The sequence below is a fragment of the Hypomesus nipponensis genome, chromosome 11 (genome assembly GCF_054491055.1).
Source record: "Hypomesus nipponensis isolate SF chromosome 11, ASM5449105v1, whole genome shotgun sequence".
In the NCBI taxonomy this organism is placed as follows: Eukaryota; Metazoa; Chordata; class Actinopteri; order Osmeriformes; family Osmeridae; genus Hypomesus; species Hypomesus nipponensis.
In genome coordinates, this window is record NC_140371.1 from 2,102,122 (window position 1) to 2,244,884 (window position 142,763).

Consider the following 142,763-nt stretch of genomic DNA (forward strand, 5'->3'; position numbering starts at 1 on the left):
TTCCTGCTGTACACAGAGGGAGCCAATGGCGACGTGTTCACATGTAGTCATTTAGCAGACGCTCTTATCCAGAGTGACTTACAGTAAGTACAGGGACATTCTCCCCGGTGAAGTGCCTTGCCTAAGGACACAACGTCATTTGGCACGGTCGGGAATTGAACTAACAAACTTCTGATTCATAGCCCAACTCCCTCACCCCTCAGCCATCTGACCCCCCAGAAGAAGGCTAACCCTTCTTTTGGCTTCCCTCGAGACATAAGAGGCCATGCAATGCAGAGCGAAGAGATCTCCCACTCTATTTGTCTTCTGTATTGGCCAATTGGTGTTGTGGTTGGATGAGGCTTTGCTAACAGCTATGTACCTGTGATATCTCAGGGTAAAGTGGTTTTCACGTCTACACTACGTAACAAAGAGCAGCTGGAGTGCTTTGTCAAATAGAGACTGACCAAACACCTGGCCTGCCAGGGCTTGTCAGGGAGGCCTTTTACACTCTCTCTCTCTCTCTCTGTCTCTCTGTCTCTCTGTCTCTCTCTCTCTCTCTCTCTCTCTCTCTCTCTCACACACACACATACTTGCTCATACAGACACACACACACACACAGTGTGAGTCTCCTAGACTGAGTCATAACCAGGGAAGCTTTGGTGCTCCAGGGAGTGATACTCTCAGGAAACAAGGGTGTCTATCTGAATGTGTGTGTGTGTATCTGCAAACGTGTTTGTGTATGTATCTGCATGTGCGTCTAAGTATGTGTTTTTCTGTGTGTGTGCGTGAGTTCATGTGTCTGTGTGTGTTTTCCTGTGTGATACTGTGCTGTTTGTTTTCCTGATGAGCGCTGCTTGACACTAATAACACGGCGTGGACTCTCCTACTCCACGCGTCCCCTTGTCCTGGCAGAACAAAAGACCACCAGAACAACAGTAGAACAATTACATGAGCGTAGCAACCTCCTCTATTGCGACCCTGTTCCTGTGAACGCTGCTATCTGTGTGCCAGGCCTTGTGTGTGTGTGTGTAGTGCATTCTCATCATCTGTTTTCATTAACAGCATGTCAGCACTCTACCACAGGACCTTGGCCTTGCTGTTTGGCTGAAGAGGATTCATGACTAAATATGATCTGTAATTATATGAATGAGCTAACTATGTTTGATAGAGAGAAAACTGCAGTGTCACATAAACAGAAATGAATTTTATGTGAATAAATATTGCAGTTATTATGGCTGAGATCATTCTTCTTACCAACAGTTTCTGTCTCTCTCTCATTATATTTCTCTTCTTCCTTCTCTATGGATTACTCTCTTTCTCTCTAAATTTTCAATTAAATTCATTAATGTTGTATTGGCGTGTAATATATTTTTGTTCCTTGCTCTTTTTTTTCCGCAGGTACACCCTTGCACTTTTTCGAGGTTCATGTTGTTTAATTGTATCTTGTTTAACTACATGCTCTTATGGTTCTTCCCTTTGGGACTTATGATCAGTGACCTATGCAGTTTTGTAAAGCTCTCTTTTGGAAGTCGCTTTGGATAAAAGTGTCTGCTAAATGAATAAATGTAAATGTAATGACTGAGTGAGCATTCCTTCTGTCTCTTTCCCTCTCTGTTTCTCTCTCTCTCTCTCTCTCTCTCTCTCTCTCTCTCTCTCTGGCGTTCTCTCTCTCTCTCTCTCTCTCTCTGGCATTCTCTCTCTCAGCCACCCCCAATCTCAATTCTTATAATCTTGTCTTCAGTATCTATCTGCATCGGCTCACCTGGTTAAATAAACGTTAAATAAAAATAAAATATAGTATTCCTACATTGCTAAAACCCATCTCCCTGTCACATGTGGAGCCAGTGTTAGGGCCGCATAGCTATGACCCCCATCAAAGTTTATCATCCATAATAGTAATAGTAGTAGTTTATTTGTCGTTCAACCATATGAAGTAAGTACAGTACACAGTAACGAGACAGCGATCCTCCAGGTCCACAGTGCTACATAAAGACAGCGATCCTCCAGGTCCACAGTGCTACATAAAGACAGCGATCCTCCAGGTCCACAGTGCTACATAAAGACAGCGATCCTCCTGGTCCACAGTGCTACATAAAGACAGCGATCCTCCTGGTCCACAGTGCTACATAAAGACAGCGATCCTCCTGGTCCACAGTGCTACATAAAGACAGCGATCCTCCTGGTCCACAGTGCTACATAAAGACAGCGATCCTCCTGGTCCACAGTGCTACATAAAGACAGCGATCCTCCTGGTCCACAGTGCTACATAAAGACAGCGATCCTCCTGGTCCACAGTGCTACATAAAGACAGCGATCCTCCTGGTCCACAGTGCTACATAAAGACAGCGATCCTCCTGGTCCACAGTGCTACATAAAGACAGCGATCCTCCTGGTCCACAGTGCTACATAAAGACAGCGATCCTCCAGGTCCAGAGTGCTACATAAAGACAGCGATCCTCCTGGTCCACAGTGCTACATAAAGACAGCGATCCTCCAGGTCCACAGTGCTACATAAAGACAGCGATCCTCCTGGTCCACAGTGCTACATAAAGACAGCGATCCTCCTGGTCCACAGTGCTACATAAAGACAGCGATCCTCCTGGTCCACAGTGCTACATAAAGACAGCGATCCTCCAGGTCCACAGCGCTACATAAAGACAGCGATCCTCCAGGTCCACAGTGCTACATAAAGACAGCGATCCTCCAGGTCCACAGTGCTACATAAAGACAGCGATCCTCCAGGTCCACAGTGCTACATAAAGACAGCAATCCTCCTGGTCCACAGTGCTACATAAAGACAGCGATCCTCCTGGTCCACAGTGCTACATAAAGACAGCGATCCTCCTGGTCCACAGTGCTACATAAAGACAGCGATCCTCCTGGTCCACAGTGCTACATAAAGACAGCGATCCTCCAGGTCCACAGTGCTACATAAAGACAGCGATCCTCCTGGTCCACAGTGCTACATAAAGACAGCGATCCTCCAGGTCCAGAGTGCTACATAAAGACAGCGATCCTCCTGGTCCACAGTGCTACATAAAGACAGCGATCCTCCAGGTCCACAGTGCTACATAAAGACAGCGATCCTCCTGGTCCACAGTGCTACATAAAGACAGCGATCCTCCTGGTCCACAGTGCTACATAAAGACAGCGATCCTCCTGGTCCACAGTGCTACATAAAGACAGCGATCCTCCAGGTCCACAGCGCTACATAAAGACAGCGATCCTCCAGGTCCACAGCGCTACATAAAGACAGCGATCCTCCAGGTCCACAGTGCTACATAAAGACAGCGATCCTCCAGGTCCACAGTGCTACATAAAGACAGCGATCCTCCTGGTCCACAGTGCTACATAAAGACAGCGATCCTCCTGGTCCACAGTGCTACATAAAGACAGCGATCCTCCTGGTCCACAGCGCTACATAAAGACAGCGATCCTCCTGGTCCACAGTGCTACATAAAGACAACGATCCTCCTTGTCCACAGTGCTACATAAAGACAGCGATCCTCCTGGTCCACAGTGCTACATAAAGACAGCGATCCTCCAGGTCCACAGTGCTACATAAAGACAGCGATCCTCCTGGTCCACAGTGCTACATAAAGACAGCGATCCTCCTGGTCCACAGCGCTACATAAAGACAGCGATCCTCCTGGTCCACAGTGCTACATAAAGACAGCGATCCTCCAGGTCCACAGTGCTACATAAAGACAGCGATCCTCCAGGTCCACAGTGCTACATAAAGACAGCGATCCTCCTGGTCCACAGTGCTACATAAAGACAGCGATCCTCCTGGTCCACAGCGCTACATAAAGACAGCGATCCTCCTGGTCCACAGTGCTACATAAAGACAACGATCCTCCTTGTCCACAGTGCTACATAAAGACAGCGATCCTCCTGGTCCACAGTGCTACATAAAGACAGCGATCCTCCTGGTCCACAGTGCTACATAAAGACAGCGATCCTCCAGGTCCACAGTGCTACATAAAGACAGCGATCCTCCAGGTCCACAGTGCTACATAAAGACAGCGATCCTCCTGGTCCACAGTGCTACATAAAGACAGCGATCCTCCTGGTCCACAGTGCTACATAAAGACAGCGATCCTCCAGGTCCACAGTGCTACATAAAGACAGCGATCCTCCAGGTCCACAGTGCTACATAAAGACAGCGATCCTCCAGGTCCACAGTGCTACATAAAGACAGCGATCCTCCTGGTCCACAGTGCTACATAAAGACAGCGATCCTCCTGGTCCACAGTGCTACATAAAGACAACGATCCTCCTTGTCCACAGTGCTACATAAAGACAGCGATCCTCCTGGTCCACAGTGCTACATAAAGACAGCGATCCTCCTGGTCCACAGTGCTACATAAAGACAGCGATCCTCCAGGTCCACAGTGCTACATAAAGACAGCGATCCTCCTGGTCCACAGTGCTACATAAAGACAGCGATCCTCCAGGTCCACAGTGCTACATAAAGACAGCGATCCTCCAGGTCCACAGTGCTACATAAAGACAGCGATCCTCCTGGTCCACAGTGCTACATAAAGACAGCGATCCTCCAGGTCCACAGTGCTACATAAAGACAGCGATCCTCCAGGTCCACAGTGCTACATAAAGACAGCGATCCTCCAGGTCCACAGTGCTACATAAAGACAGCGATCCTCCTGGTCCACAGTGCTACATAAAGACAGCGATCCTCCAGGTCCACAGTGCTACATAAAGACAGCGATCCTCCAGGTCCACAGTGCTACATAAAGACAGCGATCCTCCAGGTCCACAGTGCTACATAAAGACAGCGATCCTCCAGGTCCACAGTGCTACATAAAGACAACGTAGGACAAACACAGACAAATTAAGACCAACACATACCTACAGTCCTATATAAAGTGAACACATTCCTATATAAAGTGAACACATTCCTATATAAAGTGAACACATTCCTATATAAAGTGAATACATTTCTATATATAGAGCAGTCCCTGAGTGTACTGGTGTGTGTATCAGAGCAGTCCCTGAGTGTACTGGTGTGTGTATCAGAGCAGTCCCCGAGTGTACTGGTGTGTGTATCAGAGCAGTCCCTGAGTGTACTGGTGTGTGTGTATCAGAGCAGTCCCTGAGTGTACTGGTGTGTGTGTATCAGAGCAGTCCCTGAGTGTACTGGTGTGTGTATCAGAGCAGTCCCTGAGTGTACTGGTGTGTGTATCAGAGCAGTCCCTGAGTGTACTGGTGTGTGTATCAGAGCAGTCCCTGAGTGTACTGGTGTGTGTATCAGAGCAGTCCCTGAGTGTACTGGTGTGTGTATCAGAGCAGTCCCTGAGTGTACTGGTGTGTGTATCAGAGCAGTCCCTGAGTGTACTGGTGTGTGTGTATCAGAGCAGTCCCTGAGTGGTGAGTAGTCTGATGGGGGAATAAACCGTTCCACAGTCTGGCCGTGAGGGCCAGAATGCTTCGGTACCTCTTGCCAGACGGCAGTAGGGTGAAGAGTCAGTGTGTGGGGTGTGTGGGGTCATTCAGTGTGTGGGGTCATTCAGTGTGTGGTGTGTGTGGGGTCATTCAGTGTGTGGTGTGTGTGGGGTCATTCAGTGTGTGGTGTGTGTGGGGTCATTCAGTGTGTGGTGTGTGTGGGGTCATTCAGTGTGTGGTGTGTGTGGGGTCATTCAGTGTGTGGTGTGTGTGGGGTCATTCAGTGTGTGGTGTGTGTGGGGTCATTCAGTGTGTGGTGTGTGTGGGGTCATTCAGTGTGTGGTGTGTGTGGGGTCATTCAGTGTGTGGTGTGTGTGGGGTCATTCAGTGTGTGGGGTCATTCAGTGTGTGGTGTCATTCATAATGCTCGTTGCTTTGCGGATGCCTCGTATGGTGTAGATGTCTATGATGGAGGGAACGTGAACAAAACCATCCTTACAGAAAAGCATGGACCTGTCTGCGTGTGTGTGAATATGTGTGCGCTCCAATCACCAACTGAAACATGGTCAACATAAGACTGATGCCTGGGCCATAATTATAATCAGACCCACAAACTCTTTCCATTTAATGGAAAAAATGCAAAGGGTGTGCTCATTTGCAAACATGCAAGGCCACTCAATCTCACATCAACCAACACTGAGGTAAAAGAACGTAAATCAGCTGTTTCATCATCATTAAAGTCCCTGCCATGTTTCAGACATTTGTCTTGGTGTAGCGCAAGTCTAATGGCCTCTCTGTTTCAGAGCCGGCCAATGAGTTGAACCATGCATCCTTCCCATCTGATTGTTATTTCTGATTGGAGTGCTGCATGTTGAATGTTCTAGGTGACAGGAAATGGAGGGGCAAATCAAACGACAACGTGGCGTGTACTCCTGCAAGTGTTTTGTGCGGCTGGAGGCTGGAGATACCAGAATGGTGTGGCACAAGCATGATTACTGTGAGTGGAATGACGTCAAGAGCCGACACTAACACATCTAGTTGAAGCTTTGAACTGGAGATGAGTGACTGGAAAACCAGGGTTGAAATACTGTGGTGCTGATGGGGGGATGCAGGAGGGACATTACACAGGAGGGCTGGAGCGGATGGACAGGAGAACCGGAGCCAACACCAGGGAAAACAAGGACAAACAGAAGACCAGGCCCGGATCAGTCCTGGGACCTAACAAACAAAGGGAGTCAGGTGGCTGAGTGGTGAGGGAGTCGGGCTAGTAATCAGAAGGGCACTGGTTCGATTCCTGGCCATGCAAAATGACGTTGTGTCCTTGGGCGAGGCACTTCACCCTACTTGCCTTGGGGGGTATGTCCCCCACTGTAAGTCGCTCTGGATAAGAGCGTCTGCTAAAGGACTAAATGTAAACCTGCTGTGTCACACAGAACAACCCTGTCTCAGTGTCCCTGGCAGGCAGAACACTGACTGTGAAGAAGGTGTGCCATGGCACTACTAACCTTAGTGGAGTCAATGACAGTACATGTGATACACAAGCACTGTAATTTTGAAAGCAGGTTCCTGGTATAGAGGCTACTATAGGCTATAGGCTATACATCTACGGTAACACTACTCCTATGTGCACAGTGCAAAACAATATTATCCAGCATGACACTATTCAACCATATAACACACAGTTGTAACACTAAGTACAATTGAAACACAAAGCAGAAACAACACAACACTAAGATCAAACACAATGCTACACGTCCCACAGCACTAAGCAACAAAAAGCACCCAAAAAAAGAAAAGTGTTGCTATAAGTCCTCCAAAGTTTTGCTTCTTTTATTGTTAGGACTTCCATCCGCAAACAGATAGCTGGCAGTGTGTATCTCCTTTGTCAGTGGTTGAACTTTGATCCCTGGAGAACAAGACGGGGTGTGGCCTAGCGTATGAGAAACAGGTTTCTCACAGACTGAAGCCTGGGAGTGAGGACGTTTGCAGCTCGGGGCATTTGCATGTTGGAACAGGACTCCACACCCAGCATGGGGCCGGCTCCTCGCCTGTCGAGGCAGCTCCTCGTCCTCCTGACGTCTTGCTGACTCGCAGAAGGAGGACAGGATCCTGCGCCTCCCTCATGCTTCAGCCGGACAACGACTCGTCTGAAAAAGGTCAGGAGGAGGACTTCGTCCCAGCATGAAGAGGACTTCACTCTAACTTCACTCTCAAAGTAAGTTTTGTACACTTCCAGCAAACCTGGTCGAATTTCTTGCGAACTGCTTTAAGACAATTCAATGAACAGTCTAATGATAACGAATGGGACCTGTGGGTTTAGACGCATAATCTCTCTTGTCCTTAGTATTTCACAGACTAATACAAATCAAATCGGATTTAAGATGTGTGGAATGTTAAAATTGTGTAAGCTCCATTCTGTGATGTGATATTATAGTTTTATAGTAGGTTTATACTGAGGAAGACTAATACTGTGCAGGTGTTCTTTAGAGTACACATATTGGAGGAAGTGGTCTCTGTTGAACAGAAGTTTGCCTCTTTCTTCCCGGGAGCTTCTTGGATCACAGGGTTAGTGAGAGACAGAAAATAGAATCAGGCATTGACTTTCTCGGCAAAGAAACTTTTAATGACTGACGACAGAGCCAGGTCTCTGTGTGAGGTTCCCTAGCTTCGGTTGTTACATATTTTTGGGATCACACATGACACAGCAGTGTGCAGCTATGTATTATTTATACATTTGAAAAACTTTCACCGACCGGTTTGGGGAGAGGTTTTGAACATCACACAAGATCTGGGAAAGCGAATTCCCTCTGCTTAAAACAGGACTGACCTTTTATGGGTGCATTTTCGTTTTTAGTCAAGTCTAGCTGTGACAGATTCCAGGGTTCAAATGCTGCTTTCCTCACAACTCCCAGACTCATAGATCTCGTTCCAAAATCAATCCTTCTCTTCCAAAGTTCAATCACTGGGAGAAAGTCTCGTATATCTGTAAAAACACCGTGACGTACGTCATGCCAAAGTCCTCCCGTGGAAAACAAAACAAAGGAAGAGTTTGCCGTTCTGTGGCGAGCCTTCAGGACAGGTTTAGGTGATCCTGTGTCAAGCCCTGGACACGGGCCAGGTGAGCAGCAGGCCTGCAGCTGTCTGGCTTTATGGCTCTATGAATCCAGTGTGTCGACGACAAGGGCCGAACACGTCACTGATCCAGCACCTCGCCCGCAGCAGCGCGGGTCAAATGAGTCTCACCAGGCAAATGAGCTCTTTTTGGTCCTGAAGGGCCACCGTTCATTTGAGTGACAGCTCATCTGTGGTTATCAAGGAAGAGAGTGAGATTGCAGGCTAGCAGCTGTCATTTGAGCCCATGGGAAACAAGTGCCTCATTCGCTATGAATGTACATGCAAATGGGACTAATAGAGGATTAGTCTGAGGTAATCTTCTCTGGTATTGTCGCGAGCATATCCAGTTGTGTCGGTGCAAATCAAAGCCTGAGGTCTAAAAGGCCCGAGGACCTGGTTAGGCTGTGTGTGTCATCGTGCCCCCCCCCCCGCTCCAACCCCCAGATGCTTAGCACAGACGTTGTGTGTTTTGATAATGAGTTGTGTTAGCATTAGTAACGCATTCACGCTGAACTGTCTCAGTGTCTTTGATATCTGTCTTGACTCACATTTCTGGGTCGTTGGTGCCACCGCCACTGCCTGTGTCTCTGTGAAAAGAAACATTTGAGCAACAGGATGTTATTTTCACAGTGCTCCAGTGTGGACAGAAAAGTGTTGAACATTCTATACACAGGTTACACATTTCTTACAACGCTGCCTCCTCACAGTAAGATTCACATTTGGGTTGGGGTTAGGGTTAGGGTTAGGGTTGGGGTTAGGGTTGGGGTTAGGGTTGGGGTTAGGGTTGGGGTTAGGGTTAGGGTTGGGTTAGGGTTAGGGTTGGGGTTAGGGTTAGGGTTAGGGTTGCTGCATAAAGACAACTTAGGACAAACACAGACCTACACATACCACATTCCCATATAAAGTGAACACATTTCTATATAAAGTGAACACATTTCTATATAAAGTGAACACATTCCTATATAAAGTGAACACATTTCTATATAAAGTGAACACATTCCTATATAAAGTGAACACATTCCTATATAAAGTGAACACATTCCTATATAAAGTGAACACATTCCTATATAAAGTGTATACTGTCCTATATACAATGCAAGTACATTACTAAAGAAGACAGGACAATGTAGTGCAAAAAGAGGGCACTTTCTCATAATGCCAATGTATTCCTAACACACTATGAAATAGTGTTCTAATGGATATGGCAGTTACTGAGGTATCAGCTGTGCACACATGGCATGTAAATGTTTATGCACATGTGAGTGTAATCCACTTATTGTGAGATTAAGGAAATTCATTCTTCATTCTTCTTCAACTTTTACTTATGTACTTTTAGTAGGAGATGCAATGCTGGTGTGGGTGTCTCCAGTGATAAACAAGATCCTAAAAACAGCCTGTGATTGCCATCTTTACAAACAGCCATTTAACAGATGGTTAACCCTCGTGTTGTCTTAACATTCTGTACACTCCCCTTGTGTACATCATTGCAGAAAGACTGCATTTAATCAGTGGACAACTATTCGTTTTTATTACAGCAGACCTGTCATAACAGTTTTTCCTTTAGAAAGTACAGGTGTATTATTGCTTCATGCTCTGAGTTGTATTATTCCCCATGTTCTTCTTCAGATACCTCCTCTTCTAAATCATTGTACTCTTGTTCCTTCTGGACATCTGAAAATATCAGATCTACAACCTGTAGATCTGAGAGCTGAGACCCTAACCCTGTTGGGCACTGAAATGTGCAGTCATGGCTTCAGCAAAGAATACTGGGGGTACTGTCATTTACAGCCTCTGACTGCATTCTCCATTAGTAAACAATGCTTTGAAGACATTTGTATTTAGTCATTTTTATTTATTTAGTGAAATTTGGTTTAGTTTGTCTGAAATTGTTTTTATTTTGTCTGTGAGCTTGAGTCATGTAGGGAGGGGAGATGCTGCACCTGCACACAGAAGTTTTAGCTTTGTCTGAGTTCAATCAGAAGCACAAATAATGTAATTATCTTATTGTATGTGTGAGAGTGTATGTATGTGTGTGTGGGTGTGTGTGTGTGTATGTGTGTCAATTTGTTTTGGTGGTGTGTATAATGGTTTTATAACTGCCCTAGGGGTGTACAGCTTTCATGGAAATGTGAACAAAGACAATGTTTCACTTTTTCTAATATTGGGGTCATTCTAGGAAAAGTTATTAATTTTCAGGTAAAAATAAAAACATTTAGGGGTTTTTTCTCTGCTGATAAACATAGTGACGGGTCATTTTTGACCCCTAAGACAACACAGGGGTTAAGAGACCCGCTCACATTCGCTGGATCCTGAGATGGAAAGATACACTCAAGGGGAATATCCAGCATCTAACAAGTGGCTGTAGGAGAGGTTTCAGTTCAGAGCAGCACAATACGTCTCAGTCATCAGTTCAGAGAAGGTAGGGAGAATCCATGGGCAGGGTGTACTGCAGAGAAACACACATCAGCTTGAACATGTATGTTTCCTCTTGACAGTCACATCACATGACTGTACTTAAGAGCATCCGCTTCCCTCCCCACACTTCAAACAGCGACTCCTGCCTGATCAACCGTCTGGTGCACATCTGCCTGGGTTTGATAGCGCTGTATCTACAAAACGTTTCAAAGGTCTCCCAGTGGGGTTCATTCACAGCGACACCATGCGCTGTCTTGTTGATATGGATCCTGTGTGAACGTCTGACCATCGGGGTCCTGATGAGGCTGCGGGGAGTGCTCACCACAGGGAGTCCTCTCTCTCACGGCCTCCACAGATTGCCCTGTCGCACATCTACTTCAAGCTAAAACGGCTCAGCTGAACCTGCCATCATCATGACTGAACGCTCTGGCAATCCCATCCCTCCACTCCTCCTCCCCCACCCTGATCAGCTAACTTTAGAGCTGTGTGACAGTTTGTCAAGTGGCAGCAAAGCTTAATGGGGCAGTCGGCTGCGTCTGGATGTGACGTTTGTCCTCCTCAAGTCGTACTCAAAACCGAGCCCAAACAGGTCAACAACAAGCGACGCGTTTCATCTACAATTCTTCTTGTTCTAGAAACATCTCATGTGGACCATCTGTCGTGTCTGTCTCTGCCCTCACCGCGTACCGGACCATGTCCCCTGTCCTCATCCCATCCCTCCATCCTGCTCTCTCCCCTGTCTTCCTGTCATCCCTCCATCCTGCTCTCTCCCCTGTCCTCATCCCATCCCTCCATCCTGCTCTCTCCCCTATCCTCATCCCTCCATCCTGCTCTCTCCCCTGTCCTCATCCCATCCCTCCATCCTGCTCTCTCCCCTATCCTCATCCCTCCATCCTGCTCTCTCCCCTGTCCTCATCCCATCCCTCCATCCTGCTCTCTCCCCTATCCTCATCCCTCCATCCTGCTCTCTCCCCTGTCCTCATCCCATCCCTCCATCCTGCTCTCTCCCCTATCCTCATCCCTCCATCCTGCTCTCTCCCCTGTCCTCATCCCTCCATCCTGCTCTCTCCCCTGTCCTCATCCCATCCCTCCATCCTGCTCTCTCCCCTCTCTCCTGTCATCCCTCCATCCTGCTCTCTCCCCTGTCCTCATCCCTCCATCCTGCTCTCTCCCCTGTCCTCATCCCTCCATCCTGCTCTCTCTCCTGTCCTCATCCCTCCATCCTGCTCTCTCCCCTGTCCTCATCCCTCCATCCTGCTCTCTCCCCTGTCCTCATCCCTCCATCCTGCTCTCTCCCCTGTCCTCATCCCTCCATCCTGCTCTCTCCCCTGTCCTCATCCCTCCATCCTGCTCTCTCTCCTCCCTCCTGTCATCCCCAGTGGCGGTTCTGGACCAATTTTCCTGGGGGGGCCAAGGGGGGCCCAGTGTTTAATCAGAGGGGCACATTAAAAAATAGAAAAAAATGATATTTAAACATTAAATACTTTAATTTTGCTTTACATTGAAATCATACAAGCAGCTCTGGCTCTCCCTCTTCCAGTTCTTCAGCTCTCTCAATACCTTGATATGTTTCACTCACTTTTTATTTACTGGGGCAAAAAAGGCTGCAATGTCCCTTTCTTGTTTCATGATGACTACTAGAAGAAGAAAAATAGTAAATAAAATTCAGCTGACTGAATGTTAATTCAGTCAGCTTAGGGGGGCCACAGGGGGGTCCAGGGACATTTTACAGGGGCACTGGCCCCCTTTAGACCCCCGTATAGAACCGCCCCTGGTCATCCCTCCATCCTGCTTTCTTATCTCACTCCTGTCATCCCTCCACCCTTCAGCCTCACCTGACACACTGACCTGGCCTGTCACCTTCAGCTTTCTAATCTCCTTGGTGTGTGTCTCTCTCTCTCTGTGTCTCTGTGTGTGTGCATGTGTGTGTGTGTCTCTCTCTATGTGTGTGTGTGTGTCAGACCTGGCCGAAGAGGAGTAATGATGGAATCCCATCAGCTGTCACTGCTGTCGTCTCTGAGAGCCGAGCCCAGGCCCGAGGACTACATCCAGCCCCACTACAAGGAGAGCTACCGCCTGGCCATCGACGCCCTGGCCAGCAGTGGCCGTGAAAGCTACCAGGACGTCATCAAGGCGGAGCGCCTGGGCAGCTTCCTGTCTGAACACGAGCTCCTCTTCATCACCAACAACGCACTGCAGCCTCTCGACGGTGACGACACGGAGGAGAGGAGCGGGTCCCCGGACGGCGGCTCGTCTTCAGGGACGTACTGGCCGGTCCACTCTGACGTGGAGACGCCTGACCTGGAGCTGGGCTGGCCGGACCTGCCCCCGGAGAGACGGCAGACCAGCATCGACCTCCTGTTCCACCCGCCCCGGCTGAACAGCCCCACCATCAAGGAGGTGGTGCGCAAACACATGCAGGATGCCAGACAGGTGAGGTTGTGCCTTAGTGCTGACAGAAGACTGAGGTAAAGCTTTAGATCCTGGTGTTTGTCAGAAGCGTTGGTTAATAGGATATCAGCAGTAGCGGACTGGCCATCGGGAGAATCGGGATAATTCCCGATGGGCCGAAGTACTTTTGGGCCGCCGGCCCTCTGACCCATCATTTTTTACTACTAATAAAAATGTTGGAGGAAGATTGAGCAACACGGTTTGTCGGCCCCCCTTTCCCCCAGGCCGGTTGGTCTATTCCAAATGAACGTCTATGCAGCCCTTAGTGCCGTTTATACACAACAGTGACACTGACAGATCGAAAGTTAGCTATAGAGACAATATAATGATGGAAAAACAGGTTAAGAATCGTAGACGTAATTACCTTCACTAGACAATGTGCCAGACAATTCGCTCAAATCAGCCAAAATAATTTGCTCGCGCGCTACTCGTGGAAGTCCCTATAGCATCACATCAGGCACAGAATTTGCGTGCATTAGCAGGGCGCTCGCTGTGGTGGCGTATACGGACCGGTTCTGGTAGGTCGGTCTGGATCAAAGTCCAGGGCCTATTTTTACTCCCAGTCCGTCCCTGGATATAAGGCATCGGTAAGTTCTTTGGTCTTGTTCATACTTATCAAGGTTAATGAGCTTCTTATCAGGGCATCATTATGTATTAAGTAACACACTCATCTTTGAGACAATACCAACCCCTGCCCTTACCCTAAATATGAATACTTACATAGCTTTAACACAAATGAATGTGAATAAGCATCTTCAAACTTGTTAACTATGACCTAAAGCTTATCTCATCTTAAAATGACTCAACTCTGGCCCTAATCCTAACTATATTAGTAATCCTCATGTTGTCTTATTAATGCATATTCATGTCAGTGAGCATCTTCTGAAGGCCTGATTACCCATTAACTCATGCTTATAACAAGCCCCTAGATCTATAGTCGCTTTGGTGATTACATGTCAGTGCATGTCCTGCTTTAAATCTTTGTCAAAGCTAAATGACACAATACATGCATTCCTTCATAGTATGAATACTTCTACCACTGCTATTATTAACATACAGCTCTGGAAAAAATTGAGAGACCATTGCACCTTTTCTTTCATAAAAAAAAAAAGTTAAGGACAATTTTGAGTGAGGAACAGAAGGGTAACATTTAAGAGAAAAACTATCCTTCTGAAGTTTTTTTAATGAAAAAAAAAGCTCTGTTTTTTTCAGAGCTGAATATATGTTTGTTTAAGAGTCACCATCATGATAATCATTATTAATATGTATGCATATATTGAACTGTATCTTCAATGATTATAATCTTCCTTGTAATTTCAACTGGTTTTCTCAGGGTATCTTCTGTGTGTGTGTGTGTGTGTGTGTGTATGTGTGTGTGTGTGTACGTGTGTATGTGTGTATGTGTGTGTATGTGTGTGTATGTGTGTATGTGTGTGTGAGAGTGCGAGAGGATGTGTGTGTATGTGTGTGTGTATGTGTGTGTATGTGTGTATATGTGTGTGTGTGAGAGTGCGAGAGGATGTGTGTGCGCAGTGGAGGTATATATAGCGAAGAACTGGGGATTTCAGTTACTGTCAGAGACAATCGGGCACAGGAAGGAACTCCTAAGATATAATTATAGCCAAGCTGAACGTCAAGAAACAATCTTCTTTTTCCACCGGGGCTCAATCCCTCACCGTTCCTCCCCCCCGTTCCTCCCCCCTGTTCCTCCCCCCCATAAGGGAGTGGCAGGGAGAGTCTCTCAAATCTGGTTTTACAACCTGCCTTCCAGACAAATAGACTGTCTAATGGAAGCCCAGTAAGATGACCTGCCAGATATTGAGACGTTCTTTCCTCGATGGCTTCCACTCCCAGCCTGCATGGAACTTGTTGAAGTCCACATGCCTTCTATTGTCTCCCTGAAGTAATCTAAAATCTTCTCAAAACAAATTCACCGGACCAGAAAAAGAATTTCAACATTTAAAAATTATTTAAATAACTATTCTTCTAAATAACTACTGTCAAAAGAACAGACCCTTTACTTTCTAACAACATTTTAGTTTTGGACCCAAAGGCAATTTTGACTGTACTGTGACTAGAACTAAAACAGTAGTGCATAATAACTGGCCATCCCATCTGAGGAAGCACCAAAAGGAATATTCATGAACAATCCCCCTCCCACAACCTTTCTACAGAAGGCATGAATACACAGGCTGATGCGTGCTTGAGGGTGTGTGTGTGTGTGAGGTTGTCACCGGTTAATCCGCAAAGTGCACAGTAGCGACGGCACATGCCTGCGCGATGACATCAGACCTCTGAGCGCATGCGAGCACTTAGATAGACTCCCAATGGACAGTCAGGTGTTACGCACATCACACAGTCATCTCCCTGGTCATGTGCATGATGTTGACCATCACACAGTCATCTCCCTGGCCATGTGCATGATGTTGACCATCACACAGTCATCTCCCTGGCCATGTGCATGATGTTGACCATCACACAGTCATCTCCCTGGCCATGTGCATGATGTTGACCATCACCCACTAACAACACCAACATCACACAGTCATCTCCCTGGTCATGTGCATGATGTTGACCATCACACAGTCATCTCCCTGGCTATGTGCATGATGTTGACCATCACCCACTAACAACACCAACATCACACTGTCATCTCCCTGGCCATGTGCATGATGTTGACCATCACCCACTAACAACACCAACATCACACAGTCATCTCCCTGGCCATGTGCATGATGTTGACCATCACCCACTAACAACACCAACATCATGATGTCATTGTCAAGTACATTTTGGGACAATGAGTCGGGAACAATGTCTGTACTCTTCTAGTGATGAGGATGTTCATCACTGAACAACGTATTCCAAGCACATATACAGTAACATGTGCCTATATGCATGCCTTATCAAATGTAATAAATGAATAATGAATAATGAATAATGAATAAATGAAATGAATAAATGTAATATGCACAAATTACACCTGTTTGCCCCCCCCCCCCATTTATCTATCAAACTATAAGCTGTAGTGTTAATTCCGCGCTTTCTAAAACTTGAGTAGCCCACTCAAGTAATTCACCTGTATCAGGTGTGAGTGTGAGTGTGTGTGTGTGTGTGTGTGTGTGTGTGAGGGTGTGTGTGTGTGTGTGTGTGTGAGGGTGTGTGTGTGTGTGTGCGTGTGTGTGTGTGTGTGTGTGTGCGTGTGTGTGTGTGAGGGTGTGTGTGTGTGTGTGAGGGTGTGTGTGTGTGAGGGTATGTGTGTGTGTGTGTGTGTGTGTGAGGGTGTGTGTGTGTGTGTGTGTGAGGGTGTGTGTGTGTGTGTGTCCTGCTTCTTGTTTCTCCTCCCAGCTTGTCGTGGTCGTTATTAAGCGATCAAACGTTAAGCTGAAGTTGGGTAGGAAAGTATCAACTTCATGTTTATTTGAAGTATGACGTATCCATACTAACGTTACCAACGTAACCATCATCGACACACAAACACAAGGACAAGAACACAAAGACAATAACACAAGGACAATAACACAAGGACAATCGCGTTCAGCTCTATGTAGCATTCTAGAATGGACCCTGAGAGTCCAACAGACACCAGCACTACCCAGCTGATGGCCCAGGACCTCCAAGAACATCCTTCAACAGACTATTTCTAGTCTATCCACAATCATGATACAGACATGCAACTGTCCCATGTCTCTCCTGTGATTTGCTCACTCTCTAAGAATACAATGTATCAATATAAACGTCTGTCACATTCTATTACAGGTTTTTTTACAGTCGCTAGGACACATTTCTCAATACTTAAGTCACGTTTTCAAAACTCTTCACACAGTTAGCACAACAGAAGTACATGTGGGCTAAATTGTGGATCATTTATCAATGTTTTGGCACAAAATGCATTGAATGACTACATCTTTCAAATTACATTCATTCTGTTCTCACTTCGACACAACTGCCAAAACTCTATGTACCTACAGGCCAATTTGCACATGCTAACATACTGTTTTCAAAACTGTTAAACTTCAGTTCAAAACAATAACATAATACAAAACTGATTAAAACAGTAATATTGTACTGAAATATATTTTGACTCAAAAAATAAAATGCTATAAAATGATCTCTTCGGAAGGGTTGTGCTAGGTGAGGAAAGGGATGCAGAGAGAAGAAAGCCAACATTTGTATGGGACAATGTGGCATGTCACCACTCCTGTGCAGTCACCTAGTGGTTTGCAGCCCGTGTGTGAGCGTGAGTGAGGGTGTGTCTCTGTGTGTGTGTGTGAGGGTGTGTCTCTGTGTGTGTTTGTGAGGGTGTGTCTCTGTGTGTGTCTGTGTGTGTGTGTGTGAGGGTGTGTGTCTGTGTGTGTGTGTGTGTGTTTGTGTGTGAGGGTTTGTGTCTGTGTGTCTCTGTGTGTGTGTGTCTCTGTGTGTGTGTGTGAGGGTGTGTGTCTGTGTGTGTGTGTCTCTGTGTGTGTGTGTCTCTGTGTGTGTGTGTCTGTGTGTCTCTGTGTGTGTGTGAGGGTGTGTGTCTGTGTGTGTGTGTCTCTGTGTGTGTGTGTGTCTCTGTGTGTGTGTGTGTCTGTGTGTCTCTGTGTGTGTGTGTGTGTGAGGGTGTGTGTCTGTGTGTGTGTGCCTGGTTGTCATTCTCCTGCGTCTCGTTCCTCCCCCAGCTCATCGCTGTGGTCATGGATGTCTTCACCGACGTGGACATCTTCAGAGAGGCAGTGGAGGCGTCGCTGCGAGGCGTGTCCGTGTACCTGCTCCTGGACCACCTCCACCTCCACAGCTTCCTCTACATGGTAGAGAGCCAGGACCTTCACATTCACAAGCTGAGGGTGAGCGGATGGCCTCTGTTGCCATTTGAATCTGTTAGAATATTGTTGGTTTGTGCGGATACATTTGATGTGGAACACCTAGGCAAAACATTTGGAACAGGTGGAATTATGGTGGCATTGGATACACAAGGAAAATATAAAATACAGGTGCGAAACTGATAACAGCTCCAGAGATACTTAAGTAGAGTAAACTAATAAAAACCCTCCTTCGACTGAGATCCTGGTGTCACTATTGACTTGTTTGATGTGCTTTATTAAAATGGAGAAAGGTGGCCACCTCGTCTGTCATCAGGGGAGTTCACTCTACACATAACCACCTCCACTCAGGAAGAATAAATAAGAAAAATGTCACTTTGCAACCTGAATGCCCTTCTCTCATGAGCTGGTCCAGTGGAATGTCTCTAATGTCAATGTTTGTCAGAGCGTCTTTTACTTCACGTACCACAGCATGGATAAGTTTGGGTCTTTACGTGAGGGGAAGGTAGAGACAGACAGGGGAGACAGACAGGGGAGATAGACAGGGGAGACAGACAGGAGAGACAGACAGGGGAGACAGACAGGGGAGACAGACAGGGGAGACAGACAGGAAACAGACAGGAGATACAGACAGGGGAGACAGACAGGGGAGACAGACAGGGGAGACAGACAGGAGAGACAGACAGGAGAGACAGACAGGAAACAGACAGGAGAGACAGACAGGGGAGACAGACAAGAGAGACAGACAGGAGATACAGACAGGAGAGACAGACAGGAGAGACAGACAGGGGAGACAGACAGGGGAGACAGACAGGAAACAGACAGGAGATACAGACAGGGGAGACAGACAGGGGAGACAGACAGGAGAGACAGACAGGAGAGACAGACAGGAGAGACAGACAGGAAACAGACAGGAGAGACAGACAGGGGAGACAGACAGGAAACAGACAGGAGATACAGACAGGAGAGACAGACAGGGGAGACAGACAGGAGAGACAGACAGGAGAGACAGACAGGAAACAGACAGGAGAGACAGACAGGGGAGACAGACAGGAAACAGACAGGAGATACAGACAGGAGAGACAGACAGGGGAGACAGACAAGAGAGACAGACAGGAGAGACAGACAGGAAACAGACAGGAGAGACAGACTGGGGAGACAGACAGGAAACAGACAGGAGATACAGACAGGAGAGACAGACAAGGGAGACAGACAAGAGAGACAGACAGGGGAGACAGACAAGAGAGACAGACAGGGGAGACAGACAGGAAACAGACAGGAGATACAGACAGGAGAGACAGACAGGGGAGACAGACAGGGGAGACAGACAGGAGAGACAGACAGGGGAGACAGAAAGGAGAGACAGACAGGGGAGACAGACAAGAGAGACAGACAAGAGAGACAGACAGGAGAGACAGACAGGGGAGACAGACAGGGGAGACAGACAGGGGAGACAGACAAGAGAGACAGACAGGAGAGACAGACAGGAGAGACAGACAGGTGTGTTGTGTCAAGAGATGAGGCGCCATCAAGATGGTCAGTCTACAGTGTCTTAGGCAAGCAGATTTCAAAATCAATATTCTCTTTAAAACAGTTTACTGTTACTGTCATCTTTGGTCCTACACTTTATAATTATGTTGGTTTTATCGGTTGATTGTTTTGTTATCCCGTTTTAATCAATTGTACATGGTTCGTGTACATACTTCTGTGCACTTCATTTAAAAGCACTGTGTGGGTGAAACTATGAATATAATACAATGACAAATCGTGGTACTAAAAGAAATGATAAATTAGTGGTATTATAATGAGTTTGTCTTGAAAACGAAATAGCTTTTGAAATAGCTGCCTGTTTGCCGTGTGTGCTGCAGAACATGAGAGTGCGCTCGGTGAAGGGCCAGGACTACCTGTGTCGCTCCGGAGCCACCTTCCACGGAGGCCTGGAGCAGAGGTTCCTGCTGGTCGACTGTGAGACGGTGATGTACGGATCCTACAGGTAGAGGAGTAGAGCGTGGGGGGGGGGGGTGGAGGGGGAGGGGGAGGAGGGAGGGGATGGAGGAGATGGTGGGAGGGTGGAGGGGGAGGAGGTGGAGGAGAGGGTGGAGGGAGAGGAGGAAGGGGGTGGAGAGATGTATAAAAGAGAGGGGAGGAGAATTGGAGGGAGACGGGACTGGAGTGAAGGTGGGGGTGGAAAGTTGGAAGGAGGGGGTGGAGGGATGGAGGGGGTGGGAGGAGAAGGGGTAGTGAGGGAGCGGGTGGAGGGTGAAGAGATGTGGTGAGGGAGGTGCGAAACAACACATTGTGTTTCCTCTCATGTTCTCTGTGTTTGATGGTGTTTCCTCTCGTGTTCTCTGTGTTTGATGGTGTTTCCTCTCATGTTTTCTGTGTTTGATGGTGTTTCCTCTCATGTTTTCTGTGTTTGATGGTGTTTCCTCTCATGTTTTCTGTGTTTGATGGTGTTTCCTCTCATGTTCTCTGTGTTTGATGGTGTTTCCTCTCATGTTCTCTGTGTTTGATGGTGTTTCCTCTCATGTTCTCTGTGTTTGATGGTGTTTCCTCTCGTGTTCTCTGTGTTTGATGGTGTTTCCTCTCATGTTCTCTGTGTTTGATGGTGTTTCCTCTCATGTTCTCTGTGTTTGATGAGTATGTTTGGTCATGTAATAACTAAAAAGCAGAGAAAAAATCAGATGGAATACTATGGAATTGAAAACGCCTGAATGAGTTGAGCTATTAGGATCATTACACCTTAAGGCTCTTGTAATGTACTAGTTGTGCTAGTTATGTACCTTTAGAAATAGTTAGTCCTCATATTTAAATTTAAGATTCCTATATGTTTAATGTATGCACCTTCCTACCAAAGCAAATTCCTTGTTTGTGCAAACTTTCATGGTGAATAAAACCCGTTGTGATTCTGATCCTCAGTCACTAGGAATGTTTGATGGTCTCCACTCTCAGCTCTCAGTTTCATATTGGTGTTAATCGCTCCTCACAATGATAATTACTGTGTCCTCTCTTTCTGTTTCTTTTCTTTCTTTTATTCTCTCTCTCTCTCTCTCTTTCTCTCTCTCTCTCTCCCTCTCTCTCTTTCTCTCTCTCTCTCTCTCTCTCTCTCTCTCTCTCTCTCTCTCTCCCTCCCTCTCTCTCTCTCTCTCTCTCTCTCTCTCTCTCTCTCTCTCTCTCTCTCTCTCTCTCTCTGCCTCTCTCTCTCTCTCCTCTCTCTCTCTCTCTCTCTCTCTCTCTCTCTCTCTCTCTCTGCCTCTCTCTCTCCCTCCCTCTCCTTCCCCCTCTCCAATGTATTTGTAGGATCTGTGTGGCCAACGTGCTGTTTCCCTCTGGCATGTTATGATAAGCAATGCCCTGCTTGGTTTGCTATCTGCAAGTGTTTGTGATAATCACTGCGTCCTCTCTTTATCTCTCTGTCCTCTTTCTGTCCATTCTCTCTCTCCCCTTTCTCTCTTTTTATCCTCCTGTCTCTCCCTCTCTGTCTCTCCATCTCTTTCTCTCGGTCTCGGTCTCTCCCTCGCTTTCTCCCCAGCTTCACGTGGTCCTTTGAGAAGATCCACCTGAGCATGGTCCAGGTGATCACGGGCCGCCTGGTGGGCTCCTATGACGAGGAGTTCCGGACGCTGTACGCCCGCTCCAGCGCCCCGGCGGCGCTCTGCCCCCCAGGGGGCTCCAGGCAGGCCCCTGCCCCCTGCCAGCCCTTCGAGAGGAGGGATGTACTGAGGCACACCCTGGACACGGTGTACAGAAAGGCTTGCGAGGGGCAGCTGGGCGTCCGAGACGTCTGGGAAGAGGAGCCTTTCGAACAGCGGCCGCCGCCCATGTTTGTCCCCGGGGTGGGCGTGCAGGTTCAACAGCTGCAGATTCCGGACATCGACTTCCTTAAGAGGCACAGCTACGCCGGGGACAGGGCGGAGAGGCCGTGCGTACCCCAGAACCCCCGCTTTGGATCCAGTAACTGGAACGTGGCTGGAGATGCAGGGTACCACCCCAACGGAAGGATCCACTTCCCCAACGACCAGCACCAACCGGGGAACCAGATGTTCAGGGGCCTTAACATGCGTCAGTCGTACCACGGCAACGACAAGCAGACTGTCAGTATGAAGCAGAACATGCCGTCGTTGGAGAACACCTCCAAGTCCTTCCTGAGGACGTGGAGGATCGACTCTTACCTCAGCAACAGCGACGCTCCCTGTGGAGAATCCAGCGACTACTTGGACCAGTACGAGCCCCTGCCGGAGACCAAGGCAGGGCACTATATGCCCTCTCGACTCAGGTCCTCCTTTGTGTTCAAGTCCACCATCCCGGAGCAACCGGAGAACAACAGCTACACCAGCTTGTCCTCGTCCTCGCGCCCGCCCCCTCCCACCACTGTCCCCTTCCCCTGCGCTCCGTGTTACAACGCCACGCCGTGGAGTCCAGCCGAGGGCGGGGCTCGCCTCGAGGAGTTCCAGCTGAAGAGGCGGAGCCTGCAGATCCTAGATGACCCCAGGGGTCACGGGGGTCTCGGTCCGGTCAGGGCGTCGCACCACTCCATCTACGCCAGCCTGGGCAGAGCCAAAGGGAGCCTGCCGGGCAGAGACCCAGACTCGTCCCAGGAGAGCTGGCACAAGCGTCATAGCGTGGCCGAGTCCAACCCTGACTACAGAGGCCACCAGGAGAACTCCAGTCACATGTACGGCTTTGCCCGGACGCAGGCGGAGAGAGGCACGCCCGGCTTCCGCCCCCTCAACGGAGGGTGTGCTCCCAATCTGAAAAAGGATCAGAGGTCGGTCTCTCATCACGACGTCAAGAGCATGACGGCCGCCAAGAGCCAGCCGGTGACCATGTGGCAGAAGCCCCCGTCCAGGACGGTGTCCGCCGCCGCCCTGGACGTCGACGCCAAGGAGACCGCCAAGCCCACGTCGCCCCGCTTCCTCAAGAAGAGTTCCAAGAAACTCCGCTCGCTGCTCAACATACCGGAGAAGAAGGAGGGGTCGAAGGACAGAGGAAGCCCCATGCTGGGAGGCAGCACTGACACGGTGCTGTCCGAGGCGGAGCAGGAGCGCTCCGACCGGGACCGGAGCAGCTCCATCCCCTCTCCCTCTCAGCTACACGGGAACAAAAACCATCCGGCGCACATCGGGAACTCATCGGCTCCTCGCTTCAGCACAGAGGAGCTCCCCCTCAGCCCGTCAGCCAAGGAGCCCGACCCGAGGGCACCGCGACCAGGCTCGGAGGAGACAGCCAACACCCATCTGCCGTCTGGAGACTGGCGCTCCCAGCGCCAGAGAGCCGACGGCCGGCTGTACAGCCGATTCGAGCCTTTCTGTGCGTTTGACAAGAAGCCGTCGTCGCCCTCTGTGTCCACTAACACACACGCCCAAGGCCAGCCCAAGACCACGCTCCTCTCCAAAGGGGACTCCACTAGTGAGCCTCACAATCGCCATGGACAAGCTACACACGGACAGCATGAGAATAAGCTAGGCAAGTTCATTCAGAGAGTGGGAAACTTCATTCATAAAAACAAGTAGTAAGATAGATGGACAGACAGACAGACATGCATACATGAGACCTACTGACTTGGGGACATTTCACAATCACAGCGGCTGGGACGGCAACACAACACAAAGGATGTTGATGAAAAAGCAGGTTGAAAAATACATTTTCCCCTGTATGAAAGGGCATTCATGTTCCTTGAACTAAGATGCATAAAGACCATGTGGTTAGATTTGGTATATGTGGACAGCTGCATACATTGGTCTATGTTGTTGTCATTGTTGAAGTGTTATGAGAAACACGAAACATGCTTGAAACTTTAATTAATTTGTCATTATTTGACAGGTCATTTGGGAGGTGCAATAAAAAACTGCTTTGGTGTTGGTAATGTCACTGTGATTCAATGATATTTAAAGGGTCAATTCATGGGAATGGTGTTTTTTTACAAACAGTGTGTCAAATAAAGAAAAAGAAAGCCTTCGAAAAGTCTCTAAGTATTTTGTTCAGTCAGGAATAGACATGGCAGGACAGTTCCCGTGCGTGAGGATTCTGATGTGAGACACTGTTTTATAAAAACACTCATTTATAAAGCTTGCGTACGCACATTTTCAGCCCCTTTATGTGCGTACACAAGCTTTATAAATGAGGCCCCTGGTCTCTTTGTGAAGAAAGGTGACCTTGTGTCAGCCTTGTTTCATTCACAAAGTCACAAAGGCACTGAACTCAAATCAATTTCACAACAAAAAATGCCAATTCACATGTGGATCGGGAACAAATGAGTCACAACTTCAACTTTCCACGCAAAGGTTGGGATTTATAAAAAACAAACTTGACGGGAGAATGTGCGGTCCTCCACGCAAACTCTGACCCTCCCGTAGGCCTACACACATTTTGGAGACAGAGGGAATTGGCGACGCAGATGACCGTACTGTAGTCAGACTGCAGAAAGTAAAGGTGGGAAGAACGATTACTTGTAATAGTTACATATTTTGTTTTCCTCACACACGTATTTTTCACTCCATTTCATCATTATCATGAAAATCACATCCAACAGTGTTATTTGCACTGTTATTTGGAATGTAGGGAGAAGTGCCTTGCCCAAGGACACAACGTCATTTGGCACAGAGAATCGATCCAGCAACCTTCTGATTACTAGCCCGACTCCCTCACAGCTCTGCCATCTGACTCCGTTTATGCCATCTGACTCCGTTTAGTAAAGACTTCTACGCTCAATTTTATAAAGGAGACCCCAGAAATTTCTCCATTAACAGAAATAAACATAAAGTCACTGCAATCATCTTTACAGTTATTATCATTGGGATCATGCAATTCATAAATGGATAATAGATCATATAATTCATTCATCCATTATTTGTTTTTTCTTTCTTCATACACGTTTAGAATGAAAATAAATGCTATCATGCAATTAGTGGTGGTCACATTAGGTGGTACATGAAGAGGGCTTGGAAGGTGATACTGTTGCTTAATGGTAATGGGGGCAATTTTCAGGCAGCAGTCAGCTTTCTTCCAGTGGGTTTTTATCCAGCCTCTTGAATTAGCGACAGGTCATTCACTGTGTAAGGATATTGAGCTAATCCTGCTCTCACATCCAGGATGTGATGGTTTGCCCTGGTTTCTGACCTGTATAGCCCCTTCGTTTTCTGGAGGAACTTGAGACCCCGGGTACAATGAACTTATTTGAAGGAAAGTCCTTTTCTTATTTGTTATGGTTGTACATATATAACTATCAACAAACTGAAATGATGAGGTTATTCCTGAGGTTGTTCACCTCTGTAACATCGTGGGAAACGCAGTATGTCCTGATTGAACAAAGAAATCAACTCAAAGGGAAACAAGGTTAACTGGACGGGTCTACACTAAGTGCTGTCAAAACGCTGGTGAACAATTTACAGAAAGGCCTAACCCTCACGATGTAATTACTCTTCACGTTAAACTTTCCTTTTTACATTCCTTTATCTTGTACTTGTTCTGCAAGAATGAGCACTAACGTCCTTTAAAAGAGAAGAGGAACCAGTAAGAGCATCTTGACCAATTTTACTGTTCCACAGCAGAATATATAATAGATGATTGCACCACTTATCCTGGCTCCTCCCACGCAGTGGGGTGTTTGAAACCTGCAAATGAATAACAGTGCAGAAGGGTAACTAACCTTGGAGCCTTGCACAGCTAAGTGGAAGTGGCTCGTATGCTACCTGGAAACGAGAAGGAGCTGGAATGATCCAGACGCGCACAGGGATGACCTGCAGCCAATCAACATTACATCCAAGGATCCAGGTTAGGACCATGTCAGTGATACAGGTTAGCACCATGTCAGTGATCCAGGTTAGCACCATGTCAGTAATCCAGGTTAGCACCATGTCAGTGATCCAGGTTAGCACCATGTCAGGGATACAGGTTAGGACCATGTCAGTGATCCAGGTTAGCACCATGTCAGTGATCCAGGTTAGCACCATGTCAGTGATCCAGGTTAGCACCATGTCAGTGATCCAGGTTAGCACCATGTCAGTGATCCAGGTTAGGACAATGTCAGTGATCCAGGTTAGCACCATGTCAGTGATCCAGGTTAGCACCATGTCAGGGATATAGGTTAGGACCATGTCAGTGATCCAGGTTAGCACCATGTCAGTGATCCAGGTTAGCACCATGTCAGTGATCCAGGTTAGCACCATGTCAGGGATCCAGGTTAGGACCATGTCAGTGATCCAGGTTAGCACCATGTCAGTGATCCAGGTTAGGACCATGTCAGTGATCCAGGTTAGCACCATGTCAGTGATCCAGGTTAGGACCATGTCAGGGATCCAGGTTAGGACCATGTCAGTGATCCAGGTTAGCACCATGTCAGTGATCCAGGTTAGGACCATGTCAGGGATCCAGGTTCCTTGCATTTTTGTAGTCAGCTGTCTTTTTCAAGCTCATTGTATCCCAACAATGTGTCAGGATATTAATCTCAAAGTTCTAGAAACAATTGAGGTATTATTTAATTATTTCAGAACACTGGGACATGTGATCCGCACGAAGACACTTGACTGCCAGAAAATAAAGCATGAGCAGACGATGTTTAGCAGCTTATAGGGAGAGGGATGGAGTTTAGGGCTTTAACAATAGACCCAGAATAGAAGCTATCTCACCTGACCATGATGAAATGGATCAATGAAAGAGAACGCACTGTGATGTGAGCCGTGAAAACTACATCTGAACAAGTTTACTTGTGATTTATTGTCTGATAAGTCTGAAGTACTCCATCACACAAGCTGAGCATGCACACAAACTGCGATTACAGTCCGTGCACACATATACAGGCACAGACATACTGTCCGTGCACACATATACAGGCACAGACATACTGTCCGTGCACACATATACAGGCACAGACACATACTGTCCGTGCACACATATACAGGCACAGACATACTGTCCGTGCACACATATACAGGCACAGACACATACTGTCCGTGCACACATATACAGGCACAGACACATACTGTCCGTGCACACATATACAGGCACAGACACATACTGTCCGTGCACACATATACAGGCACACTAACTCAGGCTGGACCTGTAGTTGAATAGAGGGTAGGGTCAGGAGCGTATAAGTGGGGGAAAAGTGGGACTGATTACCCAGAGGGCACCAGTGTGTGTGTGTGTGTGTGTGATTACCCAGGGCACCAGTGTGTGTAATTACCCAGGCCACCAGTGTGTGTGTGTGTGTGGGGGGGGGGCTCGAAATGCTCTGAATGAAAATGTGTTGAATCAAAAATAGAGGAGGGACGAGGGTCCCCTAAAGGATGTCCTGCACAGCACAGCACAGCACAGTACAGTACAGCACAGCATAGCACAGCACAGCACAGCACAGCACAGCACAGCACAGTACAGCACAGCATAGCACTGCACCCTGGGTAAGGTGGAGCTCATAGATCATTTGACTGCAAACCAAGACGTTGCAGGTGCAAAACCTCCCCGACTGTCTGTCGCTAAGAATAAACGAGTCTTCTAAATTAATACTTAATTTATTATGTGCACATTAAAACTCCCAGACTGGCCTTCCAGTAGACCATATTAAAGTGGCATGGTGCATTAAGTTTAGATTAACTCATTTTCATATTGCTGTTTCATTAGGATATAGTAATGCATTTTAATATATTAATAATACATGCGTAGTGTATATAACTTTCTACAGTCTATTCTAAAGATAATAAAATATGCAGGTATTGTCTTTGTGTCCTGGTCTAAGGGTAATTTAAGTTGTAATATTAAGTTACGTATTTTACCTTACCTACTATTATTCGACGGTGATTCAAAGTATGAATTTATAAATGGGTTTGCGGTATCTCTCCAAAACACACATGATGTCCCTGGTTGGACTTGGAGATTTCTGGTTGGCCACTGGCTGCGCGCCTTGCCCCTGGAGAAGCAACTCGTCACACATCGATTCCTAATCAATTCGGAGCGTGCTCTCCCAGTTACACCGTTGGCCAGTCGCACGTAAGTGCGCCAACCGCTGTTTGGACACTGTATAAGGACACCTCAAATCTTAACATTTTTAGACATGTCTGGAATCACTGGAACCTCGGACTGCGGAGAATGCTCGACGCCCGCAAACCAGCCAAATAGCACGGATCTGCATCCTAATCAACACATCGATGACGACGATGAACTTTTAAAGTACATTTGGAGAGAGTATTTGCATCCTAAACAGTATGAATGGGTTCTTATCGTTGGATACATTGTTGTGTTTTTTGTCTCTCTTGTTGGAAACACACTTGGTAAGTTTAATTGATTGTTTTACTATATTTATAAAATATCAGTTTTGTCTAATTTTCCACTTCATCTGCCAACCTTAAATCATTTTTTGAACCCCAAAACCCTAAACGAGCGTTATTCAGAAAAGATGCATGTAGCTGGTGATATGCCGTTGGATCAGTTAATTTGGAACCTGTGTTCTAATGATCAATTTAAGAACGATTTTTTTTATTCCGGTCAGTCAAGCACATTAATTCTGTAGCCTTTGTACAAGTATGTGCTTTCATCATCAGGTTGAAGACCCTCTGATATAAATTGGTTTCAGTCGTGTAGATACAGCCTGCTGTAAAGATTATCTGGTACGCTAATGTGTATGGCATTCTGTAAGGATCCTGTTTAGCATTAACCTATTGTTTTATAGCATCTAAACTACTGAAATGGGTCGTTTTTAAGTGCAAAATTATGTTTTTAAATACATGCAAATACATGTTTTAATGGGCCACTTATAAGATACCAATATTTCTCACACATTGCACAGTGCATTGTCAATTTTTAATAATGTACTAGCTGAATAAGACTAGTGATGGTGGTGGTGGTGGGGGGGGGGGGGGGGGGTGTTGGCACCATCCTTTTTGAACATGCACAAGACGCGGTCTGTGAGGGCAGCTGTTGCAAGAAGCTGATAGTCATGCATTTCAGTACGCGCGTGAGTGACATCTCACTGCGAGACGCGGAGCCGTCCCTGCGGCGCGTGTGCTGGGAGAAGCCGCAGGGATTCTTCATCAGCTGTTCACTTCTCCAAACCATCCTGCCGCGGTCTGGCGGGCCAGCGCTGTGCGTCTCTGTGCGTCTCTGTCTTCCTACGAGCTGCAGCCGCGCGACTTTCTGTCTGTGTTTTCAGTTTGTTTCGCAGTGTGGAAGAACAGGCACATGCGCACAGTCACCAACTACTTCATAGTGAATCTGTCGTTCGCTGATGTGCTGGTCACGATCACCTGCCTGCCCGCGAGCCTGGTAGTGGATATCACCGAGACGTGGTTCTTCGGGAACACTCTATGTAAAATTCTACCTTATCTACAGGTAAGAGGAGGATGATGTTGACCCAATAAAAAAGTGTTTTCTTATTTCTCTTGAAAGGTTCATGATAGCCACAACCAGGGCCTGCATTAGCGAACTAAGTGGCTGCTTAGGGTCCTGTGGCCACCACAGGGCCCCCAAGAGCACATGAAATTACAGGAGGCCCTATATTATATATATATATATATATATATATATATATATATATATATATATATATATATATATATATATATATATATATATATTATATATATATATATATATATATATATTATATATATATATATATATATATATATATATTATATATATAAAACAACGCCAAGGGGCCCCCAAATCAATTCTGATTAAGGGCCCGTAAAGGCTTGGGCCGGCCCTGGTCACAACCATCATCACCCCACCTGTTTCTGTGTCGTGTGGACTGGTTCCCCACAGCAACAGGCTACCACTCACCCAACATTTACATTTATCACCAATGTCATAAAATACTCCCTGCCAACCTTTTTTTTTCTCTCAAAATGTCAAACTTCTCTAATGCAGAGAAAGTAAAGTCAGTAGTTGTGTGTGTGAGGCAGTCTAAGCAGACAGGGAAGCCTGATTGGACCCCATGGTGATCCGAAAGCTGCAGGCCAGGCACTTTGTCTTCTCCAGCGTTCCAGAGCCATCGGCTGATCCAGCCTCTCCAGAATCCACAGAACGACCTTTAATACACGGTGAAAGAGCAGAGCAGAGAAATGTCAGTTCACGTAAAGACATTTTTTACAGTGCAGGTTCTAAATGGAAAAACCGTCTCAAATACAGGCACAGTCATCCAAAGGTTGGAAAAGGTATGGAGACCCGTCTGAAATGCTCCAGCTCTCACACACGTATTGGTGAGCAGTCACCTGCATGTATAGGTTAGCCTAGGGATGTCATCAGATTTACATTTAGTCATTTAGTCATTAAGCTGACGCTTTTATCCAAAGAGCTTTACAAAAAGTGCATGGGTCAATGATCATAAACAACGAAATAGCCCCCAAAACAATGTGGGTATAGCCAAAACATGAAGCATACATTGTGAAAAGCAAATAAAAGCCAATGGGTAAAACCAGAAGAGCATGTAGTTAAACAAGTTACATGATCCTTGAAAGTGCAAGAGTGTACCTGGAGGAAAGCAAGCAACAATAATATAATTCACAGCGAGTACAAGTAGTTTAATCAGTCTAAAACTGGTTGTTCCCATCCTTGAAAGTGATTGGCCATATTGCGTTCCATGCCGTTGTAAAATCCTGCATAACCTTACAATATGTCCTCATAGTCGTAAAAAGAACGGCAGAATTTGTTGTGAATTTTGATTTGCTGGGTGAACTAACGTTTGATGAGTGGTGGGACACTATTGACAGAATGGAGGAGAAAGAGTTTAAAAAGACCAGGCATGCAGAGACGACATGCTGAATTCGAAGCGTTGGCAAAGGCAAGGAATGAAGCAGACGATGTGGGCAGTCCGCTGTTTTCAATCTTGGTGCGCAGAGAAAGCGATTGAAATGGATTTAAAGTAAGTCACCAAAAGCGGCCTAAATCTAACGCTGCGTCACTTTCATGCCACCGTGAAGATTGGCAAATGTGTCCATCTGGCTGTTGCGTGGCAACGATTTATGTAGGAACTATACTTTGTAGTGGCGGAAGAATGACGGTTTATTATTAAACTATTTTGTTTGTAATTGTCTTTATTTACAAAACCATATCAAATATTTGTAGTAACAGTTTTAGAAAAGCAATAAGCCCCGCAAGTCCATGTTTTGCGCTGATTTTAGAAAAGGTAAGGGGCATTGTACTCCCGGAACAAGCAGCACAAACAACAGATAACACATTGCTAATAACATATCTCAAGGAAGGGCACTTCATACAACACCTTCCTGTAATACGTCAGAGTACCTCAAAAATTCACACATTCTTCAAAGGTTTTTCATCACCAGAGGCCAAAAGAGACACAATATCATTTATCACCAAGTCATGTTTTAGAGGTAAATAACACTTTTGCCAAGATTCGTTGGGATGCATGGATGAGTATAGATGCATAAATGCAGCCCTGCAGCTCAGGGGCTTGGTTAGTTGACATCATCTCCAAGTCTCATTCTGATCGTGGTCTTGAACATGTGACAGCCTGAGAGGACGAGTCTACAATCATTACCCGGCCGAGGCCCATCACTCTTTAAAAAATCACTTAAAGTCATTTGCTTCATTTGAATGATTGTCAGAATGGGTCCATGTGCTGAGGTTAGGAGAGGAGACAGCAGACATGGTACGTGCACAGCATTCTGAAAATCATTCTTTAGTTAGACTTCAGTTTTCTCTACAGCACGCAGCAACTCCCGAATGTCGAAATCGTTGTTAATGATTTTTACGGCATTATGGATGTACGATGCTAGCCTGGCTCTGCCCTCCTACGTACTTCCGCTCAATTTGGATTTTGCTTCTGTACTAGGTCTGTGAGCTCGGCTCTGAAGTCGGTTTCCAGAAACACATTTTTTGTGGGTCCAATGGCAGCTAGCTCTGTTACAGTAGTGGTGAAGGAGTTGGCTAAGGCGAACTCTTGCGATTGGTTATGGCAAATCAGAGTGGCTCTGGGCAGATCCAATAGTTTTAAACTTCAACAGAGGACCCGCCTTCAAGGAAGTTATAACGTTTGTCAATGGAGCGATCCCAGACCCTATGTACAAATGAAATGTACGAGAGTCTGGTTAGGACAAGGCTAGTACGATGCAGGTGTATTTCTAGAATTGAACTGATTAGTTGATTTGGCTTGTTAACTTATTGATTTGGGAAATTATTGGGCTTATTGTTCTACATTTCCGCTAAAAAAATACCTCTCTCAGAACAGAAAGAACATGGAATAGGAGATGTTTGGTGGACAGTCATTCAATGATACATGTTTAATTAGCTTACTTCACAATGATAGTGACATCAATTTGATTTAATCCTGAGTGTTATCACACAATGGCTTCGTTTCATTTCCTGTACACTTTTGTCCAAGGAAATGAAAAGACTTCTATATCATGGGTCTACTGTTTTTTTTTAAAGAAATCATATGAGTTGTTTAATGTTATACGTTCTGCATGTATCTGTTTTCAGGAGTACATAAAGTACACGGGTCCATTGGTAGGATAAGGTTGGATAAAACATTGTACAGTAAGCGTCATCATAGTTCTGTTACCATTTGCAGGGCTCCGGACTAACGTTTTTTTCTAGCAGCACAGTAGCCCCTGACTGAAAATATTAGGAGCGCAAGCAGAACATTTAGGGGCACACCTTATATTGACCTGCAATGCATTTATTAATGTAACTAGAGAGGGTACAATTTAGTGGCAATGGTTTAGACCCCTTTTAGGAGTGCTCAAGCACCCCTAAATTTAATCTCAGCACCCCTAAAAATATATTTTAAAATATATTGTTTATTATCATTTGATGCTTGTAGTTAATGAAGAAAGGGACATCCTTAGTGTTTTAATTCAATATTTTGCATAATAATACATAAATGTATTAATTGTTATCCAGTGAAATTAGGGATTTATATTAGCAAGGGCGTTTACGTTTAGCACTTTTGCAAGACACTGTATTCATGTCACATTCTCATCGAGGGCTGAGCCCCCCTAAAGGTCTGATCCTAGAATCGCCCCTGGGACAATTTCTGGGGAAATTGTGGGGTGTGCCAGCGTCGTTTGCAGATGGGTCCGTTTTTTTTGTTTACTGTCATTTTTGCAACTGATATACAGCGGCACACCATATAAGCTTCAGTTTAAATACATTATTTAATGTGACATTACGTACTGTACATGCAAGTCTTAGCTAAATGACTTAAATGTATGATGCACTTTTCAATCAGTCCTCCGACATCACCACACGATACTTGCTGAGTATATTAACAGCGCAACAGCTCAAACACAATGAGGGATACAGTAGCAATGCTAGTGCTAAACAAGTATTTAGTTGTAGGCTCCATGACGCCAGGTACAGAAACAAGGGCTCGTGAAACTGCTCACCAAAAGAACGAAGGGGAACCCACTTTTCTGGCAGATACGACGTTCGAAGGAATAGTCTAAAATTTCCAAGACTTTCAGCTAGGTTTATAGGTACCAGTACCTAGTGAAAAATAGGCTTAACTTTCCTAGACTTTTAGCTACGGTCATCTTTAAAATGAGCAACGAGTCAGCTGCTGAGTTTTACTATCCAGATGATACTGAAAAGATTTGTTATCGAAAGTGAGGATGAAGACTAGACTCTTTTAATCACTTGTGTCGTTATTTTGTGTTGAAATCAAAGCCATTTTAGCAGAACCATGTTGTCCGCTTTCTATCAAAAGTAATGAGTTGCTAGGCAACACATGAAACACAGCGTGAGAAGAGCTAGCTACAATTAGCCTACAGGTACCATTTATTTTCGTTTACAAAATGAAAAGAAGCTAAAAATGCCATATAATAAACGAATTACTAACCTCGACCGTTCGGTCATGCCGGGAAATATCAAACCTCGGCTTTGCCGTATCGACCGAGCGATAGCGCCTCAGTTTGATATTTCCCGGCATGACCTCACTCTCGGTTAGTAAGTAGTTAGTAAGTTCCTTGATTGTGATTGGCTATATCGCGTTCCATGCCGTTGTAAAATCCAGCATAACCTCACAGGTTGTCCTCATAACATTCTTTAATAAAGCAATATAGTACTCGTGCTCGTGGGGTTGTTGAGGAATATACCACGGGTGGTGTTCGGCCTTTTATAAAACAATTTTATAGTCAACAAATTAAGATCTAAATACAGCTATAGATTTTAAAAAAAGTGTATTTTGCCATTGTTCCTCCGCAACGAAAAAATAGCTCCGGTGTCAACGTCAGCTGAGCTATTAGTCCGAAAGCTAACGTTATGCTAGCAAGATTCAAAGGCAATAACATTGTGTACTGTACGGTTGACAAACAGTAAATATAATTTTACATTATGTTTGACAGGAAGATTTGCTAGCTAACCAGCCACTATCCCAAAATCAATATCAAGATTTTCACGAACAAAGTATCGGCCATAATAGTACTAGGCTACAGTGCGGCCGCAGCCTGTGGAGCGAGTTGAATAGCAAATGGATGTGAGATGACCGCATCAAAGTTGACATTTTTTCCAAACTATAATTATAATTTGACAGTATGTTTAACGACAAGCTAGCCAGCTATCGAGCCATGTCATTGTCCCCAAATAAAATCCAGATTTTTAAGAAGAAAATAATTGGCCATGTGTAGAGTTGCTGCTACTGCTGTCATGTCGGCCGCAGCCCGTTGAAGTAGATTGACTAGCGAGGTGAATAGAGAACGGGATGTGAGATGAGCGGTTACGTGACACTGACACAGTACATTCTGAAAAGAAACATTTTTCAAATACGTTATAATAAATATTGTCACTCATTGTTGTAAATACAAGTTAGCTTGTTAAAGTCTTTCAAATTGTAAATGGAGGCGTTGACTCGTCCCCGTTGTTATGGTTACTTATTTGTATCAACGCGAATGTTTCATCGCGGAGTGATTTTGTATTGGAGTGAAAAGTCAGAGTGGGTTGTTGTCAGATAATTCAACTCATGGAACGTCTCTCGTCCAATCAGAAACAGCTATTTAAGTCGAAAAAAACCAATTGTTTTATAGCATTCCATATTACTGCGCATCGAATATTTCAAATTGAAAAAGAGGCAAAGATGTCCATCTGGCTGTTGCGTGGCAACGATTTATGTAGGAACTATACTTTGTAGTAGCAGAAGAATGACGGTTTATTATTAAACTATTTTGTTTCTAATTGTTTTTATTGATGAAACCATATCAAATATTTGTAGTAACAAATCCGCTTTGCGTCGTGCCTAACAACTCCCCTTACCTGTTCTAAAATCAGCGTAAACCACGGCCTCTTGGGGCTTATTGCTTAATTCTTACATACTACTGAAACGCTCTTACATTCACTATTGAAACGCTCTCACGGTCACTACTGAAATTATTTGTATGAATGCATGTGAAATGCTTGCACATCCTCATGTAAGAGCATACATACATATAACTGAAAATCGTATACATACACATTTTAAACATTTATACACATATATGTGAAACACTTGCACATGTATCTAAACTTTGTATATCTTTGTAATCATATGCAAGAGATTCAGTTATGAATGTATAAGTGTTCAACAATATATATGAATATATATGTATTTTCATATGTGCATGTATGAGTGTTTCAGATAGATGCATATAAATGTTTCACTTGTACGCATGTAAGCATTTCATATGTATGTGTATATGACACAGAGGTATATATGTATGTGTGTGTGTTTCTCATATGTATGTGTAAGTGTTTCAGACAAGTATGTATAATGTTTTATATATGAGCGTGCATAGGTTTACAGAGTATGTATGTATGTGTGTGTGTTTCTCATATGTATGTGTAAGTGTTTCAGACAAGTATGTATAATGTTTTATATATGAGCGTGCATAGGTTTACAGAGTATGTATGTATGTGTGTGTGTTTCTCATATGTATGTGTAAGTGTTTCAGACAAGTATGTATAATGTTTTATATATGAGCGTGCATAGTTTTACAGAGTATGTATGTATGTGTGAGTGTTTCAGTACTGAGTGTGTGAGTGTTTCAATACTGAGTGTGAGTGTTTCAGTACTGAGTGTGAGAGCGTCTCAGTAGTTATGTCCGAGACGGCCCCTCATAACATTCCTCTACCCATTGAACCGGCTTTGCACGGCTCAGGTGTGACCAAGATGCACGGACAGCCTGTTCTAAATCCTGGCGTGGTTCTTTATGCCTGTTCTAAATCCTGGCGTGGTTCTTTATGCCTGTTCTAAATCCTGGCGTGGTTCTACATGCCTGTTCTAAATCCTGGCGTGGTTCTTTATGCCTGTTCTAAATCCTGGCGTGGTCCTTTATGCCTGTTCTAAGTCCTGGCGTGGTTCTACATGCCTGTTCTAAGTCCTGGCATGGTTCTACATGCCTGTTCTAAGTCCTGGCGTGGTTCTACATGCCTGTTCTAAGTCCTGGCGTGGTTGTACATGCCTGTTCTAAGTCCTGGCGTGGTTCTACATGTTCCTGTCTGGGGTGGATCCTGAGCGTCCCCATAAATCATGTTGTTTTGAATGACCCTGTCTGTGGACTTCAGCTGAGCAGTGTGAAATGAGGCTGTCTTACTGCATCCATAATTACTCACTTTATTTTACACACCCCCTGTTTGTAACGTTTGGTATGTGATTGGTTCAGGCACCAGACAAATTACTCAATAATTAAACCCGAATAGAGGATTTTTTAATTTATTTTTCTCCCAGAGCTAGAGATGGTCCACTATTACATCTATACTGCATATTACAAAAACATCCCTGTCAGTATGCATGTGGCTCTCTGCAGTGGGCAGCTGCATTCCTCTGGAAAAGATAACCTATTCACTAAAACACACCTTTTCTGTACAATACGGCAACCTTTAATTTATTTGGTATTCATTTAGCAGACGCTGTTATCCAGAGCGACTTACCGTAAGTACAGGGACATTCCCCCCGAGGCAAGTAGGACTCGATGTCATTTGGCATGGCCAGGAATCAAACTGGCAACCTTCAGATTACTAGCCCGATTCCCTAACCGCTCAGCCACCTGACTGGTGATGATTTGATGATGACTGAATACATGTTTTAGATTACACTAGTCACGCCTTACCTGATGTACTGTAGGTGTGTAGAAGGGATTTCTAATCTGTCGCCTTTGTCGTTAGATCTTTTAAAGAACATCCAGCAATCTATATGTCATTCCCTAACTTTCCCACTGATCAATATTGCTGTCTACAAACACAAAAGCAAAAACTAGCATTTCATCGAGCCACAGTACATTCATTACACGCACGCACGCACATACGCTTCTCCATCAGCTCACCTTCTCAATATCTTCCTCTTCGCCACCCCTCCTACTCTCTCTCACACACACACACACACTCACACATACTCACACACACACACATACACACACACACACCAGGGGATGACGCTAAATGGCCGCCTCATCAGTGCCCTGACAGCTAGCCTGCTCGCCAGCCAGATCCACCGGTGTAGGGCGCATGTTTCAGCCCTTTCAGCTGTGGAGAACATCCGGAGATAACGGTTGTCATCCTCCAGAACCCCTGAGACACGCTTGGTGTCCACGTTTGCCCACTCTGATTTGGCTATACAGTATCACCCTCATACATAATAACTGAGAAGAATGAACAGAGAGGTTATTGACATTCAACCCACATTCTTCCACCCCCCCATTCTCCACCCCCCACCCCGCCTGCCCCTCCTCCAAACACCCATCCCTCACCCCCCCCCCCCCTTTTATCTCCACTCCCACCTTCTGCCCCTCCTCCCACCCCCTACCCCCTGTCTCCTCCTACCCCCCCAGACGATCTCCGTGTCGGTGTCGGTGCTGACCCTGAGCTGCATCGCTCAGGACCGCTGGTACGCCATCTGCCACCCGCTCATGTTCAAGAGCACGGGCAGACGGGCACGGCGCAGCATCCTGCTCATCTGGCTGGTGTCCTGCGTCATCATGATCCCCCAGGCCGTCGTCATGGAGAGCAGCAGCCTGCTGCCCGAGCTCACCAACAAGACCAGCCTCTTCACCGTGTGCGACGAGCACTGGGGAGGTGAGGGAACGTCCGGACCACACCTGTCTGCCCACAACTCTGGAGGTTAGCTGGCTAGCACAGGTGTGAACACCTGCACTCCCTCTGTGCTAACCTGTATACAGGTGTACAGGTGTACTGGTGGTTGGCAGGCGATGATAGGGTTAAACTCTCACCCTGTATACTGCAAGTTGTACATTTGCAACAGCTACTTAATGGGCAAACTACCTTATCTGCTGTAAACGTTGAACTTTGTAATTGTGGACAGGGACTACTTCACCTATCACAATGTACCGTATAGCTCACACTGACCCACAACTACCATCCTGTACTTCTTGGAGCTGAACCAGTTGGGAGAAGGTTCATTATACCCAGGTTCATTATACCCAACATAAATATTCAAACCGTTTCAAGTGCAAATTCCCACGTAAATCAATTTCTGTTTAACCAAGGGATAACACACATCGAGGCAACATTTTCTGTGAGTCATCAATTTAATATTTAGAACTTTTACAGTCAGTAGGGAAACTTACATGTTGGTGTCTCCAAAAGTTGGAAGGAGAAAAACCAACCCAAGGTTAAATGTTATTTCACACTGGTTGGCCAATTGTCTCTAGGTATTAAGATAAAGTAATACTATGTTCTAATGTTCATATAAGCAATAATCCAACCAACCTAATGGCAACCTAAAGGATCATTACATAGGCCTATTCCTTACCTCGGTCGCACACTACAATCTGGGGGATGTCTGTGACAGAAATCCTCTCGATGTTCTTCCCTGTCCACGTCGAGGTCTGTGACCCCCTTCACACCACCGTAATTGCGTTGTTAGCCATATTAGCACCACTGTCCTGGACATCCATTCTCGTTAGTTTTACAGTAGACCGGTTATTAAGCTGACCAAGCGTCAAAGATGTTGAGAGATTGCTTCTCATTAAATGCAAAGTGCTCAGTGGCACACTGAGGTATGGTCAGCGGCGTGTGGAACTTCTGGCTCGTCTGGTCCTGAGCAGTAGAGTGCTGGGGGCTTGGCTGCTACAAGCCAACTGGCTAAAGCAATAGCTAGCTACTGCTACAAGCCAACTGGCTAAAGCAATAGCTACCTACTGCTACAAGCCAATAGGTTAAAGCAATAGCTAGCTACTGCTACAAGCCAACTGGCTAAAGTAATAGCTAGCTACTGCTACCAGCCAATAGGCTAAAGTAATAGCTACTGCTCAATTAAAAAAGGAAACGTAAATCGGAAAATAGGACATTTGGACAACCTCCTGTCCTCTGGACCAGGCAAAGGCCTTAATAAAAAGTCATTATTTTGTTATGTGCTTAAAAGCAGTTCCTAATTTGCAAGTTAGAATTTATTTTCTAAAATGCCACTGTAGCCTACCGTCAGTATATGTAGCCTACAGCAAAACCAGTGGTAGAGAACTGAAGGTGAAATTAGCAAATGATCATCAGACAAACAAAATGTCAATATTGAATTCTGGTTGTTGTATTCAGGACTTCCCCAGGTGTTGGTGTTGAAGCGATTCAATCAGTATGCCAATGATGGATTTTTTGCCCAAAGACAGGGAAAAAATATGTTCTAAATCCTACTGAGATTTGATATAAATGTTGGGTATGTTGATCGTCTTCTGGAGGCGAGGTCTGCCGCGTCTCTCTGGACCAGACGTCCAACAACCATCCTGGAGCCAGCTCAACTGTATAGCATTACTATACATGTTTTCCTCATATACTGAAATATGCAGTATTTAACATTTACATTTCACCAAAGACTGAGATACAGTATTGACATTTATACGGTTTCAAAATGTATCCTTTTTGAATCAGACATGACCCGAGTGTTTCACACAGTGATTCCTGAAGAGCAGTTAGAAAAGCCTTCTGAAAAGACCTCTAGTGTAATCTCCCTTTCATCCTGCTAATTTATACATTTTACAGGCATTTCATTGAGCGCTAACAAGCAGACTGCTCTTCTGTTGCAATGGTAATCCTTGAAAGCCTTTTCGCTTTCAGATGCTGTCAGTCCTGATCTGTCTCTGTCAGCAAGCCTTGGCAGGGGTGTGTGTGGTGGGGCAGGGCTGGGGGTAGTAGAGGGGGAGTTGGGTGGAAGGTTGTATCAGACTTATGAAGAAGCAAGACAAGCCTTTAGAGGGTGTCAGATCAGGAGGCATCAATGTGATTACTGGAAGCAAACTCACACATAAAACCCTGTCAGACATTAGCTCAGGTGAAAGAGATTAAAATCATAGATTTGGACTGACCTCTGGACTGTCGATACTGCGGCTCCCAGCCTCCCAGCCTCCCAGTCTCTCAGCCTCCTAGCCTCTCAGCCTCCTAGCCTTCTAGCCTCTCAGCCTCCCAGCCTCTCAGCCTCCCAGTCTCTCAGCCTCCTAGCCTCTCAGCCTCCCAGTCTCCTAGCCTCCTAGCCTCTCAGCCTCCTAGCCTCTCAGCCTCCTAGTTTCTCAGCCTCCTAGCCTCCCAGCCTCTCAGCCTCGTAGCCTCTCAGCCTCCCAGTCTCTCAGTCTCCTAGCCTCATAGCCTCTCAGCCTCCTAGCCTCTCAGCCTCCCAGCCTCCTTGGCTCCCAGCCTCCTACCCTCCCAGCCTCCCAGCTTCTCAGCCTCCTTGCCTCCGAGCCTCCTTACCTCTTAGCCTCCCAGCCTCCTTGCCTCCCAGCCTCCTTGCCTCCCAGCCTCCTTACCTCTTAACCTCCCAGCGTCCTTGCCTCCCAGCTCTGTGCAGCCTTTGCGACAGTTGCATCATGCAGCCCTCGGTAACCCTAAACCACTGCATCAGTTCAAGCACATGTGAACAGGCGCCTTCAGGAGCTCCTAGGTGAACATGGAGTTCTGCCTGTTCGGTCGCCATGCTGTGAGCTGTATTCTGATTGTGTCGCCGTTCATTTCAAGCTAATGGATTGAATGTGCTAAGAATACCAACAACGCAATAAAATCCTTTCGGTAGAAACTGATGTTCAAAGCGAAACCAGGAGAAGCATTGGCTTCGACCAATATTGACGAGTTTGAAGTCTGGAGGGATGTGGAAGACCTTCACTTTGGAGCGGACTTTCCCCACCTGTTCCTTTCTCCATAGTGGAGCGTCTATCTGTGTGTGTGGAAGCAGTTTGTCCAATACCATGTGCTTGTACAGTAAGCTTTGTGATATTTGCCACTGAGCCACTGCAAAGAACATCAAAGTTATTTACTCTCGCAACTTCAAGTGTTATCGTTGGAAGTCTGGCTGCAGAGATTTCCTCTGCCATTTCATAATTTGAGGTTATTTATATTTGACAGTCAGACTCATTCATTTTCGAGCCAACCCAATTGCATACTTGATCACTAGTTCCTATCATGCTGCAGTGGGGCACTTTATCAAAGATGGGTTTTTGTTTTGTATCCATGACTACAGCATTGTAATCACACAAACACAATTCTGAATGAGGAAAAGAATGAGATAAAAAAAGAATGAACCAAAAAGTGAACAACCATTTGACTGGTGAATAGATAGATGGCTGAATCGTTTATTGTTGAGTGACATCATTCCAAGTCGCCTGTCAAGTTGTTCATCGACAGCCACTTGAATAACCGCTGCAGCAGTCAGTGTACCCCTGTGCTGCTGTTGTCATCAAACCAAATCCTGTTTTCTTCTGTCCTCAGCTGAGATCTACCCCAAGGTTTATCACACCTGCTTCTTCATCGTCACGTATTTGGCTCCTCTGTGTCTCATGGTCCTGGCTTACATCCAGATCTGTCACAAGCTCTGGTGCCAGCAGGTGAGGAGTCTGGGCTGTTCCAGAGATTAAAACAAACAACAACCTTTCTCGTTGTAATTTGTGCTGGCTCAATTAGATCTGCTTGGTCTGGCTCAATGAATACATGACTCAAGTGTATTTGTGTTGCTCATTCATTTCAATGAATTAATGATTTACTGATTAATCAACTCTCATCAGTCAGTCAGGCTGACCCGGTCCTGACCCGGTCCTGTTGTCTGTGGTTGTAGATCCCGGGGACGTCGTCGGTGCTGCAGAGGAAGTGGCGGTCTCTGCAGTGCTCCGCCCAGGCCGGCGGCCCGGGGGAGTCCGTCCGCGTCCGTACGAGCGCCGTGTCGGCGGAGGTCAAGCAGATCCGAGCGCGCAGGAAGACGGCGCGCATGCTGATGGTGGTGCTGCTGGTGTTCGCTCTGTGCTACCTGCCCATCAGCCTCCTCAACATCATGAAGAGGTAGCTCCCGTCAGGGTGTGGAACAGCAGCGCCTGGCCCAGGCCACAATGCTTGGGGTGCACTTGATTTGGGTCAACATGGAGAACTGCACTGACGAAACGGTGCCTAAAGTGCACACATAGACATCAATCAAATTCACCCTCTATGTTTTGGACCCTAGTAGGCTATAGACTTTCTATCAAGACCTCAGTCCCAGAGGTAAATACTACAACACGGGTAAAGACGATTTTCTATTGACTCCAGAGGAATCAATACTCTGTGCAATCCTGTAAAAAAAGGACTTAGATGATTGACCAACAAACTCCAATCAATGCAGTAGCGAGAGACTGATCAGATCCCTGCTCCCTAGTCTCTCCATCTCCAACATCTCTTTGTCCCTCCTTCCCTGTTCCCCATCAGGGTCTTTGGTACCTTCAAGAAGACCAACGACAGAGAGACAGTCTACGCTTGGTTCACCTTTTCTCACTGGCTGATCTATGCCAACAGCGCAGCCAATCCCATCATCTATAACTTCCTCAGTGGTGAGTGGATCAGAGGAACGTCTGTCTCATGGTTTTATCACGCCATCTGTTGGACAGCCTGGGGCTTGATCACACAGTCCAAACTTTCCACCATGAATAAATTACAATCTTATTTCAGAGGAAGATCGGTACTGTACTGCAGTTGATGTGTTGATAAAGAAACCTGTAGTAGAAAGGATCCTCTGTCTGCAATCATGGAAGGTCCTTAGTCCACAGACCTTGTTGAGTTGTGTTGTGGGTCCTTTGTTTGAGAAAAATGCCTCCCGCAGTTTTGATGAATGGGAGGCTAATTGAAAAGAAGCCTCTTTTAGCCAGTTAGCCATGAATCTGAATTACATTACAGATTAAACGTTGAAATTATAATTGCCCCTCACTTACTTACACAGTTGCATTCATGAACTATTAATCATTGCATTCTCATAATGAATTGTTCAGTGTGAACAGATTCGTCTTTGAACCAAGCCTGGTCTGATAACAGTAAAGAGGTGGTTTGAGTATTCATGCAGAAGAATAGTTCAAACGGAGACATCCCTGCATAATTCCAACTCATTAAGGTACATTGACGGCATTCAAGTCTCTTGTGTGAAAATTATGTGTGTTCAAAGGAAGTGTGCTCCTGTTCCCTCAGGGAAGTTCCGAGAGGAGTTCAAAGCGGCGTTCTCTTGCCGCTGTTTCGGGCGCGGTCCGAGACCCAAAGAGTGGATTCAGGCCAGGAACAGCACTGACAGCAGGAGGTCTCTCTCTACTCAGGTCCAGAACGTCGACAGTGTGTCTCGAATATCAGACCAGGTAGTTTAATACTAAGAGGGGAGAGGAGAGTAGGGGAGGGGAGATGAGGGGAGGGGAGTGAAGTGAAGGGGGGGGGGGAGAAGCGGAGGGTAGGGGAGTGAAGGGGAGAGAGGAGAGGAGAGGAGAGGAGAGGAGAGGAGAGGAGAGGAGAGGAGAGGAGAGGAGAGGAGAGGAGGGGAGGGGAGGGGAGAGGAGAGGATGGTCTAGATCAGCCCCATCCCCCAACTGGGGATTCACTTTAGCCATTATATACGAACAGATTAGGGAACATACACATTATATCCTCAAAAAATAATGACAAAGACTTGATTGTGTGTGAGAAATGCAGGCCCTGGTGTCTGTCCTCTGCCGAGCCAATCATCCCCAGGATCAGGGCTTGATCCCTGGGGAGGATGAAGGTGCTGATGGGTCTACAGGGGCATGTTGCTGGACACGGATTACACCTCATGGATCATTACTGATGCTGCTCACACACACACACACACTCACACACACACACACACCAGTCACAATTCCAGTCATCTCACACTTACAGGAATGTATTACTAATGAACTCACATATATGCACCTACACACTCTCACACTCACAAACGCACTCACCAGCCACATCTATACATACACACTCTCAAACTCACAGGTACACTCTCTCTCCCTCTCTCTCTCTCTCTTTCCTTCTCTCTCTCTCACACACACACACACACACACACACACACACACACACACACACACAGACCCATTGTGCCCAGGGCACCTCCACTCCTCAGCTGGGACAGACCAGAGGATTCAGAAGGATGATCTACCAGGATGAAGGATGAGGGGCTCTGATGTGGGCTCAGTGTATATGACTAACTTGAATTGATTAGACCTGTGATTATGATGATGCGATGTATTGTTAAAATATAGAGGGTGTGAGTAAGTGAGTGAGTGAGTGTCTGGAAGTGGATACAGAATGTTTCAGCACAATGTGATTATCGGATGTTTCCTTTCACTGTTGTTTTCGTGTGTTATCTATGTGAACTCTTGTGACACTGATTGGCCCGTTGCTGTTCTATCCTTCTATCCTAGATGCTAATTATGATGATTTCATATGGTTAACTCCTCTCAAGTCTTCAGAGATATGTTCACACACAAATCAGACTGATTTAGATTTTGTTTTTTTCCTGAATTATGGTTTATTGTTATTGTTTTGTATTTTAATTATTGCAGATGGAAATCAGTTCTTAGATCCAGCCATGTTATTTCCACATTTCACATATTTCAACTATTTGCGCTAATTGTAGCCTATGTATGGTCATGATAAGAGAACCTTGAATATAATTGATTGTTGTGCTTGTCGTTATTTACATTGTATCTGTGCAAAACACATGTCTAATAGGTAAGTGTGATTTATGGACACTTAACCGACCTTTGGCTTGACGTCATGCAGCATGCATTCATCTGAGCTGACAGGCACATGAACATATCCCACCTTACTCGTGTTGGGCTTGATTCATTCAAACAAATGCCTCTTTTGAAGCAATCCTACCTTTCTACGTTTCAATGTATCACTCACAATCACTCAATCAATCAATCACATACCAATAAAGATTACTTTTTACATTAGTTTTGTTTTTAGTTGAAGAGCATAATCTGTTTACCGGCCCCGTACACCCATCATCGTGTCCCACCTGATATCGTGTCTTCCAAATGACGTCTGAGCGCTTGACGCAGGAAATCATTGTTCGGCCCTTTACCGGAGCTGTCCTCTTGTTGAGGTGCTTAGCGCAAGGTAGGGGGACGCGTTACAATGCAGCGCCAGGCAGCCGTGGAAACTGCGATATTACTTGGTGGGTAAAATGCTATTTCAGTAACGGATGTTTTATTGGTTAATAGCTAATTACTCGTCGATCGTCATTTTAGGGTAATCACAGCACTGCTGACATATGTCAGATTATTAATGTAATCCATCAAATCCAGAATATGTATTATTTATGTAGCATGAGCCACGCGAATTAGTTTTCAAACACAACTTTGTAAAACGATAGCTGCTTTGAATGTCATGTAAGTTTTGGGGGTAAATAGTAGTAATGCTACTGTGTAAGCGCATGATAGCCTACCCAACTCTGTGTTTGTTGACACAAATATTTTCTTAATGGACTTGACTAAAGTAAAACATCGACATTTTATGCACTGAAACATTGAGGCGTTGACATTGCTACTGTTGGCGTCTTCGCGTAGTTGAAGTCCCTATAGGTGTGTTCCGGATTAAACCTGTCAAGTTGCAATATTAAATACTTTTGTAATAGTCGCGTCATGTTCATGTCCCAGGAGTTGTAGTAATTAGCCAGTTAAGCAGCATAAGGTGCACCAGATCTCCGCCGGGCTGTCAGCAGAACTGGGAAACATGCATGGCCCACTTCTGTTCCAGCAACCACACAATTCTTCAACACATCTGCAAAGGTGAGTACAAAAATTAAATAATAATAATAATTATATGTATCTATATACACACATAAATACAATAAATCAAAATCTAAACTAGATTTGGAACGACCTTTCCACCATGGCGTGTGGTTTGTTATCTAATTCCAGCTATAGAGCGACCTAGGTTTGACCGCCTAGCAATACTCTCATTCAGTTAGCTCACGTCTGAAGCCCCAGGACATCCACCAAGTGTCTCACCCAGTGGAGCTCTTGTCTCCTGTGGGGAGGCGGGGAAGGTGTGCAGCCCGCAGCCTGGGGCCCAGTGTAGCCTGCTTAATACCTGTCTCACACCAGACACCTGGAGGACAGCGGACGGCAGCATTCAAAACTCATTATTAATGAATCTAACCCAGCATTACATTCAAGCATGGGTTCTTGTTGAAGTTGGTATAGCTGGAATATTAAGTGTGTGTGGTCATTAAACACAGTGGGATTGGGTGTATTTTTAGTGTCTGACAAACTGACAAACTGTATTTATCTCTACAATGCACATTTCAAGTTCAAGTGCTTTGCACAAACTGGGAAAACAATGAGGTATGGCAAAAAATAAAATAAAAATAATTTAAAAAAAAATGAATGAAAGTGCGCTACAACAAATTGAAGTAACATCAATTGATGAGAACAAACATCTCTATAGTTCAAATACCTATTAATAATGAACTGCCAAATCCCTCTTCTGAGACAAGGGTGCTTCTCCCTGGCTTTACAGAACCATCTAGAAAGGTCAAGGATTTTTCTCATGAATCAGTTTGCTCAGACATGTCTATCAAGGATGTGAAAAGCAAACCCACAGATTAAACATGAACCTCTACACTATAATAACCTGCTGTGTTGACCAATATGGAACTTGAGAAGACACACACACACACACACACAGCCACACACACACACAGCCACACACAGCCACACACACACACACACACACAGCCACACACACACACAGCAGCACACACACACACACACAGCCACACACACACATACAGCCACACACAGCACTTGTTTCCCCGAACAGATATCAATACAGACGTGTGTGTATTCATCAGCTTGTGAAAATCCTGTTTTTCAACGTCCCTCCTTTGTGTGTGGTCCTAGATGGAGCTTGCCAAATGAAAGGCTGGCGTTGGTGTGCCCTCACCCTGCGCTCCTTGACGGAGGGCCACCCAGACCTGCGCCCCTGCCTCTGCCCCTGGGAGGGAGAGCGGCCCTGCACCCTGCTCAGACAGCTGCACACACACTGCCTTCCACACACACGCACAGGTGATCCTCTGCTCTCTATAAGGCGTGTACAAGGACAAGGTGTCCATCTCTGGTCTCATGTAGAGCAGACGTGTTGTAGAACAAGGGGCCTCATTCTCAACCATTTTCTGAAGTTTCTTCTGAAATGCTTCTTACGGGCTTCGGAAAAACAACGTAAGAATAAGACATCCGCCAAATTCATGAACGCTTGAAAATGTGTTCCTACGCAGCAGAAGTTATCTGAGCTGTGCTCCCCAGGAAGAGTTTTTAAAATTGAAAGCGTGTCCTCATGCTCCTGAATTTGTATACATACACGCCCCGACAGCTCCTTATAATGGCACGCAACAGCAGTGACGTGTGCAGTCAGAATCGACACAATTAGGAAAGCAACAGGAAGCAAGTTACAGTCAGGTCCATAAATATTTGGACATTGACACAATTTTCATTATTTTGGCTTTGTATACCACCACAATAGATTTGAAATTAAACAATCAAGATGTGCTTTAAGTGCAGACTTTCAGCTTTAATGTCAGGGTATTTACATCCAAATCAGGTGAACGGTGTAGGAATTACAGCACATTTTATATGTGGCCCCTCCCTTTTTAAGGGACCAAAAATAATTGGACAAACTAACATAATCATAAATCTAATTGTCACTTTTAATACTTGGTTGCAAATCCTTTGCAGTCAATGAAAGCCTGGAGTCTGGAACCCATAGACATCACCAGACGCTGGGTTTAGTCCCTGGTGATGCTCTGCCAGGCCTCTACTGCAACTGTCTTCAGTTCCTGCTTGTTCTTGGAGCATTTCCCTTCAGTTTTGTCTTTAGCAAGTGAAATGCATGCTCAATTGGATTTAGGTCAGATGATTGACTTGGCCATTGCAGAACATTTCACTTCTTTGCCTTAAAAAACTCTTTGGTTGCTTTCGCAGTATGCTTCGGGTCATTGTCCATCTGCACTGTGAAGCGCCGTCCTATGAGTTCTGAAGCATTTGGCTGAATCTGAGCAGATAATATTACCCGAAACACTTCAGAATTCATCCTACTGCTTTTGTCAGAAGTCACATCATCGATAAATACAAGGGAACCAGTTCCATTGGCAGCCATACATGCCCACGCCATAACACTACCTCCACCATGCTTCACTGATGAGGTGGTATGCTTTGGATCACGAGCAGTTCCTTCCCTTCTCCATACTCTTCTCTTCCCATCATTCTGGTACAAGTTGATCTTGGTCTCATCTGTCCATAGGATGTTGTTCCAGAACTGTACAGGCTCTTTTACATGTTTTTTTGGCAAACTCTAATCTGGTCTTCCTGTTTTTGAGACTCACCAATGGTTTACATCTTGTGGTGAACCCTCTGTATTTACTCAGGTGAAGTCTTCTCTTAATTGTTGACTTTGACACAGATACGCCTACCTCCTGGAGAGTGTTCTTGATCTGGCCAACTGTTGTGAAGGGGTTTTTCTTCACCAGGGAAAGTCATCCACCATAGTTGTTTTCCGTGTTCTTACGGGTCTTTTGGTGTTGCTGTGCTCACCAGTGCATTCTTTCTTTTTAAGAATGTACCAAACAGTTGACTTGGCCACACCTAATGTTTTTGCTATCTCTCTGATAGGTTTGTTTAGATTTTTCAGCCTAACGATGGCTTGCTTCACTGATGGTGACAGCTCTTTGGACTTCATATTGAGAGTTGACAGCAACAGATTCCAAACACAAATACCATACTTGAAATGAACTCTAGACCTTTTATCTGCTCCTTGTCAATGAAATAACGAACTCCCTTTATGAGGGAATAACATACACCTCGCCATGGAACAGCTGAGCAGCCAATTGTCCAATTACTTTTGGTCCCTTAAAAAGGGGGGGGGGGGGCACATATCAAATGTGCTGTAATTCCTACACTGTTCACCTGATTTGGATGTAAATAACCCTGAAATTAAAGCTGAAAGTCTGCACTTAAAGCACATCTTGATTGTTTCATTTCAAATCCATTGTGATGGTATGCAGAGCCAAAATGATGAAAATTGTGTCAATGTCCAAATATTTATGGACCTGACTGTATGTCCGAGCGAAAAGCAACATCATACCAATAAAATGAGCAGTGGAATTGTTCTCCACTGGATATAACAGCGTGCACACTAAGCAAGGTTAATTATTATAATTATTTAAATCCGAGGATGTCTGTTATGGCAAGCCATTTTATCATTTAATCAATTAATTATTTATATCAAAAATACAATTCTAAGCTTTTTTAGTAAGTATGACAAGCCGTTTTATCATTTAACCAATGAATTGTTGATATCAAGAATTTGAATTCTTGATATCCAGATTTGAATTCTTGATATCCAGATTTGAATTCTTGATATCCAAAAATGAATTTTTGATATCCAAAATGCAATTCATGATATCAAGAATTCGAATTTTGGATATCAATAACTCATTGGTTAAATGATAAAACGGCTAGTCTAGAGTTGATGTGAACGCAATCACCAACTATTTCTCATAACTTCATTAACACTTCAAACACAGACTTTTCTTAAATGTCATTCCTTTAATCCTTGTGTTTTTTTAAGGAATCGCATTTGAGACCACTCTGAACGATTTACGACTGCTATTTTGAGTTCTCAAAGTCTTCTGAAGTTCAGAACAAATCCCAGATGAGAAAATTTTCATGAATGGCAAATGTTTTCCTAAATCCAATTCAGAAGAAATTCTTTCTTAAATTATTTTTAACTGTGTTCGAGAATGAGGCCCAAGGTCTCCATCTCTGGTCTCATGTGGAAAAGACGTGTTTTAGCTATTATAACCTGTATCCCCAGCAGGTGTATATCAGGACAAGGTTTCTGGTGAGAAATCTCTACTACTCAGGTGTGAAGGATAGAGTACCTCAGTAAGAATACCTGGAGTTACATTTACATTTAGTCATTTAGCAGACACTCTTACCCAGAGCGACTTAGAGGGGACACAACGTCATTTTGCACAGCCGGGAATCGAACCAGCAACCTTCTGATTACTAGCCCGACTCTCTAACCGCTCAGCCACCTGACTCCCTAGACACTGCTTTGTTTGTGGTGCTTATTACGTGTAATATTATATACTTTCTTAACCACCCACACCCAGGTAATGGATATGGAACAAACAATGCCATGTATGTATATACTGTATGTACACATGCATACACACACACACACACTCACACACATGCGTACGTGATCCACACACTTTGGCAGTATTTGAACCTCTCATTGGGAAGTGGAGTGAGTGAGTGTAGCTACAGCCTATGTTGGTGAATTAGCCAATCCCAGGAAGAAGGAGGTGAGAGATCAGAGAGGCCAGCCAGTCAGAGAGGCAGAGCAGAGGCCAGTCAGAGAGGCAGAGCAGAGGCCAGTCAGAGAGGCAGAGCAGAGGCCAGTCAGAGAGGCAGAGCAGAGGCCAGTCAGAGAGGCAGAGCAGAGGCCAAGGGTACAGCCTCCAGCTGGCACGGTGACTGTGGTGACTGGAGGGGCCAACAGCCCAGCAGTCCGGAGACAGTGAGAGGACAGCAGTTGGTGAAGGGGAACGCCTGATGGGGAGGCCTGGCGCTGGCGTGGCCCTGCGGCCCTCATCTGTCCTGGGGCCCGGGGGCACCACAGGAGAGCCCCTGCTGGAGGGTAGGGCCCAAGGGAGGCCGGGACATCATCAGCATTGTTGCCATTGGTCATCTCTTAACTGACATGGATGCAATTACAAAAAGTAGAGGAGAGAAGTAGGAAACGGAGGAGAGGAGAGAAATGAGAGAGGAGATTGAGAGAGGAGATTGAGAGAGGAGATTGAGAGAATTTAATAGTCTTCAAATCAACAGGGTTGTTTTTGGCTGTACACCTATAGGTTACTCTAGATTATCAGTACTATAGGTGCTTTGTCATATACATGTAAATGGTTCTTTTCACTACGATAGGTACAACAGCTGAACAGAAGATGACTCCTCCAATGGACTGGGAAACCAACCGTCTCCAAGGTAACGGCCATTACTGCTGTACATCAGCACATGATGAGATATTGGTGTATGAGTCGTTTCCTTTTAAATCGTGAGCCGGGCAAAAAACATTCACATGCTGTACTATTAAACGTGTCTTTCCAGATCTTTCCCCTCCTGGTCTCCCAGGGCCCAGCAGGGGCGGGTCCTGTCTACAGCAGATGTCTGTCTGCATCCAGGACAATACGTGTAACAGACAGCTGGTTCCTGTCATCCAGACCTGTTCCTCCAAACCCTGCCAAAACAGCCAGTGTGCCCGAGTCACCCAGGCCTTCTACCGGGGCCTGGCCGCAGAAGTGGCCCTGGGGCTGGGGATGTGCCAGTGTGAGCCTGGGGACCAGGACTGCCAGGGCGTCCAACACTCACTGCACTCCGGCAGATGTGGGGCAGAGGAGGAGGAGGAGGAGGAGGAGCAGACGTGTCTGGGAAAGGTGGACGGATGTCTGGAGGACTCCACCTGCAGGTCTGATGGACACCTGAGGACACACACGCATGCCCTCAGGGACTCTCTCTCTCTCACACACACACACACACACACACACACCAGTAGACGCTGGTCCATAGAGGCAGAGCGGCTTGCTCCTCATGTATGTTTGAGAGGCAGGAGGATGATCAAAATATGAAAAGAGGAATAGCTTGTAAAGAAAACATGACCAAATCTCAATATATATATATATATATATATATATATATATATATATATATATATATATATATATATATATATATATATATATATATATATATATATATATATATATATTGAGATTTGGTCATGTTTTCTTATATGTCATTCCTATATATATGTCATATATGTATATATATATATATATATATATATGTATATATATATATATATATATATATATATATGTATATGTATATATATATATATATATATATATATATATATATATATATATATATATATATATATATATATTTGTTAATCTCTCTTCTTAGGAAGACAATCCATTATAGACATTCTGATTAAATTGCTTCAATAGCAACACCTGGGTAGGCAAGAGGGGGTCAGAGTGTGTGTGTGTGTGTGCGTGTGTGTGACGGGGTGCTCCTGCTGCAAGGAGGGATCTCCTACTTCAATATTTGTTATGCTAATCTGTTACCGGCCAAAATACACAAAATGATGCTCCTGGGGAGGACGTCCTCCTTAACCTACCACTATGGAGGACTACGTGTGCCAAAATTAAATACATAAATAAATACTTAAATAAATACTTAAATAAGTAAATGCTTAGATAAATAAAAAGACATCTATTAAGTGATGATACTGTAACATTTATGTTACACTGTTAACATGTGCCCTGTTCTCAGTATAAATCAGTTCTCAGAATATTTATGTTACACTGTTAACATGTGCCCTGTTCTCAGTATAAATCAGTTCTCAGAATAAAACGCATGATCAGGTAGAGGATCGGAGAAGTGTGTGTGTTTTGGTTGTGCCAGCACCGTTCTACAGCCCCACACCAGACATAAACCTTTACAGGTTACGCTTTAGGGCGATTTAAACATGTTCAGGAAAATACCGTGTTTTATAAAGCATAAAACACTGCAGTTCCATGATGACAGCTCTATCAAATGGCTTCTGTCCCGCCCCTTTTCATTTAAAATAAAATGCACATTTATTTTCCTTTGCAAAGGGGCGGGACATACGCAGTTGCACAGAGCGGTCCTTATTGGACTGAAATGTTTTACTCTTCAAACACTGTGATTGGACACTTTACAGTTTGCGCTCAACTTCTCAAGTGATGTTCTGAGTTTGCAAATCTATTAACTAAAAAGTTCCCTCATCGTAATGTTTCGTTAATTGTGTAACTTTCATCTGGAATTCTCAGAGTGGCACCGTGTCGTTCACCTTAAGGTTCACATTACTAAATTGTACTAACTGGATGACAGCGTACGACTGTCGCGTAGCATCGGACGCTCTCATCCAGTTAGTACACGGTGAGATGAATAGCCTTTCAGTTAGTAGATTTGCAAACTCCGAACATCCAACTTGAACGTTACTTCGGTTAGCCTAACTTGTAAGGGCTTAGTATTTTTGATCTACTGGTGCAGGCAGAAACAACCAAGACACACACACTTCTCTGACCCCCTAACTGATCATGCGTTTTATTCCATGAACTTGAGTGAAAACAGGCCAAATTTTACCAATAGATTTGCCCATTTGTGTTTCAATAAGACTAAATAGGTCTAATACTTGATTAACAGCTCAGGTCTGACAGTTTGCTCTCAAGTGTCCAATCACAGTGTTTGAAGATTAAAACATTTCAGTCCAATAAGGATAGCTCTGTGCAATTGTTTATGTCCCGACCCTTTGCAAAGGAAAATAAATGTGCATTTCGTTTTAAATGCAAAGGGGCGGGACTTTGATAAAACTGGTTATGTCCCGCCCCTTTGCAAAGGAAAAGATGCATTTCATTTTAAATGAAGGGGCATAAGTCATTTGATAGAGCTGTCCTCATGAAACTGCAGTGTTTAATGCTTTATAAAACAGTGTTTTTTCCTGAACATTTTTAAATGGCCCTAAAACGTAACCTGTAAAGGTTAATGCCTGGTGTGGAGCTGTAGAACGGTGCTGGCAGCCTGGCACAACCAAAACACACACACACTTCTCTGACCCTCTACCTGATCATGCGCTTGCATCAATGAATGTGACTGAGAACAGGCCACATGTTAACAATGACATAAATGTTAACATCACTTAAGAAATGTCTAGTTATTTATTTATTTATTTATTTATTTAAGTATTCATTTATTTAAGTATTTATGCATTTAATTTAGGTACATTTAGTCCTCCATAATTAACAACCAGGATCCAATATCCAGATCTCGTTGATCCAATGATAATATCCAGATTTCATCTTCAGTTCACCAACATTGTATTTGTACTTGAGAGTCAAACTGACAGTATAGTGACATACAATAAAATGAATGATGACATGCAAATTGGAAACTACTTTTGCTAAACACATGAAATTAAAGTAAGGCCTTCGGCTGGTCCACAGAGGCAGAGCATGTATCCAAATGTCACGTTTCCCTTTTATTAATCAAGTGTAGTTAGCATTTACATTATGGTAACAACAGTTAGCTTGTTGGACCTGAAGGACTGTTAAGTTAACTCAAATGGATTCGGAGCAGAGCAGATAATACTAACAACAAGGTAATTCAAGGCAGGAGAGACAGGTTCTGCAAACGGAACCATTTTAGCTTGAGTTTGAAAGCACTAATACATTGTTAATAACTCATATCCCTCCCTTCAAAGCCACTCCTCCAAAACACATGAACACCGCCTGACTACTGCCGGGAAGTAGACAGACAAGTCTACTCATTCCAATCATTGCATTCGGTTCGAATGCCGTCCAATCATCTGTGCCGGTCTGATCTTGGTTCAATGATGGTCGTGTTTATTACAGTCCAGCCACGCCCCGGACATCAGATTGATTTCATTTTACAGTCAAACCTTTTATTTGGTAGTTATCAGGACGTTAATTCAGCAAATATGACAAAAGTGCTTCTTCTTGCTTCATGTCCTATCCTGCCTTTAACAACAGGTTGAGGGAGGGCTGTCCAGATGTAGAGTGCATAGGGAAGATCCTCTAGAGGATTTCAGTCACAGCATTTCCACAGTTTGGTTTATGCAGTATTGGCGAGGAATGTATGATGACAACATCATATTTGGGGTAATAAACTTTGGGTACATTACCTTACTTTAGGTGCACAATAACTTTGCATCAGGTTGCTAGTTAGACTATTACTTATTTGAACATTCAAACACAAAACTTGATCATAATAAAGCAAAGATAATTTGTCAAATAATTTTGTGTGAAATAATGTGACACCTTGGGTCGGATTTCCCCTTGTCCTCTCCAAACACACGCACACACACACACACACACACACAACCTCACCCAAGCTCACTCACACACACCCCGTCCTGGTGTGGAGCTCTAAGCCCCCCTCTCCTCTCCTCTCCTCTCCTCTCCTCTCCTCTCCTCTCCTCTCCTCTCCTCTCCTCTCCTCTCCTCTCCTCTCCTCTCCTCTCCTCTCCTCTCCTCTCCTCTCCTCTCCTCTCCTCTCCTCTCCTCTCCTCTCCCCTCCCCTCCCCTCCCCTCCCCTCCCCTCCCCTCCCCTCCCCTCCCCTCCCCTCCCCTCCCCTCCCCTCCCCTCCCCTCCACTCTCCCCTCCCCTCCCCCAGGCCCGTGTTGGAGGGGCTCCTGTCCCAGTGCTGGTCTGAGGAGGACCGTCCTTGCGGTGCCTCCCTGTCCTCCGTCTGCCTCTCCCTCCTGGACCCCACCCTCCTCCTGAGGCAGCACCCTGGCTGTCTGTCCGCTCTGGTGGCCAGCGCGGGGACCCCCCTCCGGCAGCGCTGCACGTGCCGGGGTCTGGACCAGCAGGGCCTGCAGCGCTGCACCGCGCTGCACCACGCGCTCCTCAACCACTCGCTCTACCAGCGTGAGTGGATAGGGATTTGTCTTGGAAGCCTTTTCTCTGACGTTATTGTTGTGATCTTCAAGGAGTCGCTTTCGTAATGGCGGTCTGTAAAGGTGCTTGTGTTCAGTTCCAGTGTTGGAAGCGACCGGTTCCTCTCACCGGCCAGACCTTGTGAGTGGACCCCAAACTCACAGCTGGATGAGTGGTACGTGTATAAAAGTCCTTCCTCTGGTAGATCATGTGTTTGCTTGACGACGATTACACAGTATGGGTCCGAACTTTTAACTTCACCTCAATTGATTTGTCATCACAACCTTGCGGGAAATTTGATTTCACTGAGTCAGGATTCAATGTCTGCCTTCAGAGTCAGGGCATGCTGTTGGGCTACTGTTCATTCCTTCATAACCAAACAGATCTTTGTCTCCTTTCAGACCAGTTGGTGCACCTCTTGGGCTATGTGCTTCTGGTCATGGCTGTTCTGTCAGGGGCCGTGCTGGTTGTTCATAAGCTAGGGTGAGTCAACAGAAACACAGAGTCCACAATGGCACATTTCACAGCTCGGTGACATCACACAGTCTTGTTTTTGAGGAGTGAAGTTTGGTTGTCGTATTGTTGTAACTGCAGGCCGTACAGAGGAGCAGAGAAGGCAACATTTCACCCACCCGAGAAAAGTGGTTCATTAATTGTTAGGTGAACAGACTGATGTCGTGTTCAAACATGTATGTGTGTACATTGTTATATGTTGTTAGTAAGAGAACTACTGTAGTTCAACTGTAAGAGTTTAATTTGATTTGATAGGGTTTGCATGGTCTAAACCAATGCCACAAAAGAATATTGTTTGATTCAATTCACTGTATTGATGCTGAAGGAAATTCAGAGCTGAAACATTTTTTTTTTTCGATCAATAACATTTTTCTGTTTACATTGTGTTGTGCATAAAGCTTCATAGAAATGACAATAAAACGTTTGAAAACCAGTTTGCCTGATGACCGGACTGACTGCAAACACAGGTACAGGGAATCCAGACACACCTGACAGCTCCTCTGTTCCACTAATATCCTGGGAAGAGCTGCCAGAGCAGGCAGAACCTTTATTCAACTGCCAGAGTCAACATGACATGGCAATGATAAAATATTGATTCAGCCTTTAATTATTATTATTTTTTCATCTCTCTCTCTTTCTATGTGGAGCTCAATGATGGCACTGACACTGTGTCTACCTCCTGTGGCTCCAAATCAGAGCAGATTGTCATCACATGTTCCTCAGTGAGACAGTAACACCTTGAGAGTGAGGCAGTTAGTCTGTCTGCAGAAAGCTGCAGGCCCTTTCAAGTCTGCTCTTCTATCGCTCTAATGGAGACTTCTGAATAAAACATGAAGCAACCTTCACGTAGTCCTGGGTGTGTGGGTGTGTGTGGGCGGGCATGTGTATGTGTGCCGTGTGTGTGTGCCGTGTGTGTGTGTCGTGTGTGCATGTGCTTGTGTGTTCCCACTTCTACACATCCTTGGTTTAGTGACTTCTACAAGATGCTTGTCTACTGCCGCTCTTTCGAGGCTGGTGAATGAATGACAGAGGCTAGCTGTGCCACACACAGCTGTCTGTGCTTTCAGAACCCTGTCACCGAGCAGTGACCTTTGACCTTGCACAGCCCTATCTACACTGAAGTCTAACACTGTACTCTGCATTATGTGAGCACCTGGTTTCATACACATTCACCCCCCCCCACACACACACACACTCACAAAGTCAACACACACACGATCAATATGCAGGACTTTGATGTGAGAACATTGAGTCAAGCATAGGGCTCATAATGATACTTGTAAATGGACTATACGATAACAATTTCTATGTAATCATAGGCAATTCATGCTTTGTAAAAACAGTTGCTGGATCACCCTGTGTGCACATCCAGTCCTTCATGTAATGACATTGTTAGATTCACATCCAGTCCTTCATGTAATGACATTGTTAGGTTCACATTCAGTCCTTCATGTAATGACATTGTTAGGTTCACATCCAGTCCTTCGTGTAATGACATTGTTAGGTTCACATCCAGTCCTTCATGTAATGACATTGTTAGATTCACATCCAGTCCCTCATGTAATGACAATGTTAGGTTCACATCCAGTCCTTCATGTAATGACATTGTTAGGTTCACATCCAGTCCTTCATGTAATGACATTGTTAGGTTCACATCCAGTCCTTCATGTAATGACATTGTTAGGTTCACATCCAGTCCTTCATGTAATGACATTGTTAGGTTCACATCCAGTCCTTCATGTAATGACATTGTTAGGTTCACATCCAGTCCTTCATGTAATGACATTGTTAGGTTCACATCCAGTCCTTCATGTAATGACATTGTTAGGTTCACATCCAGTCCTTCATGTAATGACATTGTTAGGTTCACATCCAGTCCTTCATGTAATGACATTGTTAGGTTCACATCCAGTCCTTCATGTAATGACATTGTTAGGTTCACATCCAGTCCTTCATGTAATGACATTGTTAGGTTCACATCCAGTCCTTCATGTAATGACATTGTTAGGTTCACATCCAGTCCTTCATGTAATGACATTGTTAGGTTCACATCCAGTCCTTCATGTAATGACATTGTTAGGTTCACATCCAGTCCTTCATGTAATGACATTGTTAGGTTCACATCCAGTCCTTCATGTAATGACATTGTTAGGTTCACATCCAGTCCTTCATGTAATGACATTGTTAGGTTCACATCCAGTCCTTCATGTAATGACATTGTTAGGTTCACAATCCTGTTCTGTGGTTCTCATCTCTCCCCCTGCAATCTATCCTCACTCTACCAGGGATACTATGAAATATTTAACAGTGTTTCTACCCATTCAATAGGACTCCATCATCATTTTCCTTCTTCATTCGATACAGGTGGATGTTTCTTGTTCTTGTTTGAGACGGAGACAGATGGAGACAGAGGGCAGACAGGCCTGACTTAGAGGTCAGCAGAGGCCAGCGGGTCAGATGACTAATAAGACACATGAGAGTTTGGCTTCAGCCATGCAGATGTTTATTTCTAAGACAAAAGAGGCAAAAAGATTGTTCTACTATCTTATTTTCCAGTTTTTCAAGGCCAGTCAGGTCCACAGAGTGATCACAGCGGGATAGCATTACACACACAGCTTCCTTCTGTCATAGGTGGAAGTGTTGTACTGCATGGTGGATCTTCTGACACCACAATAAAGCACACATTTCTATAGAGCTTTAGATTTTCAAAGTCAGTATAGTCTGTATATCTATCATGAATGCAATCTAGACTTCAGAATATGGAACATCAGAAGAATTATTTCCAGCAAGCAACAGCAATTACAGAGTCCTCATTGGCAAGAATACACTTGGCTCTGTAATGAAATATAACACTGAATCCAATTTAAATACAAGTTATGGCCCCAACTAGTTCTGATGGTAGTTGGGTAGCTGAATGAATGATTGAAAATGTTCCCCATGTGGAGACAGGCGCCCAGCTCCACAAAGCCAAGGACAGAGTTTGGAAATGAAAATCCATTTAGGAAGATAATGATCGTCTCTCACACAGCAGGTCTGCCCTGCCCCAGCTGCCCCCCATGTCTTAATTGTTACCACATTCAGCAGGAAACGAATGAGAAAACACCCCCACAGAATGCAGGATGAACCTCTCTCTCACTCACTCACTCTCTCTCTCTCTCTCTCTCTCTCTCTCTCTCTCTCTCTCTCTCTCTCTCTCTCCCTCTCTTATTTTCTCTCTCTCTCTCCCTTTCTCCCTCCCCCTCCCCCTCTCTCTCATCATCATCATCATTTCTCTATCTTTCTTTTTCTATCTATCCTTGCCCCTTTCTATCTCTCTCTTTCGCCCCCCTATTTCTCTTTCTTTCAATCTCCTCCCCCCCCACCTCTCCCCCTCTCTGCTGATCTCAGTCTCTGAGTCTCCTTCTTCTTCACCTGGGGCCCACTAACAGGAAACACCCCTAAAGGGGATTCACATCTATTTAATTGCCAGTTTAACAAACTCAACAAAACGAAGGATATGGCTCTATGGCAACAAGCTGGGGAATTGGCAGGGAAGTTAACTGATCTGGACAAGAGGAAGTGAAGGTTTATACGCTTCTCTAAATCAGAAACGTGTAAGTGCCCCTAGAGACCAAGTTTAGTAACTCAGGTGTTGGTCATCCAAGGTCCCTACTGCTTATTAATCTATCGTAAGGACCTGATGGAGGAGATGAGATGAAGGTTGTTGGGGTTTAATCCACTTTTAAACTGTTCTCTGCAGTTCTGTTAAAGTGCTGTTTCTGAGTATCTTAGGTTTCTGCCTAAAGAAACAGAGGGATTGCACTTCACATGCCATACACAACACAATCATCTATAGATCTATATGACATAGACAATAAATTCGACATGTATGTAACACAGACAGTAACCTATAGATCCACATAACACAGACAGTATCCTATAGATCACCGTAACATAGACAGTAACTTATAGATCTATGTAACAGAGCCAATAACTTCTACATGTATGTAACATAAAAAGTAACCTATTTATATATGTAACAGAGACATGAACGTATAAATCTAAGAAGCATAGAAAATAACTTACATTTAAATATTCAACATAGACAGAAACCTCTACATGTATGCAGCATAACCAGGGACACGCTGTACGCGCTCAAGGGAAAGGGCTTCTAGAACTCTCCTCTCCTGCCATGTGGTCATGTGACGTCATCGAGACACCTGATTGGCTCTTGCCTGGGCTACCTTGGAGTGCGTGGGGCGCCCCAGCGCCTGGCAGATGAAGTCCCCGGCCTCGATCACCTTGGACAGATCCACGCCCTGCCAGGGGAGAGAAGCTCAGTGAGACCAGAGAGACCTTCCAGAGCTGGGCCCGTAGCCTGTGTCTCCAGCAGGGGGAGCACCTGCAGCACAAACAGCTGGGAAGCAAGAGAGGCTGTCCATACAAAGACTAGACAAGAATATAAGACATGACACCAAAACTGTAACCGACAGACGAAAGGTCACCAAACAAGACCAGATTAGACAGCTCTTTTAGGGAAGATGAGAGGAGAGCAGAGGAGGGGGGAGAGGAGATGAGAAGGGAGTTGAGGAAAGGGGAAGGAAAGGGAGGAGATGAGAGGAGGTGAGAAGTGAGGAGAGAGAGAGAGGCAGCACTCACCGTCTCTATCCCCATGCCCTGCAGCATGTACAGGACATCTTCTGTTGGCACGTTTCCAGACGCTCCCAGGGCATAGGGGCAGCCTCCCAGCCCTGCCACCGACGAGTCCACCACACACACCCCCATCTGCCAGGACATGCAGAACACACACTCAGCACTCACTAGGGCACAAACACACACATCCCCATCTGCCAGGACATGCAGAGCACACACTCAGCACTCACTAGGGCACAAACACACACACACACACACCCATCTGCCAGGACATGCAGAACACACACTCAGCACTCACTAGGGCACAAACACACACACACACATCCCCATCTGCCAGGACATGCAGAGCACACACTCAGCACTCACTAGGGCATGCAGGGACAGTGTCTCTCTCTCACACACATATTTAGACTGTATACATGCATTCGAGGAAACACACCTCTCTCACACACACACACTTACTGCACATGAACACACAGTCTATGCCAGGGCCAACGGTATGGCACACACATGCAAATGAACGTACACACACACACACACATTCCAGGTAGAGGAACAATGTCCCTTGTTCAGGGAGCTGTGGTGTGTGGGTATGTGGGCAGGGAGAGGGGGGCTTGATAGGCCTGTGGTGGAGCTCAACATCTGGCTGGAGGAGCTGTGGGCGTATTTTTCAGGGAGAGGAGGAGGGGTGGAGAGGGGTTGGGTGGAGGGGTGGAGGGGGGAAGACGAGGGGGAGAGGAGGAAGAGATGGGGGAAGAGGAGGAGAGGAGAGAAGGAGAGGGAGAGAAGGGGGAGGAGATGGGAAGGAGATGAGGGAGACTGGGGAGGGGACATCTCTTAGTCCTGCTGACTCATCCTGGCTGACAGCTCTAACCTGGACCAGCATACTTGTGGCCTTCTTCATAATAAAGACTGTTCATGTTTCCTGGTCCTCGTGGTTACATGAGGGAGTTTCAACCACAACCTTGTCATCCTGGTTCACTGGCTGCCTGGTATTCTGCCTCTTATGTGTCACTCATACACAACATTGTATAGCTCTCCGTATCAATTAGTCTTGTTTCCTTTGGTACAATCATCAAACACACACACACATAGGCCGGGGCAGATATTTACCAACACAAGCCCACTCATACAGGCTTGGGAACACACACCCATAAGCATGTGAACACCAACGCAAACACTCACATGCATCCTTTGCTTAAAGGACCATGAGATATACATAAGCGCTTCTCTCTGCATTCTTGCAGTCGCTGTTCCTGGGAACAGTGCTGTAGTCATGTCCTTGACGTGAATATACAGCTAGCTAAATACAAGATGTTCACTCTGTCTCGTCTTACACATCCTCATCCCACGTAGATTTCTTAAGGTGCCCTTTCAAGGAAATATCCCTGGCGTGCCTCCTCACACAGTCTGGACTCCATATGAGAGGTAATGATGCGTTGCGGCTGGTTCCCCTGCCTTTCTGTTGGACTGCACAACCAAACAAGACGGATACATTTACCACGCACGAGGCCCAGGACCTCTGCGTTCAGCCCGCCACCGGTGACCTCATCAGACCGTGAGGAAGAACCAATTTTATTGGGACTGTTTTAAACTCCCTTGTTTAGGCTCCTGTCATCAGCGACCACAAGTAGGACTGCACCAGCAGGCACCTGATGAAGACCTGGCTGCCACGCAGGTGGACAAGCTCCGGTGAACTCTGACTCCTGAAGCTCTAACACTCTGACTCCTGAAGCTCTAACACTCTGACTCCTGAAGCTCTAACACTCTGACTCCTGAAGCTCTAACACTCTGACTCCTGAAGCTCTAACACTCTGACTCCTGAAGCTCTAACACTCTGACTCCTGAAGCTCTAACACTCTGACTCCTGAAGCTCTAACACTCTGACTCCTGAAGCTCTAACACTCTGACTCCTGAAGCTCTAACACTCTGACTCCTGAAGCTCTAACACTCTGACTCCTGAAGCTCTAACACTCTCCCCCCTATTTTGACGATCTGAAACGCAAGTATCAAAACGCAAAGCGCAAGTAACTTTGTGGGCGTGACTTCAGCTTGGTTGTTATTTTGCCGGTGGGATAAATGACTTTGCGCCTGGCGCAAATCTAAAAAGGGTTGGTCTGAAGTAGCTACATTACTAATGGGTGTGGTTTGGGCGTAACGTGCAATAAACCAATCAGAGCATCATCTCACATTCCCTTTAAGAGCAGCGCTTGTTCCATAGCGAATTGCTATTATAACGGCGGATTTGCCAGGCGCACGCCAGAGGTTCACAGCCGAGGAGATCGACGTTGTCGTCAGGGCCGTAAAAGATAGAGAAGTGACCACTCATGCTACTCATTCAAATTATTATTCTTATTTTTACATATATATATATTTTTTTAAATTGTTATATTTTACAATTGTTTAGTTCTTAGAAATAGTTTTAAGTAATGTACTTAATTTATACCAGCATATGTTTATTGTTTGCACCTTCCTACCACAGCAAATCGCGTATTTGTGTAACATAAGTTTCATGGCAAATAAACCGAATTCTGATTCTGATGGGCATGGGAGAAGAAACCTAACCAAATTAGCTTTGGTTAAACAGTCATGGGAGGAAATTGCTACCGTTGTTACAAATGAAGTTCACATACATAGAAATTTCTTATGAAAATATTTTTATAATCATTGAAGAAATGTAACACGCCATAAAAACAAAGTAACTTAGCTTCGCAGAAAGAAGACCCTGGCCTCGCCAGCAGTGTGCACGGACCAAGCTTGCGCCCTTAAAATAGCATCTGAATAACGCGCCATTGACTTTAAACCACGTTTTTCCCGGTCAGTGGCGGAATTGTTTTTCGGAAACTGCAAAATAGCACCGGGTAACGTTTGCACCGGAACACGCCTCCTTTATCGCTGAACCGCCCACGGGAGCGCAAAGTCATTTCGACGTGCGTCTGTGGAGGGAAAAGTTGGCTTTGCGTCGAGTGCAAACTAGGAATGACACTTGCGTCGTTGACTAAGTCAATTGCGCTGGGTGCAAGATAGGGCCCTCTGACTCCTGAAGCTTTAACACTCTGACTCCTGCAGCTCTAATAGACCCTGACTCCTGCAGCTCTAATAGACCCTGACTCCTGCAGCTCTAATAGACCCTGACTCCTGAAGCTCTAACACTCTGACTCCTACTGCTTCTCCCTGGGAGGGCTCTGACTGTTTAGTCAATTGACCATAAGTTTTGATAACTGTAATGTTTTCCACCTGTCTTCTGGACATTTTCCTACTTCTTGACAGACACAGATTGTCGGGGGACCCAACAGTGATCGAAAGTAAACGCACCTCTCAAGACCATCAGGGATCAGGTAGGACAGCAGGCACACCATGACCATTTTAGACGCACTTGATTTAACTTCCCCAGCACACACGCTCGTTTTGATGTAAACCAAATGCAACTTTAATTCCCAGGCTTATTATATCAATATCTTTTATCAATGTCAGACTTTTCCTGCAGGTTTGTCCTGAACAATGGTCCTAATTGGTGGCTGGTCTCTGAAGGCTGGCTGTGTTTCGTCCAGAGAGAGTCAGTCTGTGCAGCCTATAATTGCTGTTTACGTTGGCAGGGGGTGTGATCCACTGTGGTGTGCAGCGTGCACGAGATTTCCAGGCTTTGGTGTAGGCCAGAGCAGGATATTGTAGCAGGCAGAGTTTCTCTGTGGTGTAAACACAGAGTAGTAATCTAGCGCGCTACTCTGGGGTTTAGCTGCTAACTGCGAAGGCGGGAAGGCGCGCGGGGGGGTATTCGGCATACGGTTTCATCAGGGAACAAAGGACAGCAGAAGGTCCGATCTCCCCCAAAGCACAGCCGCCCGACCCCCGTTCCTCCCTCTACACGGTCACTGCCGGAGATCTCAATCTCGCCGCGCAGGGATTGGTGGTCAGAAGCTGAAAAATTGCCGGTGTTCAATTAGCCTCATGCTGCCCGGGAACCAGATGTGAGCTTGCCGTTCCAGAGGCGGCTTCAGGCAGCCGTGGAGGGATAAATACAATGGCATTCCTGAGGCAGCGGAGACAGGCGCCCTGGTCGCTCTGCGTCTCAGAAGCACATGATGCAGGGATACGGAGGCCTGTTGACATGCTCAGACGACGGGAACACACGCTGCCTTCTCTGTGGCCGTGAGTCACAGAAAGTAGGTTGGGAGAGAGGTTGAAAGAAAAGAGAGAGGGAGAAGAAGAAAAAGGGAGAGATCGAGAGATTGAAAGAGAGAGAAAGAAAGAAAGACAGACAGAGAGCATGAAAGTAATGGAGAAAGAGATAGAGGGAGTGAAAAAGAACTGAAAAAATTATAGATAATGATAGATGATAAATAGATAAGATAATAGAAAGAAATAAAAATAAAGATAGAAAGAAAGAAAGAAAGAAAGAAAGAAAGAAAGAAGAGGGTAAAGGGGGCACCATGTACAGTACGTGTGTTCATTGATTTGAAGCAGTTCTGTTTCCTCACCCACAGCCTTGATATTTCTCTGTATAAACCGAGGAACTGAAAGACATTGTTTCAGAGGTGAGGCTAACTCACGCGGCTGACAGTGCTCTAACCAACATCAGCCTGCTGCAGCCATACATCCAGCAGCCCAGGGTTAGAGGGGCCAATCCAAACAGCCTTTCCTGATATTTCATGGTGAAGAAAGGGAGCCAGCCTAAAGTTATGAATGGGATTACTGACATGTGAAAATGGAGAGGGATTTCAACTGAGGCGACCTTCGAGCTGAAGCCCTGGTTTTGTCTGAGTCCGTGACTGGAAAGCCAATGGTGACCATGACAACACTAACAGAATATTCAGGGTTGGTGCGGAGGTCTGCGGATCAACCACAAAGTAAATGAGTTGAATGTTTGTTCAATATCATACATCGTTTTAATGCTAATAAAGAATTACTGGCAGGCCTTTTTCACCAACAGCTTTACGCAGCTTCAGCGCAACACACGGAGCTATTCACCCTTACAGAACATTGGAGATCACCCTGTGCCTGTGGTATCCAGGCAGGTCAGGGCACAGTAACCACCAGAAGACATTACAATGACTTTCTGTTGATCCACAACTACAACCCTGTCCTCTTGTCCTCTTGTCAAAAGCCCACCAGATTCCTGTCTGGATCAGCTGGTTCGTATGAGTCTAACAGGAGTTAGTGTGTTGTGTCAGAACGATCCAGACTTCTCATTTGACATGCACAGAGGTGCTGAATGCTCCCAGCTCTAAGATCCTTGTCCTGTTCACAGTGCCGATGAGAAACGGTGCCGAGCAGAGACTAGGATTGAGGAGGAACTACACCTTAAAGGTTTGAGAAGAGCTAAGGATTGTGGAGAGATGAATGTAGAACGAGAGAGCAGGCTGTGACGAGAAACTGAGATTGAGGAGAAATGAAGCTTAGCACAAGTGCAGTCAGGCAAGATCGAACTCTGCACGCTCGGGCCTTACACCATTATGTCTCCCCCCTCATTCCCCCCGCCACTAACACTCTCTCCTTTCCCTCCACCTCAGTGCCTGGGCTGTGTGTCCGGGTTTCAGTGTTCGATGAAGGCGCTCACTTCTATCAATCAGCAGCACAGTGACGAGCCTCCCCTGCTGCGTTTCTCTCCCTGTTTAGTTTGTCCATGCTAGCACTGGGAGCGACCCTCCGCCTCCCCGTCGCCGTCCGGTAGCTTCTTCTCCTGCCTCCTCGACTCGTCTGGCTGGGTCGTCGGCTGGGTGGTTGGCTGCCGCCAGTGCCTAGATTCCGGGGGGGGGGGGGGGATTTCTTCGGCTGCTGGACTGTGACGCCCATTGATCATTGATTTCCCCATGGGGTCTAAGTGCCAAACACCTGTTGTTAAGTCCATCATCTTTTGTCAAATAAATATCACGTCACTCATCACAGGTCTTTCCTGATTTCAACTCATTTGAGGAGAGACTATAAACTGGGGAGACACTGGTATTGAGGCCATATTACATTTAAAGAGAGACTAGGATTCAGGAGCGACCCAGATTGAGGAGAGACTAGATTTTGAGGAGAGACCGAGATCCCCTCGTCCCGTAGCTCAGCCCTGCAGCTGACATCAGAAAACACAAAAACATTGGCATCAGATTATCAATGTTTCTCAAGCCAGGCCTGTGAAATCCAAGTCAGGACGTTCTCATAGTGAGGCCACGCCAAAGGTGGGCTGGTAACAAAGACCTTCCTGAGATCCAGAGAGCAGGAGGGACAAAGAGCAGGAATGCCTTCCGGGGGAACAAAGAGAGTGGTGACTCGGGGCCAGCAGGGTGAGCGAAAATTCATTTCTCTCCCAGTTGGTGGTGGTGGTGCTGAGCACTTGCAGTCTCAGTAATGAAAAGCCAAGATAAAATCTTTCATTTCCACTCAAGTTTGTTGAGTTGCGGGGAGGACAAATGGCAGGCTAAATGTCTGGGCTGCTATTATTTTCGGTGGTGTCTTCAGGGCAGCTGTGATGAATCTATCTCTAACGTGATCCACCCTGAGGAATGCCTCTCTTCTCTTGCTTCCCCTCACTCCTGTCAAAAGGGCCTAAAATCAGCCTCTCAGGAGGAGGAGCTGCGAGGAAGCTCAACGATGCTCAGAGAAAGGAAACACACAATCCCCTTGAAAAGGAATGGGAAGGAACATTTCAACATAAAACCATGGATTGGTCCCGAATGGTGTGTGTAACAAGTTTGATTTTCAAGATTTGGAGACCCTGAATTCTCTGCATTGAAACTTTCAAATCCAACTGTTGTCTGAACTGGACTTTGTTCGATTTTTTCTGTCAACAAAATGAGTGTTTCTAGTTAAGTGGATGACTGTTTCTGGTCTGGAAGACTGTTTTTGATTAACTCTCATCCAGTCTCGGAGGAGTATTCTAAACTTGACCATGACTCCTGTCTCACTTTGTTCATGGATGAATGTCTCAGTTACAGAGCTACAACTGCACATTGGCCCTCCTCTCCCCACACCACCCCTCCACTTCATTCCTTTACTGTCCTCTCCTCTCCCCTCCCCATCTCTCTCCACACCTCCCCCCTCCCCTCTTCTGCTCTCCCTTGCCCTCCCTTCCTCTCTTTTCTTCTCCTCTCCTCATCTCTCTCCTCTCCCCACCTCTCCTCTCCCCCCCCCCCCTTCTCCTCTCTTCTTGCCATGTGGCGAGTCTGGCCTATGAGGGGATCATTTTTTCTCTGGCTTTAAGCGCAGCATTGTCAGGTAGTTCAGCAGCATGTTGACAGACGAGTCCACAGCCCCTCTGGGCTCCTCTCTGTGACTTGCTTTGTCAAGGCCAGGACAACGTCATGAGAAACAGACACCCAATAGGTAAGCCTTTGTGTGGACCCCTCTCATCTTCTGACCCACCCAGCCCCCTGAAGGATCTCACTCCACCCCCACCTGCTCTACCTCCACCTCCTACCCTTCAACTCCTCCTTCCCCTACTCCTCCACTTCGTATTACTCCTCCACCCCCTACCCCATCACCTCCTCTTATATCTCCCCTTCCACCCCTTTCACCTCCTCTTACATTTCCCCTTCCACCCCCTACCCCTTCACCTCCTCTGACTCCTCCTTCTCCCCCTCCTCTTACATTTCCCCTTCCACCCCCTTCCCCTTCACCTCCTCTGACTCCTCCTTCTCCCCCTCCTCTTACATCTCCCCTTCCACCACCTACTTCTCCTCTACTTTCTTTGTCTGCTCCAGAATCTAGGGGATACAAATGCCCCTTGCCAACCCCCACGCCAACCACCCTGACCCCACACCCACCTCCTGACCCCACACCCACCATCCCCACCAGAGAACTGATTCATCTGCTTTTCCTCTCTATACCATCCGCCTGCCTGTCTCTCTCTGTCAGGTTTTTGCTTCACAGCTAACCCTAGAGGTGGTGACAAACACAGGGGAGGAGGGGCGGTTCCAGGAAGCTCTTGTAACAGGTTAATTTGATTTTGCGGCCCAGATAGGGCTTCATTAATGAGGCGTGACGGGGTCTTTTCTCCTGGCTGGGCGAGGTGTGCTCTGGTATGAGGCCCCGGAGGACCTATCTGATGTTCATTAAGATTCAGGGACTTTTCAGGTGGACAGTTGTTGTGTTCTTTTCCTTTGTGGGGTCCCCAGATTAGCTTCCACATCAGAGATCCCCCTGTGCCGGGCGGACGGATGCTGCCGGGCTGCATGTCACTGCCCTGGTGTAACCTACACCTTTGTTTTTGCTCCCTTCAAATGTCTTCTCAGAGAGTGAAACAATGCCTTCTTACTACTCGCAGGGTCACAGTACACAGGGGCATTGTGACTCGTTCAGATTGACGTTATGACAATGACTTTGGTGTCCCTGTGGGAGAGAATCTAGATCATTGTTGAACCAGTTATTTTGTGAACTGAATATTATAACATGTTTTGCACCAGTTGACATTGTTTTGCTTGAACTTCGTGGAATTCTGACCTTATTAGCTTTTTAGGTTTAATCTAGTGTAATGTAACTCGTATTCAAGTTGTATAGGCAAAGTCCTACACTGAAGTTGCACTTACGATTAAGATGTTTTTTTTGTTGCACTGATCTATACAATATTGTAGTTGAGATTTTCTACTGTACTTTCAACACGCACATGTGACAACAAGATTTTTTTCACTTTTGTTAAAAGCTAACAAATAAAGTGTAACGGTAAACACACAGTACACGTCCCAGCTCCTATCTGATGCACAGGGACCACGAGTCAGTGAGGTTTCATGAAGTGAACTCTTCAGTCATACAGCATTCATCTCATTAGCAGTTAGCATACAGCCTACAACTAAGCTACATCTCTTAGCATTTAGCATACAGCATTCATCTCATTAGCAGTTAGCATCCAGCCTACAACTAGGCTACATCTCTTAGCATTTAGCATACAGCATTCATCTCATTAGCAGTTAGCATCCAGCCTACAACTAAGCTACATCTCTTAGCATTTAGCATACAGCATTCATCTCATTAGCAGTTAGCATCCAGCTTACAACTAGGCTACATCTCTTGGCATTTAGCATACAGCATTAGTCTCATTAGCAGTTAGCATCCAGTCGACAGCTACATCTCATTTACAGTTAACATTCAGGCTAGCCCCAGGTTGTACCTGCAGCGCAGTGAGGATGTTAGCGAGGGCTTGACCGTAGGTGTCGTGGCAGTGGACGGCCAGGGCGGAGCTGGGCACCTCCCGGAGAACACTCGTCAACATTGTCCTCATGGAGCCAGGGGTTCCCACGCCGATGGTGTCTCCCAGGGATACTTCATAGCAACCAAGCTCATACAGCCTCCTGGCCACCTGCACACACACACACACACACACACACACACACACAACACTGATACACTTCACTGATACTGTGCACTTAAATGTATGAAGGATGGATGGATGGATGTGTTTGCGAAATGACACATGAATAAATGAATGAATGAATGGAAGGAAGGATGCAGTTGGATTTGTGAATGCACAAATGAATAATTGCATGGATGGCTGAATGAGTGAGTTAACTCTGCCTGTCTGAATTGATGGGCCCCTCAAACACCTCAGATCTTGAGTCACTTGGCAAGAACGGGGCCCTCATAATCGTTTACTGCAGATTCGTAGCTCTTCACTACGTACCCAATAACGTACTTTTAAGAAGTATGCTTAGAAACAGAAAATGGTATTTAAAAAAAATCTGGAGTAGGATGTATGTTTTCTATTATTATACAGCAAAAACAGTCAAAATAATTTTAAAGTACATTACAGGTTACATTTAGGATCATAAAGGAATTATGCGTAGGGCACCAAAATGGCTAGCGGCGGCACTGATTATGAGGGCCCGTTCTCGCCAAGTGACTCATCTGAGGTGTTTCCATTAACATTTAAATGCATTAGTCAATTTTTGTAAAATTACATTTAGAAGTTTATGTTGAGTACTTACATTAAATGAAAGTGCACTTGAAAGTATTGAAAGTACACTTTGAGGTTCTTTAGGAAGTATACTTCATGAACTCAAAGTGCACTACACAGGTTACTTTAGAGTATTCCAAAGTATACTTTGAAGTACTTTATGAAGTATACTTAATGAACTGAAAGTGCACTACACAAGCTACTTTAGAGTATTCCAAAGTATACTTTGAAGTACTTGAGGAAGTATACTTGATGAACTGAAAGTGCACTACACAGGCTACTTTGCAGTATTCAAAAGTAAACCTTGAAATACACTACAAGTGTACTTTAAAGTGTACTAAATGACCTAAAAAGTGGGCCAATTCAGTTTACTTAGTACAAAAAAAGTATATAAATAAGTACACTGCTAGTATACTTTAAGTAACATGATAATAGTATACTTTTTATACTAAGTATACTTACAAAATAAACTTGAAGTATACTTCTTTTTTGTAAGGGTACTTCCACAGAATTACAAAGAAGAACGTTTTTCTAGCATATTGAAAATGATCTGTGGTGGTAGATACAGTGTTCCAGGCTGTACAGTGAATGGTGACATTTTTCAGAGTCTTCCTAAGGAACCAAACACTCGACGGGCTGTGATGTTTGTCTATGAGAAGATCCCTGTACAGTTTGAACCTCAATTGCACATTTGCTCGAACCATTTCACGTAAAGCAGGATTTGCTATCAAGCTGTTGCTGAAAAGAGCTGCTGTTCCGACCTTATGTTCATCACAACCGCAAGCTGTAGTATGATGTTGTTGCTAACGGTTATTAGCAATGCTAACGTATCCTGCCTGTATCTAGCATCGGTAGAATGTGTGATGATTAAGATTTAGTTTATTGGCAATGGGGCTAACGTACGTTATTTCATGTTCCTGTCTGACTGTGTTTAATTCAAATAAATAACCTGTGTTGTCATGTCAATCTACAATTCAAGATGCATGTTTGTCCAGATAGTTTATCCTAGTCGAGTTTGAAACAAACAAACATAGCCGTTTGTCCAATTGGTAAAACGTTGTCTAGTGAAGGTAATTATGTTTACGTTTCTTAGCCTGGTTTTCCATTTGTATATTGTCTCAAATTAGCTTTCGATCTGTCAGTATCACTGTTGTGTGTAAGCGGCACTAAGGGCTGCATACGTTCATTTTGAATATTCCGGCCGGAGCTTTAGCTAGCTAGCTAGCTAATGTTGTGTTCTCTCCTCCTTTGCTCAATGACTTAATTCATCAAGCTGTAGCTAACGTTAGCTAAGTCTATGTCAACAGAGCTCCTGGGTAACTTAACTTAGATATACCAGAAAATATAAAAATGATTGAAACCATCATTCACCAATTCAGTCAGGTAAATTGCTGAGGCCAGGAGTGCTTTCAGCTTCTGTTGGTCGTCTGCACTGGTGATGCAAGGCCCTTTGGGTTGATATTTCTATGCACTTGCGCTCCCTTCTGACACGCGCACCTGTTCGCAGTTCACTGAATATGAATACCGGCCGGCGAGGCTGTGATTGGAAAACGGAACAGGAGCTGTCCCGGACGGAACAAATCAAAATCACCCATAAATCAGGATGTCCCGGACAAATCGGGACGGTTGGCAACCCTAAACGTTACCCTCGTATGTCGATCACGTTTGCTTTGACAACAGAAGTGGAAACAACTAACGTAATAATTTCAAATGATATCTAGTTAATCTGTTGAAAACAGTGTTGTCTAGACACAATATATTTAGTTGTACGCTTTTATTTCAAGTCTCCACCTTCTTGTTTTTCGTTTCAGTAAGTGCTGTTGCGGTGTTGCGTCTTTGTTCCGCAGCTTCACTCGTTTTAAACCAACCAATCAGCGCGCAGCTCATCTATATATTCATTAGCATACCATAAATGGAGAAAACCTCATTTAATTCTGAGGCTATTTCACAGGATGCATCAGGCCTCATAGAACAGCACCTGGGCCGTTTTCAGCCCAACCAATGTTACCCTTTTCAGAGACCTTAAGGAACAGTGTGAAATAGCCCCAAAACCCAGTCAATCACCCCTTTAATGACCTGTTGGACCATGACATGTAATGTCAGCAACAGCAGCTCTTCTTCCAGGCTAGTCAAGAGAGCGTTGCTTGTTCATGCTCACCTCAGTGACTTTAGAATGCTCCACGCTTCCCTCGTATGGACAGCCCAGGGCGCAGGACACATATCTGGAAAAACAGAGTAACCACCAGAAAACATTAGCTACAATTACTGTATGTTGCTCCACAACTACAGCTCTGTCCTCTTGTCAAAAGCCCTCCAGATTCCTGTCTGGATCAGCTGGTTCGTATGAGTCTAACAGGAGTTAGTGTGTTGTGTCAGAACGATCCAGACTTCACATTTGACATGCATGGAGGTGCTGAATGCTCCCAGCTCTAAGATCCTTGTCCTGTTGACAGTGCCGATGAGAAACGGTGCAGCTGGGTGAACGTATACAATATGACCTTTCCATATGTGTAGTGAGGAAACGTAAACCGTCTGAAACACAGTAGCGCTGTGGCATGCGAAAAATAGAAAACCTTCCTCCAGAGGCCTCGAGTCGTTACGTGATACTTCAGTTCGCCACCAGCGGTTCCACTGGAGTCGAGTTGGACCCGTGGGGGAAAAGAGTTCTACATCGTCAGCTCGCACAGCGGTATTTAAGTCACATTCGCCAGAACGGCTGTGTCAGAGTAATAATGCGTTTCCACAGCGACGCCGATTTGTTTGGCTGTAGATTTACCAGGAGCTACTGTTCAACGTCTCTCACATCCTGTTTGGTTCTGTACTGTACCTCTGGGCGCTCCGCGGTCGGCGTAGCAACACGTAGAATGACCCGCAACTGCACATCTGGATCTTTGCTCATGCATGTGTTATTTCTGGAATAATCCAACCCTGAGAAAGTTCTCCTCTTTAAAACAAACGTTCAGTTATTATCTGATTGGTTGAATACAGTATCTTGCTCAGGCCCGGGGTTTTTATCAGCAGGAAAATCAGGCGTTGGGTCACTAACATGCGGAGATAAAAGGCGACAATTTTCGACACGGGAACACAAGTGTTCTAATATCCAAACTTCTCTTTAGTATGCTGCAGCCAAAAAAATATGGGTAGTATGTTCCAAGACATACCTATAGCCTACGCCCAAAATAACAGGATGTCTACTCTAGGTAGCAGTTTGAAAGACAACCTTTTTCTCTGTCGATTCGAACCCTCCACCCTTGGTACAGTTGAAGAGGCAGCAGTGCGCGTTATGGGAGCGGCGGCACTGAAAGGCAGTATTCACCAACACAACAGCAGACTGACCTGACCCTGCTTGTGTCAGTTCAACATGGAGTTTTAGCAGCTGCACTACCTTGTAAAAGTAACGAGTATGTGATTTGGGATGGAGTCCAAGCATGTTGCAGCTAGAAGAAAGAGGACTGTCTGGATTTCAGTGGTGTCAGTTGGGCTTTTCAGTCCATTGAAAGCTCTGTTGCATTTGACTAAAGTACTTCAGCCTACTGACAGCCTATACAGCACAAAGGATGTCGACTGCCAGCCAGGTTATGGGAAAGCTCTTCACACCAGTGTCGTTTGCACACAACCTCAGCCACACGTCCAAGGTCAAAGGTTAAACCAGCACTGGAGCAGACCTACCCTCGCACAGGGATCTGCTTCTGCTTGGCAGCGCTGAGGACTTCTTCAAACCTCTGCATGCTCTCCTCGATGGAACAGTTGATGTTCCTCCTGCTGAAGGTCTCCGAGGCCGAACCAAACACGGCCACCTCCGTCGCCCCTGCTGCCACCTACAGGAGGGGAAGGGAAATGCACGAGTGAAACACAAGGGAACACCGGCTCATCAAGGCTCTGATGATATGGAAGACTATACAGTAGTACGCCGACCGGAGCTGTAAGGATGTAAAAATATCCTTCTACTCTACATGCACATCTATGGATATGGGCTGCATTCCTCTCTCCTCTCCTAGTCCTAGTAAATACAGGCAGTAGGGGGGGGGGGGGCATTGATGACATGAATGATAAAGAAACATCTCATAGATAATGATACATGGATAGTAAGTGTATGCTTACAGCGTCCTGGAAACCTCGCATGTTTGGCGTCAGCACCGGATACCGAACATGACGAGCTCTGTGGATCCCTCGAAGGACCTCGCTATGGTCCGCCATCTCAATCACAGGGAAACCAAACGATGTTTACACAGCGTCGCTCATGGAGACAAGGTGGCGTTGCGTGTCCATCACAGAGGGGCTTTCACATGGAGACCTCATATTCAGCAGATATCAACTCAAGAAATACAGCCACGTTCTCACGTCATACGTCTCCATTTCAACTCTGCAAACATGACCTCGTCAACTTTGATCTGTTTCATGAGGTGAGCGGCAGTATGTTTTACGGCGGTGAATGAAATAGCATGCTTGGAAAACAAAACGGAGAGAATAAATATGTCCAGGCTTTTCCACCCTGAACATCTGCATGTCCAACAGAAGAGCGGGTTGTTCTGGAGCAGCGGGTCTCTCTCCGCGGCCCCTGTAGCAGAGACCAATGAGATCCTCCTAAATCACTCAGCGCACTCTGCAGACGCACAAAACAAGATTTATTACCTGGGGTACCCACTTTGAAGACACAAAGCTGGTGGCCTCAATCGCGGTCAGGCCTGTTTGAGACAGCTTGTCTATCAGCTGGATTTTGACTCCTGTCGGAACGATTTCCTGGAAAACAGGGAAATGGAGAAGGAGGTGCAGGGTTTCGATTCGACAGGAGATGGGAGGCGGGAGGGAGGGAGGAGTGGACATCTGGAAGGTTCTGCTGCGGCTGCCCAGTCTCCGCAATCAGAGTAATTTACTGCACTCACCTGCTGGGTCAGCTTCTTCAAAACATATTTCTTACAATTACAATGTGTGGCTCTCAGATTTGTGATCTGTCAGCATGTTGATTCTCTACTGCTACAGCAGAATGGCGGTATGGAAATGATCAAGTTGTGACTTATACTTGTACCGAGGGAATAGCACGTGAGCCATATGGTGAGATGGTGTCATGTCTTGCAGAGATTTCAAGGTCACTTTGTGTTCATTTGGTCAATATGTTATTTGAGTGGAAAATGTGAAACATATGCCCAAGGTCCAATCATCTTGAAAAAAGGAATCCATATGTTTGAGACAATCTCAGAATCTCTCTATTTTCTTTCCATTCCAAAACGATATAGAAAAAAGCACGATGGTTATGTAACACAACAGAATTCACCACTGCTGCCTTGCTAAGTGTCTCATTATGGTGGTCATGAGGGGGTTATGTCTACCTTTTCATTTTGAAGGCCGTCTCTGGGACCCACTTCTACAATTTTCACAAACTCTGGATACTCTTGACTGGAGGCACTCTGCACATGAAACAACATCACATCGTCATTCAATAAATCCCCCAATCCCTCCCATGCCTTCCATCACTATTCCCTTGTGTGAGACCCTGGACAGCCTGGTGCTTGTCCCAGTCAGTGTCTCCAGTCTCAGGTCACTGCTCAGGGCTGGAGAAGCTGTCTCAGTCAGTGTCTCCAGTCTCAGGTCACTGCTCAGGGCTGGAGAAGCTGTCCCAGTCAGTGTCTCCAGTCTCAGGTCACTGCTCAGGGCTGGAGAAGCTGTCCCAGTCAGTGTCTCCAGTCTCAGGTCACTGCTCAGGGCTGGAGAAGCTGTCCCAGTCAGTGTCTCCAGTCTCAGGTCACTGCTCAGGGCTGGAGAAGCTGTCCCAGTCAGTGTCTCCAGTCTCAGGTCACTGCTCAGGGCTGGAGAAGCTGTCCCAGTCAGTGTCTCCAGTCTCAGGTCACTGCTCAGGGCTGGAGAAGCTGTCCCAGTCAGTGTCTCCAGTCTCAGGTCACTGCTCAGGGCTGGAGAAGCTGTCCCAGTCAGTGTCTCCAGTCTCAGGTCACTGCTCAGGGCTGGAGAAGCTGTCCCAGTCAGTGTCTCCAGTCTCAGGTCACTGCTCAGGGCTGGAGAAGCTGTCCCAGTCAGTGTCTCCAGTCTCAGGTCACTGCTCAGGGCTGGAGAAGCTGTCCCAGTCAGTGTCTCCAGTCTCAGGTCACTGCTCAGGGCTGGAGAAGCTGTCCCAGTCAGTGTCTCCAGTCTCAGGTCACTGCTCAGGGCTGGAGAAGCTGTCCCAGTCAGTGTCTCCAGTCTCAGGTCACTGCTCAGGGCTGGAGAAGCTGTCCCAGTCAGTGTCTCCAGTCTCAGGTCACTGCTCAGGGCTGGAGAAGCTGTCCCAGTCAGTGTCTCCAGTCTCAGGTCACTGCTCAGGGCTGGAGAAGCTGTCCCAGTCAGTGTCTCCAGTCTCAGGTCACTGCTCAGGGCTGGAGAAGCTGTCCCAGTCAGTGTCTCCAGTCTCAGGTCACTGCTCAGGGCTGGAGAAGCTGTCCCAGTCAGTGTCTCCAGTCTCAGGTCACTGCTCAGGGCTGGAGAAGCTGTCCCAGTCAGTGTCTCCAGTCTCAGGTCACTGCTCAGGGCTGGAGAAGCTGTCCCAGTCAGTGTCTCCAGTCTCAGGTCACTGCTCAGGGCTGGAGAAGCTGTCCCAGTCAGTGTCTCCAGTCTCAGGTCACTGCTCAGGGCTGGAGAAGCTGTCCCAGTCAGTGTCTCCAGTCTCAGGTCACTGCTCAGGGCTGGAGAAGCTGTCCCAGTCAGTGTCTCCAGTCTCAGGTCACTGCTCAGGGCTGGAGAAGCTGTCCCAGTCAGTGTCTCCAGTCTCAGGTCACTGCTCAGGGCTGGAGAAGCTGTCCCAGTCAGTGTCTCCAGTCTCAGGTCACTGCTCAGGGCTGGAGAAGCTGTCTCGTCTGACACCAGGGTCTCACTACAGCATTATTTCAAGACAGGACAGTGGACATTTTCCAAATCTTTGTGCCCGATACCGATAGGCTACTGTGCTGGAGTCCGATAGGCTACTGTGCTGGAGTCCGATAGGCTACTGTGCTGGAGTCCGATAGGCTACTGTGCTGGAGTTTTGAAGCCGCTGTTCTTTTATTTTTTTTAAACTTTGTTCTAAACTTGTAAGTCAGTATTCATGGCCATAAAAGAAGACATCCATGGCCATTTAGTAAATGCAGGAAATGCACTTGACACACTGTAAGGAGTGATTGAAAACGTATTTAGAACACACCCGTAAATTGTATTGTCCTGTGCTATATTGAGAATGTGCCATTGAGCTATCTGATATTGCTAGCAATGCTAGTCTGGATCAAATACTAAGGAATACATATCATATTACATCCATATTACATCCATAAGTGCTGTGCAGTAGTTTGCCTAGTAAAGTCTAAATTGCACTAAACTCTAAACTGTCCAAGATGAAAGGTGTTGGACTGGAGACAGTGGAGGCCAAGGCATGGAGCCTGACTGCAGCTTGTGAGCCCACAGGGAGGACCACAGGACCCAGGACTGATGTGCGTTACTGCACTCAGCACAATCTGCTTTCATTACCATCCATGCTGCTGTTACTATAACGACGAGGGGCCTCAGTCAACCGTCAAGCTGAAATGACTTGATATAAATACAGATATTAAAAAGCCTTAACATCAAAGATGAGTACAGCGTTGAACAGCAGTATTTTTCACATTGAGAGGATTACATAAGTTGAGTAGCACAGTGAGAATATCTCTCGGCCGTGCCTCTTCCCTCTCCACCCCTCAGCCTCTTTGTTGTCATGACTATGTCATGTGTTTGAACATGTGCCCACCCTCCTCCCTCCCTCCCTCCCTCCACACACACACAAACACACACACACACACACACACACACAGACCTTCTGGTCCAGCAACCAGCGCGGCAGCCAGGGGTGATCGTGGAGGAGCTGCTGGTAGCTCAGACAGTGCTTCACCGTAGCGGGGACGTTCCCCATCCAGGAGCCGGCCGCTGCTCCTCCCCTGCCCGGCCAGCCCGCACTGCTCCCCGCTGTCTGAAGACCCACGCAGCCGATCGCTAGCTGGACTGTGTGGAGAGAGGAACACCGGAGATGGGGAGGCGATCAGTATGGCTGGATGGAGGAGAGAGGGCGAGATGGAGGTAGATAGAGAGAGCGCGAGAGGAAGAAAGAAGGAAAGGGGGCAAAAAAAGAGAGGAGAGCGGTAGAGACAGCGAAAAAGAGAGAGAGAGAGGGGAGAGAGCCTGAGACAATCACATTAGAGCTTGGGTGACTGCGTGAGGCAGGGAGTGACTCAGCAGTTACCATGGCAGCTGCATCCCAGGCATGATGGGATGGAAACGGGGCGAGCAAGGGAAAGTGTGACAGAAAGAGAGAGAGAGAGAGTGGAGAGGGAAGAAGGGTAGAGGATAGTAGGGCAGAAATGGAAAGAGAGAGCAGAAAAGGGGGAGGGGTGATTAAAAAGATAGAGAGGGATTGAGGGGCTATGCGAAAGAGAGAGCCAGGAGAGGGGAAGACACAGGGGGAGTGGGGAGGGGAAAGATGGAGCACTCTGGAGACTGAGAGAGAGAGAGAGAGAGAGAGAGAGAGAGAGAGAGAGAGAGAGACAGAGAGAGATGAGAGAGAGAGAGAGAGAGATGGAGAGAGAGTGAGATAGAGAGAGAGAGAGAGAGAGAGAGAGAGAGAGAGAGAGAGAGAGAGAGAGAGATAGAGAGAGAGAGAGAGAAAGAGGGAGAGAGAGAGAGAGAGAGATGGAGAGAGAGAGAGACAGAGAGAGAGAGAGAGAGATGGAGAGAGAGAGGGCCCAATCCTTTTTTGCAATTGACTTTGTCAACGACGCAAGTATCATTCCTAGTTTGCACTCGACGCAAAGCGGACTCTTCCCTCCACAGATGCATGTCGGTAAATTAGGGGAATGACCTCTGCTCTCCCGGAGGCGGTTCAGCGAAAAAAGGAGGCGTGTTCCGGCGCAAACGTTCCCTGGTGCTATTTTGCAGTTTCTGAAAAATAATTCCACCACAGACCAGGAAAAACATAGTCTAAAGTCAGTGGCGCGTTATTCAGATGCTATTTTACGCGCACATGCTTGTCCCGCGCGCACTGCTGTCGAAGCCAGGGTCTGCTTCCTGTGAAGCTACGTTACATTGTTTTGATTTATTGTATGGCTGTGTTACATTTCTTTCATGTCAATGATTAAAAATGTTTGAATGAGAAGCATTAGTGGGCAATTTAGTGCAATGAGAAAACTGCTCTGCCTTTCCCATACAATGTCACTTCTCTATCTTTTACGACCTTGACGAGAACGTCGGTCTCCTCGGCTGTGAACCGCTCCTGGCGTGCGCCTGGCCAATCAGCCATTACAATAGCAATCCACCATGGAACAAGCTGGCCTGCTCTTAAAGGGAATGTGAGATGACGCTCTGATTGGTTTATGCCCAAACCACACCCATTAGTAAGGTAGCTACTTCGGACCAACCCATTTTAGATTTGCGCCAGGCGAAAAGTCATTTACCCCGCCGATATAATAGCAACAGCGCCGAAATCCCGCCCACAAAGTTACTTGCGCTTTGCGTTTCAGATGGTTAAAATAGGGCCCTCAGTGTCTGGTCTGGGGCTGGTGTGAGCTGGCAGGGGAATGCTGACCTGCAGTCTGCAGACCAGCAGAGTCCCCAGGCTTTAGAGTCACAGCAGTCACACTCCACTGGCTCCGGGTCCCCCCTCCAGAAGCCCATGGCTGGGGGTGAGGGTGGGGGGTGAGGTGGGGTGAGGGTGGGGTGAGGGTGGGGTGAGGTGGGGTGTGAGGTGGGGTGAGGTGGGGGGTGAGGTGGGGTGAGGGTGGGGGGTGAGGTGGGGGGTGAGGTGGGGGGTGAGGTGGGGTGTGAGGTGGGGTGAGGTGGGGTGAGGTGGGGGGTGAGGGTGGGGGGTGAGGGTGGGGGGTGAGGTGGGGTGAGGTGGGGTGAGGGTGGGGGGTGAGGTGGGGTGAGGTGGGGTGTGAGGTGGGGTGAGGTGGGGTGAGGTGGGGGGTGAGGGTGGGGGGTGAGGGTGGGGGGTGAGGTGGGGTGAGGTGGGGGGTGAGGTGGGGGGTGAGGGTGGGGGGTGAGGTGGGGTGTGAGGTGGGGTGAGGTGGGGTGAGGTGGGGGGTGAGGGTGGGGGGTGAGGGTGGGGGGTGAGGGTGGGGGGTGAGGTGGGGTGAGGTGGGGTGAGGGTGGGGGGTGAGGGTGGGGGGTGAGGGTGGGGGGTGAGGTGGGGTGAGGTGGGGTGAGGTGGGGGGTGAGGGTGGGGGGTGAGGGTGGGGGGTGAGGTGGGGTGTGAGGTGGGGTGAGGTGGGGTGAGGTGGGGGGTGAGGGTGGGGGGTGAGGGTGGGGGGTGAGGTGGGGTGAGGTGGGGGGTGAGGTGGGGGGTGAGGGTGGGGGGTGAGGGTGGGGTGAGGTGGGGTGAGGTGGGGGGTGAGGGTGGGGGGTGAGGGTGGGGTGGGACAGGCAGCTTTGATTGATCTCCTGTGAATGAACCAGCTGAGGGGTTTTCGTGGCCAAGCGTGCCAACACAGCCAATGTCAACTTGGCGCTGTAATAAAATCTCCTTGTAAAGCCGGGCCACAATTTAGAAGAGAAAGGCCCATTCTTCCCCTCCCCAGATGTTCAGCATACAGGAGATTAATGAACTCCCTGCAGCACAATAATCCAGCTCCAGCCACCAGAGAGCCCCCGCCCTGCCCACATTTGTGTGCCTGTCTCTCTATCTCCCTTTCTCTCTCTTTCTCTCTCCTCTCTCTCTCTCTCCCTCTCTCTCTCTCTCTCTCTCTCTCTCCTCTCTCTCTCTTTCTCTCTCCTCTCTCTCTCTATCTCTCTCTCTCTCTCTTTCTCTCTCCTCTCTCTCTCTATCTCCCTTTCTCTCTCTTTCTCTCTCCTCTCTCTCTTTCTTTCTCTCTCCTCTCTCTCTCTCTCTCTCTCTCTCTCTCTCTCTCTCTCTCACCCTCTTCACGCTCTCTCTCTCTTTTCTGTCTTTCCCTCTCCTCCCTTACTCTTTCTTTCTCATTCTGTCTGTGTCCCTTGTGCTCTCTCTCTCCTCCTCTCGCCCTCCCCTCCCTCTGTCTCCCCCTCTCGTCCTCCGTGTTCACAGTCCTCCCTTGACACCTCCCCCAGTGTCAGATCTCTCCCTGCTCTTTCTTCCTCTGTCTGTGTCCACCGTGGGTCCTGTTTCAGGAACGGCACGTTCAACTGTGTGGGCATGCGTGTGCACACTCTGCACACATGACCATCTACAGAGACGTGTTCCTCATCAACAACGTTATTTTCACAAGGACACTTGGTACATAGTAGGGTGTAATGATATGGCATGTAGTGTTATAGAGTGTAAGGTGACTTGGGGATGAGATTGGATGATGAAATGGAGTAAAGGCCTTGTGTGGTGTGGTTGTTTTGCAGGCCTCCAGGTGGTTGGATTGAATGTGTCAGATGCATCCGGCCCAAACAAACAGCGTCTGCTCTCATTGGTCCGTAAAGACGTCCACTCATGTTTAGTCTGGAGTACTAAACAACACGCTCAAAGTTGCCAGGTAGATTGTGGATTCCTCCTTTCCAGTGTTATTGTCTGTGCAAACAAGCGTTGCCTGGGTTCAGGGTACGGTTTCAAATGTTCCCCCCCTAGCCTGAATCACAGCAGCTGGCCTAAACGACATGGGCTGCTTGATGTCCCTAACTGGGCGTTTAATGTTTCCCTTTCATGGGCTGGGAGGACAGCAGAGGCTCGTCCTGACAAATACCAGGTGCAGAGAGTTCCAGAAGGAGAACAGCCCCAGGCCTCGTCTAGCTTCTTGGAGCCAGCGCAGTGCAGGTGAGTGAGGAGGGCTGATGTTAAAGATCTGATTTAACATTATGGGAGAAGATCTGTCTGGAGAACTCTTAAATGGGCTCTGCTGATGAGGTGTCTGTCGTCTGGGTAAAGGAAGGGTTGGTTTAAAGACAGAATCAGGGGCACGAGTCCACAGAAACGTCTCTCCGCCCTGAGAATGTCTGGACAACAAATGTCCAGAAGCTTAGGATGACGTGGCCTTGTGGACTAACTCTGAATGTTGGCCCAACAGTTATGACATGTGTTTTCTCAGGAAATAGAAGCCTCTGTATAATTTTGTTAGCTCTCTCCAAAGAACAATATATTTCACTGATAAAAAAAAAAAAAGTTGGAGAACAAAAATGTTTTTAAATTATTTTTTTAAGGTAAAAACTTTGCAGTAAAAAAAAAAGCATTTTTTACATATATATCTGTCCAAATTGTAAAAGTATAATTTGCATTCAGTATGTACAGTATGAAGAAAATAAGCATTTGTAAGAGAACATTTTGATTTATTTATTAATTTGTCTCACCAGAAAGAAACAGATGTTCAAAACATCTTTTATATGGTGCAGGTTTCGGCATGGCATGAAAGAGGCCTTAAGCTTTCAGATATAGATTGAAAACAAAACGAGAGAGAGAAAACAGGATACAGATTAAATCAATCTTCATCCCTCCGCCCGTCCTGGGGTTTCCTCTTACTTCCCGAGAGCAGAACCTCGCTCACGCGCCTGGTGAGGAACGGCACCATGAGCCACCATGCATGGTAGACTGCAGTGGAGAAGTTGTCATTGAGCCTGGTGGCTCAGATGGGGAGACATTCCTCAACTCTGACAGCCAAAATACTATCAGAGCTTTTCACTTCTGATACCTGACTCTTGGCTGTACATTTATAAACATTATTTGAATGTTGCTTTAGATTAAACCGTCTAATGATAGAAAGAAATATAATGTAAAAGTAACAACATTAATCAGATCAAGTTTTCTGTGTATTAAGGCGAAGTTTCTTGACTCACCCATGAAAAATTGACCCAAATTAACTGATGATCCTGATGAACCTGATCGTCTTTGGTTCTTAGTGAATCTTATATTTTTATGCTCAGCCCAGAAAAGGTCAAAAGTGTGTATGAATTTAGATATACACAGCATCTGCTATGTTAAATAGATAAAGGATAATAAAAATAATCCATGAACGATCAATTTGTCAGAGTACTTGAGAAGACATAAAACTCTTTCTACTGTATCTTGCCCTACACCTCAGCTGTGAGTAAAACAGAGTGAGGGAGAGAAATAGAAGAGAGACAAAAACGACCTCAGGGAAATATCTTTTTTTTGCAAACGTGAAAGCCTTCATTAAAACAGCAGGTTACCTTTTACAGTTCCTACAGGAAGGTTGGACGAGCGGAGCCAAGTTTCCACAGTGTCTCTCTGAGAGTGTGTGTGCTAAAAAGATTACCCTTCAGCAGTCTTGCTCAGCAACAGTAGCAGGAAAGCGCTACCTGTTGGCTGCTGGTCACCTGCATGCTGTGCTTCTGACCAGATGGGTGACCAGAGCAAACTGGTTGCCAAGGGGATGCAGCACATTGAACTTTGCAGGGGCCGTTTCTCAACGGGGGCCCATGACATCACCGATCCTGATGACTCATCCAAGTCAGCTCGTCACCGTTAGATTGGATGTATGTTTCATGTTCAGTTTATCTTCACCTTGTGTTTATGTCACATCCAAGTTACAGATAAAGGCTAACTCATTTTATATGTATTGTTTTAATCCTTTCAAAAGATTGGGCCCTCTGTCTCTCTCTCTCTCTCTCTCTCTCTCTCTCTCTCTCTCTCTCTCTCTCTCTCTCTGTCTCTCTCTCTCTCTCTCTCTCTCTCTCTCTCTCTCTCTCTCTCTCTCTCTCTGTCTCTCTCTCTGTCTTTCTCTCTCTCTCTCTGTCTCTATTTTTAATGTAGATGATCTTTCGTGCACCTTTCCTGCCTTTTTGCGATCCTCTTCTCTCTCTTACTCTTTGTCTCTCTCTCTCTCTCTTACTCTTTGTCTCTCTCTCTCTCTCTTACTCTTTGTCTCTCTCTCTCTCTCTTACTCTTTGTCTCTCTCTCTCTCTCTTACTCTTTGTCTCTCTCTCTCTCTCTCTTACTCTTTGTCTCTCTCTCTCTCTCTTACTCTTTGTCTCTCTCTCTCTGGACATCCAGCAACAGAGGGGTCATTTTGTTGACAGACTCCATAATCTAGGAAACTGCTAGTTTGACAGTGACTTATCCAGACAGATGTTTCTATGCAGGCTGAGATCTATCGTGCAGACTGTTTAATTGCACTTGAGAGGAATCTACAGCTCCATTTACCACTCCCGGAGGATCGTACAGCTGATGAGTTTTCAAATGTTTCCATTTCTTTGGTGGAAGAAATGAAATTTCATAGCAGCAGTTAACAAGAGTCTGAGGGTTAATGAGGAGGCCTAACTGACAGCTGTGACGAGTCGATTTGTTTTCTCATGAGCAAAACAAACGTTTCTGTTCTTGTTTGCGAGAGGAGAAGACAGGATAGGCAGGCCTAACTGGTGGTGCGGTCGCCCTTAAGAGGTTTTGCTGTGTTTCTCTTAAACCCAGCCTGCTTTGGTACACGTCCAAATTGATGGAAGCGCCATCATGCAAAAAGTGGTTTTGTTTTCAGTACAGCTGTCCCCTAGTCCTCGGCCTAAAACAACACAGAGGACCAAGCTTGGACTCCTGTTAGCTCCCTTCAGCAATGGCAGAACCATGTGACTTTAACCTGATCTATCACAGGCAACTACACACATTTTGATGCAATGTTTCACTTGGCTACTGTGTCAGTGATGAAGATAGACGAAGGAAATTGCGTTTTTTTTCTTCTTCGATCCAAAGGGCAGAAACACGAACTGAATTACAGCTCACCTCCATCGGAAAACCAGTTCATCATCCAGTCTGACCAGGAAGGATGCTCTCGTCAGGACATCCTCGCTGACAGACAATAGTGCTTTTTAGTTTCACTCTGGCCTGCAGAGCTGACACACGGAAAGAAACCAGGCGCGTTTGTTTTCTGATCTGGCAGGAAATCTACCGTCTGTCTCGTGGTCCTGATGATAAATCCACGTGATGAATGCCGGATGGAAGCCCCCTTTTTATTTTATTTGTATTTTGTTGACTGTTTGTTAGACACTGTTTTCTGTGTACCAAACCTTCTATGACAACTCTGTGCTGTACTCTGCTTTGTTGTTACAAATTCCACAGAGGGGACGTGCCGTGGTGGTGTGGCCTACTGTGCCTTCTGGAGTACTGACAGTGGAAGGTGTTGAGTATGAAGGCCAGGCTAGGAGCAGGCTCACAACATGACTGACTGCAGGGGGACACATATAACAGAGGGGCAAACAGCTCAGAAGAAAGCAGACATTCTCAGAGAAGGATGGTGAGACTTTGCTCCCTCGGTCTGTGCTACTCTCTCCTCCCTCTGGCCTGGACTGGTGAGAGGGAGCTGGGATGGGGTGGGCCTGGGGGACTGGGGGTCCAGAGGGGCTAGGAGATGTTGAGATCTTGGAGATCAGGAAGATCTGGAGATCTAGGTACACCATTGGATGTACAAAACAGATAGACGTGTATGAGGCTGAAGTCAGGAGCTCACTAGATGCGTTTATCGTGCACTGCACCAAACCAAAGATTTCATCATTTCACAGTTGTGCCCTGGAGACCATCCTAAGTAGCGTTTACCTGTTCTTGTCCATCATTAAACATGCCCTTCTGTCAAAACATTGAATCCTTTTATAAAACGTGTCATTCGTTTTGTCTAAGCCCTAGTACGATGTTGTGTTTCGGAGTCTCCAACTTCCAACCTGAACCAAGTAAGCAAAGGGTTCTCATGGCTCCCATGGCTTGGTCATGATCCAGTTGTAACAGACGTGGTCACACTCTGTCAGAGATATACTGCCTGATGTTCTTTCTTCACTGGGGTCGAACACGCCACCTCTGACTTCCCAAGCGCGACCACTACCAGCTACGCCAACGAAAAACGAGCTATTCGTTGACGCGGGTGGTATGTTGACATACTTGAGGAGTGAGTTTAAACCGATACACAGCGGCTTCACACGCTCAGTGTCAGTCTCTGGCAGGCGGCTGGGGCTCAGGGGGGATTCAACCATACAGGTGTACAGAACATCACCCAGAACATGGAAGCAGGTGATTCAGCTGCTTGGTCTCAAGACACTTTGAGGGCAGAGCGATTGCTGAGTAAGTAAGGGTAGAAGTGGGAATCTAACAAGTGAAAATGGAAAATAATAAATATTCCATTTAACACACGTAGCAATAAAATGATCTGATTTTGTGTTGGATTAACATCATAAAACAAATTGTTAAAAACAAGTCTGTTTCTCATGAAGAGGCAGTTCAAGTCATCAGGCGACCGTTTGTGGAGCACAGGTGCTTCTTGTTCTGCTGATTGGAAGAGACATGTGGGGTCAGACTCCATCTTTCAGCGGCTCTCTGAAGTGAACACCCCACATTCTGCAGCCAGGGAAGCGTGCGTGCGCCTGCGAGTCCCAGCCTCCCAGCCTCCCAGTCTCGCAGCCTCCCAGCCTCCCAGTCTCGCAGCCTCCCAGCCTCGCAGCCTCCCAGCCTCCCAGTCTCGCAGCCTCCCAGCCTCCCAGCCTCGCAGCCTCCCAGTCTCGCAGCCTCCCAGCCTCGCAGCCTCGCAGCCTCCCAGCCTCGCAGCCTCCCAGCCTCGCAGCCTCCCAGCCTCCCAGCCTCGCAGCCTCCCATCCTCCCAGCCTCCCAGTCTCCCAGCCTCCCAGCCTCCCAGCCTCCCAGCCTCCCAGCCTCGCAGCCTCCCAGCCTCCCAGCCTCGCAGCCTCCCAGCCTCGCAGCCTCCCAGCCTCGCAGCCTCCCAGCCTCCCAGTCTCGCAGCCTCCCAGTCTCGCAGCCTCGCAGCCTCCCAGCCTCGCAGCCTACCAGCCTCCCAGCCTCCCAGCCTCGCAGGGATTGGTTGTTGCACGCCCCCTCCGGGCCTGGCAGCAGCGTCGTCATACCACACATCATGTGACCCAGAGGGTGGGCTTGTCCCAGGGTCTCTGATTGAGCTGTGTGGACCCCACCCCTCCCAGCCCCCAAACCCAAGGGCACCCCACCCCCAGACCCACACACACCAAGGCCCATCCCCCACCCACCTCCTGCCCCAAGGCCCACCCCACCCACCCCCTGCCCCAAGGCCCACCCCACCCCCTGCCCCAAGGCCCACCCACAAAAGACAAACAGAGGGAACCATATGTGGAGAGATGAATAAAGTAAACTGCAAAACATTTTTATTAGATACAATTTCACCGGCACTGTGGACTGACTGCAAACTGACACTTTGAAAATAAACTGAGGGGCAGAGAAAAAAGTGGAAAAGTCCTGTAGTGTACACAGGGGTGGCAGACGGGGGAAATACCCTGCTGAACAATAGACAATGTTCAGGGACCGAGGCTTTTAAACAGGATTCCTCTAAAAGAGCTGATCGCATTTAACACGTGAATGGTTGAAACATAATCCATGCTATACTTGAGAAAATTAGTCGGTGGGAAAACTTACAGGATGTTTTTCTTCTGGCGGATAAATTGAGTCGGACAATCTTGACGGTCTGAACAAGCATGTAGTTTTTGGAGATCAAAGATTCGTTTTAGTTGTCTTGATAGGGTGATGTCTCTATTCACTCAGCAGTTCTGCGTATGAAGACCTTTGGTGCCATTGCACACCGTTTGTATTGTTTATCAACCTTCATTTATGATGCAGTCAGTTAAAACAAATCATAGCGTCTTGAAAAAAACGAAATAAGGTAAAATTATTCAATTATTCATTAGTCAAACTATTTAAATACAATTATATCTTGTATTATTTGTTTTATATAATATGCTAATATAATCACATATTTTCACATTTTCTTTTACCATCCAATATTTTGATTATAAAAAACATTTTTTTTTAATAGTAAAAACTATGTATACAATATATATGTGTAGGTATGCACTATTTACACAAATGTGCTGACGTAAGTTTTGCTTTGCAAATGAGAAGCCACAGGAACAGCGGCTGATCTGAGGAGGAACCTCTGCCTGCACAGCACAGCGGCTGAACGACAGGAAGGAGCCCCGGCCTGTCTGTTTTCTCCATCAGGATCACCAGCTAACCATGTCGCTGTGCTGCGAACAACACACACAGCTGACATCTCAGCACGCCAGTGACTCAATTGCTGCTGCTGCTGGACTCTGTCTGTAACCACACCGTGCTGGACTGTCTGTAGCCACACCGTGCTGGACTGTCTGTAGCCACACCGTGCTGGACTGTCTGTAGCCACACCGTGCTGGACTGTCTGTAGCCACACCGTGCTGGACTCTGTCTGTAGCCACACCGTGCTGGACTGTCTGTAGCCACACCGTGCTGGACTCTGTCTGTAGCCACACCGTGCTGGACCATGTCTGTAGCCACACCGTGCTGGACCATGTCTGTAGCCACACCGTGCTGGACTGTCTGTAGTCACACCGTGCTGGACTGTCAGTAGCCACACCGTGCTGGACCATGTCTGTAGCCACACCGTGCTGGACTGTCTGTAGCCACACCGTGCTGGACTCTGTCTGTAGCCACACCGTGCTGGACTCTGTCTGTAGCCACACCGTGCTGGACTGTCTGTAGCCACACCGTGCTGGACCATGTCTGTAGCCACACCGTGCTGGACTGTCTGTAGCCACACCGTGCTGGACTGTCTGTAGCCACACCGTGCTGGACTGTCTGTAGCCACACCGTGCTGGACTGTCTGTAGTCACACCGTGCTGGACTGTCAGTAGCCACACCGTGCTGGACTGTCTGTAGCCACACCGTGCTGGACTCTGTCTGTAGCCACACCGTGCTGGACTGTCTGTAGCCACACCGTGCTGGACTGTCTGTAGTCACACCGTGCTGGACTGTCTGTAGCCACACCGTGCTGGACCATGTCTGTAGCCACACCGTGCTGGACTGTCTGTAGCCACACCGTGCTGGACTGTCTGTAGCCACACCGTGCTGGACTCTGTCTGTAGCCACACCGTGCTGGACTGTCTGTAGTCACACCGTGCTGGACTCTGTCTGTAGCCACACCGTGCTGGACTGTCTGTAGTCACACCGTGCTGGACTGTCTGTAGCCACACCGTGCTGGACCATGTCTGTAGCCACACCGTGCTGGACTGTCTGTAGTCACACCGTGCTGGACTCTGTCTGTAGCCACACCGTGCTGGACTGTCTGTAGCCACACCGTGCTGGACTGTCTGTAGCCACACCGTGCTGGACTGTCTGTAGTCACACCGTGGAAGAAAGGATAATAATAACAACAATACTAACTCCTTACTTCACACTATTATAGAGGGAACCCAAATGACTAAATGTGACAGGTTAGCGTGTTGAAGAAAAAGGGATTGTCATGCTAACATCTTGTTGTGAAAGTAGTTTAATTTAAATATTTAAACACAAAAAGACATGAAGACAGGAGCTCAAAGTCTGTGTGGAGTGTGAAGCTGTATATCTTGTCCCAATGCTTCTGTTTAACAATTCTGTTAAACAACGACAACAGCAAAAAACAGTTTGTCACGACATGGTTTATGGTGGAAATCAAAACAGCCCTTTTCCCTGGTGTCCCAGAGAGAGTGTAAGGGGCACTGGGGGGGCCAGGGGGGTGGTTGTGGATGTGTGTGTGTGTGGGGAGGGGGTCAAGGCACCTCTGACTCACTGCATGCTGCAGTTCATAGAGGAGGAGGAGGGGGGGGGAGGGGCACAATGTCCCCGGGCAGGGGGAGGGGAGCAGTGTATTAATCTGCCCTCAGTATGGCAACTGTTTCCCCTCCCTTTCATGTGGTCGGCTGGTTTACGCTGAGAGGCCAGTGTGCTGGCCCAGGGCTCCATAGAGGACTTCATTCATGCGGGCCCGTACTCCGCTCAAGAGGGGAGGGCACAGGGCTGGATTGGAGAGAATCCCCTGTGTTCAACAGTAGATGGGATTGTGAATTGCTGGGACTGATCATGCCAAGCAACGGGCCGCAGGAATGCAAATCATCTTTTTGGCCAAAAGTTTGGTTAGCAGGTGGCCTTCTCTATTCATCGAACGTCAACACTATTTTCTAGATGGAGGGCGCTTAACATCTGGGAAGGCCGTCACTGCTTTTAATGAACTGAAATACAGTCAGTCAATGTTCCAGCAATGTGAAAAAAAATACTATTAAAAACGAGGGTAGAACAGAGTTGAAAAAAGTTCTAACAGTACATATCCTGTGTTCACCAAAGGTCAACACAGTTGTGTAAATAAATATAAATCTTTAAGCTAATCCCTTTCAGTAGCCTACATTTCCCAGCCTATTGAGAAGCCCTTGGCATCATGAGGACTCTGAAAGCACACGTCCTCTCACCCTCCTAAGGAAGCGCTGCCTGACTGGGTCGTTGGACCGTGGGCCAGGACCAACACTTCTTTGATTCATTTAAGGGTCCCTTCCCTCTTTCCATAGCTACACCTGATGCATCACAGCCTGCTAAACGTGGTGTGTTTTCTGCCGGCAGAATGTAGGTGAAAGGCTACACGGAATACATGTTTATCGTTGCCGTGACTGCAGGCGCTTCCCCCCTCTTTCCGTTCTACGATGAGATTGCAATAATCTTTTTAGGTTCGCGAACTTCTATCGTGTAATGTGCAGCGTGGAAGTCGGTTCATGGGGGGTTGATTATGATGTCTCTCTCTTGGTTCCGGGAAAGTGGTATCTGGGATAATGGTTAGGTCAAATGTCCTCTCCCTGATAAGAGAGGTGCATCTCTTTATCTCTGCTGATTGGAAGCACAGTGAGAGGTCAACAGGCCAAGCAGAACCTTCCTGGCTAGACTCAAAGGTGTTTGTGTTCGAAATAGTCCATGAAAATGTCTACCCTTTCCTTTATCTGATGAGAGATAGAGGTTATCTGTACAGCCCCATAAAAGTCATTTTCTATTATTACAGGAAATCCCTGTTCTTCATCGCAACCCCACACACACACAGTCCTGTCTGGCTGCTTCCTGAGTTGCTGGGTTTATAATCCCGCCGTAGTCGAGAGAAAGGGATGACCACAGCAAAAGTGGAATCACGGTGTAACACGTGTTCATAACATGGGCAATAATTGCATACACAACTCAAACCATTCCAATTACAGATGGAATCTGGCAATAGGTTGGATGAGTCAGGACTGTTTCCTTGGCAATAATACAGTCATACAATGGTTAGCATATTACTACAATACCACAGCGAAGAAAGAGCATGCCACCGTCAGCCAATCCCAGCTCTGCTGGAACTCTCCCCACCAGCCCTAGACACCAGAAGCTCTCCCAGCACATGCCCTGTCTCCCTGGACACCAGAAGCTCTCCCAGCACATGCCCTGTCTCCCTGGACACCAGAAGCTCTCCCAGCACATGCCCTGTCTCCCTGGACACCAGAAGCTCTCCCAGCACATGCCCTGTCTCCCTGGACACCAGAAGCTCTCCCAGCACATGCCCTGTCTCCCTGGACACCAGAAGCTCTCCCAGCACAGGCCCTGTCTCCCTGGACACCAGAAGCTCTCCCAGCACATGCCCTGTCTCCCTGGACACCAGAAGCTCTCCCAGCACAGGCCCTGTCTCCCTGGACACCAGAAGGTCTCCCAGCACATGCCCTGTCTCCCTAGACACCAGAAGGTCTCCCAGCACAGGCCCTGTCTCCCTGGACACCAGAAGGTCTCCCAGCACAGGCCCTGTCTCCCTGGACACCAGAAGGTCTACCAGCACATACCCTGTCTCCCTGGACACCAGAAGGTCTCCCAGCACAGGCCCTGTCCCCCTGGACACCAGAAGGTCTCCCAGCACATGCCCTGTCTCCCTGCGTAAGAGCAGTCTCCCAGCACATGCCCTGTCTCCCTGCGTAAGAGCAGTCTCCCAGCACATGCCCTGTCTCCCTGCGTAAGAGCAGTCTCCCAGCACATGCCCTGTCTCCCTGCGTAAGAGCAGTCTCCCAGCACATGCCCTGTCTCCCTGGGTGAACCCCTGTGTTTACATACACCTGTCAAACATTTATAAATCTCCTACGGTAATCCGGCAACAGTGCATAAAACATCCATAGAATTCCAAACACTATGACTGCACAGGAAGAGGACCTGGGTTTGAAAGACTGGGAGCTACACATGGCTGATGACCAATACATTGAAGAATGTAGAAATTGCTCTGTGGGAACGATGGTGTGAGACCCATAAATAAGGATACCAGACCACGTAGATTTGAAGTTAAGCGTTGTGTTTGAGAAAGATATTCCCTTCTTGATGGGTGTTTATAATATTTGAAACAAATACATTTAATAATATTAACACTCTAATACAGTTGTAATCTTTCCAAACATATATTACTCATATTATTATAACATGACAATAACAAAATAACAGTGAATTCAAACATTGGACAAATGTGTTCTTTTTTGGTTAAGCTATTACTATTGCTATCGATTATGAACGATATGAAAATATACTGCTAATTCAATTAAATGTTTTTCATATTTCACTTTCATATGTATTTTTATGTATCTGATGGCAAGAAAGAAAGCCTTGTGAAGCCTATTGAAGATTACAATCCTGTATAACACAGTTGTAAAGCAGTAAGACTCTGTTGCTAAAGACAGAAACAACAGAGATTTTTCTACCAGTACAGCCAGAAATGCTAGCTCATTTCATCATAGCAGCAAATGTAAACCTACTGTACCTTGAGTGGTTAAAATAAACAATGAACAGAGCTGAGTTCAAAGAGACAGTGCTATGGGAGTTCTGGAATCATCTGACAAATTGACTGTATGTTGGCTGTAAAAAAAAAAAAAAAAAAACTCTACTTTGCTTGGTGAAACTGCATGAAAAGGAATGTACTGTAACAGCCTGCTCTTGGTTGTCTCTCAGGACGGAGGGCGGTGGTTCAGGCCCTCAACTTGTTTTTCCATTGTCCTACTTGCTTTACAGTACAGAGTGCTATCAAAACATAGACAAAGAAATAAATAAGTTAACAAAAACATCTAATAATGTATATAAATAATACTGTACATCACATCACACCTCAAGATCTATCAATATTGATATGTTGCTTTTCTTTTTCCAGCGATACCACATAGAGAAATAACCCAGCTCGGCCGTCAGTGACAGCCACAAGACCTCACGACCATGTTCCTGTACTTCTTCAGGATGACGTTGGAACTGTCGTCAAAGTAAAGGACGGAGATGGCGTTCAGCTTGGTGGGGGCGCAGCACGGCTTTGGCACGTTCTCAGGAAACATCAGATGAACCTGCGACAGGAAGGGACAAAAACGTCATTCCAGAGTGTGAGGGGAACCAGGGATCACTATTTCGCTTGTCACACTGTGTCCTGCACACATTCAGAGGACACGTCCATCATGGCCCAGTCCCACAAGGGGCCTACCAGGGTTTGGACGATGGCATGGTTGGTAGCGTTCATGTGTGCGTTGAGAGGGAAAGAGCACTCTCCGTCGCAGTAGAACGCCGCGTAGCCCTCCGGGGCGATGATCCAGTCCTTGAAGAGAAGAACAGGACATGTTTCCTCAGGACTTCACAGCAGATGCTAGGTCTACAGTCAGGATACTAAAATATGTCTACTGTACTGTCTTTTCTAAAAAGACTTCAAACTTATACTGTCCAAGGAATCCTGAGTTCAATGAAGGGGGGATGTGGTTTGTGGTTGCAGTGTGTGTTTTCTGAGGGGCACGGCTGTCGTTGCTGTGGTCCTCTTCGACTTGCTCACCTGCCACCCCAGGTCTCTGAAGCTCACGTACAGCTCGTGCTTCTTGCAGGCTTGCTTCTGTTCGCTTGTGTTGAGCTCTGGAAGTACATTCACAAGGATCACGAAGGGTTAAACCAAACATTTTCCCGGCATCCAACAAGATGGCCTTGGACTTCTCAGGAGACGTTGACCCTGCATGTTGTCTAACCTGGAACTTGGATGTTAAAGTGTTACAAAGCGGGGACTGCTTTAATGTAAGCAGTTTTCAGGGTGATTTGTTTTATTTGAGAGATGCAGGTAATACTACAGCTTTAGCTGAACATGGCGGGCTTGTTTGTAAAATTGTTCAATTCTTTTCAACAATAGGAAATGTACACCATATAAATTCTTCATTAAATATTAACAAGGTGTTAACAGCACATGGCACTTGCTCGTTTGTAGTTCTGGCATGGAGACGGAGGGAGTGTTGAGTGGGGGCACCTCGCTGACTCACTGAACTCCATCTGCCCCAAAGTTCATGCATTCAGACTACATACATTGTTATCATGTTGGCTATATCAACCACCAAGGTCAACATCAGACTTCATAAACCATCCACATATCACACCTGGAGACCTATGTATTGAATTATTATGAATCCTGTACGAATTATTGTATTCCCATATTCGATCCCCAATGTCCAGGATTCAGTTGAGTTGCTGAGTGGAAGTAGAGGTTAAAAAGAGCGGGCAGGAATGTTTGAGCTCTGTTTAAAGAAAAGGAGGCGTTTTATAAACCTGAAGATTGTAATATTTTCATCCAGAGGTTAGGACAGCACGGAGCCCACACAAGACAGCGTCACCTTAGCAACAAGCACCTGTTGGAGTAGCCATAACATCCTGCGCAGTGTCTATGGGTGGTTCCATGTAATCCGACTGTTCGACCCGCTGTCAACCCTAGAGGGATGGGTGCAGCTCAGCATTGGGCCTGTAGAGGGCACCCAGGTTCACAGCCACCCCCACTTTGATTTGAACAGTTGGCTACGTCAATAAACTGTTTTCACTTGAGCAGTTAAATACAACCGTGCTACTGTACAGCTTTTCTGAACTTGGTTGTTTAGTCAACTGGAAACCTCGGACACCTGGGCTCATCTTACGAGATGTGCAGATGAGATGTGTCATGTTGTGATAGGTGAGATGTGCACAGTGAAAAAGCTGGTTTTGATTCTGTTGTTGAAGTCCTGGTTTGAGCACAGGGGCTAACAGCCATGTCTACTTGTTGCTTTTGTAGCCAGTGTAGAGTGGTTAAACTCACTCCTCAGGTACATATACAGGCCACCCGCACCAAGCAATAGCTAGCTTTTTGTTGGCGTGGTTGGTTAGTGTTCGTACTTGCGGAGTCGGAGGTTCCCAGTTCAGGTTCAGTCACGAGTGGTTAGGACGATTTTGCACTATACCCAAGGAGATGTGCAATCACTTCCAGTACACTTTTACACGTATGATACAGGCTTGTGAAGACATTTGCAATTATATGCAACCACCACATGTGACTAAATGTTTTTGGAAGTGTAATAGATGATCCTACTGCTGCAACTTTGGAAAGTATATTTACCCATGTATAGCATTTTGTCAGAAGGACATGTTTTACTGTTACAAAAACACTGTTGAAAAGCTGCCCCTACAAACACTGTAACATCAACATGGAACAGATAAGTCAAACCATCACCACACCTCATTACCTACAGAAATACTTCAGTTTTTTTATTGTAAAAAGGCAAATAGAAAGAGTAGAACCATAGCTCACCTCCACCTTTAGCAGAGCGAGAGGCCTCCTGTTGGCCCACAGATTTGTTGCGGTTGTGGTTCTTCTTCTTCCCCCCGGCCGCCCGGACCGACCGGAGAAGAACCTCACTGGCCTTGAAGAACGCCACCAGGAAGGGCTGTTTGGACTGGGGGCCGCTTCGCCCCACCACACCAGCAGACTTCATGTTGATGCTGCGCCCTTCGCACAACAACACGTGATGGCAATTAGGGACAGACGATTCGTCAAAGAAAGTTCACCATTGTATACGTGACTTGGAACGCAAACACATGGAGCACAATTCGTTTGTTTGACTTGTTCAAGAGAATCCACAATGCGGGGCAATCAGTCAAAATGAAGAGTAAGATGGATTGACAGTGAGGAGGGGTACATTCTAGTCTGTATGCTTGATGAGGAACAGATTCCAGTGGGCTGGATTTCTCAATCGAGCACATTGATGCTATACTTTGTGATTTACAAGCACACGTCATCATGCACTTCCTTGAGGCATGGCGGAACCCCCTCAAGATTGATCATCAATGGCTTGTAGTTTGAGGAATATAAAAATACTCCTTTATGGCCTTTTCATGTTAAAACAGTCAACTGCTCCATATGTTTTCCTCATAAAACCCACAGAAAACACAAAAACTAAAAGAGAGTCACTTTCCATTTCACAACTCACAACATTTCTTATTGAAGTGCCAAGAAACTAATGTGTGCATATCCATCATCGGGCACTTGGTAAATAATGTGTAAATCACCATGTTGAAATGAAGCCCAACAGAAAAGAACTGCTAGCTCAGTGTATATTTGGGAGGGGGGGTGAAGGTTTGACTGTGTTGGGTCCTGGGGACAAGGACATTCTGGGGACAGGGGACGGCTCAGCGATGGAGCATTTCAATTTTGCCAGAGCTCACAAGTTTGACCCCCCCCCCCCCCCCCGCTTTGGATCAAAGTATCTGCTACATATTTATTATTATTCTCCTCAGGGAGCTGTCTGTGGTTAGGAGACAGGACCTACCATCCGTGGTCTCCACAGACAGCTGCAGGCCCATGTTCTGCTGTGGGTTGAGGACCCAGTGGTTGCTGGTGGCGGTGATGTCGAAGACCAGCCAGCCCCCGTCCGAAGCTCGGATCTTTCTAGAGTCCAGCAGGAACGTCTCGGCATCTCTAGGAAGGCAGAACCAAAAGAGAAACAATGACCTTTACATGATTTGATGTTTTGGTTTTCATTTGAAACGGCTAAATACATAAAGCACAATAGACTAGCAACTCCAGTGGTTCTGATAGTAGATCAACCAACACATAACTAGTGAAAGACATGTACATGGAAGCTTTTCAGCTCCAATTATAATTTTGTCAACAAATCCAACCATTTATGTGCAGATCACTGAGTGTTTTCATTCCACAGCCTGAAGTAATGTCTGCATGCACGCCTAATGAGGATTTACAAACAGCGGTTTCCTGCATGTGACTACTGGGACCTCCGTCGAGGTAAGACAGGGAGGAGGAGAAGGTGGTGAAGCCTCTTCTGTATAACTGATTAACCTTGCTCTCCTCTGAGGGAAAATGTTCTGGAACTAATCATGACATTCCTGTTTATCCTTTAAGTTTGTAGAAGTTGCAACGGGGCCACACAATGAGAGCAGTCTTGAGGCTCTGATGTGCCATATTGGAATAACACAAACAAGGTAGCATTGACTGATCACTGTAGAATACTTTTCCAGGATAAGTCCTCACACAAAGACTGGTTCCATTAGCTCCTTCGTGTCCTCTGAGAACTTCCTTTCGAAGTCAACATTCCTCACCCGACTAATGACTACTTGGCTGGAATAAAAACAAAAATCTGCTTCTCACAACTGCGCAAAATCTGTAGAGGGCTGGATCTCAATCAGGCAGAGGCAGGCATAGCAGGACGTAGGGTTGCATCATATATTATTAAAATGGTGGAATTAACAAAAAAAACTTTTACACAGAACAGTAACAAAGTTGTCTTTCCTCAACCGACCGTTTTTAAATCTCGCAGTGGCTGAGCTGTTGAGCACTTAAACACCCGCTTTATGAGCGCGACTCAGAGGGAGGGCTGAAGAATAAGGTGCTGAACTGTGAATAACGTTTATTAAGCCGGGAAATCACAGTTCGCAGCTGACAGGGGCCGTGTGGAACCCGCAGACCTGTGTGAGCCATAAAAAGGCACCGTGATGACTGGCCTGCTCGCTGCCATGGGAGACGTCATCCAGCAGGACCAAGAGGGCTGTATCAACCCTTCAATCACCCACACACATATTTTGCAAGCAAATGTGGGTCCTGCTTTAAGTACCCTCCTGTGTTTAACCATGTGCCGGCTTCCACCTCCGTTGTATTGTTGAGGGAGGCAGGTGGGTATGTGGGCTTAGTAGGGGCCTCCTCACTGCCTGTCATGGCTGCATCTGGCCTGCACTCTGCCTGCCTGACAGCCTGCATACTGGTGCTGATAGTTGATGGACTTTCCAGACTGTACAAGTGTGCCCTGTGGAAGTGGCCACCTTGCTAATGGAAAGGTTTTATCGAGAACTGTGCTTGTAAGAGCTAGGTGAGAATGAGGGAGAGCAGAGTTGGAGATTATGTTTAAAGCTCTTGAATTTGTGACGGTGGTGTTCTTGCTATAAAACGTTTGCGGCCCTGAATGTTGGCGTCACATGCAGGCTACATGGCGGTGTTTAATACTAACGTTAACTCTTACAAACTCTTTGTGTCTTTCTAATTCTTTACGTCAACCTACAAGACCTCTGTTAATTTAGAGTCAAACGACACTCTTTCACAAGTTTCCAGTAAGCGCTGTCTTCAGGCAAAAAAGGAGAGATGAACTTTTACATTCCAGCAGCTTGGTCGTGTAAACAGGATGTCCTTTTATTTTCTGCCTGATTGCCCGTCTTAAGTGTTTTACAGAACCGTGAAGGTTTTTAAAGGGCTGTTTCAAGCCTGGCTCTTCGGAGGTTGAGACACACACGCCTGCCCAGGGCGGATGCAGCGCTGCAGACGTTCCTCTGGAGAGACAGACGGACAGACGGACAGACGGACGGGGCAGCAGAAAACACCACACACTTTCAACAGCAACAACCACAACTGTAAAGATGAATGCATCCTTAATATTTTGATTTTTGTTTGGTTTTCTCAAATCCAATTCCATCCCTTTCATTTCCAGATTGATCGGTTTGCCGATTTGGTTCGTTAATTTTCATTTCCGTTACTTCAGATTCATGGCCTCAGTGGTTTTTTAAACGGGAATGAGTTGACCTCAGGACAGGGTGAACTGGTTTGTAAACTCATCTGGCTGCACCTCTCTGTGCCTCTCACTGCCTGTAAACAATAACAGCAGGATATTTGAGATGCATGGGTTTTTTCCTAAATTGAAAAAGCCAGAGATTATTTTTTGTTCCCTTCCCAACGGCGCAGTATGGTGTTCTGAATGTTGATTGCGGAAATCATTTTAAATGGCCACTTCAGACTAAATGTATAGAGAGAGTCAAAAGAGGCACAGGTTTGCATGATAAACAGTCTACACAGCAGTGTTTCAGAGAAAAACAAAGTTGTTTGTCGACACTGACAAAAATGTCTGTGTTAATGAAAGAAATAAAAGATTTCAAAACCATTAACAGCCGTCTAGAAGCCTTAAAATTCACAGGATTTATTTGATCATATCTATCAGCAAAAATAACACTGGGACAATGGTATTCCTATTTTGACAAGAACAAGCTCATGACGGCACATTCTGAGTCAAGTGTCTGTTTGAAAGTGAGGTTGACACCTGCAGCCTGTACTCACCTGTGTAGGTATTCCTTGACCACCTGGTAGACGGTGACTTTCAGAGTGATGTTTTCGTAGCGGACATGACTGCGGTCCTTATATATCCGAAACTCTGCTGCAGTCACCGCCTCGCCCTCGGGGATCTGGGTCAGGTCGAAGCGGAACTCTTTATGGTGCCTCCTATGGTGGGAGAAATCCTTGTCTTTCTCCACTAGAAAATCACACAGAGAGATGCAGTCTGATAGAAGGTTCAGAAGATCTTTTTCACAAATCTAAAACGAGGTCTTCAAAACCAATGCCTTTTCTGGAATACAACAGATAAGAACTACACTGCACAGATGAGAGGAAGAGGGCCAGCAGTCTCACCCTGGGAAAAATAAAGTAATTTATCACATTCCAAACCCAATCCAAACATTTAGACTCCCAACAAAAGCAGTAACCAGCCCATTAAATCACTCCAGTGAGTCCAGGTAGACGTTCCCAGGCAGGCCCTCAATGTGTGTATGCCTGAACTCTCTGTACATGATGAATGGGCTGTCAGTTAAGAAAAACAGGCTGATTCAATTAAAGACACTTTCGTCTGCCCCTCAACGTGAGGGCCAGAGACCAGACAGGATTCCGTCAGCGGGATTTGAGCGACTGTTTCAACCTCCCTCTCCACTCTCGTGTTGACCTCATGCCGTTTTTACACAATGCACTGACGCCGTTGTATAGGCCCACGATGGAACTGTTTACAAGTGGAGGTCGAGTCTTCAGCACTCCTCTCAGACAGACGCTAAACAAGTTTAGCATCAGAATAGAACACACATAGGGGAAAAATGTACTTTTTTTTTTTTACATGGATCTTTGCCAGAAGAATTGCATAACCTTTTAGATCGTTTCTTGAGGCAGATTATGGTGAAACATTTCATATAGTGGGCCATTTGAGAGAATATCCTTCAGGTTTATGGTTAAACGCAGCGAAAATGTGTTATTTAATGTTCCACAGTTGAGTGCATGCCTACAGCTAATCTTAAAAACAGGCCAATACATAGTTATCAGCAGTACCTTTGGTAAGTGGAGCAACACATTTATTTGTATTTTTTGACATGAACATGTTGTTTTTAAAGCACCAGAACAACCGAGGGAGATGGACTCTGTGCTCTGCCCTCCCTCTGGACCCTCTACACTGACTGAGCGTTAAGAAAACCTGCCAACCAGCCCCAGAGAAGCGTTGGGTCAAGGCGTGTCAGTGCTCCGGTGTAACTTAGGGTCGTACCCCCGAGCGTGTCAGCGCACGGTTTATCAGGCCTGCGGTCCCTTAGCGCAGGCAGGTGGAGGGGGCAGGCCTGACGTCCATCAGGGCAAGCTGGCTCCAGCGTTAGCTGACCGGCCTCAGGGAGGTTGGAGGGTCGCTGAGAGCGTGAGGCGTTTCCTGCGTGGCGGCGGCTGGGGGGGCTAAAAGGGGTCAGGCTCGGGCAGAGTTTGACGCACAGCAGCTTCGCGTTGACAAACTCAAGAGCTCGTGAGACATCTTTGTTGATAACAACATCGATTAAGAACACATAAATAGTCAGGTTTACTCAATCAGTCACAAGGCCACTCGTGATATACATTTTATAAATGTCTGTGAGCTACTTACATGCATGATCAAGTTATTATTAACAATCATGAAAAACACTCAAAACAAGCAGTGAAAATACTCTATATATGTAGTGTGAAATACTACAGTGCTAAGGAAGAACTCCTGAACATATAATGATAAAAATCGATCCATTTCAAGTGTGCTGTCACAAACTAAGTCCTGACACCCTAAATTGACCAAGCGACTGTCTGTAAAACAGGAGTTTTCAGGGCTCCCTGACAGAATGCCGGGCCAGGGATTGGTAAATGGAAACAGATGGATTCTGGTCAAGGTGAGGGATTAGGCCTTCTACAACACCTCCTCACATACCTAGCATGCACTCTCTCGACGCAGCACTTCAAACACCCCAAGGCTTTCACTCTAAGATGTCCACTTCCACTAATGTACTGGCCTTCTCTGTGTATCAGTGACACAAATAGCAAGCCCTACTAAAAGGGACTGAATATTTATATTTGAGTCGTTTTTATATTTAGTTGGGTTACAAATAGTAAGACATGATTACAAGCATAGCTCACAGAAAGCACAGTCATTGTAATTCTAAATTACAAATGACTTACAGGAAAAGAACTAAGCTCCTGTTTTCACCTCCAGCCCCCAGACCGTCTGCCGCGGGGGAACAAGGACAGAAAAAGTCCAGATCTCACTTCATCTCTCGGCGCTTTAACAACAGGAAGTAGTTTAGGCCAATTTACTGAGGGTCAGACGGTCATCTGATAAGTTTGAAGACCCGGCGGGGTTCAGAGGTCACGGCTACTAGGGAAACTCTGTGTTAATCATTCTCATCACTCTCACAACCAGTCCCACGCTCACATGACAGCTGCTAATGTTCATCCTTAAATCAAAAAGACACAAAAACACACTCTAGGAAGAACCTGAAGACTTGCTGTCGAGATCCTTTCCCCACTGACAGAGTGTTGATCTGTTTCTGTGTGACCTGAGTAACTCAGCCCTGACGAAGACATGTTGTCCTTGTGAGGGAAACAAGACAAGGCTAATGCATGTTTAGACGGACAAACCACAACTTGTTTTCCCCAAGCTGAGCAAACTATTGTACAGATAAAAATAGAGCGACAATTACATATGAGAAGGAACCCAGGAATTAAGTTCATAGCCGCATCATGTGTGGGATGCTATTATAACTTCAGAGAGCTACATGTTGTCTAAGAAATGTGACGTGTAACTGAGTCCATGGGTCATGTGGAATATCACATCCTATCAGACATATCATATATTTATTGACATAACTAGAAGCGATAATTATACGGTTTCTATTTAAAATTTAGGAGACAAAATGTAAATGCGATTTATTTTTCCTTTAGCCACTTACAGGAAGACTAACTGCACACAGCTTTCACGGGCAAATACAACTAAAGGCCAACATGACAGAGTAATTAAATTAGGCCTAATACATTTACAAATGCGTTCAAACGTTTTGTAGGCTTTATAAAATATATAAAATATTCGAATCTATTTTACACAAATATTATTGTGATTACTTTTGAGGCATTGAGATTTTAATATTTTATTTTCCATGTATTCGGTGAAAGTAGTAGGCTATATAAAATGATAAATACAGCAACATAAATTGACCAAAATTACGAGATGTTTCGACCAATTTCATAAAACCCCAGAAGAAAGTATTTTCGCCCTAATTGACCAACACGAAAACATTACCAGCCAATTTGAACAGTTTTTTTTAACTTTTCGAAACAAACTTACCTAAATTAACAAAGCTCATGACCATGTCAGCGTCATTGAGAAAGTTGGTGTCGTGTGATGTTGTCTGTGGGGGACTCTGGCTCGTGAGAGGGGCCGCCCGGTACGGCTGCGCCACGCGAGAGTACCCCTGTGGAGAGCCGTAGAACCCTTTGCGCGGAAGCCCATGCGCTTTCCCGTTGAATCCTTTCCCCGTGCTCTGCTGTATAGCTTCCTCCTCTTCTGTGGTCATGGCGTTGTACAGGTCGAGCATGAACAAGGGTGCAGAGGATGCCTGTTTGCCCGGTGAGAACGGCCTGGGACGGTGAGGCAGCCCCAAAATAGAGAGGATTTCTCTCTGGATCTCCTTTCGTTCGTGGTTACGCAGCCTCCTGTAAATAAAACTAGAATGGACATGGTTGTCTCCTAAACCACAATGAACGCAGTTCAGAAAACTCAGGCAGCTCCAGACGAGTCCAAATGCAGCCCTGTTTAAAGGTGTGAGCGCTGCCATCTTCATGATGGGTAGTAGTTGTTACACAGGTATAATGTAGAGCTCCATCCCAAGCAAACAAACCCTCCAAAAAGATGACGATTCTTCGTTTCGAATGTAAATGTATTTTCAGTCGATGTGCGCTTCTTAGCAGGTCTACAAAAGTGTCGCGTAATCAGTCGGTTCGGCTTGATAAAACTTCTAAATTACGCATCAAGCTGCGTTCTGGAGAGTTGGTATCCTTTCCCAAGCGCGTGCTTCTCCCGAGTCTCATGGAGAAAGTTCTGTCCGGTGTCTCGCTTACATCCAAGTCACTGTCACATTTTGCTTCAGTGGCAAATCTATGATGGAATTATGGCCTTCTCTCTCACCTTAACTTCACTTAAGCGGGAAAAGCGAGAAGGTATACGCCCATAAATATCGAAGTAGTCCGACTCCTTCATTGAATAGAAAAAACACATTCGAATGAACATTCAATTAGTGGCCTATGATTGTTGAATATGAAGCACGTCATAACGAGTAACGTTTTGGAGAACGAGTTGAAGCTTGTTGTCCTTCTAATGCGTCAATCCCACCCAGGACTACGTTTTTGCATCCACCTCTCGCGGCCGTAGTAAAACTTAACCGACAGGGAGATGGATGTGGCTCAGATGTGTAAGGGGAGACACTTGAAATCTGAAACCCTTCTTAACGAGTCAAAGAGTAACGACGGGGCCATTTAATTACCTCTGCACAATTGACCTCATCGTGGCGTTTACATAAAACAATGTTCTCTCAATAAACGCTGCTGTGCGAGCAATGGGCTACTGGAAACCATCAAATAAATAATAATTCAAAACAGCCTTCATAACACACACCGTTAGATGAGCGTATTATGGCCATTTTGGCTCAAAAACGAATGTTAAACCAACACCAAATAAAGAAGGAATTGAATGGATGGTATCTTTTTCAGGTGTGGCACCATGATGACAGGGTTGCTGTGGCTGAACACCTGTCCTACCCAGGGCTATGGCATGGCACATCAGCCCCAACCCTGAGGCTTCCAACCGGGATCTTCAAGGAGAGATGCTGTGTCCAGGCAAGCAAGTAGACATTGTAATTACAAAGTTAAATTTAACCTACTATGAACCTAGTTCAGTGCTTCACATACTTTTTCAGTAGATTCATTACCCCCCCCCCCTTCCCCCCCCCCCCTCCCCACACACACACATCCTCTCCCCCACTCAAACATATACACTTCTACCACCCCTAACGCTAACTTAATTTCAGCAGTTCTTTAGGTTTACTATTTAGGCCTACATAATAACGGATGTCCAGTCATGTGATCTGCTTTACAGAGTGTGTGTTGGTTGTGTGCTTGATGTGTGTACAGCACAACGGGTCCACATCTTCTGAACCTGTCACTGTAGCTCCACAGCACCACATAGCGCTGCAGTGTCACTGTAGCTCCACAGCACCACATAGCGCTGCAGTGTCACTGTAGCTCCACAGCACCACATAGCGCTGCAGTGTCACTGTAGCTCCACAGCACCATCTAGTGTTGCATCTGGAGACAGCACGGCTCTCCCAGTCTCTCCTCAATCACTCATTTGCACATGCACACAAACACACACACATGCACAAGATAATGCTTGTATTAGTATTCTTCCTAAAATATCAAATTTTAGTGACAAATAAATACAATGTTTACATCACAAATTGTAAAAAAGGGTTTAATGATAACAACATTCATTACAAAAGTCACCTTGGCACAAAAATAACGAATAAAATTAGACACTGTAAAAAAAAAGAACTAGTTGACTCTGATGAAGCCCTTTGGTACACAGTAATTGTTCAATTTTATAAATAACAGCAAAAATACTTAGCTAAATATCATGAGCTGAAGGCATGTTACTGGCATATTGTGTGCACTAATCAAATGATGTCCAGACGGGGGAAGAAAGGTGTGGACTTGATTCACCGATGAACACAGCCAGCTTGCTGCTTCAGCTCTATGGCAAAGACAACAAGCTCACAGGTTAGCCCTGAAAGGGTTAAGATCATTCCACAGACATTGTTAAGGGCTAACATGTTTTGTTGTATAGCAGATTTAGTTTTTTTTAAAGCAATGCAAAGTTGCATAAATACGTGAAAATGGACGACTGTAAAGAGATGAGTTGAAGTGTGGAAAGCGATGTTCAGAAGCTCCACCAGAGGGCAGTAGAGGGCAGGCCAGCGCATAGGCAGCCCTGCTCATACAGTAATTCTGTCTCTCTTAATAATAACTACTGCCGAATCTGCTTGAGACTCGATCTGAACAGCTCACATCTCTGATCACTGTTTGGCCCTGTAAGGAAGAAATGTTTAACAACCTTGTTTTAAAGCATAACTTAGCTCACACGAAAAACACTGTGAGATGAGGATATTACAATGTGAGGATAGGGGGGGGGGGGGGCGAAGATGACTTATTCATAGAGAGAGAGATCATGTGACACACATGGTAATATACTTGCTACTGTATGTACACGTTGAGAGGTACTGTCTGTCTCCAGGACTGAGGAACACACTGCGAGGAGTGAGATCTTCCTGAGATTGGAAAGATTTGGCCGCTTGGGCGTCGCCAAGCACGAAGACGCCGGAGCAAGGGCTTGGACCGCGCTGCCCGTGTGTACCTGCCAGCCATCTTGCTTTCAATAGTTTGGTCCTTTCCTGAAGGGGTCTCGGTGCCTCATCATCATGGCGCTGTAGCAGGTGGAGGGGTGGCAGGTGCCCGGGGGCCCAGCGGCCCCGGGGGACCCTCTCTTCCCCTCCGCCCCGTCCAGACCCGGGGGCCCAGGCTTCCCCGGGTGGCCTGGCTTGCTGTATCCCTGGGGGCCCATTGGTCCTGGGAGAGGAATGCAGACATGGATGATGTGAACCGTCCAGTAGTACATTGGTGCAGATCTTAGTGTGGGGTCATCTCACAGAGGTTGCCTACAGAAGACTGTGCTGTGCAATAATGCAGTTGAGATGTTGTTAAGATATTGTTCATTTGGCACCATGCCTGGGACCTGAGATTTGACTCTTTTTGTACAGTTCGTGGTAAATACAGACTGTTCCTTGATTCTGATCACCCGAATACGGTTTGAACTATGCTCTTCTGATCCTTGATGTGCTGCTAAACTTTCTACAATATGAAGTACTTGTGTGTTGCTTTGATTTATGTTTTGTTTATACTTCAAATGTAATGTAAAACGTAGAAGAGAAGGACTCAGGCAAAAGAAGGGCCGTGAGGCAGAGGTGAGTGAACGAAGTAAGACCAAATCTTTTTACATTCAATCATTCAGCCAACACGTTTCTCCAGAGAGCCATGCCGGTGTTGCATTAAGAGTGCAGCAGACACATGGGAAGGGAACAGCTCTCCAGCTCAGTGGTCAGAGCCGAGGAACGTGCTGGATGTGTCCAGACGCAGCCCGACACACCACAGGACCAGAGGTGGACCAGCTACCATCTCAGCACCAAAGGCAACATGACATCCGTGGGTGTTTGCTACATAGCGAACACGGAGTCTGTCCTGCTAGCCAACACACCTGACGGCCCTGGAGGGCCCTGGTCTCCCAACCCTGGTCTTCCTGGGTTTCCCCGGTCCCCCTTAACACCAGGGTCTCCTACACACAAACAAACACATTAACAAACAAACACCTCTTCCAGGGATCCTGTGTAACCAATGACCTGTCTAAATCCCCTGGCACAAACGTACCAGAGGCCGTGTGAGGAGTAAACAGACGCACCTTTCAGGCCCCTTAAACCAGGCCGGCCAGTCAGGCCGGGGTGTCCAGGCTGGCCACTGGAGCCAGGCAGGCCGGGGACGCCCCGGGAGCCCTGGGGCCCCGAGGGGCCGCTGGGGCCCGGGGCCCCCACCCTGCTGTGGCATTCCTCACAGCTCCTCTGCTGGTTCATGTTGCTAAGCACCAGGCTGGGGATCTCCGCTGGAGGGACGGCATGGGAACGTTCAGCACCACTGTGCTGCCCTGTGCTGTGCTGTGCTGCCCTGTGCTGTGCTGCCCTGTACTGTGCTGCCCTGTGCTGTACTGTGCTGTACTGTGCTGCCCTGTGCTGTACTGTGCTGTGCTGCCTTGTGCTGTACTGTGCTGTGCTGCCCTGTGCTGTACTGTACTGTGCTGCCCTGTGCTGTACTGTGCTGTACTGTGCTGTGCTGCCCTGTGCTGTACTGTGCTGTCCTGTACTGTGCTGCCCTGTCCTGTGCTGTGCTGCCCTGTGCTGTACTGTGTGGTACTGTACTGTGCTGTGCTGCCTTGTGCTGTACTGTGCTGTGCTGTCCTGTACTGTACTGTGCTGCCCTGTGCTGTGCTGTGCTGTGCTGTGCTGCCCTGTGCTGTACTGTGCTGTCCTGTACTGTGCTGCCCTGTGCTGTGCTGCCCTGTGCTGTACTGTGCTGAGCTTCCCTGTGCTGTACTGTGCTGTACTGTACTGTACTGTGCTGTGCTGCCCTGTGCTGTCCTGTGCTGTGCTGCCCTGTGCTGTACTGTGCTGTGCTGCCCTGTGCTGTACTGTGTTGTGCTGCCCTGTGTTGTGCTGTACTGTGCTGCCCTGTGCTGCCCTGTACTGTGCTGAGCTGCCCTGTGCTGTACTGTGCTGTCCTGTACTGTACTGTGCTGCCCTGTGCTGTACTGTGCTGCCCTGTGCTGTACTGTGCTGTGCTGTGCTGTCCTGTACTGTGCTGCCCTGTCCTGTACTGTACTGTACTGTACTGTGCTGTGCTGTGCTGCCCTGTGCTGAGCTTCCCCGTGCTGTACTGTGCCTTACTGTGCTGTGCTGTGCTGCCCTGTGCTGTCCTGTGCTGTGCTGCCCTGTGCTGTACTGTGCTGTGCTGTGCTGTGCTGTGCTGTACTGTGCTGTGCTGCCTTGTGCTGTACTGTGCTGCCCTGTGCTGTGCTGTGTTGTGCTGCCCTGTGTTGTGCTGTACTGTGCTGTGCTGCCCTGTGCTGCCCTGTACTGTACTGTGCTGAGCTGCCCTGTGCTGTACTGTGCTATGCTGTGCTGCCCTGTGCTGCCCTGTACTGTACTGTGCTGTGCTGCCTTGTGCTGTACTGTGCTGTGCTGCCCTGTGCTGCACTGTGTTGTGCTGCCCTGTGCTGTGCTCTGCTGCCCTGTCCTGTCCTGTGCTGCCCTGTATTGTCCTGCCCTGTACTGTACTATCCTGTACTATAATGTACTGTCCTGCACTGCACTGCACTGTACTATACTGTACTGTCCCCTCCTGTCCTGTCCTGCACTGCACTGTGCTGCCCTGTACTGTACTGTACTGTACTGTGCTGTGCTGTGTTGTGCTGCCCTGTGCCGTACTGTACTGTGCTGTACTGTGCTGCCCTGTGCTGTACTGTACTGTAATGTACTGTCTCCTCCTGTCCTGTCCTGCACTGCACTGTGCTGCCCTGTACTGTGCTGTGCTGTGCTGTGCTGTACTGTGTTGTGCTGCCCTGTGCTGCCCTGTGCTGTGCTGCCCTGTACTGTACTGTACTGTACTGTACTGTGCTGTGCTGTGCTGTGTTGTGCTGCCCTGTGCCGTACTGTACTGTGCTGTACTGTGCTGCCCTGTGCTGTACTGTACTGTAATGTACTGTCTCCTCCTGTCCTGTCCTGCACTGCACTGTGCTGCCCTGTAATGTGCTGTGCTGTGCTGTACTGTGTTGTGCTGCCCTGTGCTGCCCTGTGCTGTGCTGCCCTGTGCTGTGCTGTGTTGTGCTGTACTGTACTGTACTGTACTGTGCTGTGCTGTGCTGTGCTGTACTGTACTATGTTGTGCTGTACTGTGCTGTGCTGCCCTGTGCTGTACTGTACTGTCCTGTGTTGCCCTGTATGGTCCTGCCCTGTGCTGTACTATACTGTACTATACTTTACTGTACTATCCTGTACTATACTGTACTGTCCTGCACTGCACTGTACTGTCCTGCACTGTCCTGTCCTGTCCTGTCCTGTACTATCCTGTCCTGTCCTGCACTGCACTGCACTGCACTGCACTGCACTGCACTGCACTGTCCTGTCCTGTCCTGTCCTGTACTATCCTGTCCTGTCCTGTCCTGTCCTGTACTATCCTGTCCTGTCCTGTCCTGCACTGCACTGCACTGCACTGCACTGCACTGCACTGCACTGCACTGCACTGTCCTGTCCTGTCCTGTCCTGTCCTGTACTGTCCTGTACTATCCTGTCCTGTCCTGCACTGCACTGCACTGCACTCTACTGTACTGTGCTGTACTTTTGTACACCCAGCCTATCTTATTTTCTTAACCTACACACACAACTACACACATTCAGATCCAGATGCATTTACCTGATGGACTGACGTACTGGTTAGTTGATTGATTGATTGATTGATTGATTAACACCCAGGCTGGTTGATGGATGAATTGATTGACTGATGAGGTCCATGTTCATACTCACATCGGAGCAGCTCTCTGCAGATCTGCTGAATGTGCGTCTCTGACATCTCCCTCCCCTGCAGAGGTCAGAGGGCACGTGTCAGAGGGGACACACTACTGCAGGTGCACTGTATGCATAGTTGTAGGTTTGATGTCTGGTTGTCTATTTGAGTGTGTGTAGGTATATACTGGTGTGTGTATCGGTGTGTTGCAGGGTACCGTCTCCTTGTCGACATGCGGGTACTCACAGGTCGTCCCTCTTGTCCAGGGACCCCAGGGAGCCCAACGTCCCCGGGGGGTCCCCGGGACCCGGAGGGACCTGTCTGGCCCGGCACCCCTGGCTGGCCCTGGTGGCCCCCCGGACCCCGCTCCCCTGTTTCCCCCACAGTCCCTCTCTGCAGCCACACAAGCCTGCGGTCAGTGGGCTCACACACTACAGCATGCTAGCAGAACACACACAGCCATGACAGGCCTCTTTGGAGAGACACACATTGGTTGATTTGAGCAAATTCGGTGGAACTTTAATTGAACATCAGGTCAAGTCCTCAATTTTTATACACTATTTATGCTGTTTTTAAAGACACTATAGGCCTATTATTTACATGATTGGTTTAGAAGCGCACTCAATGACTGAAGTGTAAAAATGTACCTCTCCTTTTTGTCCGGCGGGCCCAGAGGATCCCTGGAAAGGAACATCAGCACATGGAATGTAAAAGCAGATTAGACGAAAAAGTTGATAAAAAGTAAAGTAAAACGCTGTTTGGATTAGAAACAGTTGAACACAGCTGTGCGGCGAAATACGAAACAACGTTTTCATCAAGAAGATAAAATGAACACGCATAGACATGGGGAAAACGTTCTCTGCTCTCAAACTCTTTTGATTACATGTTATATATGGAACACCATCTGCAACGTGGCCAGATCATTTTAACACAAGAATCCCTGTCACATCCCAGACCAGACAGCCAGTATGAAGAAACTGTTCCAGGAGGATTTATTTTCACTATTTGTCTCATAACATTAGAACAAAGACTTCTAATTCCTAGACTTGCTTTGAAATGCTGGGTGTGGTATTAACGTGATAGATGTTGCCTTGTGCATGACACGTATGTCAGAAAGGGTACTTACTGGTGTCCCAGGTATGCCATGTTCTCCTCTCTCCCCCTTCATTCCCTACAACAACAGGACATCAGGTTTGTTACAGACGACATGCAAGCAGACAGCTGGGTCTAGTGTAACTGTATGCTAACATCACAGCTGTAGACGATTGTCATGAGATTCAATGAAGAATCCTGGTTTAGCGTAAAAGAAATACCCCAAAAAAATAACAAAACATAGGAAATGAAAAATCACATCTGTCATATTTCCGTGACTTGGAATCAAGATGCTGCTCAACACAATTCCACTCTGACCAAACGATTGGTCTGGCCACCATTTGGAAGACGTTTGTAAACCAAATATCCGATTAGGCTACTATGCAAACTACTGGCAGGCCTTCATCAATGGAAAACATAGCAGCAACTGGTCATGTTTTCCGAAAGCAATGTCTGGTGAGCAATTAAGGTAGGACGGGGTTTGAAATGCGTTCAACAGTTAAACAAGTCCATGCAAAAGCTCAACCATATGTGTCAGTTAAAGTCAGAAATAGGGCTAAATGATCAAACGGACTGAATGCTGGAAATATGTGGCATTCCATCTCAACTAACACAAGAATCAAATAAATCCATCCACGACGTAAGGTAATTGTCATCGGGCTTTTCATGTGGAGTATTTACAGAAGTAAGATTATCAGGAACTCTACTCTATCCCCTCTGGAAGCTCCACATTTCCTCTCCAGTTTTGGTGGTTTCCCTCCTATAATTACTTCTACTAGAGAACTGTAAACCAATTTTGAACAGTGAAATTATGCTTGAGTCCCTCATGTTAGATCTGAACAGTGTTATTGTGTTTGAGTCCCTCATGTTAGATCTGAACAGTGTTATTGTGTTTGAGTCCCTCATGTTAGATCTGAACAGTGTTATTGTGTTTGAGTCCCTCATGTTAGATCTGAACAGTGTTATTGTGTTTGAGTCCCTCATGTTAGATCTGAACAGTGTTATTGTGCTTGAGTCCCTCATGTTAGATCTGAACAGTGTTATTGTGCTTGAGTCCCTCATGTTAGATCTGAACAGTGTTATTGTGCTTGAGTCCCTCATGTTAGATCTGAACAGTGTTATTGTGTTTGAGTCCCTCATGTTAGATCTGAACAGTGTTATTGTGCTTGAGTCCCTCATGTTAGATCTGAACAGTGTTATTGTGCTTGAGTCCCTCATGTTAGATCTGAACAGTGTTATTGTGTTTGAGTCCCTCATGTTAGATCTGAACAGTGTTATTGTGTTTGAGTCCCTCATGTTAGATCTGAACAGTGTTATTGTGCTTGAGTCCCTCATGTTAGATCTGAACAGTGTTATTGTGCTTGAGTCCCTCATGTTAGATCTGAACAGTGTTATTGTGTTTGAGTCCCTCATGTTAGATCTGAACAGTGTTATTGTGTTTGAGTCCCTCATGTTAGATCTGAACAGTGTTATTGTGCTTGAGTCCCTCATGTTAGATCTGAACAGTGTTATTGTGCTTGAGTCCCTCATATTAGATCTGAACAGTGTTATTGTGTTTGAGTCCCTCATGTTGGAACCCAGTCAGGTTGTTAGATCTGAACCCAGTCAGGATGTTAGATCTGAACCCAGTCAGGATGTTAGGTCTGAACCCAGTCAGGATGTTAGGTCTGAACCCAGTCAGGATGTTAGGTCTGAACCCAGTCAGGAGAGACAGGTACCTCTCCCCCGCTTCCACCAGGGTCTCCCCTCTGCCCCTGGAGAAACAAAGAAGACACTGTGAAAACAGGAAGCATGGTACATGAACATCATCCTCAAACCCCACTATTCTACCCACTGGAAACATTATCCTCAAACCCCACTATTCTACTCACTGGAAACATAAACATCAAACCCCACTATTCTACCTCATCCGCTACCTGATTTAATGGGCAAAAAAACTATTAATTTTCAAGATCAAATTCGATATATTGAAAAGACATGGCAAGCAGTAGTGTTCCTAAGAATGGAACATTAAAGCATGTTAGTCAGTAGTGGAGTGGCAATAAACTATAAATACCAGTAAGGCTAAATGATCTGGTTTTAACTGGATTCTATTAACCCTACCAGTAAGGTAAAGCCTCGAGGCAATTAATTATTTTCATCTTGTGAATGAGCTGCTTGTTTGCCGGACTATGAATTATTAAACGTTAATGGAGGTAAATATGGGAAAACAGCTCACCGTTTAAAGTAAGAATCTGGCTCCTTAAAAGTTACTCAAAATGCAGTGTCAGTGCTTTTCCTCTTATTAAAAAACAACTCCATGTGATCACGGGTGGAAATACAATCCATGTTTATCTACAAACACTGAATCCCTGGTCAACCACCTCCCATAATACACTAGCAGCATGATTACACAGGATTTCACACCAAGAAGGAAACAAAGCTTTAAAACAGTCTCAGTCCCTTAAGTACGAAACCAGACGGGTCCCCACGCCCAGCCCCTAGGTGGTGCAGCGCCAAGAGACCCCAGCGAGTCCCCAGGTGACCCCCCAGGTGACCTCCCAGGTGACCCCCCAGGTGACCCCCCAGGTGACCCCCCAGGTGACCTCCCAGCCCTACACACAGCTGTGGCAGAGCAGTGCTAGTGTACCTTGTGTCCCTGTAGACCGGGCATGCCAGGGTGCCCCGGCTGGCCTGGCGTCGCTGGCTCTCCTGGCTTGCCCTTCAACGAAACAAGCGCACACCCTCACGAGATGTAAACACACAAGGTGTTCTGAAGGTGTTTCTTTAACCGAAACGAAACTTTGCGTCACCAGTGTCAAGTTTGTTTTCCTTTCAGCTTCCTAAACTGAAGCTGTATAAATATCATGTTGTGTTACCGAAAGAAAGACCATGGATATTGCACTGTTACCACAAATCCAGTACATAATAAACTGACATCATATATACTTTAACTTACATAAAATAGACAATATATGATATGATATAATATCTCTATGATCATGTGACTTGTTTACCTCTGGTCCAGGGGGTCCTGGGGTTCCTGGCTGTCCACTGTCACCGTGGTTACCCTTGAACAGAAACACACAGGAGGTTGGTGTGTGAAGATAACGAGAAAGTCATGAACAGTCATGATCATTTGTTTATGTTCCCTGCACTTAACCTTTCACTACTCTAATTGCATTTGGTAATATTTCACTTGGCATGAGGTTTAGAGGAATATGCAGATTGAGAGCAGAGCAACAGAATGTACACATCTAAGACCCACTATTCCAACACAAACGTTCTTTCCAACACTCGACCGTTTGAAACTGGTCTGTGAAGGGGAAAAACACACACATCCATAAACTACTAGTTCACTCCTGTGCCATTAACCAACGCACACTGGCTCTGTCTAACTGGCACGAAAGCTAATGAAAAGTGATTGGGAGACAGGGAGTCCAGACCATAGCAGGCCAGAGCTGTTTCATGTCCACCCAAGGTTCCAGTGACGGAGGCAGCCTTAGTCCTGGACCACCACTTCAGCTGGCGTCTCCAGGATGCTCATGAGATTGTAACATATTTAGCCCAAAGTTATTTTTATGTGTAGAAAATGCTGACGCGAGTAGAGCTACTCGCATCTCTGACGTCCTCTCGTTTGAGGGCTATGCGATGCTTTACACGTGCTGCGTGGCCGTCGCTGACTGACTGCCTCTAGTGGTGGCTGCCTCTAGTGGTGACTGCCTCTAGTGGTGGCTGCCTCTAGTGGTGACTGCCTCTAGTGGTGGCTGCCTCTAGTGGTGACTGCCTCTAGTGGTGGCTGCCTCTAGTGGTGGCTGCCTCTAGTGGTGGCTGCCTCTAGTGGTGGCTGCCTCTAGTGGTGACTGCCTCTAGTGGTGGCTGCCTCTAGTGGTGGCTGCCTCTAGTGGTGACTGCCTCTAGTGGTGACTGCCTCTAGTGGTGGCTGCCTCTAGTGGTGACTGCCTCTAGTGGTGGCTGCCTCTAGTGGTGGCTGCCTCTAGTGGTGACTGCCTCTAGTGGTGGCTTTACAGTGCTGCAGGAGGCCAGTACAGACGTGCTTTGACCACACCGCCCATCCAGACACTGGGCGGGACTGTAGGCGGGATCAAAGGTTAACATGTTGTGGTTATATATATGAGTATATAAATGTGACTTACTTTAGGTCCAGTTTGTCCGGAAGGTCCAGGAACCCCAGGAAACCCAGGATCCCCCTGGGGAACACATAACAGCTCTACTTGTACAGTCGTATGGCAGACAGTATCTGATGCACTGACAGTCTGAGTGCAGCCCCAGAATACTTACAGCCATTCCGACTGACCCTTTGGAGCCCCTTATTCCTGGTAAACCAGCTTCTCCCTGGAATCAACAAACCACAACCATCACAAACATGCTCCTCTTAACATGACATCCAATTCATTTTCATTTGAACCCAAAGCAACATACAAACAGTGCCCATAGTGAGTACAGCAGGTAGTTACGTAAAGGCTGTAAGTGCATAGTTCTAACAATAAGCCTCTACAATGAACAGCAAACTGAGTCAAATGAATGTTTGATCATTTTTTGCGCAGCCTTTGTTCGTGGCGTGATGATCTCCATCAGCACATTTGACGTGGTTTTACTGACACAGCAGGCGCTGAGATTCAGCACGGTTCATGTGAGGACACCCAGTCCTACATGACTAAAATCGACTTGCTAAATATTCCGACAGCGAGTTCTGGCTTTCAGTGGCCCTTCACAATTGTCATTGTGTGAACATGTGTGGTCGTGGACATGGACAGGGGGACAGGAGGACCAGGGACTCACCTTGTATCCCCTAGGACCTGCTGCTCCAGGTTGACCAGGCATACCCTGACACACAGGCATAAACACAGGATATGCATGACAGGATGGATGGATGGATGGATGGATGAATGGATGGATGAAAGGAAGAAGGACATGTGGATGCACAAGGAGAGATATATAGATATAGACATACAGACAGACAGATAGCTTTTACATGACTTTCCTGGGCAGAGTAGTCAAGACCGCATATCGTTATTTACAATAACAGCCTGGCAGCAGACAAGAGGTCTGGCGTAGAGATGGACGCTGGGACGAGACACGTGGAGAAGCGGCAGGGTGATGGGGAGTGCAGACGGCCGGCTCAGGCCTGATGTACAGACCCATAGTCCTCCCCCTCAGAGGGTCTAATGCAGCTACCATACAGCTGCACACGGCACAGGAAGGGACACTTTGGTTTTCCCTCCGCTGGTTTAATCACAGATGAGATGACCGTCTCCAGGCTCTATCTGGCTTTATCGGCCAGTGCTTTTAATGGCTTTTACAGGATGTTGTTAAAACAAACGTGAATCCCTCTGTAATGCAGAGAGCAGTGGGTCTGCGAGGTAGCATCGGGTATCACCACGGGCAGGAAGACATGGACATGATTGTCGAAACGATACATCGGAGAGACCAATGCCAATAGCAGCATGCACTCCAGGTTAACCCGTTGTTAGCCTTGTGACGGAGTGGACAGGTCTGGCCAAAAGACTTCCAGCCAGTAATATTCAAACATACTGTGAGGAAATTGTTTTAATCACGCAAAAAAACACATTTGATAGGTTGTAAATTGTAAGCTAACATCTACATAACTGATGGACATGGACGAAAAGCCCAGTTAGGAGTGAGCCGTCATAAAGTATTGTACCTCAAAGCTATAAAAGCAACATAATGTGTTCCAACTTACAATGTTAATGAAAGATATTCTCTATGTCTGTGAGTTTGAACTTTAATTGAAAACAGCGTAAGGTGTTTCAAACGCCTGAGGGTGAATTCCATGAGTTATATAGATAAATTCAATTTCCATGACAGCTTGCCCATTTTTTTTATGTAGCCATGACAATAACCCAGTTCCTAACAAGAACCATGTGTTAAGAGACCAAAACTAAATTATTTGTACAGAACAACTAAATAATGACTATTGCAAAGAAGTATACCAAATATTTCGGATCATTTGTAACAGCATAACCTAACTTAATGTACCAGTGAATAATAAGGCTTGTGCTGACTGTATGCCAAGGGCAGCCATTCATATCCTGTTTTGACAGAACCACAGCAGTGCTCATTTTCAGTTCGAGGTACGATCTACGTGCCGACCTGCTCAAAAATATTTCCTACGTGTCAAAACCACGCTACATAAGCATCACCTTGAGCACTGTCAAACCGTGATCGAGCACTGTCCAACTGTGATCGAGCACTGTCCAACCGTGATCGAGCACTGTCCAACCGTGATCGAGCACTGTCCAACCGTGATCGAGCACTGTCCAACCGTGATCGAGCACTGTCCAACCGTGATCGAGCACTGTCCAACCGTGATCGAGCACTGTCCAACTGTGATCGAGCACTGTCCAACCGTGATCGAGCACTGTCCAACCGTGATCGAGCACTGTCCAACCGTGATCGAGCACTGTCCAACCGTGATCGAGCACTGTCCAACTGTGATCGAGCACTGTCCAACTGTGATCGAGCACTGTCCAACCGTGATCGAGCACTGTCCAACCGTGTACCTATATGAGCCTGATGGAGGAGGGCCTCGAGGATCTCACCTCCTGATCTCTCTTCCTGATCTCTCCTGCTGATCTCTCCTGCTGATCTCTCCTCCTGATCTATCCTCCTGATCTCCCCTCCTGATCTATCCTCCTGATCTCCCCTCCTGATCTCTCCTCCTGATCTCTCCTCCTGATTTATCCTCCTGATCTCTCCTGCTGATCTCTCCTCCTGATCTCTCCTCCTGATCTCTCCTCCTGATCTCCCCTCCAGATCTCTCCTACTGATCTTCCCTCCTGATCTCCCCTCCTGATCTCTCCTGCTGATCTATCCTCCTGATCTATCCTCTTGATCTCTCCTGCTGATCTCTCCTCCTGATCTATCCTCCTGATCTATCCTCTTGATCTCTCCTCCTGATCTATCCTCCTGATCTATCCTCTTGATCTCTCCTGCTGATTTATCCTCTTGATCTCTCCTGCTGATCTCTCCTCCTGATCTATCCTCCTGATCTATCCTCTTGATCTCTCCTCCTGATCTATCCTCCTGATCTATCCTCTTGATCTCTCCTGCTGATTTATCCTCTTGATCTCTCCTGCTGATCTCTCCTCCTGATCTATCCTCCTGATCTATCCTCTTGATCTCTCCTGCTGATCTCTCCTCCTGATCTATCCTCCTGATCTCTCCTGCTGATCTCTCCTCCTGATCTCTCCTCCTGATCTCTCCTGCTGATCTCTCCTCCTGATCTATCTTCCTGATCTATCCTCTTGATCTCTCCTGCTGATCTCTCCTCCTGATCTATCCTCCTGATCTATCCTCTTGATCTCTCCTGCTGATCTCTCCTCCTGATCTATCCTCCTGATCTCTCCTCCTGATCTCTCCTCCTGATCTCTCCTCATGATCTCCCCTCCTGATCTCTCCTCCTGATCTCCCCTCCTGATCTCCCCTCCTGATCTATCCTCCTGATCTCTCCTCCTGATCTCTCCTCCTGATCTCTCCTCCTGATCTCTCCTCCTGATCTCTCCTCATGATCTCCCCTCCTGATCTCTCCTCCTGATCTCCCCTCCTGATCTCCCCTCCTGATCTATCCTCCTGATCTCTCCTCCTGATCTCTCCTCCTGATCTCTCCTCCTGATCTATCCTCCTGATCTCTCTTCCTGATCTCCCCTCATGATCTCCCCTCCTGATCTCCCCTCCTGATCTCCCCTCCTGATTTCCCCTCCTGGTCTCCCCTCACCTCTGGCTACTCAGCCTGTCTCTCCAGCACAGCTTTATGTTCTGCAACTGTCTTCTCCACACCTCATGGGGTATTATTTGTTTGTTTTGTGCTAATATGCTCCCCTTGGGACGGCAAAGGAACCAAATGTGTTTGTGAATGTACAGTTGAGTAAATAAACCGTTTCTAATTGTCGAGCATTTCCAACCAAACTACCTTGAAATAACTGTTGAGTGGGGTTTTCATGATAAGCGGGTGCAGATGTTTGGCTCAGCCCCGCTCAGGCAGTCTCTTGAGGGGATTGTAAAAGAACATGGAAACATGTTGCAAAATAACAGACCCTCAGATGCTGCAGAGACATAAAAAGCCATTCCCATGACAATATTCTTCATCAAAGCGCAAGAGGTTGCATCACTTAACAGATAACAGGAGAACTAGCCGCCTACAAACACAAAGAAACCCTCTGGTCATGTACAGTGAGCCACAAAAGCCAGAGAGGGAGGGTCGTTTAACTTTCATAAGACCACCGAATGATAGATGCGATGCTGAAACATGTGATGTCAATAAGATGGTATTTAACCCCTGAAGGATACTAATCCTCAAAGTGGAAGGAACGCCTCAACGACCCTTTGAAGGGCTCCGTCTAAACAGACAACATGATCTCCTTCTTACCACTGCAGTCACTTAATCATCCTCAGACTCACATTAGCTTAGCACTAAGCTACATCCATGCAAGCCTTTGCCCTGCATCCCCAGTGAGAGACGTGGCTTTCAATCAGTGTGGGTACGCCGTCAGTTGATCCATCGGTCTGTCAACAGACCAGCTACTAGCTTTGGAGGGTTCACCGTAGCAAAGACCGTGTAAATCTCCTCTGACACAGCTGACTGAATGCTCTGGCGAGCCCATATGGCCCAAGGCCGTGCAGAGGTCTGACTCATCCTTCGTAGCGTGGTCCTGTGGCTGAACGTCACGTGGCCAAATCGTAAGCTCTGGAGAGATCAGTGGGATAGCCCCGGTTGAACTACTTTCTCCTCCTGAGCAGTTTGTTTCCTGTACCCAGAAGACCGCAGCTTTCATTCAAAGAAAGCACTTCACTGCATTACGTTAGGAATGATCCGATTCGTCCCCGTTATGCAATAGTGGTCTTGGAAGAAAGCTGGTGGGGAACTCCCAGCCTGTCGGCTCTCTGTCTAGGGTGCTATCCTCCTGTGCTGACCCTCCACCCCAGCCCAAGCAGCCTCACGTACCCCTGAGACCGGGAACCTTCACAGCTATTTGTAGAGTTCAGGACAGTGTTTCAATAGAAAGCCAAGCATAATTCGATAAACAGTACTTCAGAAAGATTTGTTGGATCAAATGTTAGTTTATTTCCTCCAGGGACACAGTGACACTTATCGAGGGACTTGTTGCACTCGTTGGTAAGTTGTAACTGATTTAACTACTTGTACTCGCTGTGAATGATATGATTGTTGTTTGCTTTCTTCCAGGTACACTCTTGCACTTTGAGGTTCACGTTGTTTAATTTGTGTTTAACTACATGCTCCTCTGGTTCTACCCATTGGCACTTATTTGCTTTTCACAATGTATGCTTCATGTTTTGGCTTTCCGCAATCTCGTTGTTTATGATCATTGACCTATGCACTTCTTGTAAAGCTCTTTCTTGTAAGTCGCTTTGGATAAAAGTGTCTGCTAAATGAATACATGTAAATGTAAATAAAGAACATGACAAGGGCCTGGTTACGCTCAACCATGACATGGAAGACTAGACAGACTGCGGAGGGGGGGTGGGAGCTGGTGAGACTGGACAGAGACATAGACTGCTGATGGTAACTGCTGTTTGGAAGAGATGACCGTTTTGAAGACTTAAAAAAAGTCAAGTACTCACCGGATGCCCTTCTCTTCCGTCCTGACCAGGGGTGCCCATGACCCCCGCGTCACCCTGGCGACGAGGACAAACGATGACAACGTTAGCTTCAGCTTTTCAGGAAACATCGTGATCATGTTAGACATTTTGACGTTCCTTATAACCAGGATAGTTGGAAAGAGAAGCTACTAAGGTTTATCTGTTTTGCATTATCTCCTGTTGGCAACATCCACTGTATGATAAGTCTAACTCAGGACAAGAAAGGAGTTACAGCAACTGACAGTCTAAACATGCTGTCTGTTCCTCCCCTAAATCCTGTTTCCGTTGCAGAAACCGTTGTGAACATTCAAAGGGCAATTTATGTCTGTGACATTGAGAACGGAGCGCATTACACTGGATTTACGACACATTCATCCACCACCTAGATGGTGATGAACTGCTTTGAGTATAATGAGAACCATCTGTCGGAGCAGAATGCCTGGAAACTCTAAATTAGAGTTGAGCTGTGAAGAATTCCCAGGAAACAATAGTGCTAACCTTACTACTAACAGCTTTCATATATTTCCACCGCTGGGTGACAGCCAGACTACAACTACTAGTGTCCTAGGGTAGTCCTGTTGGAAGACAGAGGCCAAGCCAAACTTCTGGTTGGTTTTCTCAAGGTCCATCTCCTCTCTGAGTGAGCTCCCTGTCCTAGGATTAGTCATAGCAAGAACAAACCTTCTGACCGGTCCTCCCCGGGAGCCCATTTTTCCCATCTCTTCCAGGTAAACCCTGAGTGGAAACAAAAGAAGAAGAAAACATCAGGCTCCATCGATCCATGAGTTCTCATATTGGGTCAAACCCTATTTCCAAATTCCGTGGAACAAGTTCACCCTGTACGATGAAACCCACAAGGGAATCGTACAAAGGCCCCAAATGTTAGTGACTTCAAACTCCTCTTGCCGGGCTGTGTATACGTACTGGTTCTCCTGCATACCCAGGTGTCCCAGGCAGGCCTTGGTTACCTTTCTCCCCCTATAGAAAGCCAACATGTTCACATGATTAAACACAACCTCAATTACCTAACAGACCAATAAACACAACATGTTGTTTAAAGAGCGGTGCCAGACCTAGGATCTGGTTCTCCACTTGACTTGTACATTTTGAAATGCCTGTAAAATACTTACAAATACTAGTAAAATACAAATTTAGAAAAAAAACTGCATTCTCACCGCCTGGCCATCCTTTCCTGGAAGCCCTGCCCCTCCAGGTAGGCCTGAAGCACCCTGGGAAACAAGGAAGTCTGTAGACATCACATCCTGTGGACAATATTACCCTCCTTTCTGCTTCTCTGTCTGTAGACATCACTTCCTGTAGACATTACCCTCCTTCCTGCTTCTCTGATTGTAGACATCACTTCCTAACTCACAATGACATTAGTCAGACAGGAAGATTAGTCTGTGGACCTCAGGTAAAGGATACATCATCAATGACTAGTTGTAAACTGCCTGTCCCCACCTCTAAGATAGTAAAACCTCGAGTTTCTGGATGAAGTCTTGATGATGCTTCTGTCACCTCATTCTGTGACTTCCTGTTGCTTGTTAGTCATACTGTATGTTGATAAGAACAGGTCCAGGTGTGGTCTGATTGGTTGTTTTACAGATAATGGTTGGGCATAAAAGGGAGTATTGACTATAGTTATCCAACTTGTTTTCACCTCTGGTTTCAACTTGCTCTTTTTCTCTCTTTGAGAATCCCGTTTGTGTAGTTAGGATGTAAAACCAAAATTGTATAACATGGTTGCCTTGTAATCGATTTATTTGTTCTTAAACATCACTTTGAATTAACTTAACTTTGACCATTCTTGCTCTAATCGAACCCATCGAGTCAATGAACTGCAATTCCAGCATATTGGGTTGAATTGAGGTCTTTCGGATGTTTGGTTCAATATCAAAAGCGAACATTCTCTTGTGGGTTTGTGTGTTTACTAATGAAGCTGGTTGGTGTTGAGCAGAGCAGACGCTTCCTGTGAAGGTCTTAGCCAGCAGAAGAGCAACAACAACGGCCAGTTTGTGGTCTGACTTGTAACATGCTGCGGCAAACCCAGGAATTCTCTGGAAACCCGCTCTACTTTTTGCCCGTTCTCATAAAGCAGAAGACAGATTATGCTGTCTGATGTGGGATCCATGCCTCCTAACCACCGTTCATTGCCCAAGAACAGTCTGCTTGCTGGCTTTCCCCAGACAGCTCTTGCATCACTTTGGATTACCTGATTCCTACTACTCTGCTTAATTCAACCACAACCATGAACCAAATAGATGGGCGTGATCTGCCAGGCCTTGCAAGGAAACTCAAAGGGACCTGTCCACTGTTTGAAATGTTTCACTGGTAATTGAGATCAATCTTGGGGTTACCTTTTCACCTGCTTGGCCCATTGGTCCAGGCAACCCAGGAACACCCCTCTCACCCTGAAACCACAAAGCATTAGCATGTAAAACATACATCTATCCAGCTGTTATAGAGAGGTTGTGAAGTGATCATAGAGAGGTTATAAAGTACGAGTTATGAAGTGGTTTAAATGGTAATAGAGAGGTTAGAAAGTGGTAGAGATGTCATAAAGTGGTTTTAGAGAGGATCTAAAGTTAATAATGATTAATAAAGGGGTTCATAAAGGGGTATAACTTGTTTACACACATAGTTAAGAGTGATTATGCCCCAAAAACAAAACAGCCTTTTATGACCTTCCTACCGAATCACCCAGACTTCCTTGCTCTCCCTTGTATCCTGCCACTCCCCTGGGTCCCTGTCCAAGGACAAAAAAATGCAACAAAGTTAGACAACATTTTAAGGCACTAAACTGGCGCAAATGCCTAAAACTATGTTTAAGCTCCACTATATTTGGCTGTTGAACTAATTGTTTTGGGGCAACAACAGTTGGTGGCAAAGTTATCTCATGAAGTGGAAGCAACTATCGAGGAGCCAAATATCAAGCAAACGGTTGGAATGGAAAACACGGTTAACTTAAATGAAGTTGTTTCGTACCTGAACTCCTGGAGGGCCTTGTGCACCTGGAGCTCCTCTGTTGCCAGGGGCGCCCTTCAGTTCACCAGAGGCACAGGAACAAACATTGAGCTTGCAGTCAGACATACACACTTTTCAATCTGTATTCCTGCATTTACCCAAACAGGCAATCAAGGACCCAGCACGGATTGCGACATGAAACTTCAATTACATAGTGAAAGATTAGACGGCATGTGAGATAGCTACAGTGCAGTACCGTATGTTGCTAGCTAACGTCATGGGGCATGGATATGTGGCGCTGTCGTAGCGTTACGTAGCGTAGCGTAGCGTAGCTTCAGACTTGTAAAGAACCCCTCAAGGACGTGCCCCTCAGGCAGCCTTGAATGGCTAGCTGTTATCTTCAAAAGGATAATCAATTTCATCAAACGTCGAGCTTTTCTCCAGCTCGTATTCAGACGCGGTCATGAAAGTGGTTGAACCCAATTTTCCGTGACTTCCAAACACACTCAGAGGCCGTACTTTTATGTCCTGGAGATGAAAAGTGCTGAGCGCCAAGCAATTCATACTTTCATAATTTGATGTCAGGAGCGCATATGAAACGCATTAATGAATTAGTGCTCTCGCTCCTGCTCTGCAGCTGGGATGGAAACCTCGGGCCTAGCGCCGCTCCAGACAGGGAACGCCACACACAGCAACCTTCAGAAACCAGCGCTCGCTAACAGCTGCAGCAGGATTACATGGCTATCTTTCAGTCGTGAAATGTTGATATCACAAACTATTCAAAATGGCATCTTTGGCTCTTTGTAATGTCATGACTGTCTATACACAAAGGAGAACTTGTGGAATTGAAATGAAGAAAGTAGCCATGAAAACATAACTGATGCCTCTTTACATCTCACTCTGCACTGGAACTACATTCTGAATTGCATTTTAACACTTCAAGCATGCAATAAATGGTCACCGCATAATAGTTTTTTATTGAGTTAACATGCCAAACAAATTCATTAAAAAAAAACATGTGTCCAATAGTGTCAACAGTAAGTTGATTATTCTTAACATAATTGGCCACTTTTCTTTGTTGGAGACTTTGACTGGAAACTCTAACATTGACATGGCCCTGCCGACCCTGGCATGAATCTAACCCCATGTTCTGGAAGTGAACCAAATGTAGCATCTGTCCTGGAGTGGGTGGATGACATTTGCTGTTGGGACTTGCTTTGTTCCAGACGCTCCGCACTCTGAAGGGACTCGCTCTCCCTATCTCATTAAAAACCCCTACAAGCATGGGAAGAGTTCACAGTAATGAAAGCTTCCTCTTATCTGTCGTTTAGAAAAGCACTTGGGAAAAAAGTCTGTTTTTCCCCCATTCCAGTTCACAAATAACCAAAGGTCTCTTTGTTAATACTCTCATGATAGTATGAACCCGGGACCCGGACACAGGTTCAGAATCTATCTACAGTCAACACCACTGTAGGACCAACTACAATGTGTTCAGTGGAGGGGAAAGAAGAGAACAGTCCATCCACAAGAAGCTATAACTGCTGATGCAAGAGCAACAGGACGCATGAAGTTTTAGTATTGGTCAGTTACATGAGACATATGTTCCATGTTTTTAACTATATCGATGCCATGAACTGTTAAGTAATATCAACATTGAGTATGAAGTTATATAAAATCTGTAACATAATCTTAATTGTAGAGTCATGAGTAAGTTCATAGAAATGAACTTGTACTGTAAATGGGGCGGACATTCACTTTGCACACTACATTTCATGGCAAGTGATTTAAATGGTTCATGTGTTTCTGCTCTCTAACAGGGCTTTCCTCTTCCACGCTGAACCACTCCAGTGAAATTTGATTCACATGAAAAATGAGAAGAGCGCCAAAGAAACGGAAGCACCCCAACGCCGAACACTGAATCCCTTTACTGCTCAGTCCATGTACTTGTTTTCACTCCCCTGAGACGTGAGAAAAAGCACTCCCACAAGAACATCTACAGATAGCAACACAACTTGAGATCTCTTCACATGCTTGAAGCATTCGTCAAACTCTTATCCCCATGTCCATGCTAAGGTTTTATTTTGTCCTCGTGTCACAATTGGCTTGTTACCTACTGCATGAAGACTAAACCAGATGTATGTTTCCTGCGTGTTCAACAGTTGTGTATGTTCACCTATTGACACAAAAGGACACTTTTTCTGTCAAACATCCGTATGACAAACAAAAACAAACAGCCCTCCTGCATGGAGTTTGCTGTCTCCCTACAACTGGAACGAAAAGCTGCCCTGCAGATAATGACATGTAAATGTTCTCCATCTGGCCTTCCTCGTGTGCCCAGTTACCACGCCAGCAGGGGCCGTTAACGCGCCTGCTGCCACCCAGTAGAGGAGAGAAGCCGTCCTCTATGCCACAGCCAGCTGCTTCACACTTTCTCCTTTTGAATATGTGTGAATGTTCTGGAATCCCTCAAAGGCCAATTGTGTCAGGGCAGGGGTGCCATTAGCACCATGCTCGTCAGTAGTGAACTGTTTCTCCTAATGGGCTGTTTTAGTGTTCTGAGTGGCATTTTCCCTCCCCAAGCCAGCTAGTCCTGCACACACAGAGGATTTTCCCTTGGCACTCTGAGGTGTCGACGTTCAGGGCAAGAACCTCTCTCTCAAGCCTCTTGTCCTCCACTCAATGTGGCCTGCACAGCAGCCAGTATGCGTTTGGTAAACGATTTCTTCGGCAGTTTCTTAGTAATAATCGAGCACATGAGCTACGTGATCTGAGTGTGAGGAAGGATGCATGCTGGGACAGTACGCCGAGTATTGCGTCTCGTATTGGAACACGTAGAGTAGATGTTGAGTACCCTTGTGAGGCTGGTGCTGCTGTCTGTCTGTGTGTGTGTTGTTATATTGAGTATATTGCAGTACTCACAGGCTTACCGTCTGCACCAGCGGGACCAGCCTGCCCGGGGCCTCCCGGCTTCCCCGGCTCTCCCTGAAACAGGCAGACACGGAGTCACACGTGACACAGGGTCACACGTGACGTGACACTGGATCACACGTGACACAGGGTCACACATGACTGAGGGTCACACATGACTGAGGGTCACATGTGACGTGACACAGGGTCACACATAACACAGGGTCACACGTGACACAGGATCACATGTGACATAACTCAGGGTCACATGTGATGTGACACAGGGTCACATGTGATGTGACACAGGGTCACACGTGATGTGACACAGGGTCACATGTGACATAACACAGGGTCACATGTGATGTGACACAGGGTCACATGTGACATAACACAGGGTCACATGTAACACAGGGTCACACGTGACACAGAGTCACACATAACACAGGGTCACACGTGACGTGACACAGGGTCACACATAACAGAGGGTCACATGTGACACAGGGTCACACATGACACAGGGTCACATGTGACATAACACAGGGTCACATGTGACATAACACAGGGTCACATGTGACATAACACAGGGTCACATGTAACACAGGGCCACACATGACACAGGATCACATGTGACATAACTCAGGGTCACATGTGACACAGGGTCACACATGACACAGGGTCACATGTGACATAACACAGGGTCACATGTAACACAGGGTCACACGTGATGTGACACAGGGTCACATGTGACACAGGATCACACAGGGTCACATGTGACACAGGGTCTCACAGGGACTCAAAGGAGCCCCTGCCCTGACGCTAATCATTGGTGAGGATGATTTCATGGTGCAGGGACATGACCTCACTGTCTAACCCCGAACCCTGAAGAGTGACCTCTGACCCTCCTCTCACTGACTATCAGTCCTGCCTCTCTCAACCTGCCTCTTCTGTGTTTGAGCTTCTCTCTGTGTGTCGGATCGGATTGTAGTCGGATCACAATTATTCGAACAAAGGTGTTTATAAGAAAAGGATGGGGGGGGGTGTTAATGCGTCTTGTCTTGGACAAGACGAAGTATCGTACCGAAGGCTCAAAAGGATCGTATTTGGAGGATTAGGGTCCTCTTAGCTTTAATCTCGACTCGGACTCTTTCTCACTTACCCTCTTCTCTCATTGACTCCTTGTCTCTACGGAGTCTGTATCTCTCAGCTTCTCTTCTGACTCATTGCCTCTAATTGTACTCTGACTCTGTGCCTGTCTCCCTCTAACCTGACTCTGACTCTGTGCCTCTCTCCCTCTGTCCTGACTGACTCTGTAGCCTCTAACCTGAGCCTCTCTCTGCCTCCTGGTATCGGTGGAACAGGCTGTCTGAGCTCAGCTCGTCTGTTAGCGAGCCAGTCCCTGCTGCCTGCCTCCAAGCACCCTGCCTCTATCATTACACCCATTAAAAACACACATCTGACCTTATAAACACAACCCTGCCTGTGATCCATGGAACCTTGATAACCCTATTAAGAGATTTGTTGCTATGGTGACATTTCTCAACGGTACTTTGTAGGGGTTCTTTACGTTGTTGTGTTGCTCTTATCGAGCATGTTTCCCTGGTCTCACGGCTCTGGGAGCAACACAACGTTGTTTCTGCCTCACTGCAGTAGGTTTCACAGAGGCTGCAGAGGCTTGTAGTTAGCCTTGGGTGCCAGTCTGGTTTTGATTTCATCCAGTCAGTTTAGCCCCGCGCCAGAACATTCTGCAAGGCGGAGGCTGTTTCAGAGCCGAGGTTCGATCACAAACAAAGTTCCAATGGTCTCATCCCGACTAGAACCCCGACCATCTCACTGGAGCCACAGCCCCTTCGCACGCCCAGCTGTGTAAGCACATCTCTCTCAGCGCTGCACGCCACGTCCCAGGCCAGGCTGTGCACCAGACTCCCACGTCCCAGGCCAGGCTGTGCACCAGACTCCCCACGTCCCAGACACAGGCAGCAGCAGAGTCTGCGGACTAACCTGGGTGCCTTGGAGGCCAGGGGGTCCAGGGGGGCACACACAGGGCTCCGGGGTAGGGTCCATGTCCATTGGGATATTGGAGCACTGGAACCAAACACAAGCATGTTACTCATGAAAGGCAACGCACGTTTTCTTGATGTTATATGATGTAGTCAATGAATGGAGGCAAAACTGGAGTGCTGGATTGGTAGACCAGGGTCAAAGTTCAATTTTGAAATCCTTTCAATGATTTCGATGTGATATATTGTTAATGCCTTGCACCCGTTGTAACGTTTGTTGCAGGCAGACTTTAGCAGCATTTTGAAAGGACTTAAAAACACATTTGACCCATATCTACAGTTGACTGAATGTGTGTGCTCTTCAGCTAGCCAGCAGCCACTGGAATCTAAGAGAAAGCATTCCTCTCCCATCGTCTTGCAACGCTTATCACTGCAATCTGTACTGGTGCACACAGCCCAGAAGCACTGAGCAAGCATATAGTCACAGCATTGGGAAGCTAGGAAGAGTTCTCTGAGGACATTTAGCCTGAAATAAGTAACAGCATGTCAATAAACATGACTCCTGTTGTTTCTTAATTCCGCAAGGATTACGGTAACCGTAACCGTACCGAAAACACATTCAAACATTCACCTTGAGCAAAAAACTTTGTCTCAGCAAACTATCATAAAACGAAACGGAGCCTTACCTCAGAGAAACTAGATGCGGTTACTTTGTAAGCGAGCAAAGCCATCAGCCAAAACATACATACATACCTCTCCGTCCTGCAAACAAAAGGATCAAGATGATGTCATGGTCATGGGGCCCCTTTACGGCCTCAATCATACAGTTATAGAACACAACGTGAGCCAATTATCATCAAGGAAGCACAGGCGGAGCATGCCAGAAGGACAGAAAAAAGAGAGAAAGAGAGAGATTCTAGAGTGCAGCTCAGTGCTAGTTGTGTTTTCTACTGTCTCTCTCCCCCCTCCTCTCTCTCTCTCCCCCCCCCTCTCTCTCTCTCTCTCTCTTTGTTTGGTCTTTCTCAAACTGATATCAAACACAGATAACAAACAACCATATGGCAGTTCACAGTGTTAGTAGTTTATGCAGTAGCCAAGACAACAGAGCGTTCCTGGCTCCTGGCTGACAGTAGCACAACAATGGAGAATCTGAGAGTGCACATCTGATCACTGGGGCCACTGGGGGGAGACCAGCACACAGGAACAGCTTCTTTGCTGTGGCTCACTGGGGGGAGCCTGTGTCACATGGGGTGAGGCCTTACCACAGAGGCCCAGGTACGATTCCAGACTGATCCCTTTCCTGCATGTCTTCTCCACTCACTCTCCTATCTATCTCTTAACTGTCACTAACCAATAAATGCCTGAAAAAAATGGTTGATACAGGTGCTATATCCCAAAATACTCTTGCGCTTAGCAGAGAAGGGGCATTTGTGTGTCACTTTGGATAAAAACGTCAAATACATTTGATGGGGTGGATATAGCTTAGTGGTTAGAGTATTTGACGGCTAATTGAGAGCCTGCAGGTTCAAAACACCCCTGTCTGACCTGTCAGAAGTGTCTGCTGAATGTATGTCTGTAAAAGGTTCCAGTTCCATCTGAAAGTGTTACAGACTTTTGAGATCCGGGAGGATAGTCTGGGGGATGTGGAGATGTTCAGGACAAACTAACAGAGCGATGTGGAGATGTATAGGACAAACTAACTGAGTTATCTCGTATGGGTCAGGTGGCTGAGCGGTTAGGGAATTGGGCTAGTATTCAGAAGGTCGCTGGTTCAATTCCAGGCCGTGCCAAATGACGTTGTGTCCTTGGGCAAGACACTTCACCCTACTTGTCTCGGGGGGAATGTCCCTGTACTTACTGTAAGTCGCTCTGGATAAGAGTGTCTTCTAAATGTAATGACATTAAATGTATAGGTTGGTGACATTAAAGGTCCCATGACATGCTGTTTTTGGATGCTTTTATATAGGCCTTAGTGGTCCCCTAATACTGTATCTGAAGTCTCTTTCCCGAAATTCAGCCTTAGTGCAGAATTACAGCCACTACGAGCAGTCCCACAATGAGCTTTCCTTAGGACATGCCATTTCTGTGTCTGTAGCTTTAAATGCTATGAGGAGGAGAGAGGCGGGGCTAACTGCCATGCTTCGGTTGTTTGCAAGCCATGATGTCTCTTGAGAAAAAAACGATATTGCGCTTGCAGGGTCGCAGCTCATTTTCTCATTGGTGTGCCAAATTCTCTGGGCTGGCTAAGCAGAGAAAGGGGAGGTAACCTTTCCCCTTATGACAACATAAGGGGAAAGGTTCCAGATCAGACTGTTTGAGCTTTCATTTTCTCAAAGGTGGAGAATAATATCCAGGGCTTGGTTTATACTCATAACATTTTTAGCCACTGGGTGACCAAAGGCAGGTTATGGGAATTCATATTAATGTTAAATACCTTCATAAAGTGAAATATTTGTGTCATGGGACTTTTAAATAATCACTACACACTAGAAGCATTTGTAAAGAATGAGGTAATGCAACAGTTTATGAAGCATGAAACAGTTTTAAACCTAACACATATGTTAACATCTACTAAACTATGTATGAACATTAAGTTACGCATTGACAAACATAATAGCAACGGGTTTATTCTTAATTAATAGGTTGATTTACTTGTTTACGATACTTAAATAAACAAAGCATCCCAAAGGGACATCGTTTTGTGATCCTAATGTCTTAATTATGTTTTGATTATGAACTGTAAACTAATTGTTGCTTCATTGTGTATAGTTTTTATGGAGTGTTACTGATGGGTTAGGTTTGACCAAGAAGCACCTTGACAGCTGACCAAGGTGTCTGTACGGGTAGTCGCAAGTTTCTATTTGTAACAAGTACAGCTACATGGGAACTACTTGTCTAGCTCCTCTCAACTGTTTCCTGGTGGTTTACATTTCAAACCTATGGTTCTATATCTTAACTCGTACAGAAATCAGTCTCAATCCTCTATGGAAAAAAAAGATTCTTATAAACAGAGTGCACACTAATCATCCACCCAGTAGAACCTTGAAGAACACCATGGGTGTACTCACCACTCCTGGGATCTCACAGGCGGTCTCGCGGTCGTTCTGCTCCGGGTCACAGTAGATCCTCAGTTTCTGAATCTCAAACTGATGGGAAACAGAGACAGGAAATCCTCATTGATTAAGCTTTAGACTAAACAGGAAGTAGAAACGTATTTAAACAAACAACCGAGCAACTGGATCAGAACACAAAGGAGTGTACATGTGTACTAACGAGGGGTAACAAGTAGCCAATCCCGTTATTGCCTCTCAAACCAACCAACCATAATTCATTTAGTAACTAAATGAAGAAGAAAAAAAAGGAAAAAAAAGGAAATCTCATCACGATGTTATACAAATTACAGCCCTGTGTAATTATGATTGATTGCAGGTTGAGTTACTTTGGCACATGTGGAGCGTGCACTGCCAGATAAAGCAGGAGAGTGTGACCTGCAGTCAGATTAGCCTGCGCAGTCTCTCTCTCTGGCAAGCCTCGCTAATCCACTGAGGCTACAACGTTTCTGAGGAAAACAGGAATGCAGACCATAACATGGTCATCAAGCAGTAGCCTCTCAACTCCAAGACAAGAGTCCAACACTTTTTTCAAGTGTTTGGAAATGACCTTTTGCTGCACAAACCTACACACACAAACCTACACACACATTCAAAGGCACACACTGTAAACACACACACACACACACACAGTCTCTCTGGCGTTCAGCGTTGGACGTACCGGCACTGTGGTCCCCTTGCTGACGTACTTTCCAACTTGAGTTCTGCCGTTGATGAAGATCCCGACCGGGGGCTCCAGGGGCAAGGTCTCTATCTCCAGGTCGTCCACGTACAGAGTCACTTCCTGCTCTGTCACCAGGAGGCGAAGCTGGTGCCAGGACTCGTCAAACAGCTTCTGTTTACGTCACAAAACAGAGGAGGGGCAGTGTACGGTGTACCTGTACCCAGGTACCTGCTCTGACGCCGTAGAGACAAGGAGTCATTGAGTTTGCCATGTGTCTGTTTACTATGTTCTGTTGACCGAAGCGTGCAAAGATGAGCTATGAGCTAAAAGTATGATTGTCTCATATTTATATGATTTCATGTACGGGCGCGTTCGCCTAACTCTTAGGTGTTTATGCAACTTTGGAGATTAGACAGCAAAGAGAGGACCATTTATAGAGAGAAGATTTTGGAACCACAAATAGTTTCCATCCCAAAAAGGCCCTCTTGTCCAGAACATCAGCTTTTTACTCGTTTTTTTTTTCTTTTTCTTTTTCATTCGATTGGTAATCCATATGGTCAAGAGAATGTAAGGAATCCAGGACAGTTGGTTCAGGCATGTTAGGCAGCCATAGTAAAACCCTCCCAGCACATGGCCAGTAGGAAATATTAGGTTCATCTCAACCTGTCTGGACCAGACTCCTCTGTCACTTTAAGGCAGTGTGTCTCTCTATCACCCTATCCCTTTGAAACAAAATGTCTATAGCTGACATGTCGCTTCAGCCTTTCATCAACCCTCACAGTCACACACACCACACACACACACACCACACACAAGCACAGTTACCCTTTCACACACACACACACACACACGCACGCATACACAATCATGGGACTTTTTCCTCGAGGCTTGGTAAGGAAAGCCAGTGACTTTAGATGAAAGTCTGCTTTCATGAATAAAAAACGGTGAGAGCATCTTCTAGCACTCTTTTACACTGGAGACACTGGAGAGAAGCACACGTGTACATATTCAAACTAAGGATTGTTCGGTATCCCACCTTGGCCGGCTGCTTCTGGAACACCACGGTCTGGATGCCGCTGGGGTGGCGGCTGGTGGTGGTGAACATGATGGTGCGCCGAACGCCGCTGAGCGTCACGGCCATCTGGGGCTTCTCGTCCTGGGTCTGGATCCTCCACAGGTCCCACTCCTCCATGGTGACGGAGCCCCGGTACTTCAGCGTGGACACAAACACGTAGGAGGGTGGCAGGCCGTCTGGGAACAAGGACCTGCAGGGTCACAAACAACGACCAGTCAGAGCCATCGCTGCCAGTCCTCAGGGTGAGGGTGATGATGGTGATGATGGTGATGATGGTGATGATGGTGATGAGGGTGATGATGGTGATTATGGTGATGAGGGTGATGATGGTGATGATGGTGATGATGGTGATGATGGTGATTTGGATGATGATGATGATGATGATGGTGATGAGGGTGATGGTGATGATGGTGATGATGGCGATGAGGGTGATGGTGATGATGGTGATGATGGTGATGATGGTGATGAGGGTGATGATGGTGATGATGGTGATGGTGATGATAGTGATGATGGTGATGATGGTGATGGTGATGATAGTGATGGTGGTGATGAGGGTGATGAGGGTGATGATGGTGATGAGGGTGATGAGGGTGATGATGGTGATGAGGGTGATGGTGATGATGGTGATGAGGGTGATGGTGATGATGGTGATGATGGTGATGAGGGTGATGATGGTGATGAGGATGATGATGATGATGATGATGATGATGGTGATGAGGGTGATGGTGATGATGGTGATGATGGTGATGAGGATGATGATGATGATGATGATGGTGATGAGGGTGATGGTGAAGAGGGTGATGGTGATGATGGTGATGATGGTGATGAGGGTGATGAGGGTGATGATGGTGATGGTGATGAGGGTGATGATGGTGATGATGGTGATGGTGATGATAGTGATGATGGTGATGATGGTGATGATAGTGATGATGGTGATGATGGTGATGATAGTGATGATGGTGATGGTGATGATAGTGATGATGGTGATGAGGGTGATGAGGGTGATGATGGTGATGATGATGATGATGATGATGATAAAAGTTGGTTGAATCTGACGTTTACACCCAGTCCGTGTTGTCTCACTTTACCAGGAGAGCACCCAGTCTGCTACTACTACTAACAGTGTAAAACCCAAATGTACAGTTCTTTTGTAATGGCCTCTATTACACTGTCTGCATACTGTAGTCTGCATTCTGGATGTACAGCATAGCTTTCACTGCCACAAGGCATCAAATTAATTCCTAACCTATCCTATCCTATTTCATGCAGTCTTCTACCTGTACTTGTTCTGTAATGATGTTACCTCAACGGTCATAACAAAAAGAGTTTGAAAGAGAGTTCACAACTCCACCACGCTAGGACAGATGATGTGCTCTGTCAGAGAGAGATGTGTGAGGAGAGCAGAGCGACCCCGGAGGCTGTACCTGGTGTTCTCACTCAGGTCAACGCGAGGCGTCACCTGGTAGGCCCGGGTGCCGTAGTAGGAGCCCTGCGTCTTCTTGGCCTTCTGGGAAAGGTTCAGGTGCAGCAGGAGGTCAAAGCCTTTCTCATCACGAGAATCCACAGTGATTCTGGACGGACACACAGTCTCTGCAGGGAAGGACAGGAGGAGCAAAGGAGAGGTGGAGGAAAGGAGAGGTGGAGAAGAGGAGGAAAGAAGAGATGGAGAGGAGGAGGAAAGGAGAGATGGAGAGGTGGAGGAAAGGAGAGATGGAGAGGAGGAGGAAAGGAGAGATGGAGAGGAGGAGGAAAGGAGAGATGGAGAGGCGGAGGAAAGGAGAGATGGAGAGATGGAGAGGAGGAAAGGAGAGATGGAGAGGAGGAGGAAAGGAGAGATGGAGAGGAGGAGGAAAGGAGAGATGGAGAGGAGGAGGAAAGGAGCGATGGAGAGGAGGTGGAAAGGAGAGATGGAGAGGAGGAGGAAAGGAGAGGTGGAGAGGAGGTGGAAAGGAGCGATGGAGAGGAGGAGGAAAGGAGAGATGGAGAGGTGGAGGAAAGGAGAGATGGAGAGGCGGAGGAAAGGAGAGATGGAGAGGTGGAGGAAAGGAGAGATGGAGAGGAGGAGGAAAGGAGAGATGGAGAGGTGGAGGAAAGGAGAGATGGAGAGGAGGAAAGGAGAGATGGAGAGGAGGAAAGGAGAGATGGAGAGGAGGAAAGGAGAGATGGAGAGGAGGAGGAAAGGAGAGATGGAGAGGAGGAGGAAAGGAGAGATGGAGAGGAGGTGGAAAGGAGAGATGGAGAGGAGGAGGAAAGGAGAGATGGAGAGGATGTGGAAAGGAGAGATGGAGAGGAGGAGGAAAGGAGAGATGGAGAGGAGGAGGAAAGGAGAGATGGAGAGGATGTGGAAAGGAGAGATGGAGAGGAGGAGGAAAGGAGAGATGGAGAGGAGGAGGAAAAGAGAGATGGAAAGAGAGACGGGGCGAGGCAGAAAGAGCATGAGAGGGACAGAGAGGAGGATAAAAGAAAGACAAAGTCTGGAAAGTGGCGTTACGGAAACAGGACAGGGCGAAAAACCTTCCCCACCAACATGACTTCCTCAAGTCAAGCGCTGACCTCCTCCCAAACACACCGACCTTCACACAGCTTCTGTCGTATGACCTCGCCGATCTTGGAGATGGCTTTGTAATCCTCCACAGAGAACACGTAGGTGGACGACGGCTTGTTGGCGATCGCCTTCAACTCCGCCGCCTCCGTCTCCGAGCCCACGCCGATCGCAAACAGGATAATCCCCTTCTTCCTGGCGTCCTCTGCCGCCGCCAAAACCTCGTCCTGGGACTTGCCGTCGGTGAGCACCACGGAGATCCGCGCCAGGCCCTTCGGACCGCGCTCCGCCAGACCAAACAGTTTGTCTGTGGCGAACTTGATGGCCGTTCCGGTTCTGGTGTTGCCTCCCATGTACTCGATGGACTCCATAGCCTTGATGAGGTCCTTGCTGGAGTAATGCTTCCCCAGAGGAATGTGGAGGATGGGGTCATCGCTGTACTGGACCACCCCCACCTGGGTGAACTTCTGTCCAATGTTGAAGCTGGTGGTGATGTTCACCAGCCAGCGCTTCACAATCTCAAAGTTTACGTCAGCTACACTCCACGAGCCGTCGAGAATGAAGACCAGATCACTGGCAGCAGTTCTGCAACCTCGGTAGACAGACAGGCAGACAGTTAGACAGATACATACGTAATTAGATACATGGATACATACTGTAGATGTAGGTAGGTTGGTAAGCAAGTGGTAGGTGGTAGATAGATAGAGAAATATATATATATATATATATATATATATATATATATATACATATATATATATATATATATATATATATATATATATATATATGTATATACATATAGAGAGAGAGAGACAGATAGATAGAGAGAGAGAGAGAGAGAGAGAGAGAGAGAGAGAGAGAGAGAGAGAGAGAGAGAGAGAGAGAGAAAGAGAGAGAGAGAGAGAGAGAGAGAGAGAGAGAGAGAGAGAGGCACAGGAAGCAGGGTCTTACTGAGTCTCATGTCCTCGTCCTGTGCGGTGCAGACCATGTGGAGCAACAGGAAGCCCAGCCAGTGCAGGACACGGCCTCCCCTGGGCCTGCTGGCCATGGTGCTGCCAAGCAGGCTCCACCTGAGCACCTAGCACACGGGGCGACAGCAGGACACACCTGAGCACCTAGCACACGGGGCGACAGCAAGACACACCTGAGCACCTAGCACACGGGGCGACAGCAAGACACACCTGAGCACCTAGCACACGGGGCGACAGCAGGACACACCTGAGCACCTAGCACACGGGGCGACAGCAGGACACACCTGAGCACCTAGCACACGGGGCGACAGCAGGCTCCACCTGAGCACCTAGCACACGGGGCGACAGCAGGCTCCACCTGAGCACCTAGCACACGGGGCGACAGCAGGACACACCTGAGCACCTAGCACACGGGGCGACAGCAAGACACACCTGAGCACCTAGCACACGGGGCGACAGCAGGCTCCACCTGAGCACCTAGCACACGGGGCGACAGCAGGCTCCACCTGAGCACCTAGCACACGGGGCGACAGCAGGCTCCACCTGAGCACCTAGCACACGGGGCGACAGCAGGACACACGGCAGATCTGGGCTCAACACAGGTCGGAAACACCATCAAACACTCGGGTCCAGCTTGATTCGGTTCATTTAGATGAAATCAATGGAACCCAAATGTTCCTGAAACTGAAAATGTTAAACTTAATGAATCAAACCCACCCCAATGTCTGTGGCACTGACACAATGATGTTGCACATGAATGTCAGTTTATACACTATATAACAACACAACTGAAGAACGTGAATCCTTTATGTAACACAACTGCATGCGGCGGTAACCTACAAGTACAACAGTCCTGGGTTTGGAGTTTCTGCAGGTTAGAAAGAGAGTCTAGCTGTGAGGCTCACTAGAGATAGACATGGGTTAACACATGACTTGTGGCATTGAAACCTTGAAAAGAAACTGTGCCTGGTAATAACCTTGTGATAAAGGCTTTTGCCGCACATTTCTTTAGAATCTCTGCATGCTAGGAGTGTTTGTGCGTGCATGTTTGTGTTTGGAGAAAGCTGCTAGTGTGTGTCTGTGTGTGTGTGTGTGTGTAGGGGAGGATGTGTGTGTGTGTGTCCATGTACTCAGCAGACCTTTTGATCCCACTTCCCCCTGGACGCTCTAGGAAACTGTGTATTTTATTGCAGTTTCCAGCAAGTCAAAGTAAGAAACTGCAGACATTATAAAAAGAAGCAGTCGTAAATGAGGACCAGATCCGATCCAGGGAGAGAGGGCCTTGGTGGAAGAAATGGAGGGATGGAGGGGCGGATGGAGGGGCGGATGGAGGGGCGGATGGAGGGGCGGATGGAGGGGCGGATGGAGGGGCGGATGGAGGGGCGGATGGAGGGGCGGATGAATGGAGGAGGATGGAGGAAGGGGCGGAGGGAGGGAGAATGGAGGGGAGATGGTCAAAATAATGAAGGGAGGGTTGATGAATGAATGATTGAAGATGGCGGGAGGAGGGAGGAAGGGAGGCATGATACAAAGAATGAAGGGAGGATGGAGGGATGACGTAGGGAGGATGTTTAGTCAGTGCAGGGCTGGAACATCAGTCACCTCCAGGTTAGACCATGTGAGCTTGTAAACGCCATCAGACAGCCCTGGGGACCAGAGTATACAGTCTGAGCCTGTCCAGCCTGGGTCACAGCCAGACCCAGTGCTGTCACCCTCATGTGATTGGCCTGTTCCACCCTGTGACCCCAAGGTTCAGACCTGCTTCTGGAGAGACACGTCAAGCCGTCATGGTCAATACCAGCAACCATTTTCTCCTTCCCTCTCCTCAGATCTCCTCTCTGATTTACCGTCCATTCCTCTTGTCTTTAAATCTTAGCTCCTCACCTCACCTCTGTAGTTTTGTCCCGTCCTCTCTCCCTTGCTCCACTCTAATCTCCCCTACCTTAATCTACTTTCCTCTACTCTCCTCAGACCTTCTCTAATCTACTCTATCTCTCTCCTATGCAAATTTAAAATACTCTGCTCCACTCTCCCCCACTTTACTCCTCACTACCCTGACCTACCCTGACCTACCCTAGCCTACCCTGACCTACCCTGACCTACCCTGACCTACCCTGACCTACCCTAGCCTACCCTGACCTACCCTGACCTACCCTGTCCTACCCTGACCTACCCTGACCTACCCTGACCTACCCTAGCCTACCCTGACCTATCCTGACCTACCCTGACCTACCCTAGCCTACCCTGACCTACCCTGACCTACCCTGACCTACCCTAGCCTACCCTGACCTATCCTGACCTACCCTGACCTACCCTAGCCTACCCTGACCTACCCTGACCTACCCTGACCTACCCTAGCCTACCCTGACCTATCCTGACCTACCCTGACCTACCCTAGCCTACCCTGACCTACCCTGACCTACCCTAGCCTACCCTGACCTACCCTGATCTACCCTGACCTACCCTGACCTACCCTAGCCTACCCTGACCTACCCTGACCTACCCTGACCTACCCTAGCCTACCCTGACCTACCCTGACCTACCCTAGCCTACCCTGACCTACCCTGACCTACCCTGACCTACCCTGACCTATCCTAGCCTACCCTGACCTACCCTGACCTACTCTAGCCTACCCTACTCAACTATACACTATATACACTGCCCTACCCTGCCCTACCCTTCTCAACTCTACTCTAGTCACTTTCCCTTTTCTTCCTCTGCTCATTGTGCAGGACTCTGGGTTAGACAGCTGGAAACAGCACCATAAACATAGCCCTGTCTGCAGGCTTTCCCCTCCACTGAGTCCACCCCCCACACCCCCACCACCCACCACCCACGCCCAACCTCCCCGAACCTCCCCCCCACTTCCAACAAACTGGAGATTTCGACATCTATGCTCAGCCCACATGGAATTCATTCCCATTGTCAGACTGTCAGATCGCAGGCCTGGACTCTGACCAGACACACGCAGTCATGACGAGGGTGTGGGAGGCCACCTCTGCCCAGGACGTTTGTCGAAAGACGAAAAAAGAAATCGCAAGAAAAACGCTAAACGCTTGTGGTTCTCTGAGCCGGTGATGTTGCCCAGCGCTGAGCAGGAAGCAGGGACCAGCAGAGCGTTTGGACGCTGCGTCTGCAAGTCCAGGCCGCTCCTTAGGTCTACGACCTGGTCCTTGACCTCTGCCGTTTTAGGGTTCCAGGACGACACTTTATGGTCCTGCTCCTGGTTGGCGGTGACGTTGCAGCCGGCTGGGCCACGAGGCTGGTATGCAGCGTATTAAAACATCACCTTTATCACCTCCCCGCCCTCTACTTCACCAACCAGCAAACACAGTCAGACAGCAGAGGGTCTGGGCTGGAAAATGGATCTGAAACATGACATCGAAATCTGCTGGTTTGAGATTTATGTGGGGGTATAATGAGATTAATGCAGCTGGGAGAGGGAGGGGGGAGGAAGGGAGAGATAGAAGGAAGGAGAGATGAAGGAGGGAAAGAGGAAGGGAGGGGGAAGTTATGGAGGAGAGATATAGGGGGAAGAAGCTCTGATAAAACAGTTGAATCCCCACATTGCACCAGATAAGGTTTTCAGCTCTTTTGGATTGGATGTCAACTGAGGGAGGTATACAGTTTATATAACCTATACAGTTTAAATAACCTACACCTAGTCTCTCCCATTGAGATTTAAAGGGAATCGTTTGTAAACCTGTCTAATTTGGTTTTAATGCATCAGTTTGAACAGTCATTTCCAGATTAACACCTGCACTCTTTACTGACTGCATCTAAACATGTCAGCCATCAAATTTGGTACATAATTGGTTTAAATAAGGCAATAAAAAAGCGTATTCCAACCCAAAATCAACAACTGCTGTTAGGCATGTACAACAGCTTTGCCAAGATAAGGGGAAAATTAATTGCTGCCAAGTTCCTCAGGCACCAAGGGAAAAGCCAAAACATTATATCAGCTCTCCCTTGAAATGAGTTCAAATAATCACAACCATGAACCCATATCCTCAGAGCGGACCGTACCACTCACACCAGGAAGGGGTGTCAGCCCGTCCTTGTGGCCAACATGTTAGTAATAAATATCAGAGCTGCATATTGAGCTTGAGGAGTGTCCAGTGCCTGGTCTCATATAAAGCTGTCACATCACCAGCAGCATGAGAAGCTCCCAGTCATGCAAGCAGCCTGGTCTTAGCGCACGTCCACAACGCCAGCACAGATACAGCCAAAAGGGAAGAAAATGCTCTCCTTTTCTCTGTCTCTCTCTTTTTTTTTTCTTTTTTTTTTTACGAGGAGTCAAGCGCCCAGCAAACTTCAGTTAAATAATTCCATTCATTCCTTGCATATGACAGTGGCACAAACAAACGACCTATCTCTGTTCCTAATGTCTTCAGTGTGCAGCTGTCAGGGACATATCTAGAAGCCCTCACACTGGCAGAGAAACAGCACACAACACAGAAACACATCTGAATAGTAAATAAACCTCAAAAGACAAGGCAATGACTTCCACCAGGCCTGCAGTTACACAAGACTAACAACGCAAATCTTCAATCTGTTCGAGGTCACTACCATTCTCTGCACTGTGCAATTATAATCAAACACGCAATTCCCCGCAGCAAACAATGTGTTCATTACCTTACTATCAATACATCTGCAGCAAACCCTGAAAGACAAGCCTTACACATCAGACTATTTACGCGAAGCCCAAAAGCACAATGAACGGCTTCAGAGTATGTTATCTTTAACAGCTCAGACTTCAACTTCTAGGTCTAATTATCTAACAAGCAAAAGTGTGAGTTTACCAGAGGAGAGAGTGTGTGTCGCTCTCGTGTCAGTGTGTGTCCAGCCTCACAGTGGTCCTCTGGCCATGGCTCCAGTGCTGAGCTCTGGACACTTCAGCTCCACAAACGCTGCTCCTGTGAGTGAGAGCCTGCCCTCTCCATCCACTTTCCAGCAATGCCTTTTTTTTTTGTCTCTGTCCCCCCCCCCCCGCTCTCTCTCTCCCTCTCTCTCTCTCTCTCTCTCCCTCTCTCTCCCTCTCTCTTTCTCTCTCTCGCTTCTTTCTCACTCTCTTTCTCTCCAGTTTGCTCTCTCTTCTTTCTCTCTCTCTCACTCCCAGACTTCCACTGGCCCGCAGCCACTCTCAATTACTAGGGGTGGAATGAGAAGCAGATAAGAGAGACACGGAGGGAGAAAGAGAGAGCGGTACAGGGAGAGAGAGGCAGACAGATGAGAGAGAGAAAGAGAGAGAGAGACCCATTCTGTCAGCGCGGGGGGAAAATGAGAGTAACAAGGACATGATCGTTCCAAGGGCTGAGGGTTTGTGGTGGTTCTTCAGGGTATAAACGGATCTTAAGGAGAGTTCCAGGAATCAGAACCAGTTCTTGATAAGGGCCGCACGTTTTCTCTCACCCAGACCTCCCAGTCTTAGCCTGGGCTAGCGGACGCTCTGTGTGTCCGGCTCTGTGTCCGTCTGATGTGTTGGGACCAGTCATGAAGTCTGGAACCCTGGCCTGGGCTTCGTCTGGCCTGGATCAAATTATATTTGCAAATACTGTCAAATACTTGGGTGGAGTCTATTTGCCCAACTCACTGCAATGAAATCCGTGGATCAGCCCCGTAAGTGCC

General features: G+C 46.7%; 5 protein-coding genes and 2 long non-coding RNA genes across 11 annotated transcripts; 3 read left to right on the forward strand and 4 right to left on the reverse strand.

Annotated features, from left to right (window-relative positions):
- Positions 1-7,487: 7,487 nt before the first annotated feature.
- sack1b (scaffolding CK1 anchoring protein B) lies at positions 7,488-24,122 on the forward strand. Its single transcript, XM_084709809.1, has 5 exons — positions 7,488-7,601; positions 12,877-13,348; positions 18,028-18,192; positions 20,037-20,161; positions 21,701-24,122. The coding sequence occupies exons 2-5, from the start codon at positions 12,896-12,898 to the stop codon at positions 23,679-23,681; spliced, it is 2,724 nt and encodes a 907-aa protein (XP_084565935.1). The 5' UTR covers positions 7,488-7,601; positions 12,877-12,895; the 3' UTR covers positions 23,682-24,122.
- A 3,604-nt stretch (positions 24,123-27,726) lies between these two features.
- hcrtr2 (hypocretin (orexin) receptor 2) lies at positions 27,727-44,971 on the forward strand. 3 transcript variants are annotated; one of them, XM_084709742.1, is made up of 7 exons: positions 27,727-28,433; positions 29,312-29,490; positions 37,920-38,163; positions 41,797-41,912; positions 42,140-42,360; positions 42,760-42,881; positions 43,510-43,679. In XM_084709742.1, the coding sequence occupies exons 1-7, from the start codon at positions 28,217-28,219 to the stop codon at positions 43,677-43,679; spliced, it is 1,269 nt and encodes a 422-aa protein (XP_084565868.1). In that variant the 5' UTR covers positions 27,727-28,216. The 3 variants fall into 3 exon arrangements, with proteins under 3 accessions (XP_084565868.1, XP_084565865.1, XP_084565867.1); XM_084709739.1 differs by lacking the exons at positions 27,727-28,433; positions 29,312-29,490 and adding exons at positions 33,521-33,893; positions 43,999-44,971 and having other exon boundaries at positions 43,510-43,670; XM_084709741.1 differs by lacking the exons at positions 27,727-28,433; positions 29,312-29,490; positions 37,920-38,163 and adding an exon at positions 43,999-44,971 and having other exon boundaries at positions 41,629-41,912; positions 43,510-43,670.
- Positions 29,043-34,037, reverse strand: LOC146267687 (uncharacterized). Of its 2 annotated transcripts, none has more exons than XR_014768871.1 (3): positions 33,962-34,037; positions 29,991-30,191; positions 29,043-29,299 (listed from the first exon to the last, which is right to left on the reverse strand). It is a non-coding gene; the product is annotated as an uncharacterized LOC146267687 (long non-coding RNA). The 2 variants fall into 2 exon arrangements; XR_014768872.1 differs by lacking the exon at positions 29,043-29,299 and adding an exon at positions 29,351-29,484.
- Positions 44,972-55,925: 10,954 nt separating the features above from the next.
- On the forward strand, positions 55,926-56,740 carry LOC146267688 (uncharacterized). Its single transcript, XR_014768783.1, has 3 exons — positions 55,926-56,049; positions 56,276-56,357; positions 56,469-56,740. It is a non-coding gene; the product is annotated as an uncharacterized LOC146267688 (long non-coding RNA).
- Positions 56,741-58,873: 2,133 nt separating this feature from the next.
- Positions 58,874-78,793, reverse strand: hmgcll1 (3-hydroxymethyl-3-methylglutaryl-CoA lyase like 1). The gene is made up of 9 exons (XM_084709663.1): positions 78,698-78,793; positions 76,218-76,295; positions 75,523-75,630; positions 74,992-75,087; positions 74,560-74,708; positions 73,049-73,112; positions 70,108-70,296; positions 61,026-61,151; positions 58,874-60,685 (listed from the first exon to the last, which is right to left on the reverse strand). The coding sequence occupies exons 1-9, from the start codon at positions 78,791-78,793 to the stop codon at positions 60,575-60,577; spliced, it is 1,017 nt and encodes a 338-aa protein (XP_084565789.1). The 3' UTR covers positions 58,874-60,574.
- Positions 78,794-92,956: 14,163 nt separating this feature from the next.
- bmp5 (bone morphogenetic protein 5) lies at positions 92,957-104,202 on the reverse strand. 2 transcript variants are annotated; one of them, XM_084709577.1, is made up of 8 exons: positions 103,321-104,202; positions 99,996-100,188; positions 97,213-97,361; positions 96,195-96,392; positions 94,434-94,510; positions 94,095-94,205; positions 93,851-93,960; positions 92,957-93,649 (listed from the first exon to the last, which is right to left on the reverse strand). In XM_084709577.1, the coding sequence occupies exons 1-8, from the start codon at positions 103,814-103,816 to the stop codon at positions 93,577-93,579; spliced, it is 1,407 nt and encodes a 468-aa protein (XP_084565703.1). In that variant the 5' UTR covers positions 103,817-104,202; the 3' UTR covers positions 92,957-93,576. The 2 variants fall into 2 exon arrangements, with proteins under 2 accessions (XP_084565703.1, XP_084565704.1); XM_084709578.1 differs by having other exon boundaries at positions 92,957-93,960.
- Positions 104,203-105,485: 1,283 nt separating this feature from the next.
- On the reverse strand, positions 105,486-142,041 carry col21a1 (collagen, type XXI, alpha 1). The gene is made up of 30 exons (XM_084709979.1): positions 141,938-142,041; positions 137,116-137,279; positions 136,193-136,753; positions 135,044-135,209; positions 133,581-133,809; positions 132,542-132,715; positions 131,839-131,916; positions 128,772-128,855; positions 126,786-126,848; positions 123,888-123,941; positions 123,595-123,648; positions 123,260-123,313; positions 122,078-122,131; positions 121,827-121,880; positions 121,584-121,637; positions 120,885-120,938; positions 116,064-116,108; positions 115,563-115,616; positions 115,418-115,471; positions 114,278-114,331; positions 113,911-113,982; positions 113,000-113,035; positions 111,316-111,360; positions 110,837-110,869; positions 110,436-110,582; positions 110,210-110,264; positions 107,539-107,736; positions 107,338-107,415; positions 106,441-106,652; positions 105,486-106,115 (listed from the first exon to the last, which is right to left on the reverse strand). The coding sequence occupies exons 2-29, from the start codon at positions 137,210-137,212 to the stop codon at positions 106,459-106,461; spliced, it is 2,895 nt and encodes a 964-aa protein (XP_084566105.1). The 5' UTR covers positions 137,213-137,279; positions 141,938-142,041; the 3' UTR covers positions 105,486-106,115; positions 106,441-106,458.
- Between the last annotated feature and the right edge of the window lie 722 nt (positions 142,042-142,763).

Bases quoted from the DNA above. Each gene is read 5' to 3' on its own strand.
- sack1b (XM_084709809.1), top strand. From the start codon at position 12,896: ATGATGGAATCCCATCAGCTGTCACTGCTGTCGTCTCTGAGAGCCGAG. The intron at 18,193-20,036 runs GTGAGCGGATGG...TGTGTGCTGCAG, and splicing joins TTCACATTCACAAGCTGAGG to AACATGAGAGTGCGCTCGGT. The intron at 20,162-21,700 runs GTAGAGGAGTAG...CTTTCTCCCCAG, and splicing joins GTGATGTACGGATCCTACAG to CTTCACGTGGTCCTTTGAGA.
- hcrtr2 (XM_084709742.1), top strand. From the start codon at position 28,217: ATGTCTGGAATCACTGGAACCTCGGACTGCGGAGAATGCTCGACGCCC. The intron at 28,434-29,311 runs GTAAGTTTAATT...CTGTGTTTTCAG, and splicing joins TCTTGTTGGAAACACACTTG to TTTGTTTCGCAGTGTGGAAG. The intron at 42,882-43,509 runs GTGAGTGGATCA...CTGTTCCCTCAG, and splicing joins CATCTATAACTTCCTCAGTG to GGAAGTTCCGAGAGGAGTTC.
- hmgcll1 (XM_084709663.1), bottom strand. From the start codon at position 78,793: ATGGGGAACGTCCCCGCTACGGTGAAGCACTGTCTGAGCTACCAGCAG. The intron at 75,088-75,522 runs GTAATAAATCTT...CCTGTGATTGAG, and splicing joins CTTCAAAGTGGGTACCCCAG to ATGGCGGACCATAGCGAGGT. The intron at 73,113-74,559 runs GTAGGTCTGCTC...CTGTTTTTCCAG, and splicing joins AAGCAGATCCCTGTGCGAGG to ATATGTGTCCTGCGCCCTGG.
- bmp5 (XM_084709577.1), bottom strand. From the start codon at position 103,816: ATGAAGATGGCAGCGCTCACACCTTTAAACAGGGCTGCATTTGGACTC. The intron at 94,511-96,194 runs GTGAGCTATGGT...ATGTACTTCCAG, and splicing joins TCGCTCTGCTAAAGGTGGAG to AGCTCAACACAAGCGAACAG. The intron at 93,961-94,094 runs GTAGGCCCCTTG...TTCCTGTCGCAG, and splicing joins ATGCCATCGTCCAAACCCTG to GTTCATCTGATGTTTCCTGA.
- col21a1 (XM_084709979.1), bottom strand. From the start codon at position 137,212: ATGGCCAGCAGGCCCAGGGGAGGCCGTGTCCTGCACTGGCTGGGCTTC. The intron at 116,109-120,884 runs GTGAGTACTTGA...CCTGTGTGTCAG, and splicing joins ACGGAAGAGAAGGGCATCCG to GGTATGCCTGGTCAACCTGG. The intron at 110,265-110,435 runs GTGAGTACCCGC...TGACCTCTGCAG, and splicing joins CTGGACAAGAGGGACGACCT to GGGAGGGAGATGTCAGAGAC.